At 41.9% G+C, this 144,179-nt stretch overlaps 1 protein-coding gene and 1 long non-coding RNA gene across 3 annotated transcripts; both read right to left on the reverse strand.

The window, feature by feature from the left end:
• Positions 1 to 3,139: 3,139 nt before the first annotated feature.
• Positions 3,140 to 108,999, reverse strand: SEC63 (SEC63 homolog, protein translocation regulator). 2 transcript variants are annotated; one of them, XM_038395244.2, is made up of 21 exons: positions 108,577 to 108,999; positions 88,766 to 88,865; positions 88,033 to 88,147; positions 75,494 to 75,606; positions 67,811 to 67,872; positions 56,287 to 56,345; positions 55,041 to 55,091; positions 49,577 to 49,685; positions 40,972 to 41,066; positions 39,669 to 39,801; positions 36,906 to 36,998; positions 35,099 to 35,253; positions 34,307 to 34,454; positions 28,991 to 29,073; positions 19,563 to 19,622; positions 19,142 to 19,300; positions 14,946 to 15,104; positions 13,793 to 13,894; positions 6,066 to 6,164; positions 4,248 to 4,352; positions 3,140 to 3,565 (listed from the first exon to the last, which is right to left on the reverse strand). In XM_038395244.2, the coding sequence occupies exons 1-21, from the start codon at positions 108,698 to 108,700 to the stop codon at positions 3,425 to 3,427; spliced, it is 2,265 nt and encodes a 754-aa protein (XP_038251172.1). In that variant the 5' UTR covers positions 108,701 to 108,999; the 3' UTR covers positions 3,140 to 3,424. The 2 variants fall into 2 exon arrangements, with proteins under 2 accessions (XP_038251172.1, XP_043366706.1); XM_043510771.1 differs by lacking the exon at positions 108,577 to 108,999 and adding an exon at positions 107,361 to 107,418.
• LOC122459306 lies at positions 15,421 to 18,790 on the reverse strand. The gene is made up of 2 exons (XR_006279899.1): positions 18,108 to 18,790; positions 15,421 to 17,469 (listed from the first exon to the last, which is right to left on the reverse strand). It is a non-coding gene; the product is annotated as an uncharacterized LOC122459306 (long non-coding RNA).
• Positions 109,000 to 144,179: the final 35,180 nt, after the last annotated feature.

Below are 144,179 nucleotides of genomic sequence, written 5' to 3' on the forward strand. Positions count from 1 at the left end.
GGGCACATGCACACCTAGAATGGAATGTACATAAGCAAGCACTCGAATAACTCACTTTGATTGTATTTGGTCACTGCATGCTGTGATATTCCATGGTGAAATACACCCTAGTGCAAAGTGCCAGTGCAAGTTCTTCACCGCTTAATCCTCCAATGGCGATGTCCAGGAAAGCTGCCACGGAACAGCCCTACAAGGTGGGAGGAGATCTGCAATTCCTGTGTGCAGGAGGGAGATAAAGGTGCGTCTGTGCCAGCCCACTATAGTCTGTGCAGGCCATGGGAGGGGCCAGAAGATCAGTTTCCTTGTATGCAGTACCCCTAAGTAACTGCACAAGTTACATAGGAATAACCTAAAGCATCCTATCCCCAGGTTGGGTGTAACATCAGGGGAATTCCACTTCTCCAGCCCCTTGTTCTTCAACTGCATAAAGTCCATTAAGTCACAGTTTATGAGGATGAAATGAATTTCATGCCTAGTGCCTCTAAGGCACCAGCAAGGTGCATGTTACAATGAACACACACTTCCCACCACTTCTCACTCCTGTACAACTTTATAAAGGATGGTACTTGTTACCATTTTTAGACAAAAGGTTATTTATTGCCCATATCTCCTTTGGGTGTAGCTTTTGTGCCTTTTTTGGCATTTCACTAAAAGTCCTGCTGGCTTTATCTGGGTTATCTTCCAATATGCATACATGGCTTGATTCAAAACCAATTGAAAACGATAAAGATGCGTTTCTACTTCAGTGAGTATGATATCAGGTCCACATTGCTTCAGATGGATCAACTGGTGACAATGCAACGGATACAATAGTGTGGCGTTTTTTACATGTGGATTGGTGATCAGTGATTTTAACTGCTCAAATGCTATTTTATGCTTCTTCCCAGTCTCATTTTTCTGCAGTTCCCTGAAAAACTTCTTGAGTCGAGATAAACTATTTGGCAACATGTTCCAAATCTATCGTCTCCCAAAATATCTGCATTTCTGCTTCACACTGGGAAGTGACCATTTTGACCAGTGCTTGTTATTAGTTATCAAGTTATCTTTCTGGACCGCAGATACATTTAGACCAATATTTCACTCAAAGTCAGTTTTAGGTATTTGACTTTTCTTTTATAAATAAAGAATTCAACCTGGTTTGTCGGTTCTAACTTTCCAAGTACTCCCAATGCTTCCATATTATCAACTTTAAGTAAATATGCTCGATGGTTGGATCAGAGTTTAATGATTTGTTTTCTCTTAATACAATCTTTTCTTCTCTGTGTGTTAGGTCTTGGAAGATATTCAACTCAAGATTTCTAAAAGTAGGGAAGTGATTTTCAGAAGTGCTAAGCATCTAGCAGTTGTCACTGTCAGGAAATTAAGTGCCTAAATATTAGCATAAAGGAATACATCACCCATCTCTGATTCTCCAAACCACCTCCTGCATTTTAAGCACAATGAAAAGTTACAGTAAATTGTTTTTCCAGGTGCAGTTAACATAACTAAAAATTAAAGTTTAACATTTTTCTTTTGCTTATTTCATAGAATCATAGAATCTCAGGGTTAGGAGGGACCTCAGGAGGTCATCTAGTCCAACCCCCTGCTCAAAGCAAAACCAATCCCTAACTAAGTCATCTGAATTATTTGATACAGTAGGTCTGATTCCTCTTCTCTCATTTCTTTCAACAGTGAAATGTCTTTTGCACAGTTCAAATGACTGGAAATCTCTGGGAAAGAATTATTGCATCACCTATTTGCATAATGCAGTAGACAAAATTAATCCCAAACTATACAAAGTACAAAGGAATGCTCATCACTAGTGTTAAAAGGTGACAAGCCATCTAAACTGAAACAGGCTTTCAGGCAGGAGTCCAATCTTCAAACTTATCTGCTAAGCAGCTACCACACTGCTGCTGCTACATAAGCATGAAGTGCTATACTCCAGAAGAGATACTATATTCACATTTAGGACATTTTTAAATTTTATTTGCAACTATTGCAATTACAAAGAATATATCAATGTAAATTTGCATTGAAAATGACAACCCTTTTTAATAAACAAAGTCACAAATTAGTGAGCAGCTATTTTGGCATTTGGGTGGCTTCCATAGGGTGGAAATTTCCATGTAGGACAAACTTATATTTGTCACACAATATGTATTATGGTATTGCAGCCTTGTAGCTCTTCAACACTTAGTAATGGACATACATCTCTTTTTACATAATTGACATTTGTAATCACATTTATACAGCGTACCTTTACTGGTTATATTGGGGTGGGAAACCTATAAGCACTTTGCTTAAGCTGCGCAGAAATACCTGCTACCTTAGCAGCCATGTAGGGTGCCCCACCCCTTAAGTAAATATTTGCTTGGAAAATAAAGTGCGTGTTCCCATGTTACTGACCCTATTCGGCCCTATGGCAAGGATAAAAAAGAAAGGGATGCACACAATTACAAATGCAAAGAGTCCTCAAATTTTGTCCAGTTTATTGTTAGGAATTCAAAACTGATACAAAACATGTCTCCTTTGCACACTTTTTCCCTTAAAAGTTTTCTGACAGTGTCAGGGAGATAAGAATTAAGAATGTATTTCAACTTTCAGAGTGAATCTTTTACAAAAGATATTACATATAAGCTACCACCTTTGTGCAACGTATGGTTCCACACTCATTTTTAGACAGAGTTTATCAAAAGAATCAGATCCTGCACTGATCTGCTGAAGTACAGGCTTAAAAATGTTTTAAGCCATTAATAACGTTTTATGACCTTGTCAAGAAGTGTTTGTAATCTGCATGATAATTCTGGGCAATGAAGAAAAGGCAGTAGAGTCCCAAAAGGCAGCCCCCAAGCCTATATGGAATGTGCCCAGAGGTATGATGCCAACCTGTGATGACCAAGATAAGAAAAACAGAAGATTTAAAGCTATGATTTGAGCCGTATCACTGCAAAATATCAAATGAATATCACAGAATTTACCAAGCTTGAAACTTGAGCAGATGTCGTTTCAAACAACAGAGACTTGAGATGTAAATCATACCTAAACGTGTTCCAAAATAAATTCAAGAAAAATTGATTTAAAGATTGCTCCGAGCTAACAGTACCTTTTATTTTATTGGACCCTAAATTGATCAGACAATACATAGCCCACACTTTTGGACATTTATAATAAAAAAGATTTTATTTTCAATTGAAATAAATTCACCATCCTGCACTTAATGGCTGTAACAAGCCATAAACATCTTCCACGTTGTACCAGTCATAACACATTTGTTTGACCTTCACTGAGAAGTTACATAATGCATTCAACACTTGGTAAAGAGAGAAACTAAACTCAGCCTTCTCAATGTTTTTGCACGGTGTTTCTTGTTTATTGTACAGTTCCATAGTCAGACCAAAAGTTTGCAGCGTGTGCAAATGTTGTAGTTAATTAATAGTACTGTTTAATCATCATCTTCCTCCTCCTCTTCTTCCTCAAAGCTATCTTCAAAGCCCTCGCTGTCTTCCTGGTCCTCATCACCCTCTATTGCTGTATCCCATTGTGGATGATTTTCTGGCACTGGTTTAGCTTCATGAACTTCCAGCTGCACAGAGAGAGAGAGAGAGAGAGAGAGAGAAGAAAAAACATGATTGAATGAGACAACAAATATCAGAAAAGCATGAAAAATGATCTGCTTCTTTACCACATAAAATTGTAAAAAAGTTTGTTTTGAAGAGTGCAGTGTGTGTTAGAAAGAAAAGGAGTACTTGTGGCACCTTACAGACTAACAAAACTCTAAGGTGCCACAAGTACTCCTTTTCTTTTTTGCGAATACAGACTAACAGCTGCTACTCTGAGAAGTGTGTTAGAATTTCTCATTTATTCTGAGTGTCTACATTTTGAAAAAGAAAATTCTTTACTATCTGATTTGTGGGGCAAACCCCCAACGACAAAAGCACACCTGTATATTTAAATACATATACAAACTTATCTGAGACTGGGTGACTAATAAAATGAAATTGACCACATGCCTGGTATTTCCTGAAAAAACTGATTGTGATTCATAATGTTTTTTTAAATGTCAAAGAGTCTATATTAGCATTCCTATATCAGGCAAGTAATTTACAGTAAAGGATTGTTCAGATTTGAAATCTTAAGTTTTAGAACTGTTGAATCTAAAGCTGAAAAACTGTTTTCATGCTGCCTCATTTCTGCCTAGCTATGTGCACATTAACATCTGTACTAAGTGATTTTCAGCAAGAAATCTACTAGGGTTAAAATATCACCTTCAATGGTTTAACCTGGTCCAAACCCATAAACGAATCCGATCTTAAATAAACCATGTACTGGTAGTTTCCAGGTTTGCCTGGTGCAGGAAATTTCAGTTCTACCTAGAAAACACAATTAATTCCAAATGTTTTTTATTCTCAGCAGACCTTCAAAGGATGTGTGTGAACAACTTATAATTGACTTCTACAGTTTAACATGCAGTACATATCACAAAATAATAGTGATTGCTTTTTAGTTACTGAAGGGTGCTACTTTGTTTATAAGCCACAACATAGTAAAATACATGCATGAGATATGTGCTAATAGCCACAAATGGTACTAAAAAGAGGGGATATCTAAGCACAATAGCTAGAGCAAAGGATTAATTTTATCATCACATTTCTACTATATGTAGTCCTGGAATAATGACCCTAATTTTTTTTTTTAAGTTTCATAAAAAAAAGTTATTTTGTACTTTTGAAGGTAAAAAAAGGATAGTAAAATTAGAGATTAATAGCTAGTCTGTGGAACGTATTTCATGTACCTTATCACTACTGTTATATTATACTGCAGTTTAATTAGCAACATAGTTAAGTAAAAATGCAGCACTTATTTCTTGTATGCAGAGTGAAAGGATTAAACATTCAAATAGAATGTTAATTGGAAGGAATTAATGCAATTTTAAGTGATGAAAGAAATTTTACAATTTTACTTTTAATAACTTAAAAGCAACGGTCAATAATTGCGACATGACGATTAGATATTTCTGTGGCAGTGGGAATTTGCTCAGAAGTCCCAGAAAAACAAAAAAGGTAAAGTGCTAAGAGTAAACACAGAGGGAGCTGAACTGCATATAACTGCTTAATAATCTGGATGATTTTTGCACTTATTTCCCATACTGCCAAAGGCAAAACTAGGTAAACAAACTTGAAAAATCTCATCTGAGTAGAAATAAAACTTTCTATTTCCAATAATAAAATAAAATCTAGTTGAAAGAACAAAGTTCCGTGAAATCTGCAGGATGAACTGATGTAAGCAATAAAAAAAGCAAAATACATCATTTTCAGAAATACTTTATAATGACTTAAATCATTATTAAAATTAACCCATGTAGTATAACAAAGTAACAGAACATTCACATGCCCTTTTCTGACCTTAGAAATCAGGTCAGCCCTAACACAGTAAACCTCCCCCCTTGCTGTCTGATATCAAACACTACACATATGAAATTAAGTAGTATGTCTTACACTGATTCTTTTCATGTAAACAGTTTTATTTTATAACACTATAGCCTATAACAAGAATAATGTTCTAACTTTTAATTTTTCTACAGAAGTATAACATTAATAATATTACACTGTGGAATATCAACATCCAAAACCAACTGCTGAGATTACAAATTCACCAAATCTCTGTTTTACAGAGAAGTTATCAATATTAGCTGTCCTACATTTAAACACTTATTTAAAAGATATCTATGCACATGAATCCTTCTGACCATCAGCTTCTCATGCCAGAATCAAATCACAGTTCCTCCTCATCAACCTCACCATTTTCAACCTCAATTCTGGAAAGAGAAAAAGCCAGAATAAAACTGCTCAAAAGTTATTCCCCTCCACGAAGTTTTTCAGTAATAGAAGATCCTGGCCTATTAGTCAGATGAAGACAAACTATATCTAGTCTATCTCTACCTAAGAAAAACAGATTACGGAAACACAGCATTACAGTTCAGAATATGCTATGTAATTATACTATTATTTCATGTAAATCACTTCAAAGTATTTTATAAATTTTTAAAATTAAGCGTTTGATACTCAAATCTACAAATACTTTACCTCTTCTCTATCTTTTAGCGTACAAACATGATATGGCATAGATACTAATGTCTGATCCTTCCGATCGGCAATATACAGCCACCACCATTCTTGTTTTTCCTGTTAAAAAAAATATATATATATATATGAAAGACTAGAAAGTAGAGGTAATATTTTAAAAGGCCTGGTATACCATAATAATTTATTACAGTGCAGATATATAATAAGAATAAACTACGTTGTAGGAGTTAAAAACTTGAACATTGAAGAGGAAGAGGTTACTTAAGCCTGGTCTACACTTAAAAATTACATTGACCGAGTTACATCGCTCAGAGCTATTAAAAATTTCACACCCTGAGTACCACAGTCAGGTTGACTTAACCTCTAAGGTAGATAAGAATTCTTCTGTCAACCTAGCTTCCACCACTTGGAGAGGTGGAATAACTACATCGATGGAAAAACCCCCTTCCATTGAGGCAGGAAGCAGCTACTCTTTGGTGCTACATAGGCACAGCTGCAGTACCAAAGCTGTGCCGCTGTAGTGTAAACATGGAGCATACGCAGCCCACTCAAGAGGCACTATACTGGAAAAAAATAGAGGGTAAGATGTATAGTCTTTGTTTAGGTTATAAAACAAAATGGTTGGGAGAAACTAGAATGCCAGTTTCTGTAAGCAACTTCTCTCCTCATTCAGCTCATCTTGGTGGTCTGGTAAACAGTCACAATATAATATCAACAAATTGGAATCTCTCTCTAGAGGGAGACAGACATATTGACGCCTTATGGTTAATTAATTTGTTACATGAAAGTTGTTTCAATGCTAATAAATAGTTGCTGGAGTGTTTCTACAGCTTTGAAGGAACTTTTCTGGTGGTCAATGCTGAAGGGCAGGGCTTAGGGCTTGGAACCACTAGCAACACTGGACCTTCAAATTCCATAGGTGGGAGATATTTTTTATTAAATGATGTATAGAATGTGAAATGATGTCTGGACTTCACTGAAATACACTTTCAACATCAACTAGTATTTTAACTACATTTTTTGCTTGCAAATATTTCAGAAGCCTACAGGATTGCACACTAATCAATGAATTAAACTGAAATTTAAGTTACAAAATAACAGTACATTAAAAAGTAAAAGATAACTTGTAAAGTGACTAATTGTAAGATTAGTAAAATCACAGAAATCCCACTAAAAAACACACGAGACATATAGCAGGATCTATTTTTTTTTTTTACTACCACCAATAGAAATCTTGGATTCCTATCACACTAGTGAACACTAAGGCTGATTAGCACAAAATCTATTTTGCATTGATCAGCTCAAGGTGAGGAGAACGTGAAATTAACTTGACATATTAATTTTCCATTTTTATGGTATATCAAATCAGTGGGAAAGCACCTGCATCTCAGTTCGGTAGTAGCACAGCTTTGTGTGTTTAATGGGCCAGTCACTGAAGACAGGACATGCAGGAACTTATCCATAAACTGATATTTAAAGGTTCAGATTGTTGCTGTAAGTTTAAAAAATACATTTTTTTATTAAGTTTCCTATGTGTGTGTTGTCACATGTGGATATTGAGGATAGATTGATTTTTAATTTTAATAATTAAAATTCAATATCATTACTATTTTTAAATAATTTTCAATAGTGAAGAAGGATCCTATGCAGAAGAAATATGCATTTAAGTGTATGAGAGTCAGTGGCAGCTATGCAGCAATGGATAACTAAAGCGTGAGCCAAGTACGCACTATGAATTATGAGAAACAGCAGAGATGGGCAAAAATTTTCAGTCAAAATTATTCATTGACAAATGCAGATTTGGGTCAACCAAAATATTTCGAGAATTTTTGTCAATTCCGATCAACTGTTTTCAGTCGAGAAAAAAATCAGGAAATGTCAAAATGAACCATTTTGACATTTATTAAATGAAATGTTTTGATTTTTCATGCTAGATGAACATGGACCTTCAGCACCATTCACAAAACCCAGGAGAAGGGGGTGAACTGCCCTTTTGACCAATAGCCCAGTGGTCAGAGAGCTCTTCTGGGATGTGGAACTCCCAGGTTCAAATCCCCACTCTATTTGATGCGGAACAAGGACTTGAACTTGGATCTCCCACCTGCCAGGAGAGTACCCTAACCACTGAGCTATGGGGTATTCTAGGGTGTCTGACTCTCAATAACTCCTGTTGAAGCTGTTCTACCTTGTAGGAAATTCTTTCTGGCCCATTGTATATAAAGTGAGAGAATGACTCTATAGGCTTAGGGCACTCACCTGTGAGCAGTGAGAGTTGCATTCCAATCCCTGCTCCAATGAATATTTTAGGTATTACATTGTAATACTGTGTTCAAATATTTATGGAGGTGGCCAATTACCATCCTTTTACATGTTGTACCTCTTTCCCTTACATTCTAACATACAGCTGAGCAATAGATATAGTTAGGGCATGGATCATGCCACAAAGTTGGTGTTAAAACCATTTTTGACAATAACGGTAACAGGAAAAAAAAAATCAGGAGACATTCATTGTTATAACTTTCACAGAGGTCAACAGATACAACTTGTAATTAAACATGCAATCCTAATTTGGTATTGTTTGTCACAGAGGGATAATCTTGCAGGAGAGGTGCCACCTTCCCATTCTTTCTAAACTGATTATTGGTTGGATTCGACAGTGTATGCCTACTTGAACCTGGCAGGCTACTATGCAGTGGGCAAATTGCCTTTTAACAGATGGGTACAAGTGCAGGCATGCCAGGGAACCAGTATGTTCATGGAGCTGGAATACTGGGGCATAATTCTACCTAAAAATGTAAAAGCCACAATCTGTGCAGTTTCTGGATCTATGATTGAGGGAACAGAAGAGATTTATTTATTTAGGAACATGTATAAAGTGAAGATACAGCCTTGGCAAACAAAAATTAATTAGCTGCCCAAGAAGTTTGTTAAAGCAGTTAAGTTTGCTCAGTGCTGACTCATGGCCTTTCAGAATAATGCATTCAGTCATGCTCAAACCTCTGAAAACCAGGAAATACAGAGTTAAAATATATGCCACCCCCACAATGTAACCTTAACTCTTCCCCTTGAGCTGGCAACAACAATTGGGAATTGTTCAGTAAAGGTAGTGCATAAGTAGCATATGAAGAACTAGGAGGCGTCATTGTTTGCACTAAGCTTCAGATTTGATTTGCAGCATTTATGTGCACCCACTCTAGCTGCATTCAGTGTTAGATGTAGCTGCACTGAATGGTGGAGGGATTAGTGGGAGTTGGAAGACTTGTAACTGATATGAGGAGAGGCATAGCCACTGACTTCCAGATTTCCTGGGGGTGCTCGACCCCCTGCTTTGTCCCCTCCCCCGAGGATGCCCCATATTTAACTGGTGCCTCCCCAAGGGGTTGGGGGGAGGCACAAGCAAAAGGGCAGGTCACATGCATGTCTCCGGCACCCAGCTGCAGGGCCACCACAGTCTCCCTGCCCCATGTTACCAGCAGGGCGAGAGGCGCTTTGTCCTCCCGCTGCGCCTGCCCTCCCGGCATGTTCTGCTTCTCTCCCTGCTCCCCAGGAGCCCAGGCGGGGAGCAGGAGGGAGACCCTTTTAACGTCAGCCCCTCCTGGTCGCTGCTCTGCAGCCCTGCCTGGCACCTACCTGAGAGAGTCTGGCTGGGGAGGTGGTGTCTTTCGCTCCCCACTTGGCTCAGCTGCTGGGGACTCCAGCACCCGAGCCAAGGCAGGCAGCAGGAGGCACCTACCCAGCCATGGTGTCTCAGGCAATGGCCGCGCAGGGCTGCAGAGCAGCGTCTCAGTGGCTGGAAGCGGCTGGTTCCGCCCCTTCCACTCCCCGCATCTGGGCCATGTGTTGCCCAGGCCCACCCCTGTTCCTCTCCCAGCACGCCACCAAACAGCTGATGGCGGCACTGTGGGGGACAGGGATGAGCTGATCGGTGGGGCCTGGTGCTGTGGGGGGCAGGTAACGAGGGGCCTGCTGATGGCTGCTCAGCACCCACTATTTTTTCCCCCAAGGTGTATGTGTACCTCAAGGGATCAAGTATGCCAAAGTTCTGTTCTGTAGGTGCATCAGTAGCAGTGCATCAGGGTCTTCTCATCATGGGGATTTTCAGCAGTCCAGGGGCATACATGACTGCAATATCCTGTGAATAGTGAGTGGGGTACATGAAAGCAATGTCTCAGAAGGAATACTCCTGGCAATCATGAATGGGTGGTAACATTTAGCAACTTTGGGGTGATCTGTGCAGGCTCATGGTTTGAGTTTACACAGCTTCTGTTCACTACACCTTGCTCTAACCCAAGTTTTGTTTTGTGCTCAGTATCCAGTGCAGTCTGTATCCACAGTATTTGTAGCAATTGTAAGAGTAGGGTACTAGTATGTGCTATGAATGTGTTAGGGCATCACCTGAAGAGGGCAGAGTTAAGGTTGTGTTATGGAGGTAGTGTGTATAGTTACTCTTCATTTGCTGGTTTTCAGAGATTTGAGCATAGATAACGAAGTTCTGAAACGGCACTAGGCATTACTGGGCAACCTTAAGTCTGAATTAAACCTTTTGGGCAGTTAATGTCCTATTTTTATTTAAAATAACTTCTCAGGTTTACAGCTCAGTTTTCCCCATTCCGCTGCTGCTGGCTCCTTAGAAATGATTATACAGGACGCCGAAGACATTGTCTGCATACTAGTGACTTCAATGCCCATGAATCATCTCACCTCCCTGCCTATCCAGACAGCCCAGTCCTCCCTCCCCAGCAATGGCGGAGTGGGCATTGACAGGGGCCGCAAAGGTTGAGGAGCTGGGCAGAAGAACAAGGAACAGTGCAGCCATTGACATGGAGTTAGTGGGGGGGGGTGTATTTTAAAGAGGGGACAGTAATGGTATGGACGTATGGGTGTGGGAGGCAGAACTGAAGCCCCCCTACATTCTACACTGCACAACTCTGACCATGTTCCTTTCCTCCCTACGCTATCCTGCATTGCTCTGACCTCCATTTTCCCCCTAGAAGCCGAAATATTGAGGGGGAAACGTGACCCCAATGTTCCTTTCCCACTGATGGAGGCAGCAAGAGGATCAAGGGGAGTTCTGGATTCCTTCCACTGATCAGGACACAGTAGAGGGAAGGGGAGCCACTGATGGAAGGGGAATTGTTGGGTAATGCGGGGGAAGGGGTGTATCTGTTGGGGAGTATGGCTGGAGTGGAAGAAGGTACAGATGGCTCCATTTCTTTCCCCTCCACATATATCACAGGAGGAGAAGGTGCTATAAAGAAACATACAATGAACTGTGTTAGACAAATGTATATTAAACATTAGAGAAGTATATATAAATTTAACTGTTATAAAAAAGCGTAACAGGGAATTTTTCTGCTTTCTGTATGTGACTTCTTGACACAGCTGTCTAAGGTTGGGAAAAAAATCAAAAAGTTGGTTTGTGTCTTATCTACAGCAGATTCTTGATGCGTGTGGATAACAGGATGAAGCGAACCATATAACGTGTAATTTACTAGCAAGAAGGGAGGATAAACACTGACTGGGCAGAACTAACCAGCAACTCCAAGGCCATAAAAATCAAATAAGTAACAATAAGATAACTGTTGTAAGAAATAATGAATACATAGAAACAATGAATAAAAAAAATAGATATGAGGTATCAATTGGAGTTTTAGCAGAAGTAAAAAGGTATTAAAATTGGTTTTAAATGAAATATTTATAATTGAGGTAGTTTTAATAATTTGCACTAAATGGGGGTGGAGCAACACAGGACTTATACCAGACTGGATCAGCGTGGATCTGATGACAGAAAGCCTACCTATGCCCCGGGAATGATCTTTATGTTATCCTGATCAAACTGCTTTATGCTTAATTGTCCTAAATTTTTCTTCTTAAAACTTTAAAATCAGCTAAGCTTAGTAACTGGCGTGGAGAGTCCTTTTAACCCAACAATACCCAATTTCCCATCTTGTGGTTCTGCTATGTCTGCACTTTTGAGCTCCTTAAGACCAAATGTTCCCTTTGATGATGATCCCTTATTTGTTAAGGGATCATAGAAAGTTACATTTTTGGAAACCCAGTTCTTTGTTCAAACTCTACTCACTGAAACTGGGTTTTCAAAACCAGTGTTTGGATGATTCTTTACACTAAAGGTTTTGCTTAGCGGTGTGCTGGGCCCTCAGTAGCTGTGCCAGAGCACTGCCCTAAGTGACAGAAGGGTAGACCCCTTATACTGCACCATCTCATCCCCCTACTGTGGCCTGCATTGCTCTGATACCTCCCCTCACTGCTCCAACCCCCTCCCATATTCCCTAGCTCTTCATCAAAACAGTTGAGAATCTGAAAATGGGGGCTGTGTTACAGTTAACCCCTTGACCAGATGACTCAGTGACTTGCTTCCTTTAATCACATTCAGTCCCATTGTTCAGGAAACAGGCAAGGAGCAGGAGTCATGATTACACTGCCTTAACTTCTTACTAGTATCTTTCATCTTCCCTCTAATTAATGCTGATTGCTTTCACAATACTTCTAAAGCAAAAACCAGACTTCCTGTGGATTTTAGAGCACTTTAAAATATTGACTCTTAACCCAGAAACTTTAGTCTTCAGGCAAAACTTCCAGAAGGAGCCCCTTCAGAATGAAGAAAGAACAACTAATGTGCACAACACAGATTCTATCAAAACTGCAAAGGGCAAGGCCTGAACTCACAGTACATGCGTGTTGCTTAGGTAAATGCTCAGCATGTCATCTTGAGCTACCCAGTTAGAGTGAACAAAGGCTGACTGAAAATCCTCCAGCTTGTAACAAGCTTTAGTCTAACTACACATGCACTTTTCACTCTTCGGCTTGTTAGTATGGCTCCAGCTAACCTGTCTAAATTTAACCTTCAATAACTTCCGAACTATTGCTTCCCAAAAGAGGCAATAGGGGCCACACACTAACTGAGTTCAATTCTGAGCAGGTGAGATCAGTTTGGGGAGGATTACAGTCAATCAGTCTCATGTGTACAGAAGAAAACCCCTTTAGAATCACCAGGAGATTTTTGTAAACATCTAATTTTAAGGGGGCTTTATCTTAGGGACCCTGTTGCTCAAACCACCCCAAATTGGACCACTAATACTACCCTATATTCCCATAACGTAGAGTAAATTTCTAGATAATCTGAGGCATCATAGGGATTTTAGACTATTTAGGATAGTCATTTACTGTTTGAAAGATGACTATCAACCTTAACTATAGCAGAACTGCTGCTCTGCTATACCATTCTATAGAGAGAATGGGGAATGAGAGAAGGGTTATAAGAAGTCACCATCCAAGAAGAGCACTCTGCAGCAGATCTTGACAGATATGGATTTGTGACTAAATTATACGCAATAGCTCAGCTGGAGGAGAACAAAAGTTGAATGCGGAAGTTTTATATCATCTCTGCTTAACAGGGACTTGGGAATTCACACATCAAAGTTTGAGAATCAAGTGAAAAATTCAGTTTTCAAAAAAGCTATACTGGAAGTAACTTTTTTTTAATATATTAAAAAATATATTCTATATAATATATATTATACAGAAAGACAAGTCTCAAGCAAACAAGCAGTTTTGCTCTGTATAGATTAGCAATTTTAAAAATTAGAATTTTAAACTTTAACACAATATATAAATTTTAAACTATTAAGTTATATACTTTATATACTTTTATACTATACATTAATTCCCATTTGCCACAGCTTTAATAAAAGTTCACTGTTGCTGACCTCGGGAAAGTAAAGACTGTAAACAGGATGTGTTATCTTTGATTTGGTTTCCAGAAGGGCCCGCTCCTTTCGCTGTATACTTTGCTGTAATTCTTGCCACTCCTGTTGAAGACAACAAGGATTTAAAGAGTTACTTTAGTCATCTCTTCTCCTATTAAAAATGAAATCCCAGCACATCAAGAACAGCACACAGACAGCATGGTAAATGGGTGTGCTAAGCTTCATATTGTACAAAAAACAGGCATGTGTAGACAGGGTTCAAATTTGAAAGCCAGATGCTTAAAAATCAAATGGCAGTGAAATACAGAGACCAGCCAAATGGACACTTCTGAAAATGTGCTCGCTCCTTGTAAAAATCTGCAAAGCCAATACATTATTCTCCTTCAAATCACTCTTCAAAATTTACTTTTTCAATGTTGCCTACAAAATACTCATCAATGGCTAACCAGTTGGTTGGCTACGACCCTTGTTCACTACGCTTAATTATCTCACTGCTATCTTGTGCTCACCCCGTTTGTTGCATCCAACTGTTTTCTCTTATCTTACACTTAGACTGTAAGATCTCTGGAGAAGAGGCTACTATTTTGTTGTGTGAGACCCTAGCACAACAAGCCTCTTGGAGCTAATACAACCCAAATTCACAATAATTCTAACTTACCAAATGTCTCTCTCTCTCTCTCTCTCTCTCTCTCTCTCTCACACACACACACACACACACACACACACACTTCTCCCACTGCTATGTGTGTAGAATGCATTGTACAATGCATAATGGTTACTGTGTGTCAAGGATTTAAAATTTAAGGAGAGGTTTTATACTAAAATCTCACAGCAGCAAAATCGATTAACTGTCAAATTAAGTTGAAAAACTTTAGTACACTCTTCTGCTAAAATTGAAGTTTTCATTTCTCTTGTCCTTTAATTTTAACATTTCTCTCTTTCCTTTCTGTAAGGGAACACTGCACTAAGGGACATGCATCATGGAAACCTCACTCTGGAATAGGAAGACTTAATATGACTTTCTCCTGAGAGAATTGATGCTACTACTTCATCCTTGTGTTGTTCAGCCTGAGGCGGTTGCTAAAGAGACAAAAACATGTTTTCCCCACAACTCCAGAGACAAAATCACCCTTCACCACGAAGTGAGACTTACAGCTTCATCATCTTTGTTTTGTTTCTCATCTTGTTCTCTGTCAGAGTCTCTTTCACTTCCATCATCTCTTTCACTTTGAGAGTCCCTGTTAGTTTCTTCTTCATCAGACTCACTTCCTTTATCAGAAAGTTCTTCATCTTCCTCCCTTATTACAACTTCCTAAACAAAAACAAAACGATCTGTTATTCCCATGGGCAGCATTCCTGTGTTCCAAGTCTGAAGGCCATGGGCTCTTAAGTCCCACTTGAGGACTAGTACGTAATATGTGACACTGCAATGCCATGGAGTACTGCATTGTTTCAGATAGGGTTCTTTGAATGAAATGTAAAACAGATTTCAAGACCATTTCTGGTTGATATACAGGGGGAAATTAACATCCTAAAGTACTAAAAGAGTTGTGATGTCAGACACAATGATACTAAAAGACTTAATAGCTGTTATATTTGTCCACTATTTAGGAACTACCGATTTTTAGTTCACTATTGTGAGTCCCCCATTATACACACTTTTCATTACTAAAATGTGAAGTGCTCTAAAAATCCAGTTCTGTATTCACCTTTAAAGGGAGTCAGGGCCCAGTCTACCCATGATGGGTGTAAAGGGAGTCAGGGCCCAGTCTACCCATGATGGGTGTAAGGGGAGAAGCCCATCTCAGCCCACCTGTAAGTAATTTATTGCTTAAGTGGCTGGTTGGCATCTAATTGGCTAACAAGCACGTGGACCTGATAAAAGGCTACCAGCACTCAGGTGTTCCTAAGGGAGAGGCGCTCCCACGGAACAGAGCAAGAGAACTCCCAAGATAAGGAATTTAGGGAGGAACTTCCCACATAGCTGTAGGGGGCCCAGCCTACAAAGAGCTTTGTGCTGCCTGGAGAAAAGCAGCAGTCAGGAAGGCCATGAAAAGGCCCTGGCTCCATTTAAGGAAACAGGGTTGAAAGTGTCTTGCAGATAAAGTGCCTGAGAGTGGGATGAATTCAGGCAGGACTGAAACTCAGATGAAATATGCCTTCCAGGTAAGAAGCCTGGGTAAAGAATTTACCTGAATTTATTACGTTTTCCATTAAAAAGTGATTCCCTCTAAAAGGGACACAGTTTGATAATAAAATTAGCAAGGCTTTTATGTGATAACCTAATCAGGAAAATTAAGGCAGGGCACATCCATGGCAAAGCACATGGCCACAAGGGGGCGAGGAGGGACAGCACACACCTTTCACACAGCAATACATTATTTGAAAGAGAACCATCTCTTCTCCTTCCCCATATGATCTTCAACATTAATATCACAATCTAATTGAATCTCTTTAAGAATTGGTGTCTCAGTCGTGTTTGTCATTCCCATAGTATTTGGGCTAATTTTTTTATTGTGTTAAACAAAAATACCTTTCATCCATATGCTCCCAGTTAATTAACAAAGCCAGGAAGAAGCAAATCAAACCAGAGCAGAGGGAGAGTTACTCCTTACACACACCTCTAACGTGTTTAAAAAAACAAACAAACAAAAAAAACCAACCAATTTGGGAAACACATGCAGGTCTCATGCAGCCAGTACTAAAACATCATTAGAATTTCTAAAAGTCAGATAATTTTTTAACACAAAAATGATGGCACCCAACATGAGGTAACTATTGTGAACCTCACTGTTGCACTTAAAGATGAACTAGTCATTGAACTGAAAGTTGGTAGTTGCCTTGGGATCAGTGATTGTTTATCCATATTGAATGTAACCAGATCATGGAGAAAAGTCCCAACCAGTAAAATACACACAACATAGTGCTTCAACAAGGGCTAATTTTCTAAAGTTGAAGAAAAGTAAGAGTAGAATTGATTGGGAGGAAACAGGTGAATGAAAACTGGAAGTTCTTTAGTAAGACTTTGGTTAGATGGCCAAAAAGCTACCATTCTACAATCAAGAAAGACTTTTACCCAAAGTCCTTCCTCGTTCAATGAGAAAGCGAAGGCAGCAATTATATATAAAATAAATGCAAAAAAGGGATGTTGATAGCAATTTATATAAATTTTAAAAAGTTACAGAATTGTAGACACTGATAAGGGAAACTAAAGACATCAAGGAAAAAAATCCAAGGCATGCAGGGCTAAGGAGAGTAAAAAAAAAAGTACTTAAGTATATTAGGAACAAAAGAGAAGCTAACAATGGCCCATTACTCGGGAGACATGGTAAAATAGTTAATGATGCAGAAAGGTGGAAGAAATCAATAAATATTTCTGCTCTGTATTTGGAAAAAAGTGGGATGATGTACATTCCAGTCCCCTAGTAACTAAACGGGATGTTATTTAACATTTGCCAAGAATAAATATTTTAAAATCAGAAGCCCTGGACAACTTACATCCAGTAGTCTTAAAGGAGTTGGCCGCATAGATCTCCGGCTTGTTGACGTTAATTTTTAATAAATTTTGGAATACCAGGGAAATTCCAGAAGATTTGAAGAGTGCTAGTGTGACAATATTCAGAAGTTGGGAAGCAGTTTGACCCAGGTAATTATAGGCCAGTTAGTCTGACATCAATCTGGGCAAAATAATGGAAAAGCTGAAATGGGGTTCTATTAACAAAGAATTAAAGGATGGGAATGTAATTAGTGCTGGTCAACAAGGCTTTATGGAAAACAGGTCTTGTCAAACAACTCTGATTTCATTCTTCAAAATTAAAAGTTTTGTTGATAAAGATAACTGCACAGATGTAATATAGTTAGACTTTTGTAAAGGGGTTGACTTAGTACTATATGACATGCTGATTAAAAGTGAGCACTATACACTATTAATAAAGCACATTAAATTGATTAAAACTTGTTAACTAACAGATCTCAAATAGTAATTTCTAATGTGGAATAATCACAGAATGGAGAGGTATCTAGTAGAGTTCAACAGGGATCAGTACTAGGGCCAATGCTATTAATTACTTTTATCAATGATCTGGAAGTAAATATAAATTTATAGCTGATAAAATTCAGAGATAACACACAGAGTGATGGAGTGATAAATGACAATGACAGGGCAGTCAGAGCAACCTGGATCTCTTAGTAAGCTGGGCCCATTCAAAACAAAAAAAAAAGTGTTTTAATACAGCCAAATGGAAGGTCGTACACCTAGGAACAAAGAATGCAGCCCAACCTACAAAATGGGGGACTGTATCCTGGAAAACAATACCTCTGAAAAAGATGTAAGGGTCATAATGGACAAGCGACTCAACATGAGCTGGCAGTGTGGTGATATAGCAGAAAAGGCTAATGTGATACTTGGATATATAAACAAGGGAATAGGAATAGAGAGATGATTTTACTTCTTTTACTAATGAGAACAACATTGAAATACAGCATCCACTTCTGGTATTCAATTTTTCAACATGCTTTTAAAAATGTGAGAGGTTCCAAAAAGAACCCCAAAAATTGAGAGTTGAAGAAAATACCTTACGCTGAGAAATTTAAGGAGCTCGATCTGTTTAGTTTATCAAAAGAAGATTAAGAGGTGACTTGATTACAGTGTACAAGTACCTCCCAGGGGAAAATATCAGGTACTAAAGGGTTCTATAACCTAGCAGAGAAAGGCCTAACAAGGATCAGTGGCTAGAAGTTGAAGCCAGACAAATTCAAAGCAGAAATTAATCAAATTTTTAATAATGAGGGTGATTAACTACTGAAACAAAGTATCCTGGGAAATGGTGGGTTCTTCATCTCCTGAAGCCCTCTAATCAAGACCGGATGCCTTTTTAGAAGATGTGCTTTAGTCCAGAGGTGGGCAAACTTTTTGGCCTGAGGGCTATATCTGGGCATGGAAATTGTATGGTGGGCCATGAATGCTCACAGTTCCAGGCCAATGGGAGCTGCAGGGGCGGCGCTAGAGGCAGGGGCAGCATGCAGAGCCTTCTGGCTGCCCCTACACATAGGAGCCAGAGTGGGGACATGCCGCTGCATCTGGGAGCCGCATGGAGCCCTGGCACATGTGGAGCAGGGCAAGCCCTGGACCCCACTCCCTGTCGGGAGCTTGAGGGCTGGATTAAACCGTCTAAAGGGCCGGATGCAACTCCCGGGCTGTAGTTTGCCCACCCCTGCTTTTGTCAAACACAAGTTCCTGGCACTCAATATAGGGATAACTGGGTGAAATTTAATGGCCTGAGATACACAGGAGGTCAGACTAGGTGAATTAACAGTCTCTTCTGGCTTTAAAATCTTTCAATGAAATACCCCATTAGCTTGCTTTTGCTTCTGCTGCTTTGACTGCTGCAATGGAGGAGGAGCAGGTTTCTTTTTCAAAGGTTTCTTTTTCTTTGATTTTGAAGCCTTCTTGGTTCCTTTATTCTTTTGCTGCCATCCTTTGTTCTTAACTTTGTTGGCATCTCCTTGCTGTAAGGAAACATAGTGGTTAAATAGTAGGCAGATTAAACTACACTAAATATTTTAACTTGAGGCAGCCACCTTTACATGCTTCAAATGTTTTAAGATATGATCCTACCTTAAAAGCTAAGTTCTACTGGATATTTGCATAGGTCTTTGCAAAAAAATCTCTCTCACAAGTACATGAAAGAGTCACTCAAAATCTGAATGAAGGTTCATTTCCTCAACTAGGAAGCAGAGGCACTGTAATATAGTCTAATTCTCAACTTACCCCATCCTCTGTAGGTTGCTCTTCTGCTGCGCAGGTGGACTGTTCCTTTTCAAACACTTCCTGATTAGGGAGGAAATGAAGTCTTAATCTTTGTCTGTGCCAACCAGCACTGTTGCTTAGAAAATTACACTGTCACTTAGATATTAAAGTAAATTTAACTAGACTAAATCTGAGGGGTTTTGTTTATTATTGAGAATTCTGTTTTCAGTAACAACCATAAGACAAAAAGAAAAGCAGTACTTGTGGCACCTTAGAGACTAACAAATTTATTAGAGCATAAGCTTTCGTGAGCTACAGCTCACTTCATCGGATGCATTACTCCACACTATACAGCTAAATTCAGTGCCTTGCATAATGGACATATGACCAGGGAAGAGTATAAAAATATTGCTCGGGCATGTAGGAAAGATATCAGGAGGGCCAAATCGCACCTGGAGCTGCAGCTAGCAAGAGATGTCAAGAGTAACAAGAAGGGTTTCTTCAGGTATGTTGGCAACAAGAAGAAAGCCAAGGAAAGTGTGGGCCCCTTACTGAATGAGGGAGGCAAGCTAGTGACAGAGGATGTGGAAAAAGCTAATGTACTCAATGCTTTTTTTGCCTCTGTTTTCACTAACAAGGTCAGCTCCCAGACTGCTGTGCTGGGCAACACAAAATGGGGAAGAGATGGCCAGCCCTCTGTAGAGATAGAGGTGGTTAGGGACTATTTAGAAAAGCTGGACGTGCACAAGTCCATGGGGCCGGACGAATTGCATCCGAGAGTGCTGAAGGAATTGGCGGCTGTGATTGCAGAGCCCTTGGCCATTATCTTTGAAAACTCGTGGCGAACGGGGGAAGTCCCGGATGACTGGAAAAAGGCTAATGTAGTGCCCATCTTTAAAAAAGGGAAGAAGGAGGATCCTGGGAACTACAGGCCAGTCAGCCTCACCTCAGTCCCTGGAAAAATCATGGAGCAGGTCCTCAAAGAATCAATCCTGAAGCACTTAGAGGAGAGGAAAGTGATCAGGAACAGTCAGCATGGATTCACCAAGGGAAGGTCATGCCTGACTAATCTAATCGCCTTTTATGATGAGATTACTGGTTCTGTGGATGAAGGGAAAGCAGTGGATGTATTGTTTCTTGACTTTAGCAAAGCTTTTGACACGGTCTCCCACAGCATTCTTGTCAGCAAGTTAAGGAAGTATGGGCTGGATGAATGCACTATAAGGTGGGTAGAAAGCTGGCTAGATTGTCGGGCTCAACGGGTAGTGATCAATGGCTCCATGTCTAGTTGGCAGCCGGTGTCAAGTGGAGTGCCCCAGGGGTCGGTCCTGGGGCCCGTTTTGTTCAATATCTTCATAAATGATCTGGAGGATGGTGTGGATTGCACTCTCAGCAAATTTGCGGATGATACTAAACTGGGAGGAGTGGTAGATACGCTGGAGGGGAGGGATAGGATACAGAAGGACCTAGACAAATTGGAGGATTGGGCCAAAAGAAATCTAATGAGGTTCAATAAGGATAAGTGCAGGGTCCTGCACTTAGGATGGAAGAATCCAATGCACCGCTACAGACTAGGGACCGAATGGCTCGGCAGCAGTTCTGCGGAAAAGGACCTAGGGGTGACAGTGGACGAGAAGCTGGATATGAGTCAGCAGTGTGCCCTTGTTGCCAAGAAGGCCAATGGCATTTTGGGATGTATAAGTAGGGGCATAGCGAGCAGATCGAGGGACGTGATCGTTCCCCTCTATTCGACACTGGTGAGGCCTCATCTGGAGTACTGTGTCCAGTTTTGGGCCCCACACTACAGGAAGGATGTGGATAAATTGGAAAGAGTACAACGAAGGGCAACGAAAATGATTAGGGGTCTAGAGCACATGACTTATGAGGAGAGGCTGAGGGAGCTGGGATTGTTTAGTCTGCAGAAGAGAAGAATGAGGGGGGATTTGATAGCTGCTTTCAACTACCTGAAAGGGGGTTTCAAAGAGGATGGCTCTAGACTGTTCTCAATGGTAGCAGATGACAGAACGAGGAGTAATGGTCTCAAGTTGCAATGGGGGAGGTTTAGATTGGATATTAGGAAAAACTTTTTCACTAAGAGGGTGGTGAAACACTGGAATGCGTTACCTAGGGAGGTGGTAGAATCTCCTTCCTTAGAGGTTTTTAAGGTCAGGCTTGACAAAGCCCTGGCTGGGATGATTTAACTGGGACTTGGTCCTGCTTTGAGCAGGGGGTTGGACTAGATGACCTCCTGGGGTCCCTTCCAACCCTGATATTCTATGATTCTATGATTCTATGACAGGTTTCAGAGTAGCAGCCGTGTTAGTCTGTATTCGCAAAAAGAAAAGCAGTACTTGTGGCACCTTAGAGACTAAAATTTATTAGAGCATATGAAGTGAGCTGTAGCTCACGAAAGCTTATGCTCTAATAAATTTGTTAGTCTCTAGAGGTGCCACAAGTACTGCTTTTCTTTTTGCGAATACAGACTAACACAGCTGCTACTCTGAAACCAACCATAAGACACTAATTGACAAGTATGAAAAAAGATTAAGCAAAATTTCAACCCTTTGTACAGGATTTTACCAATACTAGCATACTTCATCTATTAAAAAAATTCTCAGAATAATTACAGTGGTGCCTTGTGCTGAAAGATTTACAGTAAAAGCTATGTTATCCGGCCCTGTACCAACAGGCAAGCTCTATAAATCAGCATTTCTGATCTTCATTGAAAGTCCAGTTTATAGTCCAGTTCGCATAGGGCTGGCAGGCTCCCTACACCTAGCTCTGTGTGGCTCCCCGGAATGGCAACATGTCCCTGCTGTTCCTAGGCAGAGGCACGGCTAGGCGGTTCTGTGTGCTACCCCTGCCCTGTCCTGCGCACTGGATCCGCAGCTCTTTGGCCGGGAACCGCAGCCAATGGGAGATGCGGGGGCAGCGCCTACAGGCAGAGGTAGCATGCAGAGTCGCCTAGCTGCACCTCACTTAGGAGCAGCAGGGATGTTGCCACTTGTGGGAAGTCACCCGAGGTAAGCATTGCCTGGATATGGCACCCCACACCCCAACCCCCTGCCCTAAGCCCCCCCTGCACCCGAACTCCATCTCTCTTAGTTAACCAGAATTTTTCACTTACCAGCATCCCCCACACCCCCAACATGCAAGATTACAAAGGTTTTACAGTTATGCTACACAATGTGAAAATTCTGTATCACAAAAGCAAGTAGTAGCAGTAAAATGCAAATTCTACGCCAGTTACAAGAATATTAAGAAACAGAAACTCAATATCTAGCCTGTCATTCATGAATCCAGGAGCACAAATCAAGCCAGAAATATCAATGTTTACATTAGTAAAACAATACACTATCTGCCTCCCTCTAGAAGCTCAGAAGTGTCTGTAGATGGAAAAGTATTTTTCATTTCTTACTTACACAGAAAGATACTAGTTATCTGGCACAAAACAAATGCAGACATATAATTTGCTATAGCAAATTGTCCTATATTAAGAGGGCAAATGTGATTTACTGGCAATATCATGAATGCACATAGACTGCATGAAAAAATTGGAGTTGCCAACAAACATTCAAATTTTGGACACAGATATCTGTTTACTTTTTCAACCATGAGAAGGTTTAAACATACCATTAAAACTGCTTAAAGAGTTTTTTTTGGACACAGCAGCCAGGGAAAACGTGACTGAATTTTACATTTCAGTGCATTGGTATTGTCAAAATTATGGTGCATAGCAAATTCATTTAAGTCGCTGTACTGGTATATATTGTATTTGCCTAAACATACAACTATCCAAAACTCTATTTACCAGTGAGATTTAATCTCCTCAATTTTATTTCATACAGACTTAATACAATGACACAAAGTTATGTTAAACATTAAGGTTGTCAAGTCAAGCACTCAGAAGTTAGGAAATGCCAGCATTAAGATTGTCGGTACAACCTAAATTCAGCCCCCTTAAGAGTGTGTATTATGATACCATCTTCAATTTCATGATTACACACCACTGGGTTTTACAGGATCCCTGCCTTGCCTCATTCAAAGCACAAAATGGACTTATGAACATCTATTCAATATTGTGTATTATCATTGTTCAATGTGTGGCCCTAGGCTTTATTTACTACACACAATTTGAACCCTATTCTAAAGACAGAATTATTTATTTCCTCAAGGGATTTTCAATGGAGCTCATCATTACAGTATGTGTGCTTCAAACATTACTTAATTTATCTTCACAAGACCCCTATGAGGTGAGAGTATGGTTTTATCCCCATTTTATAGATGAAAGGCTGAGCTACAGAGAGATTAAGGTCAAAAGCATCCACTAATTTTGGGTGCCCAGTTGAGATACGAAGGACCTGGGTTTTCAGACTACATAGCATTGTATAGCACTTAACACATTCAAGCACAGTTCTCATTGACTTAAATTGGAGTTGAGAGTACTTGACTCTTCTGCTAATCAGGCCCAAAGGTATCATGCTGGGTGACAGAAAATGAGGAGAAAACTAACGACCACCCTGTAAAAAGTATGGTTTCAGTGACATGCCCACCATCACACAGGAACTACATGGCACAGTCAGGGGTAGAATCCTATTCTTCAGGACATCATTCAAGTTCCTTAACCATGAGACCCTCCCTTCCCTTTCTCCAAAGCTTTGCCTTATTCACTACGCACCTTCCTGCTACTGCAACAAATGAGGCAGGGGTCTTACAGACAGTAGCCTCTTTTACTACACAACCTTGATTCATCCCCAGAATAGGTGCACCCAGTGCACTGAATAAGGCAGGATTCCTGTGGGAAAAAATAGTACGTAATCATGAAATGTATGACTACCACAATGAAGCTGAATTAAGGTTGCACAGGTAATTACAATTAATTTATGCTAAACAATCTGTTCCACCTTGCATTTGGCTGTGGCGCTGGGAGTACCTTTCCCAGGACTGAAGAAGAGCGCTGTGTGGCTCAAAAGCTTGACTCTCTCTCCAACAGAAGTTGATCTAATAAAAGATATGATCTCACCCACCTTGTCCTTTCCATACCCTGGGACCGACCTGGCTACAACTACGCTGCATATAAAGTTCCACAAAGTCATAAGCAACTGAAAACAGGGTCTTAGAATGGGAAGTACCAGGCAACCTTAACAAAAAGCAGTGCTGCTGCATATCATAAATAATATATTAGGCAATACGTACTGTAGCTGCCCAGACATAGTATGTTCAAAATCCCTGCTTTAAAAGTGAAAACTAAACTAAATCTTAATTATGGAACCATGACTGGCATCTCCATGCCTTATTTTGCATTCTTGGAAGGAGATGTCTGCCCCATACTTTTTTTTTTTTTTCACTGCTTTATCAACATTTTACGCATGCCTTGTAAAATTCTAGATGGGACTACTGTAATATGTGCTATATGGTACTTATGAAAGAGCGGGATATGTGTGCACAAAACTGTAGATTATTTTCTATCGTGCCCTGAAGACATCTAACCTTGCCCCAGGCAATACTATTGAACTGTATTGCAGATAGCCGCCCTGCCCAGGAAAGGTGCTTACTGAAAGACCATCAGGTAGAAGACATTACAGAGCAATCTGAAGCCATTAACTTTGATAAAAAGAAAAGGAGTACTTGTGGCACCTTAGAGACTAACAAATTTATTAGAGCATAAGCTTTTGTGAGCTACAGCTCACTTCATCAACTGCTGGCCCAATCGCCCAAAACAATGCATTTTCTACACAGAAGAGCCCTTTACATCTGCAGCCTATCAGCTTGGTCACATGGCAAAAGGAGAGACTGAAGGCTGGAGAAGGACAGGCCACCTCGACAGACAAGCTGGACATGCAGAGGAATGAGATGACAGGAAATGCTCTATCTAGCATTGTCTGAAAAGCAGACAAACTTCCAACTCTCAGAATGTGAGAGATCAGACTGGGGCAGGAGCATCTCATGATTGTTTTCTAAGATCTGTAATTCCTGAATTCTTTAAAGAGTAAAGTAATTATGGTTAAAAAAACCCATTTGCTAAGCTAGTGTTCCTTGCTTTTGTGAAGCTAATGAAGTTAAACTAGAAGCTCTGGGTGACCACACCTAGATGAAACTGAGGGAGTGTCCATAAGCAACTGGGGGCTGTGGAAATCTGAGGTACTGGGATAGGAGTCTTGGGCAGCTGGACTGCATTGCCAAGGCCCACATCCCAAGGAAGGGCTCAGACAAGGGATTCAGATGCCCCAGAGGCTATGGGCTAGAAACAGTGACTAGATGCTACCCACACACAGTAGTTGGGCCCACTCATAACAGACTGATGTCCATACAGTGTAACAGGCCAGGCTGTGACAGTGCTACTCTTGAAAGCCAACTATAAACTACAGGGGATGCAGAATGCAGCAGCCAGACTGCTTAGTGGCGTTAGTGGTAGACAGCACATTAAACCATTCCTTTATATATTGCTGCATCTTTTAATTCACTTCTGGATACAGTTGAAGGTGTTGATACCAATCTTTAATATTTGACATGTTCTGGGTCCTGGCTACATCAGAGACTGCTCTCTCTCATCATGCACTGCAACAAACAGTTGTGATCAGATCACGTATTCCAACGGTTCAAAGATATAAACATTTAGGTGCTACCAGCAAGGCATATTCAGTGGAGGGCTCTAAAGTTTGCTCCTCCGTTGATCCGAGGATGCCAAGGCATTTTAGGTTTGAGGCACAATGCAAAGCTCCATTTATGCTGGATTTTGACTGAAGGGTGGAGTCATGCATGTTTACACTCTGGGGCTTGTCAGGTGGACAATTTCTTTAGTTTCAGGGGGCACGGGGTTTAAACTTGAAAACAACATTAAGGATATTTTTTAAAAACTGAAAAAAATTTTAAACATCACGCAATCCAGATGTTTAGACTTTGAAATGTAGCATCAACCACTGCTACCCATTCAGCAACTACAGTTTATCTTCTTTAAGGTATTCTGTACTGTGATAATATTTAGCTAGACAAGTTATAGATTTCCTTCTATGTCCCTATATGTATAATTTGGCATCCCATTTGCCTCCTTCACTGCACATGTACAGTAGACCAAAGATCAGAGAGGTTTCTTTAAGAATTCTTAAGGCTATATCTACACTAGAGACCTTACAGTGGCACAGCTGTACACCACAGCTGTGCTGCTGTAAGATTGTTTGTGTAGCTACTCTATGCCAATGGGAGAGAACTGTCCCGTGGACATAATTAAAGCACCTCCAATGAGTGGCGGTAGCTATGTCAGAGGGAGAAGCTCTTCCGCCGACATAGCACTGTGCACACTACCACTTATGACGGTGACACTTGCATCACTATGGGGAGTTTTTTTTCCTACACCCCTGAGTAACGCAAGTTTTGCCAACAAAAGTGATAACATAGACATGGCCTACAGCTATTTCTACACTACAATCTTAAGTTGACTTATGTTGGGTCGACTTACAGCCACTGCATTAACCACCACGGTGGCTGATGTCCATACTATCCTCCTTCGGTCAGTGGTGCATGGCCTCACCAGGCGCACTTCCACTGACTAAAGATGTGCAGTGTGGGGGACTAAGAGCCAGGGCTCTCAGCTCTGCGCAACTCCCCACGGGGAGCTCAGTTGTCCTCTGGGACGTCTCACCTCTACGCTCCCAGCCAGGAGCAGAGTGACAGCCCCTTGGGGCTTCTCGCCTCTGCGCTCCCAGCCAGGCATGGGGGTAGGAGGGGTCAGTGGCGCAAGGCTTCTCGCCTTCCTGCTCCCAGACAGAAGCTTGGGGGGGAGCCGCCCGGGGCTTCTTGCCTATGGCGGGGAGATCCACACTGGAAGTCTGTTCAACTGCCGTGCTCCCAGCAGGGAGCCGGGACCCTGCAGGGCAGCAGGGCTGCCAGCGGGGAGCCCAGGTGGCAGCCCAAGCCAGGAGCCTGAGTGGCAGCCCAGCTTGAAGCAGAGACTGGACAGCAGCCAGGCTGGGGAACTGGCTTTCTTGTTAATTTCACTGCTCAGGAACCATAAAATTGACACCACCACCACCACACACAAAAATAAACTTCAACTTATCTTTTAAAAGATGCACCTTTGCTATCTGATTAATCTATTAAAGTAACTTAAGTGTTCTAACTACTTAATTCAGATGACAGGCGTTGCCATTGGAATTTTTCATGAACTACTGCAAAAGCTATTTGTCAACATATCAAGAGTAAAATTACTCCATAACCTTTCCGGTGCAAGCTATTTCCTTTAGGTATGCACTAGTGTAGTGAATAGAGTGACCTGTGAGATTTCTAACGTGAAACAAAAGTTTTGAGGGACAGAGGATTAACAGTTTTGACAACAGGAGAGCTTCATTCAAGAATGGAGTTTTTAGAATCATAGACTTTAAGGTCAGAAGGGACCATTATGACCATCTAATCTGACCTCCTGCACAATGCAGGCCACAGAATCTCACCCACCAACTCCTGTAACAAACCCCTAACTTATGTCTGAGCAACTGAAGTCCTCAAATTGTGGTTTAAAGACTTCAAGGTGCAGAGAATCCTCCAGCAAGCGACCTGTGCCCCCTGCAGAGGACGGCGAGAAGCCCTGGGTGAAAATTCCTTCCCGACCCCAAATATGGCAATCAGCTAAACCCCGAGCATGTGGGCAAGACTCGCCAGCCAGACACCCTAGAAAGAATTTTCTGTAGTAACTCAGATCCAACCCCATCTAACATCCCATCACAGGCCATTGGGCATATCTACCACTAGTAGATCAATTAATTGCCCAAATTAGGCTATCCCATCATATCATCTCCTCCATAAACTTATCAAGTAGAATCTTAAAACCAGATAAATCTTTTTCCCCCACTGCTTCCCTAGGAAGGCTGTTCCAGAACTTCACTCCTCTGATGGTTAGAAACCTTCATCTAATTTCAAGTCTAAACTTCCTGATGGCCAGTTTATATCCATTTGTTCTTGTGTCCACATTGGTACTGAGCTTAAATAATTCTTCTCCCTCCAAGGTATTTATCCCTCTGATTTATTTATAGATAGCAATCATATCTCCTCTCAGCCTTCTTTTAGTTAGGCTAAACAAGCCAAGCTCATTGATTCTCCTTTCATAAGACGGGTTTTCCTTTCCTCGGATCATCCTAGTAGCCCTTCTCTGTACCTGTTCCAGTTTGAATTCATCCTCCTTAAACATGGGAGACCAGAACTGCACACAATATTCCAGATGAGGTCTCACCAGTGCCTTGTATAACAGTACTAACACCTCCTTATCTCTACTTGCCTGATGCATCTCAAGACCTCATTAGCTTTTTTCATGGCCATATCACATTGGCAGCTCATAGTCATCCTGTGATCAACCAATCCATTACCACAAAATTATCAAGAAACTAGCTCCTAACAAACATTCTAGATTATCACTGTGCATTTGCAAATCATCCAAAGTTATAAATACTTTTACTACTTACTGCCATTGTTTGCCTTGTTAATGTGACCAAAACAGTGACTAGCGATCCCACTGTAATATTGTTGCTGTCTTCATCATCCAAAACTAAGGTCAAAGAAAAAAGTGATAGTTCCATTTAACTTTTGTTTCTTAATCAATTTCATATTTATTTTTTAAATTAAGCATTACTCAGTGACAGATAAAAGTGTGAGTGTAATCACAAGTCTCCCAGAGAAGATTTAACAGAAAATAATCTGAAAATATTTGCAAGAATAAAGATTTTCACCTGCATCTTTAAACAGTCTCTATTACCTAGAATACATTAACAGAATGAGGAGCAATAACTGCATAAAATTACATGAAGTAAACACTGAGGTTGTGATTTAACTTGTAGGAAAGTTAGGGTATTCAAAGTTATGGCTGCTGTGGGAATCATAATTATGTAGCATTGTATATTAAAACATAAAACTTTATTATAAAATACCACATATGAGCAAAGGGACTAAGTTATAGTTGTTCTGGGAACCATAACTATAATTTTCCTGATCTTTGAATGATTAATATCTCAATTTCAAAGGTGCATTAAGAGTCATGCACTTAATTCCTTTTCAAAAAGACAGGTTTCAAAGTAGCAGCCATGTTAGTCTGTATTCTCAAAAAGAAAAGGAGTAGTAGTGGCACCTTAGAGACTAACAAATTTGAGCATAAGCTGTCGTGAGCTACAGCTCACTTCATCGGATGCATTTGGTGGAAAATACAGTGGGGAGATTTATATACATAGAGAACATGAAACAATGGGTGTTACCATACACACTGTAATGAGAGGGATCAGGAAAGGTGAGCTATTACCAGCAGGAGAGCGGGGGTGGGACAGGGAACCTTTTGTAGTGATAATCAAGATGGGCCATTTCCAGCAGTTGACAAGAACATCCGAGGAACAGTGGGGGGTGGAGGAGGGAGGGAATAAACATGGGGAAATAGTTTTGCTTTGTGTAATGACCCATCCACTCCCAGTCTTTATTTAAGCCTAAGTTAATTGTATCCAGTTTGCAAATTAATTCCAATTCAGCAGTCTGTCATTGGAGTTGGTTTTTGAAGTTTTTGTTGTTGAAAAATGGCAACTTTTAGGTCTGTAATCAAGTGACCAAAGAGATTGAAGTGTTCTCCGACTTTCCAAATGCAAACAGATGGACATCATACCAAAAGGACTGAAGGTAAAAAATCCATTACAGTCTACATACCACACAGACTATGCTGACAGCTTGTGTCACACGCTCTCAAAGAAACTGCAGAACCACCTGATCAACATTCTCTACAGCAAAACAGGGAAAGATTAAGAATGAGCTCTCAAAACCGGATACTCATAAAAAAAACCCAACCTTCTACACAAACTTCCTCGTGGCTTGACTTTACAAAAACTAGACAAGCCATTTACAACACACACTTTGCTTCTCTACCAAAGAAAAAGGACACTAAACTATCTAAGCTACTACATGCCACAAGGGGCCACAACAGTGGTTCCCGTAACCCACCCAGCAATATTGTTAATCTATCCAATTATACTCTTAGCCCAGCAGAAGAATCTGTCCTATCTCAGGGCCTCTCCTTCTGCCCCTCCACCCACACGAACATGATACAGTTCTGTGGTGACCTAGAATCCTATTTTCAACATCTCCAACTCAAGGAATATTTCCAACACACCTCTGAACAACATACTAACCCACAGAGACCTTCCTACCAACACTACAAAAAGAAGGATTCTGGGTGGACTTCTCCTGAAGGTCGAAACAGCAGACTGGACTTCTACATAGAGTGCTTCTGCTGACATGCACAGGCTGAAATTGTGGAAAAGCAGCATCACTTGCCAAATAACCTCAACCGTGCAGAATGTCATCCACAATGTCATCCACAGCCTCAGAAACAACTCTGACATCATAATCAAAAAGGCTGACAAAGGAGGTGCTATAGTCATCATGAATAGGTCGGAATATGAACAAGAGGCTGCTAGGCAGCTCTCCAACACCACTTTCTACAAGCCATTACCCTCTGACCCCACTGAGAGTTACCAAAAGAAACTACAGCATTTGCTCAAGAAACTCCCTGAAAAAGCACAAGAACAAATCCACATGGACACACCCCTAGAACCCCGACCTGGGGTATTCTATCTGCTACCCAAGATCCATAAACCTGGACATCCTGGACGCCCCATCATCTCAGGCATTAGCATCCCGACAGCAGGATTGTCTGGCTATGTAGACTTCCTCCTCAGGTCCTACACTACCAGCACTCCCAGCTATCTTCGAGACACCACTGACTTCCTGAGGAAACTACAATCCATCGGTGATCTTCCTGAAAACACCATCCTGGCCACTATGGATGTAGAAGCCCTCTACACCAACATTCCACACAAAGATGGACTACAAGCTGTCAGGAACAATATCCCCGATAATGTCACAGCAAACCTGGTGGCTGAACTTTGTGACTTTGTCCTCACCCATAACTATTTCACATTTGGGGACAATGTATACCTTCAAATCAGCAGCACTGCTATGGGTACCCGCATGGCCCCACAGTATGCCAACATTTTTATGGCGGACTTAGAACAACGCTTCCTCAGCTCTCATCCCCTAATGCCCCTACTCTACTTGCGCTACATTGATGACATCATCATCTGAACCCATGGAAAAGAAACCCTTGAGGAATTCCACCATGATTTCAACAATTTCCATCCCACCATCAACCTCAGCCTAGACCAGTCCATACACGAGATCAACTTCCTGGACACTACGGTGCTAATAAGTGATGGTCACATAAACACCATCCTATATCAGACACTTACTGACTGATATTTCTATCTACATCCCTTCACTTTCATCCAGACCACACCACACGATCCATCGCCTACAGCCAAGCTCTACGATACAACCGCATTTGCTCCAACCCCGCAGACAGAGACAAACACCTACAAGATCCCTATCAAGCATTCTTACAATACCCACCTGCTGAAGTGAAGAAACAGATTGACAGAGCCAGAAGAGTACCCAGAAGTCACCTACTACAGGACAGGCCCAAAAAAAGAAAATAACAGAACGCCACTAGCCATCACCTTCAGCCCCCAACTAAAACCTCTCCAATGCATCATCAAGGATCTACAACCTATCCTGAAGGACGACCCATCACTCTCACAGATCTTGGGAGACAACCTCCCAACCTGAAGCAAATACTCGCCAGCAACCACACACCAGAACCACTAACCTAGGATCCTATCCTTGCAACAAAGCCCGTTGTCAACTGTGTCCACATATCTTTTCAGGGGACACCATCATAGGGCCTAATCACATCTACCAATGTGATATATGACATCATGTGCCAGCAATGCCCCTCTGCCATGTACATTGGTCAAACTGGACACACTCTACGTAAAAGAATAAATGGACACAAATCAGACATCAAGAATTAGAACATTCAAAAACCAGTCGGAGAACACTTCAGTCTCTTTGGTCACTCAATTACAGACCTAAAAGTGGCATTTCTTCAACAAAAAAACTTCAAAAACAGACTCCAACGAGAGACTGCTGAATTGGAATTAATTTGCAAACTGGATACAATTAACTTAGGCTTGAATAGAGACTGGGAGTGGATGGGTCATTACACAAAGTAAAACTATTTCCCCATGTTTATTCCCTTCCTCCCCCACCGTTCCTCAGACGTTCTTGTCAACTGCTGGAAATGGCCCATCTTGATCATCACTACAAAAGGTTCCCTGTCCCACCCCCGCTCTCCTGCTGGTAATAGCTCACCTTACCTGATCCCTGTCATTATAGTGTGTATGAGAACACCCATTGTTTCATGTTCTCTATGTATATAAATCTTCCCACTGTATTTTCCACTGAATGTATCCGATGAAGTGAGCTGTAGCTCATGCAAACTTATGCTCAAATAAATTTGTTAGTCTCTAAGGTGCCACTGGTACTCCTTTTCTTTTTTCAAAAAGAGGGAGGAAAAAAAGGAACAGCAATGAATAGTTTGACTATAATATTGATCAGAAGACCTGTAGTACGATCAGCAGACTTACAGGTTCATATCTTAGAATGCAGTAATGTTGTATGTTCACTCTACTGACTGAAAACTACTACATTTTTATTCTGGTATGAAAAATAGAAGTATTCCTGAAAAAAAGTTTTTCACACATCCATCACCTATAATTAGAAGTAGAAACAGTCAATCTGGGGAGGAGCAAAAAGGTTAAATCCTCCTTGGCACAACTTCTTAAATATCTGTATTTGTCAAATGCAAAATGTGCGCAGGGGAGGGGTAACTTGCCAGAACATGAGGGGGTACAAGTTTGTCAAGGACTCTCTGACAATTATGAACACAACTAAACAGCAGCACTCTGTGTCCACTAACCATTGGTAAAGGTAAGATACTGATTTGAAAGTGCATGGTATATTGTTTTTACTTATTTTTACATTTTGAAACTTAAGGTCACCAGATACATATGCCTTACCGAGGACCATGTATATGCCAAATCCAACACTAGGCTAGCTGAACAAAACGTGTCAGATTTTGGAAAACACAAACTTTGAAAGACCATTCTATGCAACTGCAAATATATGTTTGTACTACCAAATATTTCAGAACTTTACTAACATTAAGTCTCAACTTACCTGTGAGGAAGGTGACCAACGATCAGTTCACCTTCCATTGAAAGGCAGCCTAAAGGCAACCATTTAATAACAGAACAACTTGAGAGAGCAAGCGAAGGAGCGTAACATATGCAACTGAAACTGTAGTGAATTTTTGCCAAGTACTATGTGGTTATCCCGAGCAGAATACACTCATCACACAAGGTTAACATACCTTCCCTCTTACAAAAATACCCTCAACTGTTTAATGACCTGTGTCTCGATTTAATGTCTCAAATAAAAAATTGATAGTTTGATATTTGGGCTAAGCACAAGCATGAAATTTTTGGCCACCCTTTTTCTTTAATGTTACAAGGCAAAGGATACAAAGGTTTAAAAATAAAGTGCCACCGTAACCATTATTACACACTGCTCTCACAATGCTAAATCAAACAATTAAACGCTACATCAGTCCCTCTAGAGGAAACTGCTGTTGGCCTGGAAAACGCAAGATGTTTTAATGTACTTTATTTTCCTCAAACTATAAATCTGAAGTGCCAAGACCCTGTCATTCAGGAAAGTCTGCCATTTTCCAGGTTACATAAGTAATGTAAGGATTTGGTGTTTCAGAGTCCTCACTGATTACTTTCGGCAGACTATCAAATTGTCAAGAGGGATGACATATACAGCAATGAAATGACCTCTCATCTTACCTTGTGGCTTTATATCTATGGTGATATGTGGAAAACTACCTAATACAGCCATAACTTCATCATATTTTTCATCTTCAAGGAAGTGCAGTAAGTTGCGGCGATCAGTTCCTTTCAAACTCACCATGTCTTGGATACTTTTGATTTTGAACTTGGTTAAAAAAAGAAAAAAGAAAAATACTACAAAAGAACATTGCACAAAACTAAACTCTAGTTAATGTAATCACTTGTGTATTTCAGCAGTACTGACACAAGCAAACTGTTTATTTGATTCATTCCCACTAAAAGGATTACAAACCTTCAAATAAAGTAGAAATTAAATTTCTGTTCCATTAATATTACATTTTCTTATTCTGATACTCCTCCATAATTATATCTAAAAATGTACCTTCTTCAGAAGTAGGTTCAGGAACTATGCAATCAACTCAACATAGATTTGATATTTCAGCTATACTCTCACAAAAAACTGTAGATTACACTTTAGTAAGATCAGATTGTGCCCTCCAATAAATCAAGCAAGATGTTCTGTTTTGTCCAATATACCTATCCCAAACTTAACCATACCATAGATCATAACTCCTGTTACCTGTGGTGAATAGTCACTCCTTTTTATTTATAAAGCAAACAGTGATACAGTTTAAGGAACATAAAGCACAAGTACTCATGAGGTATTGCATTCCTGAGCAAATGCTTTTTACTCTGTGAACTACTAATAAGTTTGCTTAGTGAGAGACAGGGGCAGGTTAAAGGAGATAATGGAAAGATAAAAATGACTGAGTCTCATCATCTTTATACCTTTTTATGATTGGAAACTCGCCTAAGATTGTCCTCTTCAATGTGAGGGAGCTGCAGAAGGGGAGACTTGAACTGCTGAAGCCCTTGGACAGCCATCTGGGAAAGCTTCATACAGTTTTCCAAAGATCCCAATGATGGAGCACGGAACTCCCTTTCTTGGGGAGAATGAATTTTACAAGATCATTTTTTACATGTTTTCCCAGTATACTCTGGACATGTAAAATACACTACATGTTAAATTAAAATATTTTGATCAGCCTAGCAACTTTAAAAGTTCATAAGGAAAGATGTATCTTACAGTATAAAGAAAATGTCACCATTTTCACAGTTACCATTTGAGCCTACTATTGATGGCCATCTTGCTATAAAATTTATTACAGTATAGTTTAGCAAACAATTTAGTGCCTGTTAACTTTCTTTCTTCAGGTTGTGCCAAACTAGTCAAAGGGCTGTGTGAGAGGATGATTTCTTTCCTAACTATTATAGGTTGGTCAAGGAGAAAGGTGGGGTAGCCTGCCTACTGATTACAATCAAACAGCTTTCAGTTCTAATTTTTAATAAAAGGGTTAAGCACCAGGATTACAAATTTCTGTGATAACAAATTAGTTTGCTTTAGAATATTTTTGCATAATCCCTCCAGAGACAGGGTAGTATTTTAAAAATAATTAACTGAAACATTAATTTGGGGAGATTACTGGTATTCTTTTAAAAAAATCTGGAAAAATATGCTTATAAATGTACCGCAAACTCTATATACACACATACCTTGTAAAGCTTAATAAGGGCCCTAACTATAGTTGGGTGGAGGTACACAAAGGAACTGGTTATGCTTTACCAGTGTTTTTTAAGCCACAAATAAAAAAAGAATATGCTTGTAATGTTACAAAGACTTTTATACGATTCTTCTCTTGCAGAGTATTTTTAATACTTATATTAGGAGAGGACAGAGCACTTCTAACTGAAATGCTGACTAGGCCTTAGAGTCACCAAAGGGGTGAGATCAGATATTGAAGGTGCATCTCAGGACTTGTTATTTTCCAAAGATCTGTAATTCTACTATTGAATGGCAATGTCACAATGCATTGGGGATATGGGGTCATCAAGGAATAAATTAATCACAAGACAGTGTAGGGGAGGGTTCTAACACAGAAAGGGGGGGTATTCAGCTCTTTGGTACACCTACACTTGGAGCTAGGTGTGATTCCCAGCTCACATAGATGCATCTCTGCTTGAGCTAGCACACTAAAAATAGCAGCGCAGCCAGGGTAGCATGGATGGTGGCTCAAGCATATCGCCCAAATATAACCTATCTGGACCCCACTGGTATGTACTAAGGGTGGCTAGCCTGGGCCGCCATTCACCGCTGCCCATATTACCACACACTAGCTCAATACAAGATAATGCAATTATGTCTGCTTCTTAGCTCCAACTGTAGACACACCCTTATAGCGCAAATAGGGAAGTATGGAAGGTATAACTCTTCAGAAAGAGAACATAAGGCAGAGGTCCGTCAGAGTAATCTGCTGACAGGCCAAAGGACCGTTTGTTTACACTGACCATCCACAGGCACAGCTGTCCGCAGCTCCCAGTGGCCGTGGTTCCCAGCCAATGGGAGCTGTGGGAAGCTGCAGGCCACAGGGACATGCTGGCCACCGCTTCCTGCAGCTCCCATTGGCCGGGAACTGTGAAATATCTAATTGTACAATAGCAATGTTTTCCCATAAGCTCAGCAACTCCTTTAAGGATAGGTCCAATAAAGAGTGAGATTTTCTAGTTCAAATACAATATATTAAGATTTCTTCCTTACCTTCACGGCTACGCGCCATTATTATTAACTGGCAGATTACGTTTATCATTTCTTGAAGTAAAGCAGGACACTTTTTCAGGATAAATTGCTGATCTGCAAGATGAATGATTTGATAAAACCCTCAGATTCTCTGCTTACTCACTATTTTCTCTAACTGTGTGCACCCCACCTCTGTCCACTGTTATTTATAAAGTCACCTTCTCAGTCACACCCCCTATTTCTTTTTCTTCTCTCCATGCTATTGTCTAACATACATGTATTTTAAACCATAATGGGTCTGAATCTGCCAGATGCTGGTCACACTCAACTCCCATCGCCTTCCAACAATTCAGAAGTATTTACATAAGAAGTCTCACAAAGGTTACACATTTCAATAAAAGTCAGACAACAAACAAACCAACAACCAACAAAAACATTTAGAATGTAATTTTAAAAGAACTTTTTTTAAAAAATTACTCTTAAACGTTACCTACTAAGGAAAAAAAAATAGGTTTATGCTCTTTTTGACTCTTTCATGTCAAGGCCTGAAAGGTTTTTAATCAAAGTTTTTTCTACTTGTATTTTACAACAGAAATTAAATCATCATCAAGTTGGAAGACACTATTGAGAACTAGAGAAATTATGACATCACAAGAATCAGTAGACTGAAAATGGAGCAACTGAGAGGGAAAGGGATTTTTAGTCAGACTATTTAAAAAAGATGTTTAGTTACACAAGTAACTGACTGTTCTTCAATATGTGTTTCACATATATACATTCCATGACAGATGTATGTGTGACCAATGCACTCAAATCGTGACTTTTGCTAGCTGTACCAGCAGGCGACATATGCATCACTGCTATTGCCATGTGTTGAGCCAAGCAGATGAAGGGTGTATGGTCACTGCCTTCCTCTCCATTCCTTCATATGACCAGTAAGCTAAACCCAAAGTAATGGGGAAGGTGGGAGGCTTGTGAAATGCTCATATGCAAAACACATCTCAAAGAACAGTTACTGTACAGGTAAAGTAACGGTCTTTTCTCCTTCCAGTGATTGTGAACATATACATTCCATTGTAAGTGATTCACCAGCAGTTTCCTTACAGGTGGTGGGACTTCAGACTACCCAGAGACCGCAACATTGACTTGCTGAAGTTTGCATGATCTCTGGAAACTTGAGTAATAGCATTGTGTCTAGAGACAGTATGCACAGATGACTATATTGCTGCTTTGCAAACGTCCACTTACAGGAATGTTGCTCAAAAAAGCTAATGAAGCAGAACGAGTCCTAGCGGAGTGGAAGTGTTATCCTCGGTGGAAGAGAGGCCTCTGGCAGATTGCAACAAAGCTTGATACATTCAGAAATCCAGTGTGAAATATGCGGGCTGTAACAGGTTGCCCCTTAGTCCTGTCAGCATAGGCTACAAAAAGTCTAGGGGAAATCTGAGGGTATGTTTACACTGTGATAAAACCCCACAGAACCAAGCCTCAGAGCCCAGGTAGGCTGACTTGGGCTCACAGGGCTCCAGCTGTGGGGCTAAAAGTTGCAGCGTAGCTGTTCAGGGTTGGGCTGGAGCTGGGGCTCTAAGACCCCACAACGAAGGAAGGTCTCAGAGCCTAGGCTCTAGCCCAACCCTGAACAACTATGCTACAACTTTATAGCCCATCAGCCTGAGCCTTGCAAGCCCAAGTCAACTGACTTGGGCCAGCCAGAGGTCTTTTATCACCGTGTGGACATACACTCAAAGACTATGTGGTCCAGGTAAAAATGCCAGAAGCATCTGAATATCCAAGGTATGAAATTTTTCTTCAGCCTTGGAAGAATGAACACTTCAGAAAGAACACTGGGAGATGAATAGTCAAGTTGAAGTAGACATGTTTATTTTGAAACAGTTATCTCATAGCCTATAGATTAGTGTGTGAGACACATACTGCCACCCCATAAAATACCTTTTGGGGACCATATTGTAAGTTTATATTTCTGTGGGCAGATATTGTATGCAACTTAGGGGTGGGGAGGGTTGCCACAACTTCACCAAGAAGTAAAAACAGTGAAGAGTGATTAAGGTAAAACACTTAGGTTGTAAATATCAATAATGAGATAGCATCCTATGGGGAGCCTTGCATAAACTGGTTCAAACTAAGTTTTCCAGAGACCAAAAAACTAAAAGCATTTTTGATATAAAAAAAGCTGGGTTTAAACTGACTCAGGGCCTTCTTTCTGATCCAGCAAATGGACAGGCCCTTCTGTCCAAGGGCTTCTACCCTTGTGGAAGGGTTGGAAAGACTTCGGCCTAGTAGGGCCATGATGGGTGGCCTCTGGTAAACTTTTAGCATGCATATGGGAACTTTTAGTGTTTTTTGTATGTTTTCTCTATAATGCTTTTACCTTAAGAATAAAGGTGCCTGCTTAGAAAAAGCAGTGTGGTAATGTTTAACTGCTAGCAATACAACATTCATAGCCCTCAAAGAGAAAGTAAAGCATGAGCAGACTGGCTTGCTGGGGATATCACAGTGCAAGGCAGGTGGCTGTGCAGCTCCAAGTCAGAAGGGAGAGAGATGCAGCTCTCCACCTGAAGAGACGTGACAGCTGGAAAGCCTAAAACATTAAACAGATGCCTCAAGAGGGACCAAGAAGAGGGTGGGGGTCAAAGGTGCAGTTAATCCTGAAACTGACAATGTGCAACAAGTGTCTAATTGGACTAAAACAAGTAAATTTACGAAAATGCAACATGTGATGTCTTTATTCCGAAAGAGCCTTTTTAAGAGGAGAATCATAATTACCTTCTTCAAGCGTCTCAGGAATTTTCATCCTGGCAAGATGAGCCAGTAAGAGAACTCTGGCCTTCAAGCTGTAAGGGCAGGTAAGCGGAGGCTCATTCTTCTTTAAATTAATGCTACCAAGTTCTCTGATTAGCTACAGGAAACAGAATAATTACAAATACAAATGGCTATTTTAGTACCAAAATAATAAACATAGCACAAGGAAAACAGCTTGTATCAATATACAGACCTTATATAAAATTTTAAACTTAATATTTCAAATAGGTTTCATCTTGATAAACTTAAGTAACTTTTCTATGTTAAGATGAAGATTGCAGAAGAGCAGCTATTTGATTTATAGCCCAGTTTCAAAACCGAACTATACCTTAAATGCCTCGTTTCCAAGAATGAGAATATTTGTTTTTAGATTAGCAAAGAAGAAACTGGGATGAAGAAACTGATCATAAGCTTGAATTTATTTAATTTTGTTGACTAACGTTGAGTGGTAAGTTGCTAGGGTTTATTCCAATCAGCTCCTTTTATAAGGTTTTAATATTAAACTTTCTGTAAACTGGTGACAATTTCATCTTAATACCTTTCACCCTGACAAGCCCATGCCAGCTTCCTCAAATTTAGATAGATCGATAGACAGACAGGAGACGGTCTCTGGGGTATGCAAAACACTTTTAAAATTACTGATTTAAGATGGACTTTTCCAAATTGACCCTACTTACGGACAACCTAATTTGAACGTGACTGCACAAGCTGCATGGTTCCAAGAAGGGTTAGTCACTCCACAAGATTTGAAGTCTGAGAAGGAAGCTTTATATTGGCTCTGAGATGGTGGTTCAGACATTAGATAATAATTTGATTTCAGTATTAAGATATTTAACCAGATTTAAGTTATGATTTGATTGTCTTTGATAAAATTTTTTAGTTGGCATTTGTAACCAAACGGATAACCAACTTCTTAAATTATTCCTTCAAATTTATAAGGATTGATTATTTTTAGTATTAATTTGATATAACTGATTTGATGACTTAACTCCAATCCAATATGGACTAACTTGTTTGACCCTGATTTGTTATAATGCTTCATTTTCAGTTTAGTTTAATATTATTAATAGGAGCTTAGCTTTGGTGATATTGCTTGATTTTTCTTTAAGTGTTTTATTAAATGTACTTTTCTTTCAATAAGCTATGTGAGTCCAGAACCTTTGAGGACCTGGATGGATACCATCCAGTCAAACTAAAAGCCTAACCAACTCCCCCTTTTAAGTCTGTGGTTCTCATAATAGTGAAGCATCTTTCAGGATTAACCAACCTGAGGTATCTGAATGTTATCTGTTGGTCTGCTTGTAGCATCTTTGTTATACTGAGGGTCAAATTCAGAGGCTCCTGCTAAAACCATTATAAGCCCTGCAAAGATAATTGGGGACAAAGTACAGCAAAGTAAACACAAAGTTCTAGAATTTCACTTCCTGAAATTAAGATCACACTAGGCCAGATAAGTGACTTTTCACCATCCTCAACCAGAAAACTCCCAGCTATTTCAATCCCTCCATATCAATAGCAAGTCCCTACTCTGAGCAAGATATTCAGTAGACCCAGTACTGCCTCTAATATTACAGCTGCCTCTGGTGTAACGCCCGACAAAAGTCAGTCAAAGCAGCTCTGGGCCACAAGATGGGCTTTCCACATGATACCACATCTAGCAGGACATGCTGATATTTTTAAAAGAAGTGGACTTGTCACATGGTTGTGGCCCTAAAGGCAGCAGAAGCCTGGTCCCATCCTCCTGAGAGCAGCTGAAACTGCTGTGCAGAGAGTCTTCTAATGTACTTATGCACACTTCCCCTCATATTAACTGAAGTGGCTGGGGCTCTCTCTGCACCCCCCCCAAAGTGGCAAAAGGGTGGAGTACAAAAGGGGGGTGGGGAGGGGAGATATTGTTTTCGCTTGAAATTTTCTGTTCAAGCTTTAGCAAGGGTTTCTGAGTTCAGCTGCATCCACAGAAACCAACCCGAACTGATGGCTCCAGTCTTGTGGAGCTTGGCCCGGCTCCTCAGTCTGGGCTTTGCAGCCTAGTGCAGGGATCATGCCACCATTCTGATTTGGACTGGCCAAACCTGAGCGGTGCTGTAACCTCATGTTCCTGGTTGCAATGCCAGGAATGCAGAGAGAGGCCCAGCCATGCAAGATAAGCACCATCACAGTGTGTGAATGGGCTGGGAGGGGAGCCTCGCTCTCTAGCCCTCTTCCCCCAGGTCTCCTCTCCTCACTGGGCTGGGATTAGAGTTGCAGTGCCAGGCCAGTGGGTGCTGCTGCAGGTGGCCGGTGCCCCCCTCAACAGTTTGGTATACTACACCCACTGAATTGGGAAGCTACATCTGCCCTTGGCTCAAGAAGTCAGCTTTCGAAAATTTATAACACAGGCATGATGTTCTGTAAAGCTACACTGCCTATCCTTCAAATTGGGAATCAGCTCTGTACTGGGATGCATCTGTTTGAAGCCAAGATAAAGTGACTAGATTAGAGGTTTTTTTTCCAAGTGTCTCTGGAAACCTTTAATTCTAAAACAAATATTGTTAAATACTAGATTTTTTAAATGATTAAATTAGATGAACCTTTTGCAGTAAAAAGTAGTTTACAAACTAATTCCTTACACATGGAAAGCAGGAATTCCTTCAATGAAGCCAGGAAGATTTAGCCATTCTTCCCTGAAAATGTCCTTTCAATACTAATTTCCCACATTAGAGAGTTAACTATACTTTGGAGGAAAAAAACAATTTTTTCTGCTACAGGGCATGGTAAATTCCACCTAATGACCACACCTAAATAGTTGGAGGTCAATTTCCATCTCTATTCTGGATGATCCATTTGTCTTCAAGTTGGGGCAAACCTGTGGATCTTATTACTCGAAGGAAAATTTTCAGGTGAACAGATACATTTTCATATTATTCTCTGCGCTAAGGTCTACAGAACTGTTACAATGGGATTTAGATAGTGTCTCTCCAGGATGCACACTGTAGGATCAGCCTTTAAATGTGGATATCCCAAATGAGGTAGATTATATATAAATATCTTCTTCATACTTTAGTGCCCGGGGAAGACATCTGCCAAATGAAAGGAAATGGCTTTGGCTAAAGATTCGAAGCTCAATATGCAGAATTAGATGAATTTATGTATTGATGGTCATATGGCCATCTAGCTGATCTCAACAGAGGAGACATGATTAATCTCAGAGTGTTAGTGCTCCTAAGGATTGTACTTTGATGCTTAACCAAAGGAGAAATATTTCTTGAATTTACTTAGGAAATGAATGCTGACAATGGTGAGGACTACCTGTCTGAATTGAAGTACATTGGAGATATCTTCTGACTTCAGACAAACACTCAGCTAACTGAAGAATGCAGCCATCAGAATGCCTACTCTACTGGATAGGAAATATGACGACACCTCCTCAGGGGCTCGATCTGGGTATTGCTGTAAGGAGCAGAAGGAAGTTCTACGGTTTTCCTCTGATCTTGCAGAATGTGATTGATGCCTTCAGGAAGCATCTAGTGTTGGGATTTGTACATAGCTTCCTTTTTCTGAACAACATGGGAACATTATACAACAGAGACTTCACCTTTTTACCCACAATAAAGCCCTCCTGGAGGAACTTATCAGTATGTTTCACTGCTTTAACATGGTAAACTATGTACCAGCTAGAAGAATAAATTCTTTTTTGCTGCTTTCTCTCCGAGGTGCATGAAAGCAACAGTCACTTTATCCAGGTATTCATGTTAAAGTATTCTCTCTGGTCCCAGATGAAGGATTAGATTTGCAATTTCAGATCTCTGTGAGATAGATATCTGAAGATCCAATCCTAGGTTAATCAGACCTGAGAACTATAATCTCTTCAGCTAGAAAGACTGAAACAGTATCAGTGCTACTCTCTCATTTCTAGCTTTTGTACTGTTCTGGGGAGCAGTGGAAAAAGGGGAATAGACACATAGTTGGGACCTTGTCCAACTTTATGAGAGGTCATTCACCACCTCATATCCCAGGTCCTGACACAAAGAGAGGGCACAGTGCACTTTATTAGTTGTTTCCAGATGCAAAGAGGTCCATCACTAGCTTAACTAACTGACTAACGATGAGAGAGATATTTCTGGGTGTAGGAACCATGTGCTAATCTGACATCCACCGTGTATATCTTGGTGTTCATCTCGCCCTAGGTGGGCAGTACACAGAGATAGGAAACTTTGCTCCACTCAGGACAGGAGAATTTCTCAGAGGGGTAGGGTCCATTGTATTCTACCCAGTTATGAAACCCTGTCATAACCAGAAGAGATCTGCTATCCATGAAAGGAGCAGTCCCCCGAGATCTCAATAAATCACTGTGTTGCAGCTCATGGTTGCAGCTCGCTGTGTTGCAGCTCACGCAGCTGTGCTTTCTTTCTGGTACCCATTCCCTGAACTGAATTGAAAATACCTCTTTAAAATAAAAATCTGACTCTCTACATTCAACAGCTGTGGCAGCAGACAAACAATTGGAGCTAGATCTCTGCCAACAGATGAGACAGAGCAAGATGTAGAGGATGCCTGGAATTACTGGATAGGTAGCATATGAACTCTAGATCATTGAAGCATGCCGGTCTGAGATCAGAATTGCCAATAGGCTTCAATAAGAATTGAATTTTTGTTTGTTAAACCACTTGTTTTCCAATATGGCCATCTTCATCTTCTGTTAACATTCTCCTGAGATGAGGTCTTGTACCTGAGATAGTATTCTTCCTCAGCGCAAGCCTATGATTGTTTTCCCTCGCAGAGAGAGAGAGAGAGAGAGAGAGAGAGAGACTGTCTAGATTACAAGATACCCCAGGAACTGTATTACCCAGTGTATTTACTTCGGCTTTCTCTCTGTACAGAACCCCGAGCAGAACTTCATCCAGGAAGACAGAACTTCCATCTTCGCGAAAGCCAATATTATTGCTACCATGATGCTGCAAAGCGTATTGATTCATGTAAGATCAAATGATAGCAACTGAAGTCAGGGAAATAAAAAGGCTGTCGTTCATCTACAAAACATAAGAATTGTCTGAATGGTAAAACAGAAATGCTGTGAAGACAATCTTCCTTTAGGAACTTATTTAGATGTTTCAGACAGGGCCTTGCGCTGTTTGTCCGATTCTCTGAAGCTAAAAATAGGATGGGGAGCATCAGCTCCAATCTGAAGTAGATGGCGGATTTCCATTATGATATAGCCTTTCCAAGGGTTGGAGAGACAGCGAATGGAACAAAAGCTGTTCCAGTCATTCTTACACAGCTCCAATGGATAGTCTTCTGGACATTGGGTGCTTCCTCCCCAGGATATGTGAGATGGGAATATAGAGCTGGATCTTGTCTAGGGCAATTGCACACCTCCTAAGTGTAGTTTCATAATACTTAATGCACTCTTGCCTGAAAGTGTCTTCAATTCTTTGTTTTAAATATATTTTACTATTTGATTCTATAATTGTTCTGGATTGCTACCCTTCCTTCCTTAAGGAACAAGAATTCACTTTATGGGGTGGGGAGGTACACAACTAGAGCAATCAGCACAAGACTACGACTGGGTCTTTTTCTGCATTTATTCCCATTTTGTATTCTGTACAGGTGAGCAGGGGAAACTGGGCACTGAGGATTATCCACTCTGCTGCACTCCATGAAAGTGAGAAAAGGAGAAAGGGCTGATGTTATTTATTCATTTATTTCCCCTTATTTTTCCCCATGGGGACTCTGCTCTGCTCCACTGGGGCCACAGCCTTCCCCACACCTTGTGCCTTCAGGGATCTAGTGTCACAGGCCTGCAGCAGTGCAAAGAGCCCTCTGCAGCTTCGCTGTCACTGCACTTCTCTCTCACTCTTGTGACAGCGGGGCTGCAGAGGGTTCTCTGAACTGCCGCGAGGCCAGCAACACCAATCCCTACAGGCACAAGGTGGGGGTAGGTGTCCTGCACTCAAGCCAAATGTTACCAATGGATTTTTTGTTGTTGATTTTAGTGTGTTAGCTGAAATCAATATTTACCAATTTCTGTTAATTTAAGTCAAATCTTGCCAAGCCTAATGACATGGGATCCGCATGGGACAGATAAGTCTGTGCTTCCTCTGGAAATCTCAGATATGAGTAAGGTGAAAAAGGAGACCAAGACCCTTTTTTTCACCTCTGGTTTGTGTTGGCCTACCTTTCTCCCTGCAGCCTACAGGAGCACCAGCTGCTACAAATACCTCTGAAGGGAAAGCAGAGCTGAGGGGACAATCCCACAAAAGGCAAATGCAGTCATAGCACATGGCTGGACATTACACAGACATGTTACTGAGCTGAATTATTAGTCTACAACAATGGTTTTCAACCTTTTCCCCCCATTTGTGGACCCCTAAACATTTCAAATGAATGGTGCGGACCTCTTTGAAAACCTTAGGCAGTCTGTGGATCCCCAGGGGTCTGCAGACACCAGGTTGAAAACCACTGGCCTAGAATTTTTAATATAAAATTTGGAATTTCCTTCAGAAAAGTGCTGCAGCAGGGAAGTATGGCTGAGCCAGCAGCCACTGTAGAATCAGAAAAACTGGAGGGAACATCAGGAGATGAGGTATTACCCTTCTGCCAGGGACTGTAAAGTCTGGTTCTGCCCCTAACCTGCAAGCATCCTGAAGTACCTATTGTAATGGATCTGTGGACCTTCGCATGAAAAAAAAAGCAACTCTGTTGATTTAAAACACTTAGTCATAAAGTATCCTCCTTCCCCACAGTGATGATCAACTCATCTCTTCCCTTAGTCCCTTAATCCTCAAGAAAGGGGAGAGAAAAGAAACATTTTAATATTACTAAGAAGATGCATAGGCAGCACTGTAGGACACACGCACAAACACTTCTGACCTTAATATCTATGAATCTATAAACAGAGTGGGCTCACAAAATTCAGTTTAGTAGTAACATTTACTACTACATTTGCTATATAGTTTTCAAAACACTTTACAGAAAGATGCATAAGTATCAATATATCCTCTACAGATGGGGGGGGAGAGAACTCAGGCAGAGAAGAGGCTAGTTTGCCACCACAGTGAGTTCAAGTTTCTTGTCTTCAACTTCAAGGCCCTTCACAACTCTCTTTTCTTCTTTATTCACTTGTGTCTATTTTGACACACATGCCATCCTCTTCACCTATGATGCGGATTTCATCCCATTTAGGATGGTCCTCTGGGTAGAGTGCTAACACAGGATTCAAGAAAAGTAGGTTCAATTCCCTGCTCTGTCATAGACTTGTGTGTGACCTTGGGTGAGTTGGCCTCTCTGTGCCTCAATTTCCCATCTTTAAATGGGGATAGTAGTTCCTCTCTGCTTCATGAGTATATTGTGAAATACATTAGATTGTGAGGTGCTTCAATGCAATGGTAATAGTAAACAGATGATGATAAACTTTAGTAGAGCCCATCAGACTGATTTAGATAGAAAATTGTGCTCACCACCTCTACCTGACAACGGTCCCTCGGCCTGTGCTGCTTCCAGCGGCTCCCATTGGCCTCGAGCAGCAAACTGTGGCTATTGGGAGCCGCGATCAGCCGAACCTGCAGACGCAGCAGGTAAACAAAACGGCCCGACCCGCCAGAGGCTTTCCCTGCAGAAGCGGCGCAACAAGTTTGGGAACCACTGGCTTAGATGATTGAGATAATTGTCGCTAGTTTTGTGAATCTGGAGGCGTGGTTCTCTCAGGGAAGGGTTCTCTACTCTATTTCCCCAGTTAGCCCAACAGAATAAGTTTTTCCTTTCTGCCTTTGGTATACGTTGTACGGTATATCTGTTCCTCTGGGCTTTTTTTCAGGGCATGGGTTAAGCAGGGAGAGTTTAGTTTCTCTCTATTGTATTGCTAGGACGTTTGTCTTTTGACATATCACAGAGTATAGAAAAATATATCATAACTTGCTCAAAAATTTCCTTTCTTCAAGCAGGACAGACTGTAGATCCATTACAATGCATCTTACCCCTGCTTGCAGTTCCTTAGAGGCAGAACCAGACTTGTCAATTACGACAGGCAGGGAGTAGCCACACCCCTTGAAGACCTACCCAGTTTGAGATGCTTCCGAAGCTGCTCTGTAGAACTATTTCCTTTAAAAACTTTAATTCACAGGTTATTAGGTAGAACAAGAAATTCAGATAAAAACTTCCTACTGCTGAGTATCTTCACATTTCTCCCTGACCTTACAGGGTTTCCCCCATTTCTTGTAGCACAGAGGGAGAGTGGCCTCCATGTTCTAAGATAATAGGATATCAGTGAAAAGGGAATCTGAAAAGAGAACTGCTCCTGTGCTACAGAAATAAGTGCAACTCTGGAAAAGTTCACTCTTGAGATGATCTCTAATGGGTGGAGTTCACTGCAAGTTAGCTCGTGTGTGCTAACTCAAGCTAACTGCACTTGAGCTAGCCTAGCTCCAGTGAGAGCAACCACACTTCAAAACAACATTCGAGTTACACAGAATGATTTGACTGACATCACACAGTGACTGGATTAGCAGAGTGGATTAGACGATGAGTTGTAATTCAAGCCGTTGTATCTTCACTGTATTACTAGCTTGATCTTAAAGCATCATTTAACTCAAGCTAGAGATGTGTGTGTGTGTGGACAGGAGCCAAGCTAGGGGTAATATTAAAGCTAACTGTGCTGTGAAGACACACCTTTAATAGGCTCCTTGAACTTTACAGAGGTTCAGAGAGGGCCAGAGGAAACCCTCACATAGGGAAGCCCTGTTATCTCGCTAAATCCCAAAGTGAGCAAGGCAATGGTTCATAAGGGCTGAATAACATCTTGCTAAAGAGTGCAGAGGAAATGGTCAGAAGAAAGCGGTCTGCCCAGAGGCCCCCTACAGCCTGCTTGTTACTCCATGTCTGAGCTGCTCTCTCTCTCATTCCTCTACAGCTGGAGGAGAGTGAAAAAGCAGTGGGACGTGGCCAACCCATGGCGTGAGCACGGTTCAGTTAACGAAGGCACTTTTGTGCTCTTCCTTGAAATCTTCTATTTCTCTGGTTGCCTGTGAGGTGTTCCTGCCAGACAACCTTCCACAGCAGCTACCGGAGTATCAAAAGGGGTGTTTCCAGCAATCTTGTTGCAGAGCCCCCAAGGCTAAACAACACCACCTCAGTAAGTCTTAGAATCCAGGAAGTCAAATATTAAGAATAAAGAGGATCCCATTTTAATCATTGTGTTTTCTGGTTGCTCTAGCAGATCTGATAAACCCTTCAGCCATTGTAGACAGATGATTATAGACCTAACCAGCTCTTCAAGGGCGCAGTAACTGTCACCCTGCTTTGATTGACGGGTCCGATTCTGCCTCCAAGGGGTTAGACCCATTGTGAGAGTTCTGCAGACTTCACCTCTAAAGAGTTTTTTGGGTCTTTTTTAAGTAGACAGAAAATTAGGCATACCATATACATTGAATGAACAAGTCATCTGAAAAGGACATTCCATGTTTTGGCATGAAGCAAGGTGTAAGTCTTTCAGAGCAGATATTTACAATGACAAACTTTGGCTCGGATATTATGTCTGGTGCCTCCAATTCTACATTTAACTCTTTGGTAATGTAAATGTTTAAAAATACTCTGGGTCCCCAGGATTCTAGTATTTGGAATTTTTCCAACAGTAAGCTTATGGAGGGACAGCATGTTTACAGCAGGAGTAAAGAGGGCATGGAGATCTAGGTTATAATCCTAATTGGCAGTGGCTCAATATGTAACCAGGGACAACTCAGTTTCTGTGCCTCCGTTTAACCAACCTTCTGTGCCTCCGTTTAACCAACCATATAAGCAATGAGGTATTCAAATGAAGAGTGAGTCCCCAAGGAGGTTAAAGGCAACTCTGTACCTTTAACCAACTTCACCCAGTTTTTTCAGATACCTTTTTTACTTACGTTTCAGATCCATATTTCGCGTTTTATAAACAAAATATGTATAGATTTGAGTTGTGCGGATGAGAATCTGATCTCCACTGTAGCGTATTGATCGGTACCACCAAGAACCCTAAGACATTCAATAAGGATATATGGTGTCAAGGATTAAACTTTTAATTATAACTATCAAATACTAGAATACATTAAAACAACTAAACTGCTTTTCAATTCAGGATTTATTCAGAACCAACCTCCTATATTCATATCCAATACAAAAAAAAATTAATTCACCCTACAGAGTCTGAATTTGTCTTTTTAACATAACATTGTGATGGAACAATGTCAGTTCAATTTCAGTTTTCTAAAGATCAGCTTTTACCAACTCTAAGACTAAAGGTCATTCTAACATTTTAAAAGTTACCAAAAATACCCCCTGAAGTGTTTATAAACCAAAAGGTTACACGGTTGTGTTAGCTCATGTCAACCAGAAGGTGAAATTGACTAGAAACTAACTATTTTGCATTTGTTCAAGAAATCTATAACAGTATAAATTTATGTATAAAATAATTCTGAAAATTTATTTTTATCTAATGTATTAGCATCACAGCTGAGCTTTGCTAGCCTAGGAGATTTACAGCCACACTTCCCTTTCCTCCACATTTGGGGGACTTTCAAATGTAAACAACAACTTCAGCTTTTATGTTTTTTTAATTTTTCTAGCTCTTTTTCTTGCAGAGACGGCCTTGAAAATGTAAACTGATACAAACCAGTCACTAGAGTCGAAAGCTAGTCACCTAAGTTTCCTAAAGACCACAGGTTACTCTCAGTCCCTCCACACACATTTACAGTGCATGATCTTGACTGTGCCCTTTACTTTGGCTTCTGCAGAACAGAGTTTTTATACAAGCCAATTAAGGTCTTTGATGGGCCAAGACAGCTTTACAATGATATCAATAGAATATGAATGGTCAAAATGGGTTAAGCTCAATAGTCTGACGAATTTGTACACCGAGATTCATAGAATCATAGAATATCAGGGTTGGAAAGGACCTCAGGAGGTCATCTAGTCCAACCCCCTGCTCAAACCTTTAGATTCATAAAGGTCCCACTGAACCTTTGAAACTGGTGCAAATGTTTAAAATACTTTTAAACAAAAATAGTTCAGATATGCAGCATGAACTCTTTCTCGTGTGACCAGATTTTCAAAGGGGAATAAAACCGAATACTACTTGTTCTAAGGGAGGAGTGTTTATGTGACAGATAGGGGAAAGAAAATGGTGCCCAATCCTCCAGATAGGGGAAAGAGAAAATGGTGCCCAATCCTCCCTTTTATGTTTCCTATGCTTTTGCCTTCTCTTTTCTTTACCCCTACTTTCACCTATCCTCCCATCTCCTCTCTCTATACCCTTAGCCCAAGTATTCTCCCCTCCCTAAATCCCACCTCCCTATAACCAATATTGTCTCATTGTTTCCTTTGTGCACCCCCACCTATCTCCAACTATTCTCTCTTGTTTTATATTTACATTGTAAACTTTCTGGGGTGGGGACAGTCCTTTGGTCTGTGTTTTTACAGCACCTAGCACAATCACGTCCTGGTTCTTGACTGAGGCTCCTAGGTACTACAGTAATACAAATAATAAAAATAATCACCAAGTGTATTCATTCTACCACATACACTCACTTTGTACTCCCCACTTGCTCACTTTCCCCCACCTCCTACATCCTGCCACAATCTAGTGCTGCTCTGTTGGGCAGATAAAGGTCAGCAGAAGCATAGTCTCTCCCCAGCCCATTCTCTAGTTCAGTAGCCACCTGCCATCAGTAGCAGTGGAGTTGAGCTGCCTATAAGCTGGCCATGTGCAGTAGTATCCAGAGTCTCAAAATTCCATATGAAACTCTATGCATGGAGAAAGGACAGCACAAAGGGAGTTTTCACAGGGAGAGTCCGAGGGAGGGAGAGAGAACGAACACACTTTCATACAAAACTGAAAGTTGAAATAAAATTGTTACTACACAAAAATAAATACAAATTAAAATTATAAAACAAAGTTATCAAGAGAAACTGACTACCAACTTGTTCCATCCCTGGAGGAAGTAATTCCAGTGGCCTTAGTTCAAGGTTGAGGCTCAGCAACAACCCTGAATTAACTTCAAATGCCATAGATGGAAAGGTATTCCCCAATTGTGAGGAATAAGGAGAGAAGCTATGCAGCAGAATATATACACTGTTGTAAATGTTCAGGATAGTCCATGTTTTTTCTTAAAATCTCAGCTCTTGGAGTCCTGAGAATCTCTACTTCCATTTTAAAAGTTTTTATCCCTCAGAATTTCAGAGAAAAGCCTGACAAAATGAATCCTAAAAAGCCAAATACCAAGAGGCAGATGAAAAGAATCTAACAATTTTTTAACATTTCATGTTTCAGAGTAGCAGCCGTGTTAGTCTGTATTCGCAAAAAGAAAAGGAGTACTTGTGGCACCTTAGAGACTAACAAATTTATTAGAGCATAAGCTTTCGTGAGCTACAGCTCACTTCATCGGATGCATTTGGTGGAAAAAACAGAGGAGAGATTTATATACACACACACAGAGAACATGAAACAATGGGTTTATCATACACACTGTAAGGAGAGTGATCACTTAAGATAAGCCATCACCAACAGCAGGGGGGGGAAGGAGGAAAACCTTTCATGGTGACAAGCAGGTAGGCTAATTCCAGCAGTTAACAAGAATATCAGAGGAACAGTGGGGGGTGGGGTGGGAGGGAGAAATACCATGGGGAAATAGTTTTACTTTGTGTAATGACTCATCCATTCCCAGTCTCTATTCAAGCCTAAGTTAATTGTATCCAGTTTGCAAATTAATTCCAATTCAGCAGTCTCTCGTTGGAGTCTGTTTTTGAAGCTTTTTTGTTGAAGTATAGCCACTCTTAGGTCTGTGATCGAGTGACCAGAGAGATTGAAGTGTTCTCCAACTGGTTTTTGAATGTTATAATTCTTGACGTCTGATTTGTGTCCATTCATTCTTTTACGTAGAGACTGTCCAGTTTGGCCAATGTACATGGCAGAGGGGCATTGCTGGCACATGATGGCATATATCACATTGGTAGATGCGCAGGTGAACGAGCCTCTGATAGTGTGGCTGATGTGATTAGGCCCTATGATGGTATCCCCTGAATAGATATGTGGACAGAGTTGGCAACGGGCTTTGTTGCAAGGATAGGTTCCTGGGTTAGTGGTTCTGTTGCGTGGTGTGTGGTTGCTGGTGAGTATTTGCTTCAGATTGGGGGGCTGTCTGTAAGCAAGGACTGGTCTGTCTCCCAAGATCTGAGAGAGCGATGGCTCGTCCTTCAGGATAGGTTGTAGATCCTTGATGATGCGTTGCAGGGGTTTTAGTTGGGGGCTGAAGGTGATGGCTAGTGGCGTTCTGTTGTTTTCTTTGTTGGGCCTGTCCTGTAGTAGGTGACTTCTGGGTACTCTTCTGGCTCTGTCAATCTGTTTCTTCACTTCAGCAGGTGGGTACTGTAGTTGTAGGAATGCATGATAGAGATCTTGTAGGTGTTTGTCTCTGTCTGAGGGGTTGGAGCAAATGCGGTTATATCGTAGCGCTTGGCTGTAGACAATGGATCGAGTGGTATGATCTGGATGAAAGCTAGAGGCATGTAGGTAGGAATAGCGGTCAGTAGGTTTCCGATATAGGGTGGTGTTTATTTGACCATCGCTTATTAGCACCGTAGTGTCCAGGAAGTGGATCTCTTGTGTGGACTGGTCCAGGCTGAGGTTGATGGTGGGATGGAAATTGTTGAAATCATGGTGGAATTCCTCAAGAGCTTCTTTTCCATGGGTTCAGATGATGAAGATGTCATCAATGTAGCGCAAGTAGAGTAGGGGCATTAGGGGACGAGAGCTGAGGAAGCGTTGTTCTAAGTCAGCCATAAAAATGTTGGCATACTGTGGGGCCATGCGGGTACCCATCGCAGTGCCGCTGATTTGAAGGTATACATTGTCACCAAATGTGAAATAGTTATGGGTCAGGACAAAGTCACAAAGTTCAGCCACCAGGTTAGCCGTGACAGTATCGGGGATACTGTTCCTGACGGCTTGTAGTCCATCTTTGTGTGGAATGTTGGTGTAGAGGGCTTCTACATCCATAGTGGCTAGGATGGTGTTTTTAGGAAGATCACCAATGGACTGTAGTTTCCTCAGGAAATCGGTGGTGTCTCGAAGATAGCTGGGAGTGCTGGTAACGAAGGGCCTGAGGAGGGAGTCTACGTAGCCAGACAATCCTGCTGTCAGGGTGCCAATGCCTGAGATGAGGGGGCGTCCAGGATTTCCAGGTTTATGGATCTTGGGTAGCAGATAGAATACCCCAGGTCGGGGCTCCAGGGGTGTGTCTGTGCGGATTTGTTCTTGTGCTTTTTCAGGGAGTTTCTTGAGCAAATGCTGTAGTTTCTTTTGGTAACTCTCAGTGGGATCAGAGGGTAATGGCTTGTAGAAAGTGGTGTTGGAGAGCTGCCTAGTAGCCTCTTGTTCATACTCCGACCTATTCATGATGACGACAGCACCTCCTTTGTCAGCCTTTTTGATTATGATGTCAGAGTTGTTTCTGAGGCTGTGGATGGCACTGTGTTCTGCATGGCTGAGGTTATGGGGTAAGCGATGCTGCTTTTCCACAATTTCAGCTCGTGCACGTCGGCGGAAGCAGTCTATGTAGAAATCCAGGCTGCTGTTTCGACCTTCAGGAGGAGTCCACCCAGAATCCTTCTTTTTGTAGTGTTGGCAGGAAGGTCTCTGTGGGTTAATATGTTGGTCAGAGGTGTGTTGGAAATATTCCTTGAGTCTGAGACGTCGAAAATAGGATTCTAGGTCACCACAGAACTGTATCATGTTCGTGGGGGTGGAGGGGCAAAAGGAGAGGCCCCGAGATAGGACAGATAGGAAGGTTTTCCTCCTCTCCCCCCCTGCTGTTGGTGATGGCTTATCTTAAGTGATCACTCTCCTTACAGTGTGTATGATAAACCCATTGTTTCATGTTCTCTGTGTGTGTGTATATAAATCTCTCCTCTGTTTTTTCCACCAAATGCATCCGATGAAGTGAGCTGTAGCTCACGAAAGCTTATGCTCTAATAAATTTGTTAGTCTCTAAGGTGCCACAAGTACTCCTTTTCTTTTAACATTTCATGTTTCAGCTAATATTCTGAGGACCTGACTCATGACTTCTGACTGAGGCTGACAATACTGTGTATACATAAAAATGCAGGACAAAGGGATGGGCAAATTCTACAAACAATGGGTCATGAATTTCAACAGAATTAAGCATCATGGCAGAGCATCTTTTTTCATAAGAGCTTTTTCTGCAAGTGCACTTTAAATGGAAGCAAACAGTTACTAGACTGTACACAAAGATGTCTTAGGAGTAAGACTTGAGCTCCTCATTCCCCCCCATTCATAAATATAAAGTTTTTCCCTTTAGTTTAGGTAATACTTACCACAACAACTGGAAGAATAACCATAAATGCTAGTCCATATACCAGCAAAACCTAAGAAAGAAAGATATTTGATGTACACAAGTCTATTACTAACTATATTTCAAACAAGAAGTTTTGTTACATACATATGCATTAATTAGCAAAATTTATCGCTCTAGGAGCCATCTTGAGATTTATGATTTTGAAGGCTACAACTAAATGGATCAGAAGCAAGATCTCACTCAGAAATTTTCACCAATTAAATATAGCAAGTGTTTTGTATGAGTAAGTTCTTTAAAATGCCCATCTGTTGTCTTGGGTGGGTTGTTTTAATTATCCAAAAGTTGTCTGCTAAGTAGTGATTTTAAGGAAAGGCACCTAGTTATTCTATTCTTGAGCAAGCAGGTAAGGGTCAGCACTAACATCTAGCAATGTAATGTAATAGAAAGGATTTTTAAACTGTGGGTGCACAATTGCTAGGGTACAGTAAGTTGAATAGAAATTATATCTCTATATAAAGACCAATAAGTTGAAGTCATGTGTATATTTGATTCTGTGCTTGCATAAATTGCCTAGGAAGATTGTGGAATCCGCATCATTAGAGATTTTTAAGAGCAGATTAGACAAACATCTGTCAAGGATGGTCTATATCAGTGGTTCTCAAACTTTTGTACTGGAGACCCTTTTCATTTAGCAAGCCTCTGACCCCCCTTAAAAATGAAAGACACTCAATGTATTTAACACGATTATAAATGCTGGAGGCAAAGCAGGGTTTGGGCTGGAGGCTGGTAGCTCGCAACCCCCCATGTAATAACCACGCGACCCCAAGGGGTCCCAACCTCCAGTTTGAGAACCCCTGGTTTAGATAATACTTAGTCCTGCCATGAGCGAAGGGGACTGAACTAGATGACCTCTCAAGGTCCCTTCCAGTCCTAGGACTATGATTTAAGCTATTCTATGCAATAGCAAATGTACACTTACAGAAGATATGACCAGGCTACCATGTCAACATCATTTCTGCATGTGTTAACACCCTACTCCCAAAAAGCTTACATTTAAACTATTTTATCACTTCTTATTCTGAAATTTTCTCCATGGAAACAGAGAACAATGATACACTCTAAATGAGTGATAGGCTTGAAAGAAGAAACATCTGATCAATCAATACCTACTCACATGCATAAAGTTAAGTATAGGCTTAACATATTTGCAGGATTAATGTCTGAGGCTGTGTCATGGAATATTACACAAAGTTACGTTAACTCACCAAGAGAGAATTTTTCTGATCCACAATCCAAGCTGGCAATGCAATACCAAAGCTCGTAGCTAGAGAGAATAAGAGAAAACAAACCTGTTATAAAATGGCAAGGGATTCTTTTAAAATCACAGGGACTTTTGGGGGGGGGGGGGAAGAGGGGGAACTTGTATCCATGTCAGTATTTAAACAATAAAACTCTAAAATTCAGTAAACTAAAAAAAGGTTTTGGAAATATGTCTACTCAAGGATGCAGAAAACTGATAAGAGTTTCTGAAGCTCTGAAAATTTCACCAAAACTATTCTGGTTCAATAACTATATGCAAAATATACAAATATATCAAAAGAGAACAGGTGAATAGAAAAATTAGCAATTTAATACAGTTGTCCAGATTTGCAATGCTTCCACTGGTACAAACACATACAGTACAGTAAATATCTTGATGGGGAAAAATGCTTAGCTACCTTTCTATAATTGTTGTTCTGCAAGATGTGTTGCACGTCTATTCCAGTATAGGTATGTGTGCTCTGTGCACAGTTGTCAGAACATTTTCCCTCAGTGATACTCATCGAGGCAGTTTGAGTGCCCCACGCCATCGTACCCCACTGTGTACAGGTATAAGAGGGCAGAGTTGTCCCCAGTCCCCCTCAGTTCCTTCTTACCAGATAGACTGCAGTAGAGAAGGGAAGGAGGGTGGATCATGGAATGGACATTTACAACACATTTCGAAGAATAGTTATGGAAAGGTAGGCAACCACTTCAAGTGATTACACATCTATTCCACTAAGTGACTCACTAGCAGAACAACTTGGAGGTGGGCTTGGGATCTACTTCAATAGAAATTGGAGAACACCACTTCTAAAAGTGGTGCATCTCTTGAACGGATGGGCTACAGCATAATGAGAAGCAAACATATGCACTGATGACCAAGATGCCACTTCGCAAATGTCCAGAATAAGTACTTTAGTCAGAAAAACTGGTGATGCTGCATGCACTTTAGTTGAATGGGACAACACCTAGCTGGTGGAGTCACATTAGCCAACTTGTAGCATAAACGAACACACAAGGAAATCCAGGATGAAATCATTTGAGCAGAGACTGGCTGGTCCTTCAATGCAGTTTTGTTTATGGTCACTATTTGTTAGTGAATACCTAAACAACTTAGTATAGGTCCACGTAGAAAGCTAAAGCTCCCATCACATCTAACAAATTAATTGTCTCCTCATCTCTATAAGAGTGAGGCTTTGGAAAGAAAGTGAGTAAATAAATTCCCTGGTTAATGTGAAAATTAAACACGATCTTTGGCAGGAACTTAGGGTGAGAGTGGAGGTAAACTTTATTTTTAAGAAAAGCTGTAGAGGGAGGCTCAGATACCCAGGCTGTCAACTCATCCATGCTCCTTACCAAGGTAATCACAATTAAAAATGCCACCTCTGTTAGACACAGAGAAGAAAAGCTACAAGAGGTCCAAAAGATGGCCCCCATTAATTTTGCCGACACCAAGTTCAGATCCCATGAAGGAATAGTTTCAGAGTAGCAGCCTTGTTAGTCTGTATTCACAAAAAGAAAAGGAGTACTTGTGGCACCTGAGAGACTAACAAATTTATTTAAGCATAAGCGGATGAAGTGAGCTGTAGCTCATGAAAGCTTATGCTCAAACAAATTTGTTAGTCTCTAAGGTGGCACAAGTACTCCTTTTCTTTTCATGAAGGAATAGGATCACATACCGTGGGTATAATCTGTCCAAAACCTTTAGAAACCTAATGGTGATGGGGCTAGGGAAAAAGGGATCTACTATCCACTAAAGGGTAGAAAGCTGACATAGGTACATCTGATACAGGTAACTGCTGAAGTTGATGTTTTAGGTGTAAAAGGTAATCTAATATGTGACTGATGGGAGCGTGTTCCAGAGAGACATCCTTCTGTTGGGACCAGATCTACTACTCAGAAGTACTTCCTGAACATACTTAGAGCAAGCTCTAACAGTTTTAACCATAGAGCATCCACCTGTCAAGTAGAGGGCTTGCAGGCTGGGGTCGAGCAGGTGCCTATGGCCCTATGAATCACGTCTGGGTCCAAGAGAGAGTGGAGGTCTGAGTGACAAGGGTAGCAGAATCCAATACCAGTGTTGCTGAGGCCATGCAGGTGCTATGAGGTGAGCACGGTTTTGCTTGATTTTGGACAAAACTCTGAGCAGTAATTGAATCAGAGGAAAGGCATACAGGATGGAGTTCTTTCAGGACAGCAGGAATGTATCTGACAATGAGTCTTGCTGAGACCTCCCTGGGAACACAACTGATGGCATTTCCTATTGGCCTTTGTTGCTAAAAGGTCCACTTGGGGAGTCCCCCATAGCTGGAAGATGGATCTGGCCATGTTGGGACTCAGCAGCCGCTAATGGCCAATGGAGAAGGATGTGCTCATCTGATCTGACAAAGTATTCTGCACCCCTGGAAGGCAAGCAGCTCTGAGGTGAATCAAATTGGCTATGCAAAAGTCACACAGGTATAGCTGAGAAAAATTCACTCCTCCCTGCCTCTTTACATCAAACCAGTCGCTGTGCTGTCACATAAGACTAGACAATTTTTTTCCCCTTGATATGTGGAAGGAAGTCTGAACAGGTTAAGACCAACAGCTTGCAATTCCCTGATATTTACGGGAGTCTTTAGCTCTCTGAAGACTTACAGATCTCATGTGCCTCCACTCTCCCACAACCCAGGGATGATGCACCTGTGACTAAAGTGAGCGTTGCTTGTGGGGAATGAAGGAGGCCATCAGACTTTCTGAGGGTCCATCCACCAATCCAGAGACAAAACTAACATTGGTAGTCAAACCACTGTGTCTAAATGGGGCATACACTGAAGCAAGCCATCCTTGCAGCTTTCTGAGGTGCAGTCCAATGAGCTGCACTGCACAGGCACACACTGCCATGTGTCCCAGGAATCTGAGGCATCTGCACACTATGGTCAGAGGATGTGCCTTCAATTCTAGAAATAAGCCCCATAGTGTTTTGAACCTCAATTGCGGTAAACAAACCTTCATAGAGTGTAAGACCACCCTAATACATTCTATTCTCTGTACTGGTTTCAGGATTGATTTGTCCCAGTTTACTAGGAGGTCCAGCACACCGAATGTGCACAGGATGATGGATACACTGGACAGCATGCGAGTCTGGAACCAGCATTGACCAGCCAATCATCCAGGTACAGGAACATGGGGACCCCTACTTTTTGATGGCGAGTCACTTACTGACTCTACAGGTTTATCTGGTGATAAAGAACATGATGCAACACCAATGTCAGCTCTGTGTCTTTGGTGAGGGAGCTGCCCAAGCAACTTCTAGCTGCTCAGTACTGATTCTGATCCTTAACACCAGAGAACGTTGCCTGTGATGTTGATGCTCTCAGTACACCCTTAAGGAAACTGACTGAGGTGGGTGAAGAGACGTCCTAGCAGGAGGATATGGCCCTGGGATCCACCCTTATCTATGCCATTGCCTCCTAAGAGGCAGCCACTACTGGGATTGCTGTGAGATCTGTGACCTCCAAATCTCTGACAGAGGTTATGCATCCCACCTAGACAGGGACACAAAAGATCACAACACTGAGTCCTCTGATAGTGGGGGAGCAGAGCCCGTTGGAACTGGAAGTAGGTGGCCAGATCCCAGAGATGGTGGTATTAGGGATATCATTGCTGGCTTGTTCCTCAATTGCACTGGCTTCTGAAGTACCGAAAGCTGAATGGTAATGATACTGCATGCTGCTGACAAAGCGGTGTAGGAACCAAGGAATTGGTACTGACTGGATACCTTCCTGCACTCCTAGGGACACAGGTACCAAGAGGTTAAGCAGTTCTATTGTGGCTGCATATGCCTCTGGTGTCATTGATACCAGTACTGATCTGTAACCACAGTGTGTTTGTAAGGACACTACAGTGCTAGGTTTCGATGGACCTGGCACAGGTTCCGGAGTCAACAATCCATTCTTTTTGGATAAGTGCTCTAGAGAGTGCCTCCCTTTAGAGTCTCTACAGTCCTTGCCTCTAGCTGACCACCTCCATATCCCACCCAGTCCACGAACACCACCCACCACTCACACACTAAACCCAATAACTGAAATTAGACTAAAATACTGCTGCCCACAAGAGACTAGACTACTAAGCACCACAGGCAGAGACTAGGAGAGACTACAGGGCACCAGTGGAATGGCAGGGAAATGATCAAGTGAGATATCTAGATAACCCTGGCAAGTGACCCACATGCTGCAAAATCAGGCGTAAACCTCCTCAAGATCACTGCCAATCTGACCTGGGGGAAATTTCCTTCCCAACCCCACATAGAGCAGTCAGCTAGACCCTGAGCACATGAGCAAAAACCAGCCAGCCAAGCACCTGAGAGACAGAATGCTTGGAGTGACCTCAGAGCCCTGGCCCACTCAATCCAATGTCCCATCTCCAGCTGTGACCATCCCTGATGTTTCAGAGGAAGATAAAAAAAGCTGAGTACACTGAGGGGGAGGAGAGGAATCCCATCCTTACTCTAGCATGTGGCTGGCTGAAACTCTGAAGCATGAGCTTTTAGGAACATAAGAAATTGGAATTGAGCCCCGCTCCCTACCATCACAAGTAACCCCATCATACAATTACACTCAAATTTGTTCAGCTCTCTTTCAAAGCTAATTAAGTTGTTTGTCCTCACACTCCTACTGGAAGGCTGTTCCAGAACCTTGAACTTTGTATTACTGAATTTCATCCCATTTCTGTAACTCCAGTCACATCCCTTCTTCTCGACCTTTTTTTGCTAGACTAAAACAAGCCACGCTCTTCTAGTCTTCTCACGTAAGATAGACCCTCCATTCCCCAGGTGATCATAGTAGTTCTTCTCTGCACCTGTTCCCGTTTAAATTAATCTTTCTTCAACATGGCTGATGAGAATTATACACAGTATTCCAAATAAGGTCTTCACCAGTCCCTTGCACAATGGCATTAATATTTCTCCATTTCTACTGGAAATGCCCTCACCTGATGCATCCTAGGATTTCATTTGCCTTTTTCACAGCCACATCACATTGGTGGCTCAGCCATCATGTGATTGACCCACACCTCCAGAACTCTCTTGTCTGTTGCTTCCAATTGATGCAGCTCCATCTTGTAGGAGAAATTATTATTAAATCCTAAATGCACACTTATCTACTTCCTCTGAAGCATCAGGGACAGCTACGACTGGAGATGGGACACTGGGCAGGGTGGGCTAGGGTTCTGAAGTAACACTGAGCCTTCTCTCTCTCCAGTGCCTGGGCTGCACCTTGCTCACATACTCAGAGCCTAACTAAATGCCACATGTGGGATGGGGAAGAATCCCCCCCCCCCCAGTTTGTGGCAGAAATTTTATTATTAGACCTTAAGTGCATTTATTCTCCAATCTATACCTGGGAAGTTAAAGTCTCACATTATGGCACAAATCCCAAAAATATATTTTTCTCTAATAATATTAAAGAGATCTCTATCCATATCCAAGTCTGATCCTGGGGTATATAGCAGACCCCTAACGCTATCTTAATAGAGCTTCTTTTACAATCTTTCCACTTGAATACATTTGGTGTTAGAATCATAGAATATCAGGGTTGGAAGGGACCACAGGAGGTCATCTAGTCCAACTCCCTGCTCAAAGCAGAACCAACCCCAACTGAATCATCCCAGCCAGGGCTTTGTCAAGCCTGACCTTAAAAACCTCTACGGAAGGAGATTCCACCACCTCCCTAGGTAACCCATTCCAATGCTTCACCACCCACCTAGTGAAAAACTTTTCTTAATATTCAACCTAAACTTCTCCCACTGCAACTTGAGACCATTACTCCTTGTTCTGCCATCTGCTACCACTGAGAACAGTCTAGATCCATCCTGTTTGAAACCCTTTCAGGTAGTTGAAAGCAGCTATCAAATCCCCCATTATTCTTCTCTTCTGCAGACTAAATAATCCCAGTTCCCTCAGCCTCTCCTCATAAATCATGTGCTCCAGTCCCCTAATCATTTTTGTTTCCCTCTGCTGGACGCTATCCAATTTTTCCACATCCTTCTTGTAGCGTGGGGCCCAAAGCTGGACACAGTACTCCAGATGAGGCCTCACCAATGTCGAATAGAGGGGAATGATCATGTCCCTCAATCTGCTGGCATTGCCCCTACTTATACATCCCAAAATGCCATTGGCCACCTTGGCAACAAGGGCACACTGTTGACTCGTATCCAGCTTCTCGTCCACTGGAACCCCAAGGTCCTTTTCTGCAGAACTGCTACCTAGCCGCTCGGTCCCTAATCTGTAGCAGTGCATGGGATTCCTCCGTCCTAAGTGCAGGACTCTGCACTTGTCCTAGTTGAACCTCATCAAAATTTCCTTTGGCCTAATCCTCTTATTTGTCTAGGTCCCTCTGTATCCGATCCCTATCCTCCAGCATATCTACCTCTCCTCCCAGTTTAGTGTCATCTGCATACTTGCTGAGGGTGCAATCCACGCCATCCTCCAGATCATTAATGAAGATACTGAACAAAACCGGCCCCAGAACTGACCCTTGGGGCACTCCGCTTGATACCAGCTGCCAACTAGACATGGAGCCATTGATCACGACCTGTTGAGCCCAACGATCTAGCCAGCTTTCTATCCACCTTATAATCCATTCATACAGCCCAAACTACTTTAACTTGCTGGCAAGAATAGTGTTGGAGACTGTATTAAAAGCTTAGGTAAAGTCGAGGAATAACGCATCCACTGCTTTCCCCTCATCCACAGAGCCAGTTATCTCGTCACAGAAGGCAATTAGATTAGTCAGGCATGACTTGCCCTTGATGAATCCATGCTGACTGTTCCTGATCACTTTCCTCTCCTCTAAGTGCTTCAAAACTGATTCCTTGAGGACCTGCTCCATGATTTTTTCAGGGACTGAGGTGCAGTTGACTGGCCTGTAGTTCCACAGATCCTTTTTCTTCCCTTTTTTAAAGATGGGCACTACCTTAGCCTTTTTCCAGTCATCTGGGACCTTCCCCAATCGCCATGATTTTTCAAAGATAATGGCCAATGGCTCTGCAATCACATCTGCCAACTCCGTTAGCACCCTTGGATGTAGTGCATCCAGCCCCATGGACTTGTGGTCATCCAGCTTTTCTAAATAGTCCTGAACCACTTCTTTCTCCACAGAGGGCTGGTTACCTCTTCCGCATACTGTGCTGCCCAGTGCAGTAGTCCGAGAGCTGACCTTGTTCGTGAAGACAGAGGCAAAAAAAGCATTGTTGTTAGTGACCAATAGATTGCTCTGCTGGTTTTGATAGTGAGGGATGTAGCTTCTACATGTTCAGCTACTTTTTTTTGCCAATGTTTCCTCAAACATCCTCACACCTATACATTGGGATACAGAAGTGATCTGATATGATTGATTGCTATGCATGAGTGTAACACAGCTTCCTTGTAGTCACTGAGTTAGGAGATATTGCTCATTACCACTCACAAAGTGTCTCACCAGGACATAACCCAAGACGTCTCACTTCAAGCGAGAATCATACCCCTAGATGACAAGCCACTTGCTTGCCACTAAACATTTTACTTTCTAAGTATAGAAAAATCTGTGTGTGAATGGCTATAACTGAGAATGAAATTTATGTGTAGCATTTCCTCACTTGGCTGGCTTACAATGAAGATGATCTGCTTTTGCTTTTTTGGCACCTGAAATCTTTGGAGTTTGACAGTTACTCTGTGCAGGCTGCAACAGGTAATCCTCATACTCTTGATCAAACCTTCCCATGGTGGAGAAAGGCTTCAGACAGGTTCAAGGGCCAGGCACGAACGTGCAACTCAAAGCCTCATGCACTGGCAGAGCAACTACTGGCTGTTTGTGGCAGCAAAGCAGATCTCCAAGGATCCTAAAAAGCTGCCTATAGCATCTTCTGGACTTTGCTCAATGCTTACAAGGCTTCTTTGCTGCCACCGTGGGGGACAAAGGAGCTTGCTCAACAGGTGCTGTACTAGAAAAACAAGACAGTTAGAAACTCACTGTTTTAGTGATTCTTTGGCGCAGGGGAGAAGCTAGAAGCTTAAATTAATTTGCTATTGAACAAAAAGGAATAAAAATGTTTTACAACAAAGTGGTCAGGAGAAACTGACCCACCAGAGGCAGTAATTCTGCTGGCCTGAGTAGAAGGACAGGACTCACTCCTGAAGTCTCCAGCAACAACATTGCATTCCACAAGTGGGAAACATTACACTTAGCCATGACTGAGGGGAAGAACTGGGCAGTAGGAAAAAAAAAAAAAACAAAAAACAAAAACAACAACAAGGTTTGTTAGTTCTCACCTGTAACTTTGCATTTAACCAAAATTAGAAATTTTCATTTAAATGTTTCCAAACCACCTCAACTTGCCTCATGTAGACATGCATTATAATATTGGCTCTCAAACTATAGTTATCAACCACAAATGGTCTGTGGTAATCTGGCTGGTCACATGGTGCTAGCCCTACTTTTTTTTTAAGCTGCCAAACAACATTAGATCCTCATCAATCCCACACCATCAAATACATAAGGCAGAAGCCAAACAGTGCTAATCACCACTCTGCTGGGCTTGTTTTTCCAGGTCTTTTATATTGAGATTTAATCATGCCACTTCAGCGATTATTGTGCTATGGAATATGCCTCCGGTCAGCCTCTCCATCTCTTGCTGAGTTGCCAATGAAATGCTAGTTTAGGTAGCTTATCAGACATTCTTAAAAGATATCCCAAATATGTCCATATCTTCTTCTTTTCTACTTGCATTGTTGTATGTAGTTGTGCCCATTCTAGGAACTCTTCATTACCTATTCTAGATGTTCATTTTACTTTGAATAGTCTATGCAGACACCTGCATTGAAAGCTGTTCAGTTTGTCCTGGATGGACTCATTTTTCCCTAGGACTCTGTTCCATATACAAGGATGCTTAGGATGTTGCTTCTAAAGATCTTAAATTGGGTCTTTTTGCTAATCACACTGGAGTTCCATACAGTATTGAGATTTTGAAATACAACACTTTCTTTAGCTATTCTGGACTTTACATCAAACATTCACTATGGTGAATGACATTACCCAGAAAAATAAATTTATTAACAGCTTCTCAAGGCTTCACCTTCCAAGTAGATAAAATCATCAGCAGGTAAATTAATGTTCATAACTTCAATTTTTGATTTACTGATAAGACCTATTTCCCTGGCAGATTTTGAGAGAAAATCTGTCTTCAACTGATTTATTTATAAGACAGATGTCTTCTGCAAAGTCTAAGTCTCCAAGCTCATGATATATCCACACAATATCCATTTCCATACCTTCCCAAAATAAAATCAGTAGCAACTTATAACAGGATGGCTGGCCCACTAAAGGAAACTGAGCACAGCTCTCCTATTCCAGCTCAGATACTCCCTGTTTGGGCTAATTAAGAGAGTGGAGCAGCATCTGGGAAGCTACAAGAGACATAAGAGTGAGTTAAAAGGGTCAGAGCAGACTGGTTTGGTCAGGAAGAGAGGTTCCTGGGAGAGGGCTGAAAGCACAAAAAGCAGCAAAGGGTTTGCTGGCTGAGAAAACCAGGGCTTGAGGGCTGAAGGTAGAAAAGAGAAGCAGAGGGAGATGCCTGCTGCCTCTAAGCTGGAGCAGAGGGCTGAAGAGAGGGAGCAGCCAAGGGGCTTATACACTAGCATCTCATTGCCATGAAGCTGGGTCCCCACAGGAACCAGAAGAGGCTTCCTGTGGAAAGGCTATGAGCTCCCACTAGGAAGAGCAGGGTTGTGCCCCAGAAGGAAGGCCTGGGTTGGCTATCCTGGTGGAGGGACAGAGGACAACTGAAAGAGTCCAGGTCTGGTGGAAGACAGCAAGATGGTGAGAACAGAGCCGGGTTTTTAAAGATTGCGTGCATGGAGTTGATGTCGACTATGTTGTGGGACTTTTGGTTTGGGACTTTTGCAGTGTGGCTCGGTTAATAAACCATGATGTACTTGAGGACAGGTTGTATTGGATTTACTGTGAATTCAAGAGGGAAACTGAGGTGAGGGGCCACTCACAGGGCTTCAGTCTTTGGTAGCAATGCCTTGTGATCTACTGGAGTCATTTTGGAGGAGTCCTGACATCATCTTCTCTAGTGAGAGGAGTCTTTGATGGCATCTGCAGCCAATTACCCAGGTAGCTGCAATGCCAGCATTAAATTAGACCTGCTCTGGGCTTCCCTAGCAGTCACATTCCAGACTGTACGAAGTATTTGGAAATGTGGAAAGTGTGGCATCTTAGGTTTTAGAAGCACACTATACATGATGGAATGTCATTACTATTGGAGCCTGGTGTGATGGGGTATACAAACCCCACCTTGGGCCTGAAGGGGTTAAAAGGCAATACTGGGCCCAGGTAGCCCTACCCCTCCAGAGCTGCTGACCATGCTCCAAGACTGGAGGAACAGGTTAAAAAGTGCTCATAAGCCAAGGCAAAGGGTGGTGGACAGGTTGCAGGAGAGAGGTATCTGTGCACTAACCACAAGGTTGCCCAGTCCTCTGAGCCCCCATCACACCTGGGAAGAGAGTTGTAACATACTCACCTTTTGTGGGATAAGGTAAATTTGGGGGGGTTCTTTTTATTGTTTTGCTGACCTTGTTCACCTATCACCTTGTAACATATACTGTACTTCCAAGGACGACAGTTATTGTTAGTATGGGAAATCTTACCTGAAAGTTTCCTGACATTTTCATATTTCTATTGCACTTTAAATTTGTATTAAAAGGTTTTTGTTGTGGAAATTATCTTAGTACTCTTAATGCTACAATGCAAAGTGTGACCAGTTCTAACATTACTTTGAGCACCTTATATAGGGCCAGATTCTCACCTTTACTCATGTTATGAAGTAGCACCTTAATGTAAATGTGGCAGAATCTGACCCTTAAGACTCTACTGTCAGGACATTGACTCCCACTGACCTCAATGGGAGTTCTATAACAAAGTGCTGGCAGTATAGAGCCATAACAGTGTACAGGCATGAATTTTTGTAATAACATTGTCCAACTTAATGGAAGACCTCCTTTCATACATTTAAAGATTACAGAAAGCTGTTTACTTCATTATAAGCTATAATTTCTCTTTAGCAGATCCTCAGGTTATAAATAAACTGTTGAAAACAGATTACTGACACTGAAAACGTTTTTGAAATGTTTATAAGACAACTAAAAAGATTACATTTTTTGTTTGCACCTCATTCCCTCTATTCTGTTAATTACTGGTAATTCTCTCTGGATACTTACTGAAATTGGCAAGCTGTCTGAAACAAAGTTCTAACAACAATTCTAAATTAGCAAAGCCTCTCTGGGTTCCCCATCTATCCTAGAACCCTTATTACTAAAATTTTACATTGTGAGAACTGACAAGTTCCTTCAGCCAAATTAAAAAATGTATTTTACATACATTGAGAAATGAGTTTGACTCAGCTGGACTGAGACTACACAGATTGTGGTAAAACAGCTACAGTAAAAATTATATCACTTATAATTATTACCTTGTGGCCCATCTGGGTTGCCAAATTCTTCCCAATTTTTTCGAGATTCTTCATCAGTTAAACTAATTTTAAAGAAAAGTTAGCAAGTTAGTAGAAAGTACAGTAAGTTTCTCCGCATCATTAATAGATTTAAAAAAAAAAGTGGAATCAAGCCCCATTAAGTATATTTGAGAGCTGGTTTGGTTTGATGGCCTAAAAGTAGTAGAATGTATGACAAAGGAGAAGACAGGAATCTGAATTCTAAGCTTAATCTTCAGCTCCTCACACCTGGAAAGGCACAGAATTCTGTAGTACTGTCTTCAGTTACTTAGGAGACAGAGAGGGGAAAGTATAAGCTTTAAAAGCTATACATCAATACATGCTGCCAAAATAAAGGTAGGTTCAACACTCAAAGCCAGAGAAGATTCATAACAATGCAAAGTAGGTATTGGTGATATTACATGTACTTTAAAACAAAAGCCTTTTGAAGAAACTAGCCCACTTAAATTAATGCAGAATGTGACATTTTATACCAAGAGCACACAGTCTGCATTTGCTGCCTAAGGGTTTCCACGCAGAGCTTAAGTGTTGGTTTAACTTATGAAATTAGATGAGGGACCTGGCTACCTAAAAGGCAGTATCCAGGAGATACTACCTCAACTGGGAACAGCAGAGGCACTCAAACCAACAGTCCACAGATTTGGTAGAACGAGATTTACGTACCAAGACACTGGAGGTTCTCTCTGATGGTAGGGAAACATTCGTTATACCCTTAAGGAACCTGAACACAATGGGTTGAAAGAAGAGGTTTGTTCTTAAAATCATGGTGCGCAGATATTGCCAAATGAACCTTAAAGGAGGCTAAGGCTGAACCCTGAGACCTAAGGGGTAACAGATACTTTAGAACAACAGGACTTCCACTTGAGAGTGTCTTTACTATCACTCCAAATGGGAAATCATTTCCATTTCTGTCTACAAGTACAGCTAATCCAGAAAAAAAAAAAAAAAAAAAAAAAGTTCTTTTCTGCAAAAAAATTTGATGAAAATGAAACCTTTTAATTGATTGTCCACATAAAATTTCAATTTTACACTGAAAATTCAAATACCTCAACCAAAAGTGTGAGTTGTAGTGTGCTCCTCATGTTTCCCATCCTCCTCTATTGGTTGGAACCACAACTAGACTATGCCTCCCACAGTGGACTACAGCCAGGGATTCTCTCATGCACAGCTTCCTCTAAGAGGGGAGACTGTGTTGCACTATGGCAGATGTAGTCCAGATGGAGATCCTAGCCCCTAGAGGAGAATGGACACATGAGGAGCAAATTATAACTTCCAGTTTTGGCTAAAGTATTCATTTTCAGCTGAAATATTTTGACAAAAATATCAAAATTTTCAATTGAAAAACAAAAACTTTTCAGGAAAAAAAAAGTGTTAAGTCAAAAACAGTTTCAGTGGAAATGTTTTGACTAGCCCGATTCATAACACTTCAAGGCAGAAGTTTTTCTAAATTGTAAAATAATGGCCTGAATCCTCTATGTATAGAAGCAGTCCATGCTAATTAGTAAACTAATCTCCTCCATGCTGCTAGAGGAAGAGTCTCTGAGTTTGGATGTAGGACCTTCCCTTTCTGCTGAGGTAGGTGGTCTGGAGACAGAGGCAGCAGTAATGACAGTTTCCTGGCCACCTGCAGAAGATGTACTGGTGCAGGCCTGGTCTCACTGATACTATCAAGTTGCTGGCTCTGTTGAACCTCATCTTCCTTATAACTGTGGGTATCAAGGGGACGGGAGAGAAGACATACAAGGGGTTTGCTCCAGGTCAGCAGGAATTTATCATGAGACCTCTTATCTGTGTGTGCAAAACTGAGGGTAACTTCTGTGTGCCCTCAGAACTGGACTCTGAAGGCAGTGCAGCCGCAGTGCTTCCTGCAGCCCAGGGAGGTACTTGGAGGAGGGTCTGATTTCCCCACCTTCCGCACCAGAGCAACCGGGCAGGAGAAGACAAAGCCCTGTCCCCTCCCAGCCTGGCTGGGACTAGCAGCTAGGAACCCCTGGTTGGGGCACTCCCTGCAGCATGGGGGAGATCAGATCCACTTCCAGGAACCTCCTCTGTCTGCAAGAATCTCTGTGGCTGCTGCCCTCAGAGTCCAACTCTAAAGGCAGCACAACTGCAGAGCTTCCTGCAGCTAGGGAGGTACCTGGAAGTGAGTCTTGTCTCCCCCCAAGAGCAGCCGTGCAGGGGAAGAGAAAGTCCCATCCCTCCCCAGCCTGGCAGACTAGCAGCTGGAGCCCAGTGAATAGCAGGAGCCCCCAGCTGGATTCCCCCATCCCTGCCCCAGCTATTTGAGAGGAGGAAGAGGATTTCATGGGGGAGGTCTAATTTCACAGCTGTGAATCTGTAGGGCCATACTAATGAGCAAAAGATGCAACAGAGTTCAAGGAAGCTCGCAGGCCTAGGAGTCTTAAGAACTGTGTGGTTTGTACTGCGTGTTTGAGGATTATCAAGGAGTCTTATTTTTAGAAATCTCTTCTGGGAGAAAGGCCCCGACTTGTGGAATCTAGGATTGCTCCAGTGAAGGCGATTCATCTGTCCAATCTGCACAGAGTTTCTCTCTCAGCTGATTAGCAGAGACTGCAAGAGGTTGCACATGTAATGTCAGCCGGATTTCTCTTCTGTGATATAAGTGGCTATTAGGAGCCAGTAGCACACGTACAGATAACTGAACGTGCCCTGGCATCTGAGATATGTAGCTACTAATAAGAGAGAGACTTTGTGAAGGACTCTCAGTGCTGTAGATCATCTTAATGGAAGGACTCTGAAATGGTAATGACAACCTTTGCCCACATGGAATCTGAGAAACTTGAGGTGTGTGCATTTGATTGTCACAAGAAAGTAGTAGGATTCCTTTAAAAGCCACCTACCAATCCCCCTGAATAAGTAAGGAATGATGTCTCCTGGGGTGAGCATCCTGAACTTGAATGTTTTGATCAATTTCTTGACATTTCCCTCTTTGGCTTTCTTTTGTAGGAGGGGACTCACTTCCTTTTAGCAGGATTTTCTTACAAGATAGGTCCCTCAAGAGAGGGAGGAGGAGGAGGAAAGCAATGTGGTTTGGTGCAGAATTGAATAGAGTAACCATCATGGATTGTGTCTGGTACCCAACAATCTAAAGTAACCTGCACCAGACAATGTAAAAACAGGAGAGAGAAGGGAGGGAGGAATGGAGCAGTAATAGATTTCATCGCGCAACTCTTGACCATTCCATCAAAACTGCTGCTTGGAACCGGATGTCCCAGACTGAGCTGATGTATAATAAGGTATCCGACTCCTATTCTGTTATGACAGCTTGCCAACAGCCATTTTGGAAGAAGGCAATCATTGCCCCCTTGAGGTTGCATCTGCTATTGTTGCAGAGACATGGACCGCTTTTGGAGAGGACATGACAGGTAGGAAGAGGTCATGGACCGAGTCATGCCCAAGGATATGGCAGCAACCTTTGTGGTAATCTTTTCCAGTATCATCAGTCCTGCCACTGAAGAAGCCATGCCTTTGAAAGGAAGGTCTAATATTTTCCTGGGATTCAGGAGGCTTGCAGATCTTAACCCAAGGTACCTTCTTAAATTGTTCTGCCCAGGCACCTAGTCTGCATTCTTCCCTTTCTGAAGGGGTAGAGTGAGAAGCTTTGTTACCTCTGGCTGCCTCCTTTGCTGGGGAACCATCATGGCATTAGCTCCAGGGTGCTGGAGTGGAAACCGATGCCTCTCACTTGGCACACGGCACATCCCGTGAGCTCCCTTGGGTGCTAGTAGAAAGGAAAAAAGGAGAGAGCAAAATATCCTTGATCAGATTTAGGACACCTGAAATGATAGGGATGGCCTGCTTCTCTTTAGTTTGTAGTCGGAAAATATCAAATTCGGGATCAAGTTACTCCAATGCCAACACATCCACTTGATACTGGAAGGTACTAGACATTCTCTCCAAAGGCAATTGAATTGCCTCTGATTATCAGGTGGAGAAAATTATGAGGTGTCAATCTGATCCTCCAGTGAGATACTATTCGTACATTCTTTGACAGGAGCTTCGTACCATCCCTCAGAGTGGGGGGTCTCATCCCACTCATATGATAGAAGCAATTCCTCTTGTGGATCCAGTGGTGCCGAATTTGGCAGCAACTGAAAAATGAACACCAGTGGAGGCAGGGGTGTCAAGCAAAGAAGGGTACTAGAAAGGGCTTTGATGCCAGTGTTAATGACAGTGCTGAGTTCAGCACGAGGTTAGGCTTGGCAACTTCCAGCAGGGAGTCCTGATTGTATGGCCACAAGAGGAGCTGGAGAAGGCCCTGAACAAGAGCCCTCCAGACTTCTGTATTTAGGCAAAGAAAGGTGATGAGGCTCTATCAAACAAGGTAGTGGGCCTTCCAGGTTCAATTTCAAAGGGATCCCATCTTCCTCAGGACATTCTGGATGGAAACCAGTCAGTAACTGTTGAGTCAAACTGCATACAGAGGCATAGCCTCGATGGAAGACCTGTCCTCAGGCATGGAGATACTGATGGCATTACCAGCGTCTGCACAGGTGAATTATCCAGATTTATAAGTGACAAAACATCTGGCTTCAAAGAAGCATTGAAGGCAGGTGATGTTAGTGCAGGTCAAGAATCTCTAGGGCCCCCACGTTGTCAGATGTAGATAGGAGGAAGAATGATGCTGATGCTGCTTATGGCTGACTAGTGAGGCCAAATGTTTCCTTTTCTCCATTCTCTCACCCTGAGGGACTGCAGAAGAGACCTGCAAAAGTGAAACCAGAGCACAGATACCAGATAGAGCCCAAAATATTGGTGTCCAGTGAGTAGTCTGGGCATCATCCATGAGAGGTTTTTAATGCCACTTTTGGCTTAGCTGACTCAATACGGAGAGTGGCACTGATCCCTGGATGATAAATTGCATCCTTGGATGTACCTTAGAGGACCTTGACATGGAGGCTGGTATAGTCCCTACCAAGAGACTTTCCAGAGTAATAGGTTATAGGCTTTAAGAAGCCAAGTACGTCTTAGCTTCGGATGTCTCTCCCTTCTCATGTAAAGGGTGGCACATTGCACAATGACACAGAGAGATGCTCAGCCATGCATAAGAGCTCAAATATGAGCAGAATTATTGAAGAGTAGGAAGTGCAGTTCTTGATGCACTTACAGGGCTCAGGATACACCAAACAGGCAGCTACACACACCATGCTATTCTATTCTACACTAACACAAACTATTTACAAATATTAAAAGAACTAGACTACAACAATCTCTCCCATGGACATAAAGGCACATTCCATTTAGTTCTCTGTTACATAGAAGGCACTGGGGCAGTAGAAGGTGCACCTCCTTAAACAGAGTGGAGTGTTAACATCAACCTCATGCAAGATCACTCATGCACCCCCAACAGCTATAGCTTTTCAAGGCAGTTCTGCAGCTCAATGACAGGTTCCTCTAACCTGAAAAAAACTAAGTTGTGTGTGTTTGAAACTCATGTATATAAGTGATTTAAAAAAAAAAAAAAAAGAGCCACATTAGGGTGCAAAGGTTCAGCTATATAAATACATCTGGAGACCCATCCATTTGAAACTCACATTGCACATAATTCAGCACAAAAACTAAGTTAATGGTTGAGAAATTAAATGCACAAGTCAAGATTTTTAAGGTTATGGTTCCCACAGAACAATAAAACTCAGTCACACTGCACAATTTATATTAAGACAAATACAAATTATGTATGTGAAAGGGGTAAGACAGTCATTCTGGAAAATAAAACTATCTTGACATGTGTTTAAATTCTCAGCCATAAAGTTCCATTAATTTAGTATCACACAGACACAGTCTAAGGAAGTTAATCCTAGCTGTCCAAACAATACCAGATAAACTGAGTAAAAACAAAACAGACTCGTTTTAAAAAGCAGTCACTCAAAATCCACAGTTTTGGCAACACACTGAATACAGATAAAGCAGGACATTTTATAAACCCCCTCTGCCAGACTACTCACTGGACACCAATTTTTTGGGCACCATCTAGTATCTATGCTCTGGCTCCACCATGAACATATGGTTATGTACTCTAGCTGTGCTTAATTTACAGATTTCAAATGTGATTTAAAACAAGGTATTACTGAATCTGTAACAGGCTACCTGGCTAGCCACTGTCACTTAGAAAGTTTACCATTGGAACAAGGGACAACTTTCCTCAAAATACCCTATTAAACATCTAGAATTTTGACATAACTCAGCATTTAAGTAAAGCATTTAACACGGAAACTTGTCTTCCTATTCTATCCTATAACAGGCTCTTAAAGTGAGCTCAATCACCTTAGCATCTTAGTGCATTTAAGTAGTGCATTAAACAACGTGACTAACATCTGTCATGTGTTTGTTCTCTTGTCCTTTCCCCAGAGGTAGAGGTGCATGTAATGAAGTGTTCGTTTCAATTTTTTTTTAAATGCACATACTGTATGTTTATATTACAGAAGTCAAGATCAAAGGAACATGCTTTGCACTTAGGGCAGAGGGTGATGAGATTTGTGATGGTCTTTAGTTCCTGTAGGAGCTCATTCCATAGTTTTGGGCCAGCTCCGGTAAAAGCTCTGTCTCCTGTTCTACAACAAAACCTGCTCTAAGGATCACTTCTAATACACAATTATTCTTAAGTGGTCATTTTACCATATATAAAACATTTAGGACACTTCTTTTTAACCTTTATTTAAAGGCCACTTTGTTAGGCTTAATTTTCTTCTCTCTCATGAAGACAATCCAAGGACCATCCTTGGGCGGTCTTCATGAGAGAGAGAAAATTAAGCCTATCTTAAGATTCAGTGTTTGAATAATGTTAGAATACACACTTCAATTTTGGAAATATTTCCTTTATTAAAACAGAATGTAGACTACATCCTCTGGTGGTGGTCTACCAAGGCTTCATTACACATCATATCAAAAGCCAAAAAGGCGTTAGCTGAGGAATGACTAGAAGCGATGCAGCGGTGAAAAAAGGATTTAGCGAGAGTCAGTTAAAAACTACTTGGGTAATTTGAGAAGGCCATTAAATCAGAGATATAAGCCAGCATGAAGTTCAATGGTCTGGAGAACAAGCCAGGCAAGAAGACACTAGAGGTAAAGAAAGTGGTGAGGGAGTGTTCCAAAGGAAATGAGTCAGAGGTCAAAATGAGATGTCTCCATTAGTGGATGAAAGCAAAAGAATTGAAACAATGTCTGTCTTTCTCCCTCTTTAGTTGTATTTACCTTTATTGCCAGATGAAAATGAACAGAAACAGTACACTGATGCTTCAAAACCAAAACTTGGATATCAAATAATTACCCTTTTATGGCAATTCTGAAATTTAGTTTAAAGCAAGACAACTTATTTTGTTCAACACAATCTTTAACTTTACATCATAGAAAGTAGATCTCCATATCAACTATGTGAAGTCGAAGCTTAATCAAAATTAGGATGTTGGAGCATATTGACAGATACTGCTAGAAACAATTCAGTTGGATAGTAAATGAGTCAGCTGTCAAACTGAAAAGCAGCTGACCTTTATTATGTATTTAATTGAATTAGTATTCATAGAGGATATCAAAGTCAGTCTCTACTGATATCCCAAGGTTATATTTTGATTTCCCTTCCACCTACCCACCCCAAGCGCCTATTCTGTGAAGTAGGCGGGAACTTACGCTGCATAAGCCTTGGCAATCCTCATGAACATAACTTCATCTCCTCCTTTATCTGGATGGTATTTTAGTGACAGTGCACGGTACTGTTTTCTAATTTCCATTACAGTTGCTCCCTTAAAAGAAAAGTTTCATGTTAGTACTGTATTACCAAACACATTACACCAAAGACGCCTATTCTACCATGTTTGTACTCTAAAACACGTCTCTCTTTGATTGGCTCAGAAAAATACTGCAATCAGCATAAGAATAGGGAGTTCTATTCAAACGACTTTCATGATCATACTGAAACATACAATCAAAGCATTTCCATTTTATAAAAACCAAATATCATTAAACCTGCAGAATTCAAATCCTGTGTTGCAATTTAACACAGAAAATTTTTGGAAGACAGAGTTGAAAGGAGCTGTCTGAATGATCTTGTTCATCCACCAAAACAAAACCAAAGAAAGCAGATTTTCTTCAATTGATATAAATTTAGCATTCATCTGAACAATCTTGTGATCAGGACACACTTATCTGCTCTTACCTCAAGATTTCCTGTCTCTGGAGAAGAAGTTCAACAGATCATACAATTGGTACCTCAGCTTGTTTGCAGCTTGGATGTAGAGCCAGACCTGTCAGTCACTGGAAATAGTGGAATGTCCCACCCCCCCACCCCAAAATTCCCTCTAGTTTAGCTAGCTTTCATTGCCCGGAACTCATATATGTTGTGTTAACTATATTTTGAGGACAACGTACAGTGTCTCCTGCCACAAAGCATGATAAATTCCAGTAATGATGACAACCCCAAATTCCTGGATAATTATTTTCATCTCTGTTCTGGATGATCCATTTCTTTCCAGGGCATGTCAGATCTGTGAACCATATTACTCAAAATAAAATAAGTTTTCAGGTAAGGACAAATATATTTTCCAATTCTACTTCAAGCTAAGGTCCACAGACCCATTCCATTACAAGGGAATCATCATACCAGTCTACTTACAGGATGGGAAGCAGAATCATTCTTAAGTGTTGGACATCCAAAATGCATAACATCCTGTATTGTGTGTGCGCGCACACACACACACACAAAGAGAACATTAGGGTTGCAAAGTCAAAACTTGGGGAAAATGAGCAGAAGAGTGATCACTAGAGCACAAGATCCTGGAAGTAGAACCGAAGATTCCTAAGTCTTAGGATTCCTCTGTCAGCAAATATCGGTCAAATCCACTCGCAAAGTGCCCCATCCCCCTCTAATGCTGGTGACTGATGATCACTTACTACTGCTATCGCGTCAGTTCTAGTAGCAGAGACCTGTGTGGTGGGGCTAAAAGTTCCAACTCTACTGATAACACATGAGGGTGTCAACATCATGACATGATGAAGTCAGTTTTTTCCCATTTGCTTTTTCAAAAATTTAAGAAATTGCATATAAACTACATTAAAACAACATTACGGTTGTAAAGTCAAGTACTCAAAAGTTAGGAAGTGCCAGAATTAAGGTTACCTGTGCAATCAGCAGCACACAACATTGACTTTCAATAAGTGAGATATTTCTGGGTGCAGGTGCCACTCTGCCAATCTTCCCCCTTAATGGGTAGTGCACATATCTATATGTAAGGTACTTTTATGGCACCTCCTTTATCACAGTATCTGGAGCACCTCAATTTTTAATTTATATATCCTCAACATCCCTGTGAGGTACAGAGTGCAATTATCCCCATTTTACTGATGGCAAATTGAGGCACAGACAGGCTAAGTGACTTGCTCAAAGTCACTTAGAAAGTCTGTGGCAGAGAAAGGAATTGAACTCATGTCTCCAAGTCCTAAGCAAGTGCCCTAACCAATGGATAATCTCTCCTCTCTCACAAAGAAATAGGAAACCTTGCTCCACCCAGAACCAGAAATTTTCTTTCTGGACTAGGGCTAATCATGTTCTTTCCACTTATTTAAATACTTTCCCAGACATACTGATTGTCATGACTAGTGCATGTCTGTTATTCATGGAGGAAATAGTGCTCCACAACCTCAGTGAACCATTGTATTCTAGCCGGTAGATGCTATGCTATCTATTTCTGGTATTCATTTCCTGAACAGAAACAGGAAGATCCCTTTAAAAAACAAAATCGGATTCTCTTTATTTACCAGTTGAGGGAGCAGAGAATATACAACTGGAGGTAGTTCTCTGCCAATGGATGAGATACAGTAAGATGTAAAGGGAATTCCCAGAATTACTGTACAAGTATCACATGAATTCTGGATCATTGAAGCATGCCAATGTGGGATATCAGAATTCCCAATAAGGTACAACAACGAGAATTGTATTTTTGTTTCTGTGACACTGCTTGTTTCCATTATAGCCATCTTCAACTTCTATTAACATTCTTCTGAGATAAGATCATCTTGTACCTGATTGTATTCTTCCTCAGCACAGGTCTAAGATCAACTTTCCTGACACCATGTCTGTCTTGAATCCAACACACTCCAGGAACCATATTATTTTGTGTATTTCCTTCAACTTTGCCACTGTACAGAACCTTGATGAGAAGAACATTTTCCAGGAAGAGAAGTGAATTTCCTTCTTACCTAAAACCAATATTGTTTCCCACCATGATCTTGAAAGAGACCCTAGGAACACAAGTCAGGTCAAATGTTAATGACCAAAGTTGAGAAAAGAAAAATGCTGCCATCCATCTGAAAAATGTAAGAACTGTTTGTGGGCTTGTAAAAAGGAAGATTTCCTTCTTACCTGTGAATTTTCTTTTTAATACTTACGGCCAACAGTCTGTACTGTGGAGCTTTCCCCTTCTCCCTAGAGGCAGAGCAAAGAGTGATAGCCAGCCTAGGGCCAGGACTGCCCATCTGTTGAACACCCCAGTACTATAGCTTCCCAAAACTAAAAAATACTAACTGAATATAATAACAGATTTAGCAAAACAGACAAACATTCCTCTAGGCAAACATGTATTTTCCATTTTCATCTGGGAAAACAGAGGAGATAGTCCAGCAGCCATTGTAGTCAACCTTGCTTTAGGGTCCACGCTTTTTTATTTTGTATGTCAAGATCATACATTAAGAATCCACCTGATGACACTATCGCTTTTAAGCATGTTGAAAGACCAACATTTCATCCCACCCTCAACCTACCTCTTGCATAATCAGTAAGATTATGCAAGAAGTGTGGTGAGGGGTGGGATGAAATGTGGCATAAAAAAATCAAAGCAGAAGAGTTCTAATATATGAAATGCATGTATTTGCAATATAAATCAATAATACATATGTGAATAATAAGGGTATAAGAGGAGGCTTGGTGGTATAGCAGAGACTAATTTTCATTCGATACAGTAACCCCTTTTTAATGTGAAAAATATTCAAATTAGAAATGTATTCAACAAATTATAATAATTTTAGCATAATTATTAGTGTTTTCTCATTCAAACTACAACCAAGTGTCCCAATACGTGTAATACATGTCACTTCTTGTCATTGCTGTTTTCATCTGCAAATTGCTAATGCTAATTTTGTCAGGTGATTGCAACACACATACCACACCTCCTTGGCATCCACAGATTATGGTACATGCTGGTTTGTTGCTGCTGCAGCCACATCTCAGATTTACAAAGTGAATTACCCGCACAAAAGCACTTTATTAACTTCAGAGTATCTGGGAGCAAGCACAACATCGTCTGGTACAGTTTTTGAAAACAGACTTGGAACTGTCATCACATATCCATCCATATTGCAGTGGATCAAGCAGTGGTGCGTCTGGGATCAAAGCACTTTTCCCACATGTGCCTAAAGATGTGCTCATTTTACATTTCCTATAAATGTTTCAATTGGTGGTGATAAAGAACTGAGTTTTGGTCTTCATGTGGTACCTTTGCCAATTTTTGCTGCATTGATGTCACCACAGAAAGAGGCAGTATCCAACTCACAGAATCTTCAACACAGTGCCTTTACTGGGACCAAAACAGGAAACTATTGAATCACAGCCTGAAAGTACATGAGCAGCTAACAGTCCTGGTACAATGTTCTGGTGTTCCTCTGAAGTAGCACAAATGTCTGTTACAGCTCTCTCTTTAACTGGTCCATATTCACTAAAGATGTGAGGTCCTGTTCAAGGTAATGGTGCAAGAGTAAGAAAAATACATCAGTATGATCTGATAATACTAATATTTCCACCAGTTTCTATTTTGCAATCACCACAATTTGTTGTGCAAAGATGTTAGCTTCCTCATGTGAGGTGACTGTATCTCCCCTGTTGATTACCACACCTCGTTGGTTTATTTCAACTGGAGTGTTGTCTCTTTACCTTTGATTAAAGCGCAAGCTAATAATGTGTGTGTCACTAGTGAAACTTCTGCTCTTAAATGAGTTTTGTAAAATTATGTCAATCAACTGTTTCTGAATTTCAGTAACCATCAAGACAACTTTCTATGGATGTAGTTGTGTACTTCTAGTGAAGTGATGCGCTCTGCTTGCTTCTGTAGCTCTGCTAGATCTTGTGCCACTCTTTGCACTGAAGTTTTTGTACCTGTCAAAGACAAGGTATATATTACCTGTTGCAAGCTTGTGTTCAATGCAGACTCTGAAATCGATCACAGAGTCCTTGATGATACTACTTGCTAACACCTGTACTACCCAAAGAACTGCAGAACCACCAATGACCATGCAGGTGTCTTCTTGTGAATATGTTTTACTGACCCCTCTGTCTGCAGCTGCTTCTTTAGGTAGACTTATTCTTGATGTCAACCCCTTATGAACTTGCCTGTAGGTCTATCATTCTTTAATAGATTAGGTTAGTTGGACCAATACCTTTGTTGGACCAACCTGTACATGCTTTGTCACTACTCGTGTTTCTACTATCCTTAGTATTGTGTCAGAGAAACGTATGGGAGAACTACATTCAAATTCTTGCATTTCGCAAATTCCAAGTGTGTGCATTTACACTGACTGATGGTGGTGCCACGGACAATGTTTAGTCTTGCCTCTGGGTGTTTAGTGGGTGCACAAGTCTAGCTTCTTACTGATGGCTTCTCTGTTCATTGCAGAAATCCTTGACTTCAATTCTTCTTTGGGGATCTCTTGTACTTGGGCCTTCTGTACTGTATTTCTGTGACACTCTGGTTTCAGCATGATCCTAGTGATGCAACTATGCCTTTTGTCTATATTCAGGGGGAGGAGTGAGCATACCAACATGCTATACTGCTAATACAGACTTAATTAGCTAGGAGGTACATTTGTTATGTTCCTTATACAAAATATTAGTGTGAAATTAATAGAAATTCAATGAAAGTGGGTTCACTGTCACGTCTTGTGAATCAGAAGGGGTTGGTGTGACGAAGTGGGAATATTCTTAATGTTTTCTCTGAATACTGTGGAGGTGCCTCTGTTTCCCCAATGCATTTCTTGAGTATCTAGGTGGTAGGATAAGGGCATGTGATTGTTGCAGAGCCCTAGAGGAGCAGGGGTCTGCAAAGAGAATGGCCGACACCCAGTCTCCTGGCAACTGATGGCCTAAGTCCCTCCTCTACAAAGGTGCCAACGAAGGTATTGGAGAACAAAGAGATCAGGTGGTCTCTGGCCCAGGAAAGAGACAAAGGCCAGAGGAGGGGCTGGAGAGTTTCAGTTTGGAGCTGGCTTGGGAAAGAGGGAGGCCCCGGGTCTGGGCCTCCCTGGCCTCAAGATGGACCTGACTGAGGTGTCCTTTTTCCTGTACCTACAAGCTCTGTTTTGGACTGTGTTCCTGTCATCTAATAAACCTTCTGTTTTACTCTCTGGCTGAGAGTCACATCTGACTGCGAAGTTGGAGTGCAGGGCCCTCTGGCTTCCCCAAGAGCCCCGCCGGTGCGGACTTGCTGTGGGAAGCACACAGTGTAAAGAGGGGATGCTGAATGCGCCGAGGTCAGCCCTAGGAAGGCCAAAGCCATGTAAGCTTCTTGCCCTGGAGACAGCATGCTCACGGAAAGGAGGCTCCCCCAGAGTCCTGACTGGCTTCATATGGACTAGTTCCAGAGAATTGCCTGGTGACTCCGTGACAGTTGGTAATAAGTGCCAATATTTCAAAATACTCAGTGACAAGGTATCAGGTAGTTTCTTTGAATTTAGGATCTTGAAAATTCAGAATGCACACAACAAACAAAAAAACCCACAACACACAACCCTCCACACACAATGAGCACTAAAACAAGGTACTGCTAAAAATTTGGCTATCAGACAGAGAGAACCAATGGCTTCAATTCTGAAACTAGTTAATCTCTGGAAATGTACCAGACCATCAGACAAATAAGACATTAGAAAGAAGGCTCACAAGAAAGAAGGAAATTTTCTTCTCACCAGCCCCTCCTTCCTATATCTTGCAACCTGTACTGTGAGATGAGCAAAGCATTACTCAACTTTATGGTACGAACTATATACATGGAAGACTGACCCCAGATTACTGCTTGGCAGCACATTCTGAAGTACCTTCCCTCCACCCCTCAAAAGCTATATTCAAAGAAGAAAGGACATTAACCATGATGACTATGTAGCTGCCTTTCAAATTTCTTCATATGAAGCACACGACTCTTCTGCCCAAGAGGTAGTTGAACCCTCAGAATGGGCAGTAACATTACCTGGTGGATTCACTCCAGTTTTTTTGTTTTTTTCTCCTTTTGACTGACGAGTGATAAGATGAAGAAAGCTGTGGGTTTCTGATTAAATCTATCTCAAGTGCACAGAAACACAAGTTGTCCTAACATCCAGCGTATGCCATTCAATCTCCTTTGAAAGCATAGGACTAGGAGGCAAAGCAGAGGCTGAAACAAGCTGACACCAGTGGTGATGTCAAGTCTCACCAGCTCTGACATCAGATTCACCGGCTGTAATCTCAAAGGGATTAGTCCACCATTTGAGGGACAAAGTGATTTACCTAAGAAGGGTGACTCTCCAATCCTGATTGGTTGCAATTTCCTGCTACTATGGTAAGAGGAAATTTTGGAGCATTCTCATAAAATCTGGCCCATTGGAAGGCATCCACACGTGAAATTAGCATACTGAGGAATTGCATCAGGACTTGTTGTGATATCTGATGACACATAGTGAAGTAAGGAGAGGATCTTCTGTCGTGTCTCCTCTGAAGTGAACACCTTTGTGTCCAGGATCACTTCTGAATGCAGAAGTTGCTGAGATGGTTGGAGGTGACTCACTGGAGATTATATTCACCAGAAAATGATGGTCTTGTAACAAGGTTAATCTCCTCTAGAGCTCAAAAGGCCATTTGAAAGAACAAGGACCAGAAGATATAATCCAAGTAAGGATGAGTGTCTTTGACCCACACCCATTGTCAGGAATCAGGCCTGCAGTTGATCCAGTCTACCAGCAACCTAGGAGTACAGCTAACCTGTAGCATGCTGCCCGATTGATGAGAAGCGTCAGCAGATCAGTTCTTAAGCCCAGCAGCAGCTACTCAAAGCATTGGCCCACAACTACATTAGTTCCCGTGCCTATTTATTGCCAGCCTTGCTCCTCCTTATTCCAGCATCAGCCCCTGCACTTCTCCCATCTTGCCTCACACTCCAGGTAACCCGGCTCTGAACTTCAGTTCCAATTCCTGACTTCTGTCTTCAGCTCTGATCCTCAACTCTGGCCTCCGACCCTGGAATCCTATTTCTAGCTACCAACTCCTGATCCACGCACTGGGCAAGACAGGCCACATCCCCATCTCTAACATCCACCAAGAACAGCTAAGACCACCAGGATCTTTGTGAAGACTTGTGGGGTAATCACTTGCCCGAATGAGAGATCCCTCTATTGAAATGCTTCTCACTGTAACAGAAATTTAGAAATTTTCAGCAGCTCTCCCTAAATGGCATATGTAGGCAGACCTCCCTGAGGTCTAATGCAATCAAGGAATCCCAGGGTAAGAGTCATGATGATAAACTTTAGTGTTTCCATCCATTTGTTGAGGGACTTGAGCTCTAATATGGCTCGTGTCCCCCATCCTTCTTTGGGAACATACAGAATATCGAGTACACTCCACCAAAATCTGTCTCATTGGTACCAGCTCTACAGCTCCACTGCAGAGAAGGTTTTTGATCAGATTCTTTGATCTGGAGGAGGATTATGAACTTGTCTCTGGGGGACTTGATTGCATAATATTGTGATGGCATAACCCTGTAGAACCATCTAGTACTCACTTATCTAACTAACCCTCGATGGCATAACCCTATAAAACTGTCTAGTACTCACTTATCTCCCATGTGTGTTCAAATTTCTGAAGCCTCTCCCTCAAATAAGACATCTTCTTGGACATGGGGCCCTTAAACCAGAAATCAACGAGCAGCCTTGAGGATCTTCTCAAATAGTCCTATTTTAAATTTCTCTATCTACCTCTTCCAGATCCGTGGATTTCTTATGGGTTAGTAACCGTGAAAGGAAGATGGTAACAAGAGGCAGGAGGTGATGAAACAAAAGATTTTCCTCTCACTAGCGTCTGCTGTTGCTTAGTCCACGTCCTCATGAAACAACTTGCCTCCATGTACTTGACTGAGCTCACTAGGTGTTTTATTTGTGTTTCTGCTTTCCAGACACAAAGCCAAGTGTGTCTTCATGACACCACATTAGCAGCTCTCTCCATGGTCTCTAATTTAAGGGAGATGCAGAAAACTGCTGGCAAGATCTTATTTAAGCTCATTTTTAGTTTTTTTATCTTTAGTCAGGCCTAGTTGGGTCATACAATCTATCCAGACTAGAATCACCCTGACAAAACAAGAGTCTGCTGCAGATGCTCAAAGGCCTCTAAGTTCTTTCTTAGAAATGACTGGATTTTTTCAGTCTGTTGGTTCATGGTAAACTCTCCCTCTCATTCCTTCAGAATGTCTTTGACCAAAGTGGCAGCTGCTGCATCTACCTTTGACCAAATATTTATAAGAGGACCTCGATGTGTCTTTTGGGGTGCTTGTCTTTGTCAGGAAACGCCCACCCAAGCCTTGATTACTTCTTCAAATACCAGGTCCAGTGGAACACAATTCTCTCTCTGCTTTAGCTGGAAAATATTTCTAAGAGGCTTTCTTGGATTACTCTGGAATTGGTGGCTCCTCAAAAGTCTCAGGCAGCATTTCCTGTGTGGTGAGCACCTTCTGACACACGTGATTAAATACCTGCAGAAGGAAAGCCTCTCTTGCAAGTCATCCTCTAATTCTGCTCAGTCTGAGTCAGATAATTCTCCTTCCTCCAAGGAGATCAAGATGGATGAGGAGAAGAAAGAATTTCTCATCTCCCTCTCATTCTCCAATCTCTTCACTTTTTTGATCTTATGAACCTTAAACTTTTCTCTCTCTTTTTTTTTTTTTTTAAATATACTGAGGATGAGCTAGAGGAGGAAGAGTCCCTCTTCTTTGATTTTCCCTTTTACGTAAGTGCCACAGTCCCTGCAAGAGCACCTTCCTCATTGCTTGTAATGGGTGACTCAAGGACAGAGTCTGAACTGAGGAGCATTTTGAACCTGCAGACTTTCTTTTCTTGCCTCTTCTGGCGAATGTAGCCACAGGTTTCCACCCTGAGGTTCCCTTCAGGCCACAATAAAATTTTTGGGTTGCGGGCAGGATGGCTAAGGCAATGTCACATTTTACCCCTTTTCCAAAGAGTCCTGCCATCTCCCGGGTAGAGGCAGGGAGGTTCAGGAGGGGGGCAGATAGAAAAAAAAAAAAATTCTTCCTCCTTCCAAAGCTGTTTCCTTTGTCAAAAGATGCTTCACTGGCATGTAACCTGCCTGTCCACCCCAGACTGAAGTGCAATCACTTCATTATTTCAGAGGGCAATACTGAGGTTGAGGGGGGTGGTAATCCCCATGGAGCTATTAATGGGGAAGAAGATGAATGGTCACTTGCCCACCCCCTCCCAACAGTCTGCACTGTGGACAGGAGGAGTTAAACAGATCATCTGCTTAATCACAGGCAGTTGCAGCTTTTCCCCACAGAAGGCTCTAGGTTAGGAGACTTGCCTGTGCTGCCTACTGCATACTAACTCCATAGGCCAATTTCCTGGCTTGGCATAGATCTGGCCCTCACATTGGCTGAGTGGCTTAGGCCCCATGGCTGGAGGGCTACATAAGGACTTGGCCCAACCCTGCACCTTCAGGTTGCCCTTTAGTGTGGCTGTAGGATCTTCTTTGCAGCTGGACAATCTGGTCCCAATACTCCTGAACAGGAAAAAGATAGACTTGAGGACATTTGTGACCCTCTCTTTCCCTACCTGCCACAGCCTATGAAAGATGGGGAAAACAGATCTGCTCTGGCAGTAATACACTCTGCAGGACAGGGTCTGAGGCAAACTTGGTTCAGAAAACCCCAACAAATAGAGCATTTAAAAAAAAAAGTTTTAGGAGTGTCCAATTAGAAAAAATCTGAACGTGACTATGTCCTATCCTGATAAGCACTGCTATAAAGAGAAGACCACTAGGGCTCCAGTCTTCCCAGAAATAGAGGAAAAGAACTCAGGGGTGCTCCACAGAGGGGTGGTCTTGGCCACAGGCTAACTGTCAATCTTTGTTCTGACTCCAACCAGCAGGGAGAGGAGTGAATGCCTCACAATACAGATTGACTGCCAGAGACAGAAGTTGAAAATGGGAATGCTTTGAAGTTGAATCTCCTTTAGGAACCTATTTAGATGTTTCAGGCAGGACTCTGCTTTGTTTGTCCCTGATTTTCTCAGGCTAGAAATAGGATGGGGAACAGGTTGTAATACTTTGATCTGAAGTAGGTGATGGATGATTTCATTCATGTCATGGCATTTCCAGGATTGATGAAGTTGGGAATGACAAAGCTGTTCCTGTAATTCTAGCACAGCTTCACTGCATACTCCATCTGGACAACATATAGTGATCTCATTTGGACAAAGATATAGGTAACTCTTTTGCTCCCAAACTGAAAAAGCCTGGCACCAATTGGGGATCTAACACCGGACAGCACTGGTTGGGAGACCTGCATCTGAGGCCACGGAGAGCAGTTACTCACCCTGCACTTGTTTTAGCTTCCACATGTAAAGGGGTAAAACAGGAAAAAACACTTCACAGATTCCTTAAATTTGCCAAATGACCTGTATTCTTTTCTATAGTGTCTGGCAGGACCGAGAGTTGACTTTTCTGATGACTTTGAATACCCTGTTTTCCGCAAGTTTCCCACTGTATCACTAAGATAGCTGGGTACTGATTTTCCAGAGCATCTGATCCCATGGATCAAACCATATACCTGCATGAAACAGATTCAAAACCCAATGTCTTTTTCACCCCATAGGGAGAAGCCCTTAGGCTGTGGGATTTTTATGTTGAGGGGAACCAAACGTGCAACACTGTCTCTCCATATTTGCATTGCTTGTGAAATCCTGTGGAGACTCTTCGGTATCAGATCACCGTTCATATTTATTTTTGTTGTTCTGATGCCACTTGAGAAAGTGTGCGCCCAAAGGAGAGCTCTGACGTGAAAGCCTGCCTGCATCTGGCTGCTTGTGAAGGCCACTCTTTCTAGTGAAAATCTCCCCCCACTTAGAAACAATGAGTTCCTGACCGCCAGGGAAAACAGCAACATTCTTCCTTCAATAGCAATACCAGGCAGACTGCAGGGATTCCATCTCACTGCCACCGGCAGTAAGAAGGAATTGAGGGATGGCTGGATCTGCGCCACTCTTTATGCCCTCAGGTGGGGAGGTGAGGATGCATAAGGACATCTAAAATGTGGGTGAGACCCTCCCCAATGGACACAGTGGTCAAAAACATCTGAATGCTGCATGCATGGGGCATACGCACACCACAAGTGGAATCCATGTGGACAATTACTCAAAGATGAAGTGGAAAGAACTTCAGCAGGTGGCACATTTCCCTGCTGCCAGTGATTGACATGTTTGGTTCTGCCCCCAAAACAACAAACAGGCTAAAGTACCCATTGTAACAGTTCTGTGGAGCTTAGAACAAAGAAGGAAGTGCCTCAACAGCAGTTTTACATAAATGGCACAATTTACCTTAAGAAGAAAAACTAGAACAAAGCAAGTAGATGTGAACCCATATGAAGAAGGAATTGTTTATACAGCTTATCCCGCCAACATCACCTAAACTGCTCCACAAGTCTAAGGTGCATAAAGGGCTTTTGTGCAATGTTGCACCTCAGACTAACTTCTCTTGGTAGGTCGACTATGTTGTCAATATGTATGACTGCCCGCAGCCCATAAGGATATTCTCTCCGGCACAATCCACATTAAGTCTAGTTTTTGCTCTGAAATTTTTTCAGACAATGCTTAGCTACGATCACATGAGTCATTCAAAACAGATGAAAACTGAAATCTTCATCTCAATATACTGTATAAGTGCATCAGAGACTTGAAGGACTTTGGTATTATAGTTACAAATTAAAAAAATACACACTAGCAATGTTCAGAAGGTAAAAGTTAACTGCATTTTGAGGCATGCTTTCAACCCTCACGGAGGCACTCACTAGTATTTCCTCCGGCTTAGTTTTACATATAAAGCAAGTCCTAAGTATGACATATTAAAGTAATGTGCATTACCCAACAAGGGCACTACTACTTACTGGGTCCAAATGTAAGACTTCATAAGGGTTGTATTCTTGATATTCTCTGTCTGTTTTGGAAACTTTGTATGCAAGAAACAGAAACAGCGCCCATCCAGCAAGAAGAATTGCTTTCCTGTTTGGAAAGAATATGAAGGATAAAATAAAATACACACAATCCTCCTTACTTCTAACATAACACTGTACAGGTAATTTGTGAGGATAATTTATATAAAAAAAACTTAAGGGCCCCACATTAAATAATGAGATACAAAAAACCAATTTTAGAACAAATACCCTTGGTGATAAAATGGTTTTGTCTGTTGAATGACTGGGCTTTTTTATTGATGTTTACATAGACAAGCAAAATAGTGAGTTTCTACACTTCCACACCCTCTATCTCCACAAATCAAAAAATCTGACAACAGAATTCTGCTCCATTATTGATAAGATCCAGGACAAATTGTTGATTACTGTTGGGGTCTACTAGGTTAACTGAACAGGAATTTAAGAAGCTGTAACATGAGTGGCTTCTCTCTGAATTTCAAGCCCTATTAGATATTAATAATTAACAAATTTTCATTATGCAATTGTAGCAGATTCTAATAGTCCCTTTCTTTAAAGAGTTATGAAACCTATTACTTTATTATAGAACTAATTCCAGATGCTTTAATTAAAACATCAAATTTATGTAAAAAAATACAAAATACAGTGGTAATTTAAATGAGAAGTTAGCCAAATGAAATATACTTACTTTATTGTAGGAATTATGTTTTGTTGTGGTTTTAATAACCGCAAACGATACCACAGACATCTTCCATATACTTTTCTTATATTTTTTAATCGAATTTGCTCTGCAAAAAAAATTTAAATGGCTAGTTAAAATTTAATTAGAATTTACGCCAAATGCAAAGTGACAAGTGAGCTATGTTATCTTGGGGTTTGCAGTGCAATTCCAGTTTGAGACTTGAAAGAGCTTCATAATCAAAAAAAAACAGTGAGCGAATTATGGATTTCTTTCCTAGGCATTTAAATGGTACCAAATTTGTAAGTAACGGTTTAACTTGGATTGCTCTACACTACAGGAACCAATTATCTTTTTTCTGTGCATCTTGAAACAAGAATCACTGCTGAAACAAAGTCAGGAGATGTAGCTTGTCTATTCCATGCCCTACTAGTCTCACATGTGCAGTTTTAAAGCTAGTTAACTCAGGCAAATGGTCTCCCCCTTTGATAACAGCTGCAGTATGCAGGGGCAGAAAAAGAAGATAGCATATGAAATGGGTCTTGGAATACAACTGGGGAGTGTGAATTGGGGACATTTTTTGAACAAGGCACTGGAAGAACTAAAAACCTTCAAATACTGTTACCTTCTTCCTCTTTGTAACATCCACTTTGTGAGTCTTATTTTTAGTTAGACTGTAGCTCTTTGGGGGGCAGAGACCGTATCTAGATGTAGAACCCTGCATGGACACAAAATTTGTATTTGCACCTGATCTGCAGAAATCTGCTTTATAACCACAGACCATGTTTGCGGATTTGCAGGACTCTACATGTTTGAACAGCATCTCATACGAGGTCCCAGTTCTGACAGGACGTTTTGCAAATATAATAAATAGCAAAGAACTAGGAGGCTAGCCACTGAGAGCTTTCTTCCCCAAACATTTCAGAGTGGGTAGGGTAAACCAATGGTACAAATATTTCCCCAAGAGTGGGAGCAATCTGTCTATATTTAAAGAGCTTTAATTATATTTTGGTATTACCTGGGATAAAGCTAGTGGTGTGAGAGGTTTCAGGAAAAGAAGTACACTGTAATGGAAAGTGAAGACAGTTTATGGAACCCCATAATGGCTTTGATGGGAAGAGAATGTCACCCATTGTGAGAAGCATAACTTATATGGCTGTATAGACCTTCTATAGGATTAATTTTATATTATAAATGGGCTTCTTGATTAGTTTTAAAGTAACTTTTCTCTATCATGATGTAGATTTCATAAGAAACTAAAATTGCTTTATCTGCAAGAATATGAGCATTTGTCTACATTTACATTAACAGAGAAGAAAGTGGAGATGAAGAAATTTGTCATGTTTTAATTAATTTTATTTTTGCTAATAAATTAATATATAGAGTGACTGGTTTTGTTAAGCTAAAGTTTTTTCTATTAGTTATTTTTATAGGGGTTAATTTTGAATTTTCCCTAAACTATTGACACAGCATCATCTTAAGACCTTTCATCCAAATAAGATCATGTCAGCCTCCTCAAAAGAGGTTTTACATGTTTGGATTTCTGATTTTTGCAGGGTCACAGGCCAAGAGTCACTGTGATATGGAAAACGTTTGTTTTTAATTTCTGGCTTAAAGGGACTTTTCCAACATGGATACTTGTTAATAATGGCCTCACATCTGACTGGCCCAAAGGCTTTGGATGGAACAAGCAAAATTCATCAATCGTATGAATCAAAAGGTAACACTGAGAATCCTCGCCTTTTGATCAATAAGAAAACTGAAGACTGAAGCTCCAGAATTTCCAAGAGTGATCACCTTGGGGAGAGGAAGTCTCAACATCCACAAGCCATTCCAGCCTCTGACCAGTCTCTCCCTGCACCAGAGGCAGCCCACTCATGGGAAACATTTTGCCAGCAGAACATCACTGTATTTTATTGCCATTCCAACTCCTACTCTACAAGCATCCAGCAGGCTGCACGCAAACACTGAAAAGTTCATGAACTCCTTGTGAAAACAAGTGTCTTATTTTTCCAGTTTCCATATTTTACTCTGGGTTGTTTTGTTTTTTTTATTAACCGGGAGTCCCAGCCTTTTAATTTTTAGGGTGTGAAAGTAAGTGTAGCTGTGTGCATGCATGTGGTATGAGCATCCATACGACAAACCCAGGGAAGGCATCTGAAAGGAGTTCCTCAGGTTTAAACCCCCCTAAATATTGTCTCAAAGACACTCATTACAGTGTGTTCTGTGTTTAAAGGTCCCGAGAGACTTGAGATCATCATCTCCTCTAATTTCTGGTAAATAGGAAGTTCAACATTTGTCTATCAAGAGTTCTGTTAAAGTTCATATTGTAATATCTCCTTTGAGGGGTATGAATGGGAGGAAAGTGTCAGACTTTAATTCCTATGTGGTGGCTAAGAAGGAAGTTTTAATACTGGTTTCAGTACTAAGACGTTTAATCGGCTTCAAATTATAGATTTGATTGACTATGGTAAAATTCTTTAGTTAGGATTTATACCCAAATGGACAGCCATGTTCTTATAAACCATTGTACATTATAAGGAGAATTATTTTTGGTATTAATTTAATGATGCAACTCCAATCCATTACTGAGATTAACTTGTGCGATATGATCTGAATTTGATTTGATAGTTTTATTTTTAGTTTATCATCTTAACTTTGATATGTTTTCTAGATTTTGTTTTAATAAAAGTTTTGGCACCCACTGTGGAGGCAACATACTCCACCACTCACTACCTCTTATTTCGCCCGGTTCAGTAGAGGTATCCTCCGCTCCACAGCATAACGAAAAATCCCTACACTGTCTCACTCATGATATACTGCAGTCCTCAGTATTTCCATACTATTTTTCAGCATGTAATAGCTTCAGCTTTGTAAATTCTGCACAGTGCAAGAAAGAAGGCTGGTATACATGGGCATACAGAGCTGGGCAAGCGGGAGCCCTTCCTGAGGGAGAAAAGTGGTGCAGGAGATTGACAGCTGTCAGAGCTATGCTTCAGGTTGCTAAGCAAGGACCACGTGATCATCTGTCCCATCATTTCATGGCTACTCAAAGCCTGTAAGGAACATTTCACACTCTCCTGTGTAGTAGTTTACATGAGAATACTTCTCCTTGATACTACACTAGTTTTATGAGGGCAATAGAACTCAATTATCTACACAGAGTTTCATGAGTACCTGGCCAAAAAAACCCACACACTGTTAGTATGCAAAGAATGGCTCTCCCTATCCCTATGCACTTTGGCATTGTGAAAGCATCAGCACAGAGGTGCCAAGTATTCACTTTTGTGCACGAAGGTTTTCTGATAATAGTGTCCTAAGCCTGATCACATCAAGACACCCTGCAACATTTCCACGGAAGGATTTTTTGAGGGGTTCATGTCATCTGATTCAAATACTGCACTGCCTATGAGCCCATTTCTAGAAGGCAAGGCTTTTCTCCTCTCTTGGCAGTTATAAAGTCAACCAGATCCCTGCAAGTCACTTTTCTCTGCAACGCTTGCACTGTAGCTTTGCTTCCTGGAGTTCTGAAGGAAATATCCTACTGCAACAACGCCCAGATGGCTCTGACAAGACAAAAGAAGGTCTCCACAGATCAGAAGGGCTGCAGAGGGAGACATCTTTTTTTTGCCATGACCTGGTCTCGAGAAGGCTCCTCCAACGGCCATATAAACAGACTATGATGCAGAGGTACAGAAGGCTATGTAGATGCCTAAGTCTACCTCATGGAAGTCGGTGGTAAAAGATACTGCAACTCAACACAACTCAGATTACAGCTCTATCTACTACAGCAAACAGATTTAATCAATTATGCCAGTCCATCCTTGACTAGCAGTGCAATACAGCAGACCCCTCCTTAACCCACTTGAAGGAGACTTCACACCCTCCCTGTGTGAACAGACACAAAGGCCCTTAAGAGCCAACACATTCCTATGAAGGAGCTGACTCTATAGAACACCTCATTACTACCTGTTGTACCAAAAGTACTTTCCAACCCTTTTGAAGTTTAAGGCAAACAAAGCCTTTGTGACATGGTAACACAGCTAAAGGCCAATCCTAGATATGGGCCAGACACTGTCCCTAACTGCTCAAGGCATCCCTCTCCCCCACTTTTATGAGTATCTGCAGGGTGTAGAGAGAAGAAAGCCAATGGTGAAGTGACCCATCACTGGCATCAGAAACTGTTCCCTATTCACGTCATGGTATACCAAGTCCTTAATCTCTTTATCTTCTAAGGAACCCCTTGACTAACAGACTCACTTTCTGAAGTAAACTTTACATGAACCAGACATTACCTTGCAGCATATTGGAAGCTAAAAATACACACATGGATTTACTAGTTACGAAATAGTTTAGCATCTTCTGGCAAAGCTGTACCAATCATGCCAAACTGAAAAAATAAATACCTTATTTCATTGTTTACTTTATATTTATGCCCAGCAGTCACTCCCAGATGCCTACCAACAGCAGACTTGAATGCACAGTCAATGAGTATGGCTGGGATTTATGCTGTATCCCTCGGCTACTCTGGGACTTTGTGAGATATGCTTCTATAGACTCTTTTCCATCCCAATACTGCCCAAAGGGATAGCAGACTGAAATAAATCCTGAATGGCTGAGGTCAGTTTGGGCACGATTAGAGGCTTAATTTGAGCCCATGGTGCGCGCACGCACCTTAAAACAAGGTGATTTTGTAGACAACTTGGTTTTAGGGTTGGGGGGCAGAGAGAGGAGGTTGGTTGTTTTAATGGGGTGTCTCTCTCAGGAAACCCTTACCCAAATAATGCCAAATTTTGACCACTAGTCTTATCTCCACAGTCCCATGAGGCACAGCAAATTTCAAGATAATTCAGGAAAGTAAGTGGTGTTTAGAGCCCTTAGGACAGCCATATTTTAAAACAGGAAGCAATGCTCAAACTACAGCAGAGCAGCAGCATGGCTATGGAAGTGGCCATTGAACATGCTACTGTATCAGAAGCATCTAATGCAGCCTGTAGCGACATCTGGGAGACTAACTGTCCTTCAGATACAATGAATTTAAGCTCTTCACTATGTTCTTGTGGGAGAAATCTCTAAAAATCGCGACAAAAATGGGAAAAGGTTTAGAAAACCTGATCTGTGAGGAAAGATTTAAAAAACTGGGCATGTTTAGTCTTAAGAAAAGACCACCGAAGGAGGGAGCTATGCTAAGGGCTGTAATAAAGCAGATGGTGATCAACTGTTCTCCCTGTCCACTGAAGGTAGGACAAGTAGTAATGACGTTAATCTTTAGCAAGGGAGATTTAAGTTAGATATTTTCCAAATATCTAACTAGAAGGGTAGTTAAAGCCCTGGAACATGCTTCAAAGGGAGGTTGTGTAATCCCCAGCAATGGAGGATTTAAGAACAGGTTGGACAACACCAGTCAAGGATGGTGTAAGTGTATTTGTTCCTGCCTCAGCATAGGAGGGCTAGACTATCTGACCTCTTGAGGTCCCTTTCCAGCCCTACATGTCCAGGATTCTATGATAAATAGGGATGGATAGCAGAGCAGGTGAAAGAGGTTGAGGGCTCATAAGAAAGCTATGGCACCCCCAGCTCTGCCACTTCCCCCAAGTGTCCTGCAGCTCCAGCTCTGCCAGCACCCCACACAACCCCCTGCAGCCTCCAGCTCTGCCAGCGCACCACAACCTGCAAGATCTGCCAGTGCACTGCAACTATCCTAAACTCCCAGCTCTGCCAACCTTCCTGCACACAGCTGTTCTCCTGTACCATAGTTTTCCTTTGCTCCAGCCACTGGATGCATGTCGGATTATAAAAGGGGGAAGTAACAGCAACAGAAACATCTGCACACCAGGGAGTGAAGATTTCAGGGAGATGCAGTCTCTGCTTGTGGTGGGAAGGCCCACTTACAGCCTGGAGTGGGGAACGCACGCACTGAATGGGTTGAAGCATGATGTGCTGGAGCAGGGTGAGTGGGGCCCAGCTGATGGGGGTGGCTAGCTCAGTACACAAATTGCAGGACATGATATGTACAACTGCCTAAATAACCAACTCCTAACAACATATCTTCTCCTGCTAAAAAAAAAAAAAAAAAAACTAGTAAATTCAATGGCAAAAAATGTTATCAGAGTTGCCGCTTGGTGGTACATCACCACCTTGCAGAATATCAAGTTGAGCAAAACTTAAGCTTCTAAAAACCAGGACACGCACAGTTAAGGTTGCCCATGCAACTTTAACTCTATTGTCTTTCAGCAACGTGTCATATGCCCTATTAACACACATACCTTTATTCTGCCAACTCCACAGTTGCTTAAACGTGCAAGTGCTTCACCTCGTTTTACAACCTCTACAAGATTTCACTTAACACTACTAAATAGCAAAAAAGGAATAAACACAGTTGCCCACACCATGTCCCCTCTCTTCCATGGAACTGGAAGTAGCCAATGGCAATTATTTGGATACGCTCCAGGTACAAGTCAGTGTATTGGCTGTTAAGTTCTCCTACACTAATAGGTGGAGACAGTAGTTGGGCCTGCTTGGTAAAGGTGTGTTAGTGATATGAGGCCATGTGTGGGTTTTATTGTGATATGTGACAGAGCTGCGATTATGATTGAGGATAGCTATAATTTCACACATCCTCCCTTTGTTCACATGCATCGGGTGTAATTGCATGTGTACCTTCAGGATGCAGAATGCATCACTTCAGTGAAGAACTGTGTACATTATGTAAGCAACAGAGTGTGACAGATATGGCAATTTCCTGTAATATCCTTCAAACCCTTAAACTTAATTCAGTAAGTATCTTTAGAGTTTATTGTATTAATTAAAAGGTTACATATTTCTGTGGGCCGGGACTGCATGTAACCTCCCTAAGAGGGAGATGGGATGTGAATCCTGGGAAGCATATGAACTTCAAAGGACTGTACTGAACAACATGCCAGGAGAGAATATATATTCGGGACAAACAGTATCAAGTATTTACCTCAGGAATCTCTAGAGAATGCAAATTCCCACCTCCAGTTATGCAAAACTCCTCCTTTTGAAGCTATGCCCTGAGGAAAGAACCATTGTTTATCGATTACTTGTTCCCAGACCCTGAAGATCAAAGGCCCAAACTGTATAGAAGAAAAACTAACCTATGCATGGGTATGCTTGTTCTGAGCTAAAGCTGTTATGAACTTGTAACCACAGAAAAAGCCCTTTGCGGGGTTTTGAAGGCCTGACTCCTACCAGAGCCCTCCTGGAGCTGAGGAGAGGAAAGGCCCATACTTTCTGGTAAGTTTATTAGCATGAGTGTAGGTTGTTTTCACCTTAAGAATGTGTACTTGTTTAGGCCTGGTCTGTTCTAAAACATTAAATCAGCTTAACTACATTCAGGGGTATGAAAAATCCACATGCCCGAGTGACATAGTTAAGCCAACCTCACCCTCCAGCATAAACAGAGCCAGGTAGATGGAACATTATTCCATCAACCTAGCTACCCCCTCTCAGGGCGGTGGATTACCTACAACAAAAGGAAAACCCTTCCCTTCCACATTGGTAGTGTCTACACAAGGGGTTCTCAAACTTCATTGCACCACGACCTCCTTCTAACAACAAAAATTACTATATGACCCGAGGGGGGGGGGTCAAAGTTGAAGTCTGCCCCAGCCCCACTGCCCCAGGCAGGAAGGCCAAAGGAAGATGGGGGGCCTATGACCTAAGCCCTGACACCCAGGGCTGAAGCTGTCAAGCTCAGGCTTCAGCCCTGAGCCCCAACAAATCTAACGCCAGCCCAGTTTGAGAACCACTGGTCTCCACTGAAGGGCTGCAGCAGCACAGCTGTACCATTTTAAGGATAGACATCCGCTTAGAAAAGGCTGTGTGATAACTTATAAAACTGTGAGCAATTACTGTTTATCATAGGTGCCAACGCTGTGGGTGCTCCAGGAAAAAAGTTAGTGGTGCTTAGCACCCACCAGCTCCCTACCCCCCCATCCAGTGTCTCCCATTCACTAGTGGCCTTGGGGGATCAGCTCCTCCCCCTCCCTCCCAGCACATCTCTCCCACCACAATCACCTATTTCACAGAGTGCAGGAGGTGTTGGAAGGGAAGGGGGAGGAAATGTGCGGGAGATGCAGGGTGGGGGCTTGGATGAAGGGGTGGGGCGGGGACTTGAGCACCCCTGGGGCCCGGAGGAAGCCAGTGCCTGTGCTGTTTATAGCCTCTGAAAAAAAAGCAAAGCACAGAGACTGGCCTGTTTAGACAGCTTGATTTACGGAAACACCACAAATGTAGTCAGGGAACTATGCATCCTGGAAAAACCCTGGTCGGGGTGGGGATAGACACAGGCTCTGTCCAGGAGAGGTGACATATAGGAGTCAAAAGCCTAAAAGTGGGTGCCCTTGGTGGACCAGGGAGGGAAAAATACATGTGCAGTTTCCCTGAACTGTGACACAAGTGTATTGTCAGTAGCAAGAGGGGATATGAGAGCAGTCCAAGCATTTATTATCTGCAATGCACTCCACGTAAAGTGTGTGCGTTTGAAATCAGGTGTAGCTGTACAGAACTGTGGAGGCAGAAGTTAGCTCTGCTTGGTAGAGGTGTGTGAGATCTGTGGATTAATTTAAGGTGTGAATACTGTGATTGTGACATGAGGAGATCTAGGTATTCTCCCCAATTTTCCTATGGGGAAACAAAGTAAGTGACCTGTGTGACAGTTTGGGGAATATGTCTGTGTCCAGTCACGAATTCCATTTGGTTTTATGCTATTTGTATTTATAACAATGATAGTGAATTAAATCATAATCTGGTAGTAGTAAGCTGACACGTAGCAAGGTAATATGCTGGAAAGACAAGCCAAGGCCACCAAGGAACATTGAATCAACAATGAATAGTTCTACTCTGTTGGTGTTCTGTGTTTGAAAAGTGCCTGGCACAACAGGGTCCTGGTCCCTGTCTAGGGCCCCTCAGCACTACAATAATACATAAATACAAACAAACACCACTGACATCTGATAGAACCATTAACTCTTAATAATCCTCTATGTCCAGAAACCCACACATTCCTTCCTTTAAAAAGTCTGAGTTCCTTGCTTTAAAATTGTCACATGGTCCCCAAAGGACCAAACTATAAACCAGAATGCCTGCAGGGATGGTAGAGCATGTGTTAGCTACTGGGGAGGCTTAGGAGTATCAACACTGGTCTCAGGGCCCTGTGTTCATGATGGGTTCTGCAGCCAAATGACGGATGCCAAACAGGGAGTCTGCACCCTGATAGTTTGCCTGGGTGGCCAGGACTAGAGAACGTCTGGATGCTGCTCAAACCTAGTTGGCTTGGAAGTATATGGAATCCAAAAGTTGGATCCAATACAACATCAGTGATAGTCCACTTGGGGGACTCAGCCAGAGCTCTAACAACTTGCCCAAGGCCACAATGGAAGTCTGAATGCATCAGTTCCTTCTCCAGACAGTACATTTATGCTTCCTTCAAATTCTTCATTTTATGTAAGAGGAGTTCTTATTGGTCATGATCGTATCAAAATGCCACATCATGTAGTTATTAAGTCTAAATATCTCTTCTTCCACACTACTAATTACTTCTCCTAGTTTTGAATACTTGAACCAACCAGATTCAGGGCTGGTCTACACTGGCAAGTTTTGTCAATGAAACTAATGTTGACAAGGGGAAAAAAACAAAAAACAAAAAAAAAAAAAAACCAGACAAAAGCAAAGTTGCCAAAGTGTGTCTACATTTGCTCCCTCGATCGAGAGATTGTATCCACATTCGGGGCACCTTTGTCAACAGTGAGAGCAATGAACTCTGGGTATGTATCCCAAAGTGCCTGGCAACACCAACCGTCACTAGGCGTTGTGGGAATGCGGAAACGGAGCACAGCGCATCCTGGGATGTGCAAAATGTACCGTCATGCAGCACTTTGTCCCCCACCCCTCCAATGGTTTCTGGCTTTCTTTTGCGCCGTTTTTCCACTCATTCTTTTGTAGCGTACGCCAGCATCTGCAGCGAAAGAGGATGGAACCCGCATTTCTCTCTTATGTGCTGTTAGCTGTCATGAGGACATCACGCATGGCAGCACAGTTACTCGCAGAGTTACTCACAAAGTTAGCAGAGGATGAATCGCAGGCACCCGAGTGTGATATGGACAGCAGCAACTTATCAGTGCTTTGTGCATTCACAGAGCAGCTGCACACAGTACCTTGCAGTGTGTACGCTATCACTGTTCTGTCGCCAAAGATATTTTTATCACCAAAAGCCATTTTTTGGCAACAAAACTTGCAAGTGTAGACAAGCCTTCAGTATTTTTTTTATTTTAAGATTGAATTCTCATGCCCATCAGATGTTTATTAGATTATAAACCACTGTGATGAGTAATTTTCTGTGAAAAGGAAGTTTTAAATAAAGGAGATAATTTCATCACAGCACTCTTCCTTAGCACCAATCTTCAAATGAATAAATGCTTAAGTGGTAGTGCAGGCACACAAATCTTTTTATGTTTTAGCAGGAATGAAAGTATCACCCTATCTTCAAAAACTACTCCTAATATACATGTAAGAATAAAAAGAATCCCTTTTCAGCAAGCAAATTTAAAATAGTTATGCTTTAAAGCCTCTGAAGGAAAAGTTGCAGACACTCATTAAAAGTGCTAATATTGTGCAACTCTTAGCATGAGGTGTCAGTTTTTGGAAGAAGAGGTGGAAAGAATGATCGTTTTCAGCTACGTGACCCCTCATCTGCCTAGAACTCTCCCTTTATCCCTCCAAATCATTCATTTTTAAATTCCACCATAAGCCTCAGTTTTAACTTCATTAGCACTGACCCTTGCTGAATACTTATTTGTGATAGCTGCATGAGCTATACTTTGTATTAAAAGGAGCTATTAATGGAGTAATGCCATTTTAAGTTGCTTCAGTGAGATTCAAGCAGCACAGACTTCTTGAAATTTACAATGGAAGTTTTGCTTGCAGACCCCCTTTCTGAGGATCTGATCTCTCTGCTTTGTGCTCAGAAGTTTCTATCTTCCATCAAGAGATAGTGGCAAGTGTCTGATACTGAAATGGCTTCTAACATAGCTCAAGGGGGCGGTCATCATAATGCAATACGCCATTTTGCTCCTCTACACACTATGCATCTCCCTCATTTGACATTAGCATCTGCCAACCCACACTGAGACAAGAATTTAAAACCTACTCTTGAATGTGCATTTCTTCTATAGAAACTTAAAACGTTCTAAAATAAGTCATATTTTAACCTACTTTTACAAATAGAAAACATTACAACACCTGAAATAAACAAAAAACCTCTAGTTTTCAGTTTGCTTTGTGCCTTTGACAGCACAGCACATTTAGTCCATTTTGCGGTCTGGCGCACTAGAATCTCACTGCTTGTGCAATTCCCTGAGGAAGCACACCACCACATTTTTCTCAAGGCCTTGTAAAAAAAAAAAAAAAAAAGTGGTTAACAGGAGGAGCAGCAAAGCCAATCTGAGTTTGGGGACAGGTAAGTGTCTTTTCCCAGACTCTTACACAACTTGGGGAGGAGGACTGTCACAGCCCCCTTTCAACTCTGGACACTTCAAGGGTGCCTGGAAGTAATTCTTGGGACAGTCCATGGGTCCCCTTCATCTTCACTATTCAGAACCTTCCACAGGCTCAGATAGAACCCTGGCTGCTTTAAGCTCTTTTGCAGGACATGGGAAAAGCAGAAGAGGCTATGTGCCAGGAAAACAAAGGCAAGTGACCCCTCCACCCCACACCCCTTTGTGGGACTGTGGAGAATAAGGTAATAGCAGTGGCATAGGTCAACCTCCTTGAAAGGGAGTGGGACAAGAAAGGTGAAGTACAACTGTAGCAGAAAGCAGCTCTATCCTGTGCCCCAGAGCCCCTCCAAGTAATCAGGTTGCTAGACGTGCCACTGAACTGCACCAGGATCAGGATTGGTCTGCAGACAGATACTAATGCACGTACACAGATGTGGCCAGTGCTCCCATACATTCTTTCCTGATGCAGTGCTCATGCACACACCCCTTTCTATGTCAGCGCATGCCGGGGATTTTAAAACTAGAGGCTGTAGTGTAAACATACCCACAAAAACATGTACATCAGACTGGCAAATCCCACTCACCTGCTCAGTACTGAGCAACATAAAGCACTTCTTAGACCAGCATTTCTCAAATGCAGCCACCACAGGCTTTTCTTGCGGCCACAGCCTCCTCAGTGGTGATTGAGGACAAGGGCGTGGTGGGGAGCACCTTGTGTTTCTATTCTGTTTTGGTCCAGTAAAGAATACAGACAACTGAACATTATTTTTATGGTTGAGTCTGCATAAAGCCCTACATAAATAAATTATACTGATTTGGACACATATGTGCATATTTATTTGTTTTTCCAAATATATTTTAGGAAAAAGCGTCAGAGCAGCCACCAGCAAGAGTTGGTGGCCACACTCTGAGGCCACCAAAGTTTTTGTTGTGAGAACCCCTGGACACAGTACGTTTTCTCTGCAGCTCTTCTTAAATGGGAGCACAAGCTCACCTTAAGCGATCACTCTGGTTACAGTGTGTATGGTAAGACCCATTGTTTCATGTTTTCTATGTATATAAATCTCCACACTGTAACTTCCACTGAATGCATCCGATGAAGTGAGCTGTAGCTCACGAAAGCTTATGCTCAAATAAATTTGTTCGTCTCTAAGGTGCCACAAGTACTCCTTTTCTTTTTGCGAATACAGACTAACACGGCTGTTACTCTGAAAAAAGATCAGATCAGGGAATTTAATGCAGGTTTTCCAAATGAACACAGAGCAACGTATACACCTTTTATAATAAGAACAGTTTTATTTAAAATTTTTGATGTTGGTAGCCCCTGAACTATCAGTGCTATGAGCCATTTTTCACCAGTGGATTAACAAAAAATATGTAAAACTTGCAAAATCTAAGTTTCCTGAATTCCTGATAGCAGGTGTCCCCGTTTTCTGCTCCTGTTTGCCCCCATCAAACACTTATGCACAGACACATAAATGAGGGTGGTAAAATAAAGATGGAATTCATCTGTTTATTTGGAAGCAACATGGTCCAGTGGATGGGGCACAGATCAAGGAATTAGATCCAAGTTTTATTCTCCACCACCGATTTACAGTATGGTCTTGAATAAGGTTTTAACCTGAACCTTGTGCGACTCAGTTCCACATCACTAAGGGGATAATAGTCATCTACTTCACTAGTGCTTTGAGACCTACAGAAAAAAATGCTATATAAAGAAAGTTACTGGTAAATAACCTAACAACACTCAAAGAAACTCTGCATAATTCAATTTTTGGACTTGGACCAACGGAAGAAGCCAAAGCAGTGGCACTTTCTGTGCACTTTTATAACCTCAGCTCCTAATGTCTGGTGTTAATAGACGGCACTTATGGAGGCATTGTCAAAGGAGGGTGCCGCTTTCCACTAGGTTGGGAACCTCAGCAACACAAGGTGGTGCAACAAACAACCGGGAATATTTAGAGGCCCCTCTGAGAAGAATCTGTCTTTTTATGTTCCCCTAGCTACATATCACTGAAATGCCCCCAAAATCCACCATTCTGCAGTATCGCAACCAGAAGAAATGGACTATTATGTCCCATTTCAAACGTGGAGCTAGATCACAAGAGGTGGTTGGGTTTATTTTTTTCATGCATATAACATATGAAAGGTTTAATACATACTTCGTACCCTAAAAATATCTATAAATGTTGGTTTCACTTGTGATTCAATTCACGCTGGCTCTTGAGGAAAACTTTTTAACTACATTTGACTGAGGAACAATTTCATAAAAATAAGCAAGTGCACATACGTCCATAAACTGTTCATATGTGGATGCATCTAAAACACATAGCAAGGAATTCTATGACAAAGTTGTCCAGCTGTAAATTCATTATCCAATTTATGCAAGTACATTTATATTGATTTTTAACTGGAAAAGAAATAAGCAATTATCCCTCTTCAGTCATTACAGATCAGCTTCATTCTTCCACTCTGATCAGCAACAGACATCCCCTATGATGGAGAAACTCCCTTCTCTCATGTACTGTTTTCTCCTCCTTCAAGTCGCTCTTCTGCTTACATTCATCTCTCCACTGGAGAGGGTACAATGTTTCCAGGCACTTGAACTGTTGTCCCATGTATTGTTTTGTCCAACTTGGCCTCTAAGCTTCAGAACAGAGACCTTATTCTTTCCACATAGCCTTATACATTTTTGTGATGTGCTAAGATTCAGCCATGGGTATTTTTAGTAAGTCATGGACAGATCACAGGCAATGAACAAAAATTCACAGCCTGCAACCTGTTCATACTTTTACTATAAATACTTCTGACTAAATCTTAGCTGCTCCTGGAGCCCCGCTGCTTGCGCGGGTGCGGGAGGGGGGGCAGGAGCTGACCGCTGGCCCCTTCTCCAACAGCAGACGCTGACTGCCCCCAGCCACCTGCTGCATTAAGGCCCCCCAGGACCACTGCTTCAAAGGCAAGCCGCCGGGGCCAGCCACACCGGACCCCTGCTGCTAGGCCAGCCCCCGGGGCCAACTGCTCAGGCGGTTTTGGGATCAGCCACACCGGCTGCTGCAGCTGCAGAAGTCATGGAGGTCTCAGAAAGTCACGGAATCTGTGACTTTGTGACCTCCATGACAGACTCTCAACCTTAGCTATGTATGCTTATGGCACTCTAACAAAGTTTAAAACTGCATTGATAGCAGGCTGCAATATCACAAACCAGAGCATACAACATCTGTTAGAGAACAGGTAGGCAGTCTATATAATCATGTGTTTCACTTTGATAACTAGGTGAGCACTGTCAGTCTTACATCACTTCAGTAAGAAACACGTCAGCATTGTGGGACAACCAGTATACTAGCCAACAACTTATTCACCTCTTGCTCTTTACCTCCTTCCTGGATTTTGAGACTTAACTCCTGTCTAACCCTGCAACCAAACTGTTTGAGAACAAATTCAATATCAATGGACTCTGAGGGATGTTTATCCTTCCCTTCAAGCTCTTTTGGTTCTATCTTTATTCTTGCCTTTAAGAAGATAAGTGGAAAAGTTGATTAAAATTGGCTTTCAGAGTTTTCTGAGTTGCACTACACTCAAATTTGTAGTTACCTCCTTATTTTATAGATCACTTTTGAGACCATTACCACTACTTGGAGTAATTTATTTTCTTGTTGACCTTTGTTCACAACAATCTTAAAAGTAATTTCTGCCACAGTTCTCTTGTTGGATGCCCAAGAACAGATAACCCAGAATGTTTAAACAAAAAAATGCATTTGCCTGTTATAAAATACAAAGTTGAAGGCAACGAATTAAAATACAAAACCAGATTGTTTTAAAAGGGTAAACTGTCTCAGGAACATCACAATAAGCATTGAGAGAGATGGGGGAGAAACAAGAAGAGTTCCTCTTTTATAGTATCATTCCTTCAAACCAGTTACCTGCATGTTTAGTTGTTTTCTGACACACTGTCCTTTCATTTTAGCTGAGGCTACCAGAACAATGAAAGTAATAATCAACAGAAATAACTACCTTCCCCAGTGTTGGTTGTAATTGTATTTCATAGGGCTTTTTCCAAAATGTCTTGGAAACCCATACTTGCTCTTGGTGAGGTCAGAGACTGGAATAGTCTAACCATTGCAGGTAATCTATCAAGCCATAAGAACTAAAATCTTAAATTAAAGCAAATTTTAACCAACAGGAAGCTGATGAGATTCTGTATTAATTCTATTCTTGTATGTCTACTGGTTCCTGTGCACATCTCAAGGCATAAAGATAGTAAACATTTCATGTTGGTCAGGATGCATCCTCTCCATTTAGGTTTATAAATCTATTAAATAAAAGCATCTGAAATTATCACTTTACCTTGTGTTTAAGAGAGGGACAAGTCACTTTCACACCAACAACACTCTGTGTGGCCTTTCAAATATTTTTACACCGCTCATTAGAAATTGCAGAAACACTATTTCATAGCAATTTTAACCACTTGCACTTGATTCACATTGTTTTAAATGATTTTCCTAAATGGGTAGGCAAAAAAACAACGGTTTGGGCCCTATGTCATTCTAGTCTTGCATTCACACTGTAACAAAAAGGAATATGCATTTTCATTTCATTCTACAAACATTTACTAAAAGACCTTAAGTTTATTTGTAATGGAAAATATTCCTCTACAGAGGGGACATAGATGCTGATACAGATGTTAAAGTCTAGGTTCTCATACGGGGCTCTGTGATAGACTGCAGTGGAAATCAGTTTTTACTTTATCTTCTTAAAGCATACTCCTTAGCTCAGCCTTCTGCATATTGCACTGAAAACTAAAATGATTGTCATTCTGGTTTTAAGAGTGAAAAGCCAAGGTTAAGCAATCACTTACTTTTCATCATCATGTCGTTTTAAAATGAAGTCTACATGATAATTTATTCTTGAAGTCCAACATTATTATAGTTTACAGATTACATGTAAACGACACCAATTCAAGTTGTCACATGCAAACATTCGGACACAAAGCTATCTGAGAAACACTAGTCTTTTTGATGTTCAAATGAGTGCACTAGAAATGTGGTAGAATCAGTGCATTCAGCACACTAACTTTAAACAAGCACAATACCCTTAACAACTGAAAGTATACAATGAAGCAAAAAAAAAATGCATAGAAAGATTGGTGGACTTCTATTTGTACAATACTCCAACTGGCTTTTTTCATAGCCACAACAACTTTTTGGCTTATGTAGAACACAAACTATGAGGTGATTTGGAGTTCATTACTTAATCACTACCAAGTCACTTACATAGACTAGGAGTATATCTACACACAGGAATTTTCAACTGCACTTGGACATTACCAAACACCATTCCTCCATTCCCTCCCCCTCCAAATAACCAGTCCTGTTGTCCTATTAGTGTGGAGAAGGGTCAACTGTGTTTGCCACCTGTTTTAACAATATGCAATTACTCCCAATATTGTTTTGTCAAAAAAATAGATGTTGAAAGCAGCAGGCTCTCCCCACAATGCCAGCTAAGGGGAAATCAGTGAGAAGCAGTGCTTGACACTCTACCATGTTTGACAATTCTTGTGTAGATCCAGCCTACAGTTCGATTGACAAGGGCCTGAGAAATTCACTCACCAGTGGGATGCTTAAGGCATTGATTTCTGAAGAACTGAACCTCTCAGTTTGAGAAAAAGAGTCAGTTCCTAGTCATGATGGTTGTGCAATGTTGTCTTTCTGAGTCAGCAGACATTTCCAGTGCTTCTGCTGCTGTTTACATAGCTTTGCCAAGCTGCAGCGGAGTAACATAAATAAGAGTGACAGTATGGCAGCTGCCCACAATGTTCTGAAGAGTAACTGTGAAACTCACCAACAATCACGTCAGTTTCATGAAACTGCTGTTTGGAAAAAAAAATAAGAAGAGACCCAGGTACTGGATCTAATCAAACTTGAGAAAGACTCAAAATAAAAGCCACAGCTGAGGCTTGGGGATGAATATAGTAAAGAGAAATCTTCTCTCCCTCACACCCCACTTGTTGCAACAACAGTCAAAAGAGAAAGCTCCTTCTCCCTTCCAGGAGCAAGATAAATAGAATGTCTAAACTGTACAACACCTACTAGCCAAAGACAAAAGATGAATCCTTTAAATGGGTTCTATAGACAGCATCCTCCTTAACAACTGATGCTGGTAAAGGCCCTAGGCTTGTCACCAAGACAGATATTGCTTGCAAATTCTCCCTCCTTCATCTTTCTTGTTTATCTCTGGCTAGTAGAGTTAGGGCATGTCTACAATGCAAATTAAGGTATGACTATAGTACAGGTAGCATACCCGTATTAAATTTTAATCTAGCTAGCATGGGTAACAATGACAATGTAGACATGACAGGTTTCAGAGTAGCAGCCGTGTTAGTCTGTATGCGTAAAAAGAAAAGGAGTACTTGTGGCACCTTAGAGACTAACAAGTTTATTAGAGCATAAGCTTTTGTGAGCTACAGCTCACTTCATCGGGTACATACAGTGGAAAATATAGTGGGGAGATTTTATATACACAGAGAACATGAAACAATGAGTGTTACCATACAGACTGTAACAAGAGTGATCAGGAAAGGTAAGCTATTACCAGCAGAAGGGGGGGGGGAGGGAATGGGGGACCTTTTGTAGTGATAATCAAGGTGGGTCATTTCCAGCAGTTTACAAGAACAGTATAACTGCTGGAAATGGCCCACCTTGATTACCACTACAAAAGGTCCATTCCCCCCCAGCTCTCCTGCTGGTAATAGCTCACTTTTCCTGATCGCTCTTGTTATAATCTGTATGGTAACACCCATTGTTTCATGTTCTCTGTGTATATAAAATCTTCCCACTATATTTTCCACTGTATGCATCCGATGAAGTGAGCTGTAGCTCACAAAAGCTTATGCTCTAATAAACTTGTTAGTCTCTAAGGTGTCACAAGTACTCCTTGTCTTTTTAATGTAGACATGGTGGGTTTCAGCACAGGCTAGCAACCAGAGTATGTACCCAGACTCCCTAGAGGGTTTGCACTCTGGTTGCTTCTCCATGCTGAAGCCTTGTGTCACCTCATCTACACGGCTATCGTTAACACTGGCATACTTGCCTGTGCTAGAATCATGCCTTCACTTTGCAGTACAGACATGCCCTTAGGAGCAGAGGCTTATTTGTTCAGCATTCCTTTCATCAGTAAGGCTTCCCTTTAATTGGAAAAAAGAACAAAATAAATAATTTAAAATACTGTTAAAAAAAACATGGCTTTAGTTTATTTCAAACACTAAACGGATACAGTAAATCCCCAATTTTCCTGCTACAAGACACACAAGCACTCATGATAAAAGACTAGTATCGTCACCTATTTGTATTACGCATTACCAATTACATCTCATCTCATATACAGCAACTGTTCAAAGGGCTAGGGAAATTCAATATTCTTTCTCTCATTCTAATTTCTTTATCTCACAGTCAAAAACACCCTATTTTTGTACAGCTCATACTGTCAGAATGCAAAATCTTGAACGACTCTCTCCTGCTAAGGATGGAAAACAACAGGGGAATAGCTCTATAAAAACAGACAAGGAACTCAAGGGAACCACACGCTTCTATTAGGCTGTGGAAGAGCAACCTCCCAAAGAATGCAGAGAAAGCCCTATCCACCTGGGACATTTAAAGGTCACCTGCAAAGGGGGGGGGGGGGGGGACAAAACTCTGTGCTTGTGACCTTTTCACTCCATGAGGTATAAAAGCAGCAGGAGAGGGCTGTCTCCTTGCTGCACCTCGCCCCCCACCCACCAGTATTTTGCGTTACAAAGTCATGTCAGCAGCCCGGAAAGCAGGGAAGCAGCGAAAGGAGGATTTCGCAAGCGTGCGGTAGCTGAGCAGCACAGAGCCGGAGTTCTCGGACCGACGCTTTGAAGCGCTGGAGTTTTTGCTTCTTTACATGACACCCAACCGACTCCAGCCACCCACGGTTTTCAGGGAAAGTCTCGGACAAGGGTTCAGCAGCCCCCGACGCTTCGGTTCAGGGGCACGAGGCCGCCCTCCAACACGGCAAGGCAGGGACGGGGCCACGGGCAGGGGAGGGCGGGGGTCTGCCCAGCTGCAAAGCACCCAGTGGGGAAGGGGTTTCGCGCTCACCCAGACTCGCTCACCACCACCCCGCCCCGGGAAAGGTCCGCTCCACTCCCCCGATTCCTCCACGGCAGCGGGGGCAGGGGGCGCCTGGGATCCCTCCCCCAGCGCGGGCAGAGCGGCAGGCAGAGGCCCACGGCCAGGCCAGGCCAGGCCCGGCCGCGGGGGGGGAGGGGGGGCGGCTCACCGGCGTGCTGGTCCCGGGGCCACAGGTAGTAGGTGGCGGGGATGACGATGAGCCCCACGAAGCTGGTGAGGAAGTAGAAGAAGGTGTTGCCGCTGTCGTCGTACTGGAATTGCTGCCCCGCCATGGCCGCTCATCCACGCCGCCCTGCCCCCGCCGCCGGGGCACGCACGGGGCCGGTCCACACCGCGCTCGCTCGCGCGAGCCGAGCCAGCATCCGGGATCCGGCGACAATGAAGGCCGCCCCGCCCAGCTCCGCTCCAGCTACGCAGCGAGACGTGTCACTGTGCAGCCACCATAGCCGTTGTGACGTCAGACGCTGCGCCTGGATTGGCTGATCCGTTTCCCCCGCCCGCTGACAGCGACGACGGCTGTGACATCGCAAGGGGGGGGGGGAGGACGCGCGCGTGGAAGAATGGATGGGGTAGGAGGGCTGTTGAAGAAGGGGAGAAAAGCTGTTTGGCGCGCGCAAGCCCCGGGGGCGGGTTCGTGTCTGGGACTGGAGCCCTAAGCCCACAGGGAGCGAGGGAAGCGTGCGCGTGCGGGAGCTGGGAGCCGAAAAGGCGCGTTGTTGATTGGCTGAGGCCGGGGGTGGGGGAGGGCCCGGGGCGCGAGGGGGAGGTGGCTCTGGCTCGGGCCGCGCCCCGAGTGGGGTCTGTGGTTGGGCCTGGAGGCGCTGGTGGCCTGTGTTGGGCTGAGCCCCAGTGCACGGGGCTGTGTCTGGCTAGGCTCGATATGGTCCGGGTTAGGGGTTCTGCACAGGCCCAGGCCAGGCCACTGTGACTTACCAGCAAGCTGCTCTGCAGCCACAGCGAGCAGGGAGCGAGGACAGCTACTGAGTCAGGAGAAGATCTTGCCCTGTCCTGGCTCCTCTTCTTCCCCCTACCAGCCGCCTTCCTGTTCCCGGGGTGGATCACACGGTGTTTTTGTTTGGGGGGGAGGGGGATCTTTCTCATGATTTCTAGAATCAAACTCACAAACTTTTCCCTTTGTTAAAAATGTCTCTCCTCTCCAGTGACACTGAAGCCGGAAGGTGCCCTCAGTCAAAAGCTCATTATTTTCCCTATGCCTAGGGCCCTACCAAATTTCGTCGCCATGAAAAACACATCACAGACCATGGAATCTGGTTTCCCCCTGTGAAATGTGGTCTTTTGTGTGCTTTTACCCTACGCTATATAGATTTCACAGGAGAGACCAGCGTTTCTTCAATTGGGGGACCTCACCCAAAGGGGATTTGCAGGGACGTTGCAGTATTGTCACCCTCGCTTCTGAGGTGCATTCAGAGCCAGGTAGCTAGAGAGCAGTTGCTGTTGGCCAGGCACCCAGCTCTGAAGGCAGTGCCCCACCAGCAGCAGCGCAAAAGTAAGGGTGGCAATACCATGCTGTGCCACCCTTACTTCTGCGCTGCCTTCAGAGCTGGGTGCCCAGAGTGTAGCGGCTTTTGACTGAGGGCCCAACTCTGCAGGCAACAGGGTAGAAGTAAGAGAGGCAATACCATACCATGAGAGCTCTGCCCTCAGAGCAAGGCTCCCGGTAAGCAGCCGCTGCTTTCTAGCTGCCCAGCTCTGAAGGCAATGCTGCCACCAGCAGCAGCACAGAAATAAGGGTAGCAGTACCTCAACCCCCCCTACAATAAGCTTGTGACACCCCACCCCCAACAACTTCTTTTTGGGTCAGGACCCCTATAATTACAACATCATGAAATTTCCCTTTTAAATAGCTGAAAATATGATTTTTAAAATCCTATGACTCTGAAATTGACCAAAATGACCTGAATTTGGTAGGGCCCTACCTGTGCCCTTTGCAGGAAGTAGTGAGGTATTTTAAATAAATTATTTATTATTATTATTATTATTATTATTATTTTATTATTATATCTTTATCTAAATAATATTTTCATTCAGGATTTTATATATAATAGCCCAGGGGTTTAACTCTGTAGAATGTGTTTCCAAACTGCAAAATTACCTCTCTTTATTTGTGTCTAAATTTAAAATAGAGATTTCACAATGATAGCAATTTGTGACTGGAGTACCCCCATCCTTGTGTCCCTAGTTTCCATTTGCCAGAATAGTCTTTTAGCATTTCCTTAGGGACTGAGACTAGATCACTCCCAGAGAAGATGGCAACTCTCTGACTCGGGAGCTGGAGACTATGGCTGCATCCATGCTGCACTCTCATTGGTGGTGGCATGAAGGGTACATGTAGCTACACACCACAGTAAAAGGGTCTGGCAGGAGGAAGCAGTGGGGAAGGGCTCCAACAGCAGAACACTATACTATTAAAATGGCAGTGTAGATGGGAGGCACTACTTGAGTGTGTAGAAAGCCATGTAGAGTACAAACCCTAAGGTTCTGCATGTCTTTACTTGCCTGAACAGTGTCTCACCATCTACACTGCTATTTATACCTGTGCTGGGGGACATGCAGTGTCTATACTCTACACACCACTGTAAGAACAGTGCAGGGTAGGTGGGAAGCAGGAGGAAGACTGAGAATGTAAGAAAGTATATGGAAACACAAAGGGAGATGGGAGGGGAAATACAGAAGTGAGGAATAGGAGACCAGAAGAGCACAGAGAATAACTGTAAGAAGGACAAAAAGAAAAGGAGTACTTGTGGCACCTTAGAGACTAACAAATTTATTTGAGCATAAGCTTTCGTGAGCTACAGCTCACTTCATCGGATGCATTGTGACATCACAATGGAAGCTACTGATATCACAGCATGAGGAAGAATCTTGATATGACATGATATCTCAGGGCTTGTCTACACTGGCAATTTACAGCGCTGCAACTTTCTCACTCACGGGTGTGAAAAAACACCCCCCTGAGCGCAGCAAGTTTCAGCACTGTAAAGCACCAGTGTAGACCGTGCATCAGCGCTGGGAGCCGCGCCCCTCGTGGAGATAGTTTTTTTTAGAGCGCTGGGAGAGCTCTCTCCCAGTGCTCTGCCACAACCACACAAGCCATGTTAAAGCACTGCCAGGGCAGCTTTAGCATTGACAGTGTAGACTAGCTCCCAGAAACAAAGGGTTGGAGGATGTTGTGGTAGAATGTCACAGCATCAATGAGAGGCAGTTCAGAGAAGGAAGAAAGTCTCACTCAGGTGTCAGAATGGTAGCCGTATTAGTCTGTATCAGAGTACTTTTGCCACAGGTACTCCTCGTTTTTTTGCAGTCTCAGCTCAGTTGCTCCAGGGGTGGGTTCTCACACTGCAGTTTATTAAATTAAACAATGATTTTTTTTTTACTTTTCCTGTGATTCTTTGTAATCATCCCCACCTATTCTGCAAAATTTTGCATTTAGATTTTGTCAACCTTTGTGACATTCCTTTCTATCCCTTCTCTTTTCTGGCCTTCTTCCCAAGCTACTAGTACTCCAGGCTTTTGTGACTGGTATTCCTCTCTATCACACCCTACCCAGTGTTGACAATTCTTGCAATAATTACCGTTGACTGAATACATGAGAATCTTAGCTTTCAGTTGAAAGGAAAAAAATACCTTTGTAACCCTCAGAGTTGTGCAGAAAAGGCTGACAATGTTACCCTAATGGAAAAGGCTCAGAAATCAGAAAGGTGGGGGGGGGAGCAGAAAGAACTCCAGATAATTTTTAAACTCATTATTTTTAAGCCAGTCTCATGATTTTAGAGCCCAGCTTGTGATTTTTTTGAACATTGGTTGTTGACAGGACTGCTTGTGTTATATAGAAGAGGCAGTGTGGGCTAGTGGATAAAATTTAGGACTCTGGAGACCTGAGTTCTAGTTCTAACGTGGTCCCTGGCCTCCTGGATTACCAAGGGCAAGTTAGTTGCCTGCTCTGTGCTCAGTTTCCCCATTTGTAAAATAGGGATAATGTTACTAATTACCTTTGTAAAGTGCTTTGAGGTCTACTGATAAAAAACAGTGTATGAGAACATTGGTTGGTTACAGTGGTGCCTGGGGCAACTGAATGGGTTGGCAGTCAGGGAAGTTTCTAGGGCAGCTGCAGCTGGCATTATGTTCTCACTTTGTTGCTACCTCCATTCTTCCTGCCAGTTTATTCTGATTGTGAAGCAGGAGAGATCAGCAGGTACCATCTTTGGCAGCAGGGAAGAGGAATTCCTGCTGTGCATTTGCAGCTCTGCTGGACAGGTGACATCACAGGGAAGCATGTCACAGGGCTGTGAGATGTGTCCAGTGAAATGCCCAGCACTTGCCCAGCACTTGCATACTGTTACTTCAGGCCTTTTTAGTTGGACCCCCTGCCCTTAAAGGCTTCTTCAGACCTTTTTAGTTGGACTCCCCCCACTCTTAAATAGATTAAGTTTTTGACCAGTATCCAAGCTCTTCCTCATACATTAATAAAGAGTCTTGATATTGCTACTGCTGTCCACCTGTGTGGCTGTATGCATTCATAACCAGCAGTAGAACTCATGCTTACCCTTTGCTGAGGTCTGGTAGTGGGAAAGCAAAAGAGGCAATACTGGCCTCTTCTCCCAGGTGCTGCCTGGCTGAAGACCAGTTAGAGCAGGCGTGGGCAAACTTTTTGGCCTGAGGGCCACATCTGGGTATGGAAATTGTATGACAGGCCATGAATGCTCACAAAATTAGGGGTTGGAGTGCGGGGTGAGGGAGGTGTCAGGGTTCCAGCTGGGGGTGCAGGCTCTGGGGTGAGGCTGCTGATGAGAGGTTTGGGGTACAGGAGGGTGCTCCAGGCTGGGACCGAGGGGGTCAGAGGGCGGGAGGGGGATCAGGGCTGGAGCAGGGGGAGGTCGGGTGTAGGCTCCGGGTGGCACTTATCTCAAGCAGCTCCCGGAAGCGGCGGCATGTCCACCCTCTAGCTCCTACACGGAGGCACAGCACCAGTCAGGTGGGTCTGTGTGCTGCCCCATCTGCAGGCGCCACCCCTGCAGCTCCCATTGGCCGCGGTTCCCAGCCAATGGGAGCTGCAGAGCCAGCGCTTGCAGTGGGGGCAGTGTGCGGAGCCCCCTGCTGCTCTTATGTGTAGGAGCTGGAGCAGACATGCCGCTGCTTCTGGGAGCCATGGCACATGCGGAATGGAGCAAGCCCCCCCGACCCTACTCCCTGGCAGGAGCTCGAGGGTCAGATTAAAAGGTCTGACGGGCTGGAGGCAGCCCTTGGGCCATAGTTTGCCCACCCCTAAGTTAGTGTGAAGGAGAAAACAGCTTAGCTACCTGCAGAAAAGGCACCATCTTGGTCCCTATGGGGGAAGAGGAGATGTTACAGGAGAACAAAGGAATCCCTCACTGGATAGCCATGTCTATACTAGAGAAGTTTGGTGTGCTTACCACTCTTTGGTCTCAGCATGCCTTTAATACCCTTTGCACCAACACACAAAATGCTCCGCCCCATGGCATACAGGCAGTCACACCACCAGTAATTACTATGTAGTCCTCCACCACAGCAGTGTATTTGAGAGAGTGGATTGCTGTTGCAATTGTTCTAATGGTGCAAATAGTCCTCCCGCTACCATTCCACAGTGAACTGGTCACTTATCAAGTGGCCAGACTATTTTCCTTTTTGCACTCCACTGCATAGGGATCACGTTGGCCAGAAGCCATTTACCTACACAAATAGTGGTGCATGCTCATTTGAACACTGTTTTCACACGGATCAACATCTACTGCAATCCAGTTGCTTCACCAGCATGTCTCAGAAGACACTGTCCTAGAAACTGCCTGCCAGCAGGCTCGAGGCCAGTGTGTGGGTATTTATCTTGGTATTTATCTTGGGAAAGGAGAAGAGGCAGGACCTACTGAGCTCAGTCATATGCGGTACCTTGGTGCGTGACCAGTGACTGTGTGGCAGAGATGGGTGTCAGCAGAAGTGGTAAGCAGTGTCATGGAAAGATAAAGGAACTATATATTAAGGTTCAGTATATTAAGCCATTGGACTGTTGGTCAAGCTCTGAGATCAAAATGTGCCCATTTTATGAACAGCTGGGTCAGATTCTTAGGACTTGCCCTTCCACCCAGCCTGCTGTGTTACTAAATAGAATGGGAGCACCTAGTAGCTTAATTATGATGGGTGTGGAGGAGGAGAAAAATAATAGCTCAGTGGACCAGAGGGATGAGGAATCAGACCTGGAGACATCCAACAGAGTGACAACATCTCAGGATCTCTTTGTGGAGGACCCAAAATGCTATCATGGAAGCAAAGGTGGCAGTTGAACTGGTTCAACAGGAGGAGTAATCTATATAATAAGATTCCAGGAATGTCACTGGGTGTCACTCTAGCCTAAACTGTCTGTTGAGTCACAATGAAGCAATGGAAACAACTACAAGCATAGTTGAGAGCTCTTTTTGTTCAGAATATCACCACGTTGAATCATCATTGGGTTTTGTGGCCTATACCATCCAATTTTTAATTTCTCAGCCATTTTGACTTTGCAGATTACACCTGTGTGGTGTAAGGCATGTATCTATGTCACGTCAAGAGTCTTAGACCAGTGGTTCTCAACTTTTCCAGACTACTGTACTTGTAGGAGTCTAATATGTCTTGCGTACCTCCAAGGTTCACCTCACTTAAAAACTACTTGCTTACAAACTCAGACATAAAAATACAAAGGTGTTACAGCACAGTATTATTGAAAAATATCTTACTTTCTCATTTTTACTATATAATTATAAAATAAATCAATTGGAATATAAATATTGTGCTTACATTTCAGTGTATAGAGCAGTATAAACAAGTCGTATGAAATTTTAGTTTGTACTGACTTTGCTAGTGCTTTTTATATAGCCTGTTGTAAACCTAGACAAATATCTAGATGAGTTGATGTACCCCCTGGAAGACCTCTGCATATCCCCAGGGGACACGTACCTGTGGCTGAGAACCACTGTCCTAGACCATTGTAATAAGAGGTAATGAAACACCATCTTTACAGCTAATTTTCATGCACCAATTTCATTGGTTGTATGAGAGAAACAGCATGGATGGTGAATAACTTGGCCCAACTGCAGTACACACAGATCTCCCAGCACAATCCTCCTTAGACACAGATCAACACAGCCACCCAAACAACAACAAAACCAGCATACACAATAGCTCCAACCTCACACAGCTGCTCACCACAGCACATACCCCTCATTCATCACCTTCACAAGTCAGCATAATTCTCCCTACACAACCCACACACAAATAATACAGCTAGCACACACAGTTACCCCAAACATCACTCTAAAGCCTAGAACGTCTGTTGAGCCAGGGCGAAGTGATGGAAATAGCTACAAGCATGGTTGCGGATTCTTTTTATTTACAATACTGTACCACCAGGTTCAATCATCACTAGGATTCATGGTCTGTTACTGTCCACTTTTAAGTTCTCAGCCATTTTCAGCTTTTTTGCACATGACCTTTTGAATTACACCTGTGCAATAGCACAGGCTACTAATTATGAGAGAAGGAACACCTCTACAGTGACACAGAGTGGATACATAAATACAAGGTGTATGTAAAGTGACAGATGGGAGTGGATTTTGCTGGCTTAGGAGTTGCAGGAAAAGGTTACAAATAGTGGGATGGAAATGACAATCTAACAGATACCCCTGTTATTGAGAGGATACACTGTAACACTTCTTGAGGCACCCAGGGCTGTGAGTCACCTTGTTACCACCTTCTTCCAGCATGAGGGAGTCTTGCCTGTGCCAGCTGGGTGTTAGCCCCCTAACGCAACCAGCCTGTCAGCCACTTAAGCACTCTCTTCTGGACTAATCAGCTCTGCCAATTGATAATACATGCACCCCCACCCTCAAGTCCCTTCAAAGTGTCCCCCTGTGGTATCCAGCCCCTGATCCCTGGATACCCACAGAAATCCCAGATACTCCATTCCCAAAGGAATACTGTACTGCAGTTTACCTGTTTTCCTTTAGTTCATGGCTCCTTTGTCACATACAGCATTTGAGGTTGATTATAGTTAAACAAAAGGATATTTATTTTAAGAAACAATACACATTTAAATAGACACAAGTGTGTGTTAGAAGCAAACAGTTATACAAAACAAAATCATAAAATGCAAACTAGAGCTTACAGTTATTAATAGTTATCTTTCCTATCTAATAAAGTAGATTATCACCCCAAAGTTAAGTCTTTTGCAGAGTTTGCTAGCCCCAAGGGGCCAGGAGGCCATCATTCAGGAAGCATTCCCACTGTTTCAAGATATGCCTCAGTGAATGGATCCAGGATGTCTTTCTCCAGCCTGCGATATACTGAATCAGTCTTTTGTTTGTATTCACAGGCAGGGTGATCCCCTCAATGTCATCACGCTTTTCACTGCTAAGTGGTTTTGATGTTTATAGTTTGTCTTTGATGGTTTTCCATTTACTTTTCTGGGTTGGTGCAAAGGTAGACAACTGAGCAATATATTACATAATCAGCTAGCCAAAGAGGGATGACAGCTCCCTCCATCTTGAATGAGCAGTCATCAAAACATATGATTCCTTGGTGACCAACTTGCACTCTAAGACCATAGGGGCATAATTTTCAATATAGTTACATTATTCCATAAATATTAGCTGTACACACATCTCACAATGATTATGAGTATCCATAAGCTTTCAGTAGGGGCCTCACATGCTATCCTTTATGGATAAATACCATAAAGTGATGTATTAGGTATAGTGAGTTTGCCAGGTCTGTGACAGGAATTGTTTGTAAAGAACAGTAACCCCTTTGCCAGTTGGCACCAATGGGCCTCTGTGTCACACATACTCAGCTTTTATGCCACTACATTTAACTTCTATGATCTAATGACCACCTTCAAAAATAACTACAAGAAAGTGCTACTGAATCCTTCAACAGCCGGAGTTTTCAAAGGTTGTAAATGACCAGCAGATGGCAATAAAACAATATAAAATTTAAAGCTTTCAATTTCATGCCACTGCTAACTAAGTCAAATAATAGGAAGATGATGGATTTCAAACAACGGGCCAGCTCTATAATGATTCTAGTTTCAAAAATCTAGTAATACATCATCTAAACCTACTGAATCTAGGTTAATGTACCTACTATACCTGGGTTAGTGCAAGTGCACTGAATAAAAAGGAAGAACTTTAACATTCATTTTATATTTAGGTAAGGAGAAGAGAAGAAACCCCAACAGATTTGTGTGACATGTTTATTATTGAAATGGAAATTACTGATAGAATAGCTCTTTGTAGAAGCTTCAGAAGCATCTGTAACCAGTGATAAACTACAGCTAGTAGAAGGACTGGAGAGAAAGTACAGTATATATAATCAGGGATCTGCCTCAGGCAATCAGTGATTTTCAGTGGCAGTGAAAAATATGTCTTTGTTCTGCACCTGCATCAGGACTCAGTGACACCTGTATTATGCAATCAGCAGTACATAAGAGCCTTTGTATTTGGTCTATTTTAGAAATGTCTCTGTGTGCATGTCTAGTGACATGGGATGATCAATAAAAAAAAGTCTTGGTCATCAAGCATTCCATGGGATTAACTCAAAATTTTGGAAGAAAAACACCTTGATGAAGGGAAATGTACTATCCCATAGGGGGAATGTGTCTCAGACCAGTTCCAGTTGGACAGGCGTTCACATCACTAAGAACATCACCATATTAATTGACACCATTGCTGGCATTTTTAGCAAAGAAGCCATGAATTAAATGGTGATCAAGACTGAACTAGAGTTGTGCCCTCATTGGCCTGTCTCTCTAGAGTTTGCACAGGAGTACCATTTTCATAGCATCACTCCTGCCTCCATCAGTACTCTGCAGATACCCCTGTGCTTTGGCTACAGTTAGAGGTGAAGCCAATGTGGGAAGGAAAAGGGACTGGAGCTCTCCTTGTCCCAGTTCCCTGCAGGCTGGTGAAATTTCCATGGGTTGACAGGGTGATTCAGCCAGTCCTGCTGCCAGTGGGAGAGGGGGTTGCAAAACAGCACAGTGGAAGTGGGGAAACAGAAATTCCATTACATAGTCCCCATAGCCTGTAGAAACTCCCCAATTCAAATGTGTGGTTACATACAACAGGAAATTAGGAGTGTTCCTAAGTAGAGAGATTGGCAAAGTCAAGAAAACAGCTGCTCTTTGCAGCATGCTCCCCTAGTAACTTGCTAGCAACTAATGTTGCATCTGCAGAGGAGGGCAGTGGGCACCCACAGTATGGGATCCAATGACAATAACGCTCCTGGTCTTGGATAAACTATGCTGCCAGAAGGAAGGGAGAGACCTGGCAGGAGGAAGGGAGAGACCTAGGAGGGCCTACACACCTAATGATTGTTCCAGAATCTGCAGACTTTAGGGCAGGATGCTCTGTATACTTTTCAATTTGCCAGGTAACTCCTATCCCTACCTCTCAGGACTGCCATAAACCACTCTTCCTGTGGGAGAGAATCCCTCTAAATTTCCAAACTGAAACTCAAGGGGCAAATTCATCACAGGTGTAACTCCATCAAAGTCCTCCAAGACACATCAAGAATGAATCTCGTCTGAATTTGAGTACTTTCCCCTTCCAGTAGTTTTCTTCTGTGGGATGGGAGAATTTAGTCCAGTGTTCCTTTAATTGATATTTTTTTCATTGGCCTCGGCTGAAAGTGCTGGTAGTATCACATTCCCCTGGGAGTTTAGAATGATGTGTCTCTCTTTGCCTTTTTTTTGTTTGTTGTTTTGTTTTGTTTTGGATTTTTTTGGTCAATCAAGTGAGGTCTTTCTCCAGCTTCATCAGACATTAGCGGGGATAAACTAACTCTCCTTCTCCCCTTTCCTCCTCACCCACAAAGAGAGCAGCTTCCCCAGAGAATGAGTTTAATACCCCAGTAAGGGTTGATTTAAAGGGTGCACTTGAAGAGGTGGATTTGCTGATGTGTTTAAAAAGAATTGGAACAGAACAGTAATATTGTAAACAACAACAGAAGAAGCTGGAGAGGCCACTGCTCCTTCTCTGGAAATTAACAAGTGTTGTGGTTAAATCCAGCAACTGGGACTCAAGCGTATTATGAGGATAGGCACAACAAAGATGCAGTAAGTGGATTATCTGAAAAGCCTTTTTTCTCAGTTTCTCTTATTTCTTTAAATTAATAATTTTAAGACATCGTTTTTAATCTGGTCTAAAATTATTAAATAGTATAATCTTTAAAAGTGGGCATTAAATTGTACATTGAGAAATACTGGGCATTCAAAGTCCCTCTAACAATATCTGTTTTGATGATCGACCCTATGAATTGGGGAAGACATAATTGAGTCAGTCACTAAGATCCCTATTGGTTAAAATATTTTCCAAGCTGATTATAAGGTTTAGAACTCAAATGGTCTTTGTACAGAGACTCACAAAATAACTTTTTTTTGAAAAAAAAGGTTATCACCCAATTCCTTTTACCTCCAATTTAGTATTAGAGGTATTGTTTACTCCACTGCTACACCAACAGTGCTAGGGAATCATGATGTTATGGCCCACTCAACAGTATTGATCCAAAACACCACAGCTTAGAATAAGATAACACTACAGTGTTTACAGGCATTCCTGTAGTTGTTGTTTTTTAAAGAAGTGTTCTCTCATGCATTTTATTTACTTCTCAGTGGGCCCAATTCTGTAGTCCTTAATCAGGCAAAACTTTCAGTGACATCAATGTCTGATTGATATCAGTGGGAGTTTTGCCTGAGAAAAGACTGTAGGACTGGGAATATTATGTCATTCATAAGAGCTTGCATTATGTATGCGGTTGTCCAAAGGGTTTTAACATGTTTTGTTAATGACTTACAGTTATATTACAATTCTCATACTTATCTATCCTCTCTATTTTTACTAACAGCATCAATCTGCTTTATACACAAAGGGTAAAGGCTTTGTGCCTGAATTTAAAGTTATTGTGGAGTCTGAAGGGGAATTGAGGAAAAATATTTATTTAAAAAATAAATTCAACAAATATTAAAGTGGACTTACAGCCAAAAAAGTGACTGTAAAAATGGCATCTTCTTGCTCAGCAGATCTGCCCCCTGCATGTAGTCAGTCATCTCTGTGACAAAAATAAGTATTTACTCCCAAGCAGCAAAGTTATGAGAGAGTGGGTTGGATTTTTTTTTTATTTTTGATTTTTTTTTAACAGAATGACTTTTCAGAGCAGAGGCACATTTTAAATTCATACATCAAGAGAGAAAGAAGCAGGAAAACTATTCCAAAACTTTTAACAGCTCTCCTGACCCTTTGTCCCCTATCACAATACAATCTTTCCCCTTTTTATGTCCTTGCAGGGAGGTATTCTGTACTTCTCTCTGCTCACACTGAGGTCTCCCCCTTTCCTCCTGCACTAATTTTTGCTGAAGCTGGTGAGGAGATGGCACTACTCTTCCCCCAAGATCTGACATATACTGTGCCTGCAATTCCATTTCACCTTCACATGTTGCTCCACCAGACCTTTGGATCCCCTAAAGCTTTAGCAAATCTGCTTTCACAATTTAGATAATATGAAACCCTCTTTTGTAAGACACTCCACTGTAGAGCCAACAAGAGCTCTCAAACTGAGTTGATTTACCATGGCAGCAGTTCAGACTATTACACTCCCAGTGTAGGACCAGAGCAGTAGCAACAGGATTTATTAGTGAGGAATCAATATCTTTACAGAGTTAGAGACAGACTACAAAAAACAAGGCAGCCATGGTTTATAGCTACCTACATACAGAGACACCAGGGTCAGCAGTGAAATGCATACATAGGGTATCAGGAATAGGACTGCTGACCTTTGGTGCGAGAACATAATATTCTGTTCAGTGAACTAATGGAGCAGCTGTTCTACTTCAGCCCATAAATGATAAAAACTTGAGCAAATTGTATACATTCCATCCAGCAGGGGGGAGTGGTACACAAACCCAGGTAGTTCATTACAAACCAGCTGACAGCTCTAGAGAATAATTATTACTATACTTTCTGCCTTTGTGCAGTGGCCATATTTTGATTCAATCCACTTCAGTGAATAAAATACAGCTTTGGCCCAATCCTGCAATCCTCCTACATGCAAAACTTTCATTGAACTTAGTGGGAGTTACGTGGGCTGAACCATTTCTACATTCTGTGGGACAGTTTTTTAAAGCTATTCCCCTCCCTTTCACCCAGTTTGAAAGTGCTTTCTTTTTTAAATCCCCAAATGACTCAAATATATCATTGTGAGGTTCCATATTTATTTTATTTTGATTTCCAGATCAGATATGCTCAGTTTACAAGTAAGCAGATGTTTTTTCCTAACTGCAAACTCCTCCTGGCATCTGAAAATCAAGCTGTGTTCTCCTTGACTCATGAATCAGCACCAGTTTATTCTGTAGGCCAAATTCTGAGGCTGTACAGGTAGCTGAGGGCACAGTTTGATCCTGTAGAATATTTATGATTACTCATCACAGAGTCACACTGCACTTTGTAACATATTTCTGCAACCACAGCCTTTTAAAACATGGACCATCATGGAGAATCACTACTCAGTTGAGTTGAGACCATCTGATGCAAACATTTATACAATAACATTATAATACTTTCAGTATTATTCTTTAAGCCATTCCTTATGCAGCCTGACATTGGTTTGCCTTTTTTAACCATCACTGCACAGTGAGCAGAGACCTGCATAGAGATCTCAACAATGATGCTCGGGTCTTTCTCCTGAGTGGCTACACTTACTGTGAGTAGTTGAAATTACTCCTTCGATTGTGTAATGCTGTGCATGTGACAGCACTGAGTGAAAAAAAGTCAACATCCAAAATATTTTTGCACTCCTAAAACTTAAAATAGATTAAACAGATTTAAAAACAAAAACAAAAAAAAACCCCTAACATTCTCTCCCTGCTCCAGCCTTAAAAAATAAATAAATTATTGCTAGGCTGAGACCTTGTATGACAGTTTCATTATAGTGAATTTTTACCGCTGAGCTATAAACTCCTAAACAGTTTATAATGGAAATGCTGACAGACCCTTAACCATAGTGGCATTGAAGGGCACTGCTATAATTTTAATAAAGCTGTCAGATTAAGTGACTGCATGGTTTTGCAGCATGATAGTAATACAAGTTCTTAACTGTCAATTAGTTAACTGGCTAATAAAAGAATCTAGCTTATAGGATTTTACTAATGAATATAATGCTTTGTTTCTGGGCAAAACATATGCTTTGGATATATAATTAGAAAAGGCCCCCCCTCTGTCCCTCATCAAGAGAGCATGTGCAGCTGAATAAAAGGCTTATTATACCTGTGAGGGGTCAAAGTCTGTGGATCTGTAGCTTATGGTATTATGACAGATTACAAAATCACTCTATTATGTTAGTCAATCTGTTTCCAAATGCAAACTAGCAGGGAGCTGTGCACTAGAAACTCAAAAATAAGACTCCCATTGGCTTTTTTCCTAAGGTCTTATGATAGGTCAGCTGTTAGTGACATCACCTCTGTCAGATCACATGTCAGAACCTTTAGTGTATGACTTTTGTCTTTATTATTCCAGAACCTCTTCACTGACAATCCATGCTTCATGTTGCAAAGAGCTTCTAGTAAGAGCTGAAACAAATTTGAATCCATGGGTAGCCATCACTTGTGCTAATGAAAGAAAAAAGCAGAGCACTTATACTCCATCTGACCTCTCTCAGGCTCTCGCCTTAAAAAAAAAAGTTTTTAAGCAGAGAGGAGGAGAGCAGCTAAGCAGCAATAGCTGAAAGGTAAAGTTTTGAGTTCAGCTTTAGTGTATTCGTTGGTTTAGAGAGAAATACTAATGCATACTATGGATAAAGAGATTTCACACATGATAAAGAGCCTCGGAAATATTTGACTTTACCTAATCTTTATGGAAAATGATTGTACTGAAAAGTATTGTTCAGTCAGTACAGCATAGAACACCATAGTAACGAGGGGGAAGTCCTCTTGTACTTGAGTTCTATGGCAATTACCTTCACTAAGGGCTCAAGTTTCTCCTTGTGATCTGAACATTTCTGAGATCCAAATCCTGATTCCTTTGAAATAAATGAGTTTTACCACTGACTTAATCCAAGTTCCATTGGGACTGATTCCCATTTACAATAAGGCTCTTTTCCACCACTCTGACAGCATAGTGGGGCCTCAAGTGCCTATAAAGTCCTCTTTATCAGAGTGGCGTAAAAGAGCCTTTGGGTAAATAAGAACTGGGCACATTGTCTTGCAAAAATGAGAACATTGTCCCTGCTGCGATGCAGGTTTGGATGGCGACCTGTCATCCCAGTCATTACATTTATTAGAGATGCGGGGGGGGGGGGAACCTGAAGAACAAATGTTCTTTATTTTTGCTATTTTTTGTTGAAATATCAGATTTTTAAAACCATTTTCAAACAGCTCTGATATTTACATATTTAAGGCAAGATTCTGGCTGGCCCCTATAGGTAGCGTGATGGGTGTGAAGACCCCACCCCTTATTTGGCAAGGAGCCAGGCTTCTCTCCATGACATCTACTGCTGACATCCACACTCCTAGTGGGGGGCATGCAACAAAGTGCACAGACCCTATCCCTAAACTAGCAGAGGAAAAGCTAACTCTTCTGCCCCAGGAGTGGCAGCAGCTGTTTGTAACCATTACAAAAGACAGCCAGGAGGGATCATGTGACTGCAGCCACAGAGGGGCTGCTTTTCTTACATTTGGAGAGATCTGCAGGGAGTAGGCAGCTCCTACAGTCCAAAGTCACAGAGGACTAAGCATAGAGGACTACAAGGAATGGGTTACTTATGAAACCTGGAAAAAATGTTTATGTTCATCTTTTACTACATTGTAGTAAACTAGACTTTGAGAGGGCAAATGTTATTTGGAACCTGGGAGGTGTGCATTCCCCAGAGAAGGGCAGATGCTGGGATGGGTAGACCTGCCTTCCCTCCAGCACAGGGGACAGGCACAGGTGCACTCCAACCTATAGAATTTAACAGAAGTGGCATGTTGGGGAGGGAGGACGTGGGGTAGGGTGACCAGATGTCCCGATTTTATAGGGACAGTCCCGATTTTAGGGTTTTTTTCTTATATAGGCACCTATAACCCTTGACCCCCGTCCCGATTTTTCATATCTGCTGTGTGGTCACCCTAGCGTGGGGACACGTGCCTGGTGCCCCCGCCCCCCAATTTCTCAGGATACCTCTTGCAAGGATACCCAGCAGTGAGGGGGCAGCATCTCCCCCTGGCGGCGGCACTCACTATGTGTCCATGGAGCACAGGGAGGGAGGAAGCAGTAGGGCAGCTGGCTGAGCCCCCTCTTTCCCAGCTACATGGGGCTGCTTCTCCTTCCCTGCTACTAGAGTCCAGAGCTTCCTACTGCCTGCTTTGCAGACCACCCGCTGAGGTGAGTCAGGAGGTGGAGGCAGAGGCAACATTTGGGGTGGTCACGTGCCCCCCCTTTTAATTGTGCCCCTCCACCAGCCACAGTTTCTTGTCACCTCTGGAATATAATAGGGATTAAGTCAATAGAGTTCTACAGAAACTGCTCCCTAACCCTAGCGAGTTGCACAGAGATGAACTGGTTCTTATAACCATCCCATTGAATTGTATAATAAGGATATAATTCTCTATTACATAGCTATAGGCTGGTCCATAATACCTAAAGAAAAGCTCTTTTCTTTTAAATTCTATAAGAATTCTCATAGACTTGAAAGCCCATCAAGATCAAGTCTGACCTCCTGCAGGCTGCAGGCCACAGAACCTCACCCACCCATTCCTGCAGTAGGCCCATAGCTAGTTCTGGCTGAGTAACTGAAGTCCACAAATCTTGATTTAAAGCTTTCAAATTACAGAGAATCCGCCATTTACTCTAGTTCAAACCAGCAAGTGACCCAGTCCCCACACTGCAGAGGAAGACCTCCCAACCACTCCAGGATCTCTGCCAATGTGACAAGGAGGAAAATTCCTTCTCAACCCCAAATATGGTGATCAATTAGACCCTGAGCATGTCGGCAAGACCCACCAGCCAGAGGCCCAGGAAAGAATTCTTTGTAGTATTCTTTCCCCATCTAGTGTCCCATCTTCAGTTGCTGGAGATATTTCCTAATAGCAGTCGCAAATGGGCCATACGCCATTTTAGGGTACCTCACTGCACCATCCCCTCCATAAACATATCAGTCACAGTCTTGAAACAAGTTAGATTTTTTTGCCCTCAATAATCCCACTGGAAGGCTGTTCCAGAACTTCATTTCTGTGATGGTTAGAAATCTTCATCTAATTTCAAGCCTAAACTTGTTGATGATCAGTTCACAACCATTTGTTCTTGGGCCAGCATTGGTCCTTCACTTAAATAACTCCTCTCCTTCCTTGGTTTTTGTACCTGTACTGTATTTATAGAGAGCAATAATATTTCCCCTCAGCCTTTGTTTCATTAAGCTAAACAAGCCAAGCTCCTTGAGTCTCCTTTCATAAGGTAGGTTCCCCATTTCTCTGATCATCCTAGTAGCCCTTCTCTGCACCAGTTCCACTTTGAATTCAATTTTCTTAAACATGGAAGACCAGAATTGCACATAATATTCCAAATGAGGTCTCACTAGTGCCTTGTATAATGGAAATAACACTTCCCTATCTCTACTGGAAATACCTTGACTGATACATCCTAGGATTGCATTAGTCTTTTTCATGGTTGCATCACATTGGCAGCTCACAGTCATCCTGTGATTGATCAATACACTCAGGTCTTTCTCCTCCTGTGTCACTTCCAAATGAAATACCCCCAACTTATATTAAAAATTCCTGTTGTTAGTCCCGAGGTCCATGACCTTGCACTTTGTACTATTAAATTTCATCCCATTTCTATTACATCAGTTTTCAAGGTCATCCAGATCTTCTTGTCTGATGTTCTGGTTCTCCTCCATATTAGCAATACTTCTCAACTGCGTCTCATTTGCAAATTTTATTAGTACACTTTCACTTTTTGTGCCAAGGTCATTAATGAAAATGTTTAAATCAGATTGGTCCCAAAACTAATCCCAGAGAAACTCCACTAGTAACCTGCCTCCAGCCTGATGGTTCACCTTTCAGCATGACCCATGTTGGTCTCCCCTTTAACCAGTTCTTTACCCACGTATTAATCCCCATCTGCTCCAATTTAATTTATAATTTCCCATGTTGAACTGTATCCAATGCTTTACTGAAATACAGGTAGATTAGATCTACTGCATTTTCTTTGTCTAGTAAAGCAGTTATCTCAAATAAAGAGATCAAGTTGGTCTGGCATGAACTATGTTTTGTAAAACCATGTTGTATTTTATCCCAAGTACCACTGACCTCTATGTCCTTAACTACTCTATCTTTCAAAATTTGTTCTAAGACCTTGCATACAACTGAGGTCAAATTAACAGGCTTGTAGTTTCCCAAATCACTTTTTTCCCCATTTCTTAAATATGAGTATTATATTTGTAACTCTCCAGTCATAGGGTACAATCCCTGAGTTTATGGATTCATTAAAAATCCTTGCTATTGGGCTTGCAATTTCATGTGCCAGTACCTTTTAATATTCTTGGATGGAGAGTATCTGGTCCCATTAAGCTCCTTGAGTTTGGCTTCCACCTCAGATATGGTAATTTCCATATCCTCGTTTCTATCAGTGACCCTGCCACTGTCCCCAAGTTCCTCATTACTCTGATTAATAACTGAGGCAAAGTATTTGTTTAGGTGTTGGGCCATCTCTACGTTATCTTTACTGTCCATCCTCAGTGCTTAGCAGTCCCACTTCTTCTTTCCTTGTTTTCTTTTTATTCATAGGGATATAGAATCTTTTTCTATTGGTTTTAATTTCCTTTGCAAGGTCCAGCTCTGCTTGGCTTTCAGCAGTTCTCACGTTATCCTCTATGCTTTCTGACATCCAAGACAGGGGTGCTGGAACAATTTTTATAATGGGGGTCCTGAGAGCCATTGAACCAAACTGTAAATCTTGTAGATGATGGAAACCACTTCAAGCCAGGGGGTGCTGTAGTACCCCCTGCACTGCTAGTTCCAGCACCTACACTCCAAGAGGTAGCTTTCCTTGCTGACCCACCCCTTCTTCCATTCCTGCCAACAGACTAGTCACTGTACACAGTGGTACTGGGCTAGGTTGTAACACTTGTTTTGGGCAAAGCCTCTCTGCTTTGGAGAAAGACAGCTCAGTCAGAGACCTTGTAAAGGAACTGCTGATCTCAGGCCAGAGAGCTTGTCTGACTCCTATGACTCCCTCAAAGAGAGGTTTGAAATTAACAAAAGTCAGCAAGGGCTGATTGTTTAGATAGGTGCATCCAAAGGACTGAGAAAATGCAGGCGATTACACACCTTTTTAGGTTTTGTATCTGGGTCACCTGTGAGAAAGGAGATATTGAATCCAGTCTGTAGTGAAAGGTTCAATGTTACTTTTCTGACCTGAGAGGTTAAGGATGATCCAAAGGCATCACGTCGGAGAAGAGAACAAGCTAGAAGACCATGCTGAGAGGTACTGCAGTGCAGTGGCTAGGATGTGGAACTCAGGAGATCTCGGTTCCATTCCTAGTTCTCACCTGCTACATGGTCTTGTGCAAGTTTTCACAGCTATCCCCAGGCATTTGCCCTGCAGCAAGGAGTGGAGTCTTGCCCCCAGGCATTGCTGAAATGCCTCTGATCAGCCACAATGAAAATTAAAGTAATCAAAGCTGTTTTACTTCTGCCATCCTGTTAATGTAAAGATGATGTAAAGAGCAGCCAGAAGAAGCCATTTGTAGTAAATAACGAGAAATTATGTTGGTCCAACAAAACCTAGCAATTAGGCTACAGACTCCTGAGAACCGTCTACTGGCACCTGACATGTATGCGGATTCCTGTATACATGCCTGTAACATGACTTTGATCATGTCACTTCATCTCTCTGTGCTTTGGTTTCCTCTCCCACCACTTGCCTGTCTTTTTTATTTAGAGGCAGGAACTGTCGTTTACTGTGTACTTGTACCGCATGGAACACAATGCAGCTCTGACCTCAGCTGAAGCCTCTAGCTAATACCATAATACAACTACAAGGAACAATAATAATGTTAGTCCTGCCTTTCTCAGAGTCACTCAACTACAATAAAAAATAACCCTCAAGGTAGGAAAACTCTTTTCTTCACAGATCTGAATCCCTTGGTTCAGGTCAGGAGGAAAGAATTAAGTGGGGTTTTTTTTGTTTGTTTGTATCATTTTGTTTTAAGTAGACACCAAAGTTTTACCATTATAATAATAACTGGTGTTTCTCATTTATAAGGAGAGAATTGCATCTTGGGCTGAATAAACACTAAAACCAAAGGCTGAGTGTTTATAGCAAACTGAAATTTCACATCCAAAAAGAATGAGAAGTCCTTGTGGCACCTTAAAGACGAACAAATGTACTTGGGCATTAGCTTTCGTGCACTAGAACCCACTTCATCAGATGCATGGAGTGGAAAATAGCAGGTATATTCATACATAGTACCAGGCAACTGCTACTGTATTTTCCACTCCATGCATCTGATGAAGTGGGTTCTAGCCCATGAAAGCTTATGCCCAAATAAATTTGTTCATCTCAAAGGTGCCACAAGGACTCCTCGTTGTTTTTGCTGATACAGACTAACATGGCTACCACTATGAAACCTTACAAACTAACAGACGTGTTGGAGCATAAGCTTTCGTGGATGAATACCCACTCCGTCGGATGCATCCAGTATGTCTATTAGTCTATAAGGTGCCACAGGACTCTTTGCCGCTTTTACAGATCCAGACTAACATGGCTACCCCTCTGATATTCTGAAACCTGACATCCAAAAAGATAATGTTAAGTATTTAGAAAGGGTTCACCTATATCTTTTTTCCGATTAAGACTTTTTTACTAAATCTCCATCTAAGGTATTATCCAGGGTGTCTCATTCCTCTGCTTCCTTTAGTAATTAGCATGGTAATGTTTACCTTAGTTGTTTACTAGCCTCTTTGTTCAAAGGTATTCACAGTTATTGAAACAGTTCATCCAATTTCTTCTTGGAACCTATAGCAGCCATGATGATACAAGCATCTCTTTAAACATATAGATCAAATTCAGACTTGGTGTTGCTTACAATGGGCAACAATTTGGCCCATAAACTGTGATGTATTTAACTAGGAGCCTGGGAGTTCATGACTTTTATATGTTTCAACAAAAGGCATTGAAAAGAGCTTTTGATATGGTTATTAGTGGAAGAGATCAAAAGTTTCTCCTTTTAGTTAATCCTTTTCATGTTTTCACTGTATAAATATTAAAAAATATTACCCTGCAGCTGTTCAGGCACCTCAGTTTGAGAAATGTCTGTTTATGTTGTGTATGTACTTGTCCCCCTGCCCAAGATAGAGCTGGTTCTTCTCAAAATATACAAATGTTACCCCTTTATCTAGCTATCTAGATTTTGGTCTTATACACACTGCACATCAAAGGTTATCCATCCAGAGTTCTGAGTGCTCGACGGACATTTAAAAACACAAAACCAGGAAATACAAAGTAAAGATTAACCAAAGCAAAACCACTTCTTTGTACCACACAAACCTGGATCCCCAGTCATGTGACCAACACAACTTAAATCCCCCATTGCATTGCTAAATAGAAATCCCATTCTGAGTGGCCTCAAGCCTCCACCACGGCCCACTCCAACAGATGGGCTTTGCAGCATGCCCAGAAAGTCAGCAAATTCAGGCTATTTTTGACCTTGGGGAGGCAGAATACTGCAAACTCCTTTAGAGAGGCATACTGCACTTGATACAGGCTGAGCAATCTTAACATTCTGCTAAAATCACTAAAAAGACAGAGCAAGCCATGGCTTAAGGCCCAATCCTTTATTGACATCAATATGATCCCATAGGATCCAGGCTAGCAGTTTCTGTTACAGGATCATGCCTTCTGATGATGCCCCAAGCCAGAGGCAGCCTCATCAGGAGGAATGAACCACATTGGGAGGGGACAACTCAGGAATTTCTTTCTTGACTCTGCCATTGACTTACTAGGGGGCTGAGGCAAGTCCCTCCACATCTCTCCTCGGTTTTCATATCTGTAAAATGGAAGTTATGGGCCATCTCCATCATATGCCACTATTAATGGTTTGAGAGGACCTTGCTGGTGTAAACTGCAGTTGGTGGGGGAAAGGGGAAGAAGGTTGTATAGGCACAAAGCTTTCATAGTGTCCCTCAGACTTGTGGAAGAACCATGAGGGGCCAACACAGCTCTAAAAGTAGACCAAGGAGGGTGTAGGTAGAGCAGCCAGAAAGTCTATTGATGCCATATCTCCCTGAGAACATGACCCTTTACTACTTTGCTTTCAGATAGTTCACACCTTATGTGGAGTCCAAATTCACCACCCCCCCCCAAGATTTGGTTTTATCAATACAGCAATTAACAATAAGGTGAAGTTCAGCTTGGCTTGGCTGCTTGTAGGTTTACTCCCACTAAATAGCTCAACCTAAATCCTAGCTCCTCAGGACAACTCCCTCCATCTCCCTTATATCCAAGTGGAATAATGACCCACCCGCATCAGTGAGTCAGTAGAACCTACTTAACATTTGCCAGCTGAATCAACATCTGCTAATAGGATGGGAAGGTTCAGGCAACCACCATCTTCCTGTTATACTGCTCTATACTGGGAGAAGTACTCTGGGGAAGACTTCAACCTCCTGCCAAAAGGCAGAGTTAGAAACCGCTTCTACTTCCATAGGGTTCTATGGGCTTTGCGGGTTCAGGAAGGTATGCTTTACACTTCTTCCTGCAGCAGCTTTGATTAGTTTGTCCCAACACAGTACTTCCTTTCCTAGTTCAGTGAGCTTTTTTCAGACCTGGTTAGTGTTTGTACAGTGCTTTGAACATACAGAAGGACTGTAAGTGCTAGGCATTATCACTGCAGGCACAGTTTTTGAAATTTGCCCCTGAAATTAGCTTTACATCTAAGAAATAACAAACTATAGGTCCCAGTGTCCATTCGTATGCTCTGATCCTTCCTGTTTTTTAAATGTGGCAAGCTAAAGGGCTCATAAAATATTTTCTCATTAAAACAAGATCGATTGTTGAGCTACCAGTATCATTTAATAAGTCATTTTTCACAAGAGACTCATATGCTTGGAATTCCCCCTCTTTTGTTCCTCCCTTCTTGCAGCATATATCTTTTTTCCATTGATGAGTAACAAGGGCTCTCTTAGTTTTTGTCTAATAAAGTTTGGAATTTTCCCAATTTTTTCCAGATCCTGAAAGCCAGTAAATTTTATTATTTTTGCACATAGAGTTCTCTCATTTGTCACCTTGCTGCTGCCCACTACTGCTCTTCACTACAACAACTGAAAAGTAATATGCTTTGAATTTTTTTTTAAATGTACTTGAGGGGAAAAGTGTTAGGATTGTAGACAATCTTCACAAAACCTGTACTCCTTACAGCTGTTGCTATATACCTATTTGTGTTAACCTGCAGCTGATGTCATATTAGAATGGATTCTAAAATTTCCATGGTGAAGAATATGTTTTATGATTTCATACAAAGTCCTAATGCAGAAGGAATACAGCTTAATCTCCACTTTGATTATGTACATGATTCTACAGTTCATTCATGCAATAGTCTGATCTGTTTAGAGTCAGTCTCTTTTTTTAGACAGTTCAAACACTGAATTAATTTTTTATAAAAAAAGAGAACAAGGAACAAGATTGCTTTGCCTGACTTCAATACCTTTCTCATATAAATGTACAGGATAGTCAGTTCAGGCACTGAAGAAATAAGACACAGACAGTTTCATAACAGATTTTTCCAAATGATTGATTACCTGAGAATTTTGCCTACAAATTTTTAGACATAGCTGCAGCTGAAGATCATAAATCTCGGGGGGGTTAGTAAAGCTAACATTCACAGCTACGAGTTAGGGTGACCAGATGACAAGAACAAAATATGTCAGCCACAGGCTCACCCCCACACCAGGGCCGGCTCTAGGTTTTTTGACACCCTAAGCAAAATAAAAACAAAAAAAAGCCAGTGCCGCCAAAGCGGGGAAAAAAAAAAAAAAAAAAAAGCTGGAGTGCCACCAAAGCCAAATATCGGGACAAATGGCGTCCCAACCATACATCGGTCAGGACACGGGCCGAACAACGAAATATCGGGACATCTGCTCACCCTAATACCAGCACCGAATGCTGCTCTGAGTCATATTGTGCAACTTGATTGTCCACAAATTATTACCTTTGTTACATCTGTGCAATGCTGTTGCCTTCATTTGAACTGCATGTGTATCAATGAGAGGGTGTCATTGGTACGTTGTGCACATGGCCCTGCATAATAGCAACTAGGTTAACAATTTTGTTGAGAATGCACAAGCCAGAAGGGAGTTCAGTTCACTTTGTTGGAGGTGCGTTAGTTCTGCAGAGTTGACCAGGAGTAAAAGGTTAAAATCTTACTTATTTGTAATTAAAGTGAGCAGGTCTCACTTGGAATACGCTGAGCAAGCACACCTTTGGAGTCAGCAGGTGTTACACAGTCGCTTTTATTAAATCTGCCAGGAAAAATTATGAGGTATAACGAAGAAAACTGGACACAGGAAACCATCCTCCAGCTCCACCTTCACCACCGTCTACCTTATCACTGCAGTACACAGTCACTCCCTAACAAGTCAGGTATATATGGAGCATTGGTTAATAAAAACACAACCTCTGGTTACAGACGTCTTTGAAGATGTGAACTGCTCTATGTGTAAATAATATCACTATTCACACAACATTATTTCAGTCTTTGCCCAAAGAAGTTATGACTATTATTATTATTTATATTGTGGTAGTTCCTAGGAGCCTTAGTCATAGACCAGGTCCCCATTGTACTAGGTGCTGTACAAACAAAGAACAAAAAGACAGTCTCAGCCCATGCCGCTTACAATCTGGCCCTGATACTGCTACACAGAAATGTGATGGGAGTATTGCCATTGACTTCAGTGGGAGCAGGCTCAAGCGCCATGAGAGCAGCCATGCCAAAAAAAGAAAGTGTGGCGGGACTGAAATTCATTGTGCTATGCAGCATCCAAATTACATAGCTAGGCCAGATGCTTCCAAAGAGAAAAAAATTAAATTATCAGCCCTGCTGCATGGTCTTCATTGGTGTAGGGCAAAAGTCAGTGAACTCCTTCCTAGTCCTCCCTTTGAAAAGCATTGTCCGAAGCTCTGCAATCTGTCTCCTTACCTAACTCATTTTAGCTCCATATCTAAACAGTCCAAAGGAACTACATTGGCCATCTTTAGTATTTTCCCAGCCTAATCTTAGATGGTGTCTATTTCTGGCGGGTAGGCTTTGCTGAATTAGTGACGTTCAACATGCGGCATATTTTATTAGGGGAAAGAAAAAAAACATGTTCAGATTTGTTGTTCCGTTTGAGCCTTTGGTAAGCAGCGTGAGGAAAATGGCATTGAATATTACAGTTACTATAACTTTGTGCTCTAAAATGTCTATAGGTTGTGAAATGATTCGGCTGTAGGATCATCATTGCTTGACCTTTTGGCTAAGATGTTGCATAGTGTCATTTTAATTTCCAGTATTCTTTCTTTCAGGTGAGTCCCTCCTGCCCTTGCAGGGGGATAGACTTCCTGATCACTTAGATGCTTTCCATCCCAAACTATTATGAACCTCTCCTATCCCGTTCAGGGCAGCTGAACTTAAACTCTCAGAAACTTAATGCAATACTATAGAAACTCTTCTTTCACTGATGAAACAGTACAAAGCTGTTTCCTCCAATGACAGACCTAACAAGAAGATAGATGAGGCACCTGAAGCCAAGAGGTAAGAGCACAGTGGAACTGATCAATGTCTTTCATAGATTTTAAGGCCAGAAGGGATCATTATGATCATCCAGTCTGACCTCCTTCATAACACAGTTTCATAGAATTTAACCCCCGATTCTAGCACCACGCCGCATAGCTTGTGGTTGAGCTAGAGCATCTCTTGGATGACACTGTCAAACACACCTAAGTGATTTTGGCACCTAACTCACACTTCAAAAGTGACATAGGCCCAGATCCTCAAAGGTATATAGGCACCTAACTCCCACTGAAATAAATTTAGGCACATAAATACCTTTGAAGATCTGGGCCTTATGTGCTGAATTCTCAATGAAAGTCAATGGGATTTAGGCTCCCAAGTGCCTAAGCCAATTTTGAAAATGGTATTTGGGTTCATAAGGTAGTTAGATCCAAATTCACAAAGGTATTTAGGCACCTAGACCCAAGACTTAAGTATCTAAGCCTGTAGTTTAGGAGCCTAAGCCCCAGTTTTATGCTCCACTGTGATCCACACACTGAACACTGTAGGTGCCTAAACTCACTTGGTGCCTACATTTTCACTGTAAAAGTTCCCTGGATGCCTAAGTTTCTGCCTCTAGCCATGCAAATTGCTGCCTCCCTTTAGGCATCTGGATAACTATCTCCCACCTAAGCCCCAGAACAATCCACAAACTCGGGGAAGACAGGCATTCACCTTCAGGGCCTATTTCAGAGATCACCTCTTACAACTTTTAGTCGAGTGGTTAGAGCATTTACAAGGGATGTGCGAGACCCAGACTTAAGTTCCCCCTCTGCTGGAGGGGTACAAAGGATTTGAATAGGGGATCACCCACTTCTCAGCAGTGCACTCTAACCTCAGACCTCCCAGATATTTTCCTGTGGGCACAGAAGACACAGGGACAGATCATCCTCTGAAGACAATTTTCTCCAAACAGTTAGGTCTTCAGAAACCAGGTTATAGGTTTAAGCCCAACTGCTAGCATTTGCCTGGCACTCTGAGTCACTTTCCAACAACAAATAAGCCATTTAAAAGCTGCACTGCCACAAAAGAGATTCTTAGCAAGAAGGAAAATGTCTGACATGGGGGACAAGCGAAAATATTGCCACTTTAAAGCTGCAGTTGAAAAGCAGTTGATTTTTTCCCTCAGTTTAACTTTAGGAACAGATATAAAGTTCTTGTCTCCTTATTGGCTTATGAACAGCAGTGTGTCATTGAATCCGTGATATTCACAAGCAGAAGTGGGTATTTCTGTAAGTAAACGAATGTCATGAGTATCATTATTGAACCCCAAACCTCTGTTGAAGCTCAACTGGTGTCTTGGCCTAATTTTAGAATGAATTTAAATCCTTGGGGGCTGAGTTTGCTTTGGTTGATGCTGCTCCTCCAGTTTTTGGTTTCTTTGCAACTTGTGCCCTCCCCCCTTTTGCTCAAAAAGCTTGTGCTGACTAACACCGATGTGACAGATAATGCCACCTCTACTTGCTCAACTATTAATTATTTATACTGTGGTAGTGCCTAGAACTACAGTTTTTGTTTCAGTGGCGTGCATTTTAACATCCTCGGAGCAGCTGCAAGTTAGGCTGACGACACTGGATTCTTTTTGGGGGTTTTTTAAGAGTGAACAAGAATAGATTCGTTTCACTGCATATGGGGCCTCAGCGTGTTCCCGCTGAGGAAAATGGAAGTTTTGCTATTGTCTGTAGAAGGACAAAGATCAGCTGCGTGATGGGAGCATAATCTTATCATAGTTCTTGTGCCAATGCTAATTCCTGTGATGCAGTAAAAATTGTTCCCTTGACATTTGATGCTATAAGGTCTATAGCAGTAGAACAAAGAGCATGAGCTAGTTTTTCATATGCTAAGGGGGAGGGGGAATGGTGTCCCTGTCATAGGGTTTATCTATCTTAAGTTTTATATCACCTCCAATCAGTAGAGTTTCTGAAAAGCATATGAAATCAATAGTACTAGTGAAGGCCACAGTGGACTCTGTGGTCTCTCTGGCACATCTCCCTTTTTAAGGTAAAAACTCCACTTGGAGTATTTTGTTTTGATTGATTTGGTTCAGGTTTAATTTTATATGGGGGGGTGCATAGAAGGCAGTGTTGTGAACATCCTTCATGCTATGATGAAATGTTTTTGGAAGAGGAGGATGTTGCAGCGTTCCTAAAGAGAGTCAGACTGTGGATTTGTCTAATCCCCTCTGGCCATTTCTCCCTTCCTTCCTCCAAAGCATCAGGGATGGTCATGGCTGGAGATGAGACACTAGGTGGGGTGGGCCAAAGCTCTGAGTCGGCACTGAGCATTCTCCCTCAAGTACTTGGCTGGCTGGTTCTCGCTCACATGTTCAAGGTATGACTGACTGACCCATGGGATACCGGGAGGGACTTTTCCCTCAGGACAGAGTGGCATTGACCTTGCAGGGTTGGGATTGGGGGAATTCACCTTCCTCTGCAGCATGAGGCACAGGTCATTTGCCACGATTATCTGGGTATAGCTCGATCAATTCCCTGCCATTGCTGGGGCCTCAGGCATTGGTGGATTTTGGTTGCTTCTTTTCTGTGCCTGTGGCAGACAATAGCCTAGGTGCCTGGGGGGCTCTAATACTTCAGGTCTCATTTTGATTGTTGGGTTTAGTGGGCGAGTGATGGTGGCGGCGGTGGCCTGGCACGTACAGGAGATCAGACTGCAATCGGGTGGTCCCCTCTGGCCTTAATCCCTATGACTGGAAATGATGACAAATCATTAACACTATCAGTTATTCCTTTGGCATTAGACACACATGTACTTGAGCCCTCTCCTCCTATTACTCTTGGACTCTGTCAACCTACGGAACTCAGACTTCAGTAGGTAGCACGCTTAGCACTGAACCAGTGTCCCATGTTCGTGCTAGGAGATACAGTCCAGTAGGAGGTGATGTCCCAGAGTACTGGTGGCTATTAGATCCCGTGAACTTCTTGTGAATTTATCCCAGCAATCTGGTCAGATTTCCCTTGGGTAGATTACGGTTGCCTCCCTGAATTCCCCCTAAAGCGAAGGATATTTTTGCTTCCTCTCTTGAGGAAACAGAGAATGGCTGTGGTCTAGAGAGGACTGTTTTTTCAGCACCAAGGGAGGTGATCTTTCTAGGTACTAAAGCACCCAGCTACTCCTTTGTTATTTGTATTACAGTAGCACCTAAGGACCTTGTTCAAGGATGAAATTGCACTCGGTGCTGCACAAACATTTAAATAAGACACATAGGGACTACTCATGCTTCATGTCGACAGGCACCACAGAAAGGTATCCAACAGCAGGGGACAACTGTAACTGAACTGGTCACAATAGACTGAAGGGGACACGTGCTGAAAGCTAGATTGTACTAAGTACTTTGGAGAAACGATTCAAGAAAAAAAAAGTTAATCTTAGTAAAAATATAGCTCCACAAACACTGGCAGGGGCAGATGGGGTTATGTGTTGTGTAAGACCCAGTTGCACAAGCTAAAGCGGACCAGAGCCATTTCTAACTTTCACAGCCAAATTTTTGGGGGGCGCTCAGTCCTGCAGCAGCATTGTCCTTGCTCAGTTTTGGTGCTGCTGTTGCTCCTTTATCCACATCCATTTGTATCCACACTCTATGCTCACTGCTCACCAATAAACCTGTGCTCTACCTTCATTTAAGAGAAGGTGAACACACTTCCTGATCTTTACACAAAATGTGAACTCCAGCATTCACAAACAGGGCTACAATAATTCAACTGAATGGCTAGTAACATCGCCTTTTCTGATTTTGAATATCTATTTATCTAACATTCTAAGAAATGTGTGGTAGTTAACCAGCAATTCTTTTGCAGTGAGAAGCAGTTAAAGCAGATATCTGGGTCATAATCTGTTGTCAGGTACACCAGTGCAAACCCATGAAAAAAAATCAATGGAATGTACCGTAACCAAGAAAAAGATTCCTTGTTCATATTAACAATTCAATGTTATGATTTCATAGAAGTTATTCATACACTGGATACAACTTTAGACTACTTGCTGAGGAATCTATTTTCTCTTTATAGCAAAGAAATTGCATAAAAACACATTCAATTTAATTTTTTTTATTTTATATTGAGCAAGTGCTACATCACATCACTTTCTTGATAACGTGGTACCCAACACCCTGTCCTATCCCCTTCTACCACCAGAATGCTCATCTCTCACCGCAGACATCTTGCTCTAGACTGGTCCATTTAAAAAGAAGCAGTGTTCCTTCTTGCAACTCCTTAAAGTGGATCTTTTCCTTTACCCTTCAGCAATGGCTGATTTGAATCCCTCTATACTTCCTTTTGCTAAGAATGCTCCTATTTGGAGTTTTTGATAAATTGCATGGGGAATGGGGTGGAGGGGAGAAAGAGAAGGAAAAAAATAGAAGTTGCTAGAAGGCATAATGCAAGTTCCTAAGGCAGAACCACCTTGAGCTTGTCATATTATGTAGATGCATCTAAGTATTGATTAAGGCAGAACGTAAGGGCATTCAGGCCCAAGGCCTGTAAAACAATTAGTTTAACCAGACTAGGCCAAGGCCTAGTTAGCTTGACACGAGTAGCTATCCTGTCAATGACCCTAGCAAATAAGATAAAGTTCTGCAGTAAATAAATACAGAAAAGTGCTGAGGCATGTGCAAATAGCAATCGCAAAACAGGAGTTATTGATATTTCGGGCAATTCTTGAGAAATGGGTCCGAGCAAGCTTTGCAGACGTTAATCCACAGAACGTCATGATAACTAGCTGAAGTACGTGCTAATGAACCTATTGGAGACAGGAACCATCATACCAGAAGGGTACAGAACTACAGAGAATGAAAAGGGGATGAACCCATCATGAATATGCAAAGACTACTGTGGGTGTCAGTGTAACCTATTATTATGTGTGGCCCTGACTATAAACAGGGGGACGCATCCAGATATGCAGGACTGATGACAAGGAGACATGAGTGATGCAAGTACTAGTGCTGCACATTTTGTTTTCTCTCTCTGTTTTGTTATATCGCAGGGTTTGTTGGATTGTTTCTCAACTTAGCAAGATTGTTAATAAAGGAAAACGTTATTAGCGTAAGCTGATACTCATGTGCTCATTGGATCTTTCACTCTAATAATAATCAGAATAGTCTAGCTGATTAACAGGCCAAACCCTCTGAGACCACAGCTATCTAAACAGTCAACCAATTGATAATTCCCAAATTCCATTTAGGCTACACATCTCAACCAAACCTGAAATGACACTCAGCCAATCAAAAAGTCAGTATAACCCAGTTCTTCATCTTTAAGAGAGTATCTACTCAGCAGGATAATTTAGAGCTCATTTAAGTGTTTTTAATATGCTAAGTTTGACTCTAGCATCTATAAATGCTACTGAAATAACATATGGAGCTAATTATGGTCTTTTGAAGCAAGGGAAATATAAATTGTATTGCAGATAGTTTCTCTGGAAAATTGACAGCAATTTTTAGAATTATGAAGAATGTACTGGTGTTTTAACCAAATGCAATTTGGCTTTTTAAATCAGCAAGCAGGGAATACAGCCTTGTAAAACAGTAATTTTGTGACTGATGAAGGAAGTATTAAAATATCCTAACTTACAGCTATTAAATTTGGAGGGTCCCATGGAATTTGTCAACTTTCTATTCAGCAAAGTGCAGTTTTACACGTTCACTAGATTACCCACAGCCTTATGACCTCAGGCTTTGATGCAAATTAAGCAGGGTCAGGCATGCTCTGTACATGCATAGAAGATCAAGGAAAATTCATGTGCTGTAGGAAGTTGTAGAGATGGTTCAGTGGGTGGCATTCTGTCCTCCAAGCTCACTACTGAACTAAAGCTCCAGCGACGCAGTAGGAGAAACGGTACTGCTAGAGGTCAATATGTCAGATGAGATCCAAGCCATTGACCTGGCCATGTTTGGTGGTGGTGGGTTTTTTTGTTTTTTTTTAAAGCACTTTTTGCAAAACTAGATATTAGCTCCACCATTCTGGACAAATTCCAGTTTGAAAAGTTACACTAATTTTACTGTCCTAAATCATTCCCTGTGTAAACTGTTGTGTCATTTTACTGTGTACATGGCAGCAGCTGCTCTCCACCACTCTAGAGGTAGGTATAGCACAGGGGGTGTCTCTCAGTTAAATAGGTTGAGAGCCCTCACATTAAAAGAAACAGCTGTATATTAAGATTTAAGATAAACTTAGAGCACCTATAAGGGTGTTAAATATAAGGATCTTTTTTTAAAATGATTCTCCTAGAAACAAACTATTAAGTAAGATGCAACTTTAAAAAAAATTAAAACTGTATTAGGTGATGGCAGCTAAAATTTGCTTGGCAATGCTTCTGTTGTTTCTCATGTCTAGTAGACATTTTGTTATGAGGTCAAGTTCTGCTGGCATTACTCACTCAAATATAGTGCACTGACTTGTGGATTTAGGCCACTCTCTTGTGTTTTGTGAAATGAAGTCATTCTTCAGTTGTTGGCATCGTGGCATTGCAAAACATGTCATAACTTCACTGCATGTACAGTGCACAGTAATATTACATCTTGAAGACACTCATATCTGAAATGATCATTGTACCACTCTCTGAATCGATACATCTTCTCTGATTGTATCACACACTTATTTCATAATCATAGAATATCAGGGTGGAAGGGACCGCAGGAGGTCATCTAGTCCAACCCCCTGCTCAAAGCAGGACCAATCCCCAACTAACTCAATGTCAGGGCTCTTCTTGTTTAAGAACTCCACGTGGAACTCTCATCGAAATCAAGGGAAATTCTGTATGCAAAGTGTGTGCAGAATCAGGCTTAACTTCCTGAAGCACAATAAATTGCAGACATTTTTAAAATGACAGTTTCTCAATTTCTAAACAAAAGGTTGTATAAAATCCAGGATACTATTCTGTGCACCATTAGCTGCCCCTTAGTGTTACCAGAGATCAGTTTGATGTAAGCCATTTACATCACTGTTAACTCTTGAAAATTCTGCAGACAATATAATAAATTGTGTGTCAATCCTTCTCAGCAATTCAGTTCAACTAGGTTTGGATGGAGAGGTTGCCTCATTTGAATGTATACGCAAATTTACTGCTTCATATGATCTAAAAAAAACAAACAAACATCACCACCACCCTGGAGCAATTTGTAATCCTCAAACAAACTCTTTTTATTACAGAGGAAGGAAAGAGACAACACTTGTATAGTTTAACTGCTGAGCATTACAATGAAACATAAAGCAGCATTAAAGTTGCTCTGTGCTTAATACTGTGGTTTAAGAAGCTAATCTTGTTTCAGTTGAATGGCATGTTCATTATGGCAAATAAATCAGTAATGTGTGGGATTACTGAAGAGGAAAGACATATTAAAGCAGTTTAGGGAATCATATTGATTTTTTTCATGTCCGATTTAGCTTGGCGTTTTTCAACAGTCAGTTCTAATAAACGCTTGTATAGTGAAGATTAAGCAGGTGGGAATGCTGCCCAGAAAGAGTATTATGAATAACTTACGGCACTGGTTTTAATTGCAGCAATCCATGATACTTACTGTGCTGGCACCAGAGTGGAATTTTCACTATTTAAGTTAAAGCTTTACTGAGTTATTAGCAAGTGTGGTCTTTTCTTAAATAATTGAAATAACTTTCCAATATTTGCACTTCACACAAGGGTAAGTGAAGATTTCAGAACACTCACTGAATCTGAAAAGACTTTTCCAGTCTGAGTCATTAACTCAAAATTATTTTGGATTTTTTAAACACAGGTACTTGATGCAAATTTGTGTCAGTCTGGATCAGCAAAGTTTACTCTGAAAACTTTGTGTGTTTGCCACTTCATGATTCAGATTTTGTTCATGCACGTTTTCTAGGAAGCTGCATATTAGGAAAAAGCCCAAACCCAACTAATGGCAGGCCATTTCCACTGTGTTGTATTCTTAAATTCCCAAGGTTAATCCCCATTGCACATTGTTTAGAACACAGCAAGCCAACCTCAAAGGTTACTTTCTAAAAGACCATTTGCCAATTAAAACAAAAAACTAAAAAAAATTACCATTTGTTGTTACAAGCCAACTCCTCTGACCTTGCCCAACAGTATTAGAAAGTTAGGAAATTCATACTTAGCATCCACAAAGCCACCTTAACTCTGACCCCTCTTAGCTGACATCTTCTGCCTATAGTTATATCTCTATAGATCATACCCTTGCCACTTCAGAATATTGTTAGATACAGTTAAGAAACTAAGAGCAGCTTCCACTTAGACCATTTCTAGAGTGGAGTTACATAATTTCTGGTTCATACTGTGACACTACACTCCCATATTCTTCATAAAGATAGTTATGATGTGACTATGGCATATCTAAAATGTATTTTATGCAAATGGGTCATGAGAGATATCATTGGAAAGGTTATATTTACTGAATATGATTATCCTATTTGTATTCATTTATCATTTTTGTATCTGAAGTTAGGAATATTGTCTGTGCAGCAATTACAGATGTGTTTACACCTGGGAAACACCCACTAGACACAATGCAGTCAGTCTAGATTGCTGGTTGGAAAGGGCCTTTAGAAAGAACAATAGGTCTTTGGAGATGCTAATCTCCCACCTTCCTGTGGACCCTGCAAATAGACTGAATTATAGCTGCAGGATCATGTCACCCGCTACTGGACTCCATGATAAAATTAGTACTTTTCCATTGACTATGGGTGAGAATCACACTGGAAGGCAAAGGATTCCCACCGTATGTAAAAGCTATTTAAGGCAGGGGAGTGACATAATTGTGGTTCGTTCTTCACTGCCTCCCAACCCAAGATGACTGCTTTAAACACCCAAGACTGAACTGGGGAAGAAATGACTGAACCCAAGCTAGAGAGTCTCTGATCTGTGAAAGAAATACCTGGAGTTTTAAGCTGCAAGCAAGAGCATCTTGCCTTTGAGAACCTCTGCAATCTGCCTAAAAACAATATTTAGGGTGAGAATTTGCTAGTTAAAACCAGTTTCTTTAGTATATTAAGCTTAGCTTGCCTTTTTGTTTCATTTGGTAGGTAATCTGCTTTGATCTGTTTGCTATTCCTTACAATCACTTAAAATGTACCTTCCGTAGTTAATAAATTTGTTTTGTTTTCACTTAACCCAGGGTGTAGCATTCATAACTGAGGAGCAAAAAGCTGTTGCATATCGCTCACATTGAGGGAGGGAGCAAATTTCATGAGCTTACAGTGTACAGTTCTCTGTGCAGCACAAAATGGTGTAATTTTGTGTTTGCACTCGGGGTACGGGGAGGGATTGTACTTGAGTATCTGGGCAGGTCCTTAACTGAAGCCTCCCATGCAGGGGCTAGTCAGAAAGCCTGTTTGCATGTTACAACAGCTGGGTGTGTCCCTACCTGTACGTATGCTGAAAGTGTGAGACCAGGAACGGGTCTGCAGCTTGTCACAGCAGAACAGTTAAAGGGAGCCCAGGCTGGTGAGTCAGGCAGGCTCAGTGATACCCCAGTTTCAAGTGGCACCCTTAGGGAAATCCATCACACATACTAAAAATACCACAATTCTGTCTTAATTTCCTTCCCAGAAAGTATATAAAGTGTATAGCATGTGAAGTGGGCAATGTACTTTACGAATACAGAAACAAGGACCTCATCCCAGTGATCTTTGAGACTAAAGTGACAAAACAGACAGGAGATGGAGGACTGGGATCTAGTTAAGTGATGATGTTCACCATGTCATGTTTTTCCCCTCCCCTCTACATCACTTTACGGGTGGGGGGAGGCCAGGTATGTAGTTAATACACCTTGTAAGATGAAGCAAGGCAGCAATAGGGAAAGCTTTGGCATATTTTGCGCTAGTAACAACAAAAAGTATGCAAGCAAAAGCTTAATTTACATACAAGCATACAATTCAATTCATGAGATATTTGTAACTCACCTGAGAC

The sequence above is a fragment of the Dermochelys coriacea genome, chromosome 3 (assembly GCF_009764565.3).
Source record: "Dermochelys coriacea isolate rDerCor1 chromosome 3, rDerCor1.pri.v4, whole genome shotgun sequence".
NCBI classification, from domain to species: domain Eukaryota; kingdom Metazoa; phylum Chordata; order Testudines; family Dermochelyidae; genus Dermochelys; species Dermochelys coriacea.

What these genes read in the sequence shown, in the direction of transcription:
- SEC63 (XM_038395244.2), bottom strand. Translation starts at nt 108,700, where the DNA reads ATGGCGGGGCAGCAATTCCAGTACGACGACAGCGGCAACACCTTCTTC. An exon ending in TCCTGAGACGCTTGAAGAAG is followed by an intron (nt 36,999 to 39,668) that starts GTAATTATGATT and finishes TTCATCTTGCAG; the next exon opens with ATCAGCAATTTATCCTGAAA. An exon ending in AATGGCGCGTAGCCGTGAAG is followed by an intron (nt 35,254 to 36,905) that starts GTAAGGAAGAAA and finishes ATTCTCCCCAAG; the next exon opens with AAAGGGAGTTCCGTGCTCCA.